Consider the following 130,598-nt stretch of genomic DNA (forward strand, 5'->3'; position numbering starts at 1 on the left):
TTTCTTTCCCAGTCTCTGTTTAAGCTATATTGGAAGTCCTCCCTCAGGCGGTGGCACATTCCCCTCAGTTCAGTATTGGCTCACCAGGCCTGTTTCTTTGCTCCTTGCCTCCAGATTAGGTCTCTGTACCTTCATTCCACTGCCAGTGTCTCCTCTGGTTTGCAGGTCCTGGACCAATAGTTCCTCTCCTCTGTGATCTCGCAGGCTGCAGTTTGCCTTGTCTGTGTTGTGTTGAGGGGCTTGTGAGAAGACAATAGATAGCCCTCTGTTCAGATTTTTTGATCGGTTTCATTTGCCAATCCCCCTCAGGGGGTTTTCTACTGTCTCATGGAGGGAGCAGGAGGGAGCATAGGTCAATTGAGAACTGTGATTATGCAAAGCATAGGTGTCATGGGCCCTATCACTTCTTTGTTTGCTTTTCTGTTCCCTCCTTCTGCCCAAAGTCAGGTCCAAACAGGTTGAGCAACTCCTCACACCTCCATGCGTCAGTACCTAGGGTGTGGTAATTGCTTCATGTCTGGACAATCAGTGTGTTCTTAAATTGTTGCTAACTGTTTCCTGCCCCACTGTCTGCATAAGTACAACTTAATTAATGACAGGCTGTTTCTCCTTCAATGGGTTTCCATTCTGTGACACATGACATACACTGGTTGATTAGTTAGCATGAAATATGATTGAAAGTTTTCAGATTCTAGGCTTCTGCGTAAGCACTTTTTCTTTTCAAACATGTTTTACAAAATTAACATAAGATCACTACAGATAAGATCATAAAGGACGACTGACTAGACTAAGCTAACCATTGAAATCTCTTCATATATTATGATATTATTGATAAAAACCTTTCAATTTAAAGGAAAAAAGGCCCTTCAAAATGCTGGTGTCATCAATGCGAAAATGCTTCTTTCTTCTTTGCTTTTATTATGCTAATCCATTACTCCAGTGCTTCTGCTGGCTCATCACTGCACTCTGTCCACTTCAAAACCCTAGTCCTCATCTTAATCACTCTGCTTCTGCCTATTGTCAGTCCCTTATCTCTCCTTACACCCCCTCCTGTTTGCTCTGCTCCTCCTTTTCTGACAAAATTTCTGTTCTCTCCATTTTTCAACTTAAAGTAGCAATTTATTATTCACCCTTTCTCAGTGTTGAAATGAAAACTACCCACAGAAATCTTAAATGCTCACCACCTTCTAGTGCCATCTTATCTCAAAAAAGAAAAAACACTCATCTGTTTAGACAGTGCCTGTGCACACTCAGTGGTCAATAATATTCTTCAGTTCCTCTTGCACCATTATTGCACTAATAGAAATGAGATTTGCTTGTTCCTCTTATTTGCTGTTTTCTATTTGCAAGCTGCCTTCATAATTGCTTTGTACCCATTATTGTCGCTGTACTGTTTTCATGCTTTTTATTTTTTTTGTGTAATGCAGCACTTGTATTGCACTTCCAGCTTTGTTAGTCTAATTTAGAAATTAAATATATCTTGTTGTACTTACATGAAATACAAGCTCAAATAGAAATACATTTATTTTATGTCTCAAATCTACACTATTTTTACACGCAATTTAAAAGAAAACACTGAAATGTCTTAATTTGATAAGTAAATTGAGTCCATGTGCATCCAGTTTTCTTGTAGGATTATGCCAAAATTTTACTGAATTCCATCTGTACTCAGTTGAATTGGTAGACATGATTTCTGAAGAAATTCACTTGTCTTTATAAGGTCCCTCAGATGGCAGTGCATGTAAGAGCAGAAACTCTACGATGTAAATTAGGAGCAGTCTTTACTACTCCACATCTTAAGCGGGCACCACACTACATGACTTTTTCTAGGATTTTCAAGTGTAGCCTTCATTTACATAATTGTAAGAAAATCACAGTGAGTTGAAGAGAGTCTCAGCGCGCACCAGTTACCGTCAGTTGTCTAGTGTGACACCCCCAGCAACTCAGTCATAGCATTCAAAATAGCCCCTCGCTACATGTTTTCTCATAGCAAGTCGCAAGTCGTAGGGGTGAGCTCTTGTGTCTGCAACAGTCACAGCCAATGAGCGCTCAACCGGAAGTACAATGCCAACAAAGCGGCTGCAAGGAAATAAGGAAAGCTGGTGTTTTGGACTGTGCAAATGGAGGAGAGGCTCGTCAAACTTTGGAGCCAGCACAGATATCTGTCTGATGTTTTGTGTTTGTCGTTTTGTGTTTGTTGTTTGTTTACTTTCGTGTGGTACTCCTCTTCCTGTTCCGGTGTGCTCCACGTTGATTTGCTGCCAAAACGAGGCAACCTCGCAGTACTTTCGTGGCGCAAATCAAGATTTGGAACCGTGATGAAAAGTCGTGAGGGAATCATATTATTAGTCACTCCCTGCAATTCCTAGTCGTTTGATGTCCTCTAGGACAGAAAAGGCAGCGAGATTCAACAACTGCAGTCGTTAAATTTGACATGCTCTCTGACTAGAAGACGTGTCAAGTCCTGTAGTGTGACAAAGGCTTTAGAAGAGGCATAGATTTTGTGAGGTAAGTGGTATAAAACATACATAGGGTGTTGAAAGTTCCCAGAAACACAGTTAGATTCATCATTATAAAGTGGAAAGAATAAGGAACCACATAGAATCTTCCCAATGCAGGCCCTTACCTCAAAGGGAGGACCTTGGTGAGAGAAGTGAGCAAGGACCCAATGACCACCTCAGTTGAACAATAAAGTTCCATGGCTCAGATGGGATACAGGAGAAGCTGTCCAGACAACTAAAATCTTTGTAACACTGTACAGATTTAGTGTTGCAGAGATTGTAAGTGTGTCTAGACATAAGCCACTCCTGAGCAAAAGGAGTATGTAAAGGAAAAGCCACTCCTGAGAAAAGCCACATAGTAACTCACCTGGAGTTTACAAGAATGCACAAGGAAGACCCTGAGATCATGTGGCAAAAGTTCAACAATCCAAACATATAGCCAGTGTGACACTAGAGTGGATTCAGAACACAAAGGCGAATACCCTTGAGTTGCCCAGTCAAATCCCAGATTTTAGTTCATTGAGAATCTGTGGAAGGACTTGAAGATTGTGATTCATCAACATCCGCATCCAACTTGACAGAGCTCGAGCAAATCTGGAAGGAAAAAAATGGAGGAGATCCTCAAATCCTCAAATTCAGTGCTCTGACATTGAGCTACTCGAATAGTGCAATTCCCCGCCTGCTTCTAGAACCTATTGTTGTGAGATTCTGATTTTCCTAAACGTCGCTTTCGTTTCAGCCTTCTGATACTCATAGCTAATAGCACTGATTTTACTGGTGTTCTGCACGCCTGCTCGCACACAATACAGAGTCTTCTAGCTCATAACTAATAGCTAATGTATAGCTAATTAGCTAATAGCTAATTTAGACAAATACATGTTGGGACTACCTTAGCACTGAACTACTCCTGCTGTCGGGCCTCCACATATGCTATGTGAACACGCAACACAACAAAATAAAACAAGAACAAACATTGGAGAAATGCTCTCCCGCTTTTGTTTCTCTGTCCTGCCAGCTCTCCCTGTCTGAAAGGAGGGAGGCGGCTCTTATAAGCCATTCTGGTATAAGGCTGCTCACATTGCTTACCAAATCACATTCATGATTATCTAAATTTGCAGGCTCTTAAGAAGCTCTGCCCCTGGCTGACCTTACACATTGGACTAATATCACCAGTGCTGCTAGAATCTGTGGACTCTTTTCTCTGGATTGTAATTTTCAAACCAATGTGCTATAGGAGATGCCTTCTTTTTAACTAGACACTAAAATAAGATCCTGATTACTTGGTCAGTATAGAACCCATAACAATGTTCATGGATTGAGGGGTGTTAAACCGTCTTTGCACACTCTGCCCTCTGTAAAGTTTCCCCTTAATTCAATTTGTAAAACAATTTCTCACAATTTTTCTCTTGCTATCTCTAATGTCCAGTCTAGTGGTGAGACTGATCAGGGATTCCAGGTCTTGTCTGTAAGTCTCTGCAAGCCACTTTGTCTTATAATTCCTCCAAAAGGCTCAACAGCCAGTGTCTGAAACTGACTAGCTAACTGAGAGAGAGCCTGGTTACCTTACTTTATACAGAACAGGAGATGAGAAGATTCACCTGTGTGACCAGGGAAGTTGAAGAATGGACAAAACTTGTCTCTGATCAGATGGACATTTTTTACAAACTGGATCATTTTATTCCCACAAGGCTGTTGTCCAGGCTAAGGTTTCCAAAGTAAGAAGAGAGATTTCGTAAGCCACTTTTGCCTGGTCAGTAGAAAAATATTATGTTTTCATTGAAAAGACCATAAAACTCTGGGTGAGGAGGCCACAGCAACATAAAGATTCACCAGTAAAAAGCTGAGAAAGGTGAATATGAGGCTCTGGAACACTCCTGGTAGGAGCGCTAGGTAGAAGCGGAGCAACTGAGGAAGCTGGAACTTCAGCAGAAGCACCTGTGCTGAGTGTGGTTGATTTTAACAGCACGTTTTAACTCGTCCATACTTGTCTGTTGCAATCTACAGTAATTGCTGAGCTATGACTGCTGAGAGCCCATTGAATTTAGGTCTTTCCCGCTGGATTCATAATGGCTTATTCATACTGTAATGGAAAACAAATGTTAAAGGACACAAATGTAGACATGGTGAACAAACAAGCAGAACAGCACAATCCAGAAACATTGTTGAAAACAAACAAGCAGGTCTGTAGCCAAGAGAGTCGTGTGACAACGCATAAGGGAAATCCAAAAAGTGAGGTTAAAGGAAAGTGAGGTCAGAAATTCTAAAGTGAACCAAGAATGCCAAGGCGTAAGGGACAAAGCTCTAAGACTGAGCATCAGAGTAATGCAAATCTGATATAATACAGCCAGGTCCCAGCGAGAGAGATGTGGTCATTAACTGTGCACATGTGCAACAGATCTCCTACCAGAAACTGTCACAGAAACTGGCTGATGAACAGGTTTAGCTGAGGCTTCACCAGTTGCCATGGAGATTCTAGCAAGTTCTCCAGCTCTCCAGGGTCAATGAGTATGACTCTCAATAGAACAAAAACCACACAGTAGGTATGTGGGTCCCCATTACTAGGATGGGAATCCCTGAAATAAAGCAAAGTTAGAGCAGGTTTTGCACTCCACATCACAGTTTAAAACAGATCTGATAAATGTGACATATGTAATGTGACACAAGTCACAACCAAAGTAATATTATGACACGTACAGTTACTGACAAGAATAGTAATATTGTTGTGAATCAATGAGTGCCCTACCTGTATCATTGTACAGTATGCAACAAACTTGGAGATTAAGATGAAATAGACCAATAGACTGGCGAACACATTTAGCCATCCCCCTCGGACCACACCTACACCATCACCATCTACCTCTTTATGATTTCTTATCTATTGCACATCTCCAGTCATTGTTTACATGTCTGTATTGTTTACATTCAAACTGTCTACATGTTTACTTGCATATTGTCTATTGTTTGTTTGTACATTGTCTTGATGCACTGTTTGCACTTTGTCTTGTTTTTTACACTTGTTTTACAATCGAGAGACTTTCTGTAAGTAAGAATTCCATTGTACCAGTACCGGTTACATATGGCAATAAAGTTCAAGTTCAAAGTTCAAGTTCAAGGAACTTATACCCTCTATGCATATTGCCATATACTGTAATGAAATTCAGAAATAATATATACAGTTAGTACATCTGTGATTCAATTCCCTTGACATTGAAAAACTCATAAAAGCTGAATAGAAATAGAAATAAATCTTGTAATAAAATTAGTTTACATGGATGCTTTTGCGCCATGTGCCATAATAATAAATAACTGTGTCTTTCAAGCTAAAAACATCCATTTGCAATAAATAATATAATCACTACAGTACTTTAAAGACATCTGTCAAATGGGACATGTCTTTGGACTGTTGGGGGAAACAACGTAAACTCATCAACAGGAAGACCATGCAAACTACACACAGATGGTGACCCAGGCCAAAATCAGACCCAGGATCCAGGAGTTGCCACCATGCAGCCTTCCAAATCACAAAGGCAAGGAAATGTTCTCAATTTCCATGTTCATGTGTATGTGGAACTTTTTTTTTCTCTGACAACACACAAATGCACATATACATGTGCATTTCATTTGGTGCTATGCATTCATCAAATAAACATTTGCATGTGGAATAATAGACAGTCATGTACTGTTTTGGCTTGGCAAACAAAATTGGCAAAAATCCCTACGTAGTTTACCCATTCTGTCCTTAAGGGAAAATAAATTGTTGATCTAGAATCTAATTTCCGTGACTTTTTATTTTATATGCTAAAAATAATTAAAAAAAAACACAATTCAAGACTAAGACAGAAAGTCAGATAAAAACATGCTGCTAAAGACATTTTATAAAGAATATTATAATAACAAAATAAGATTACTAAGTTTTCATTAGGTAATGAAATGATATAATCATCTTATATTTCCTCAAAAAGGAGGTGTTATTTAGTGTATTTGTGAGGTACAAGAAAAAAATAATGGATAAAACATTCCTAAAACAATGTACACATTTCAATAACCAATGCTTTAAATTTATATGTCTTTTTCTCTACAACTTCACACAGAATCACAAAGTCAGATTTTGAAGTATTTTGAATTCAGCCTACAAAAGGTGTGGATTACCCATGGACTGGTATTCCAAATGGTGGCTAGCTTTCATGGGTGGTCTGGAAATGACTGTGGTAGATCTGTAGGCAGGTAAGATAGAGATTAATCTCATCCCACACTTGTTCAATTGGATGCAAATGCTGCAAATTAAGATGGCCACGAAAGAAGTGATGCCTGTTGCAAAAACTGACAACAAATGCAGTACTGGTGTCAGGCCTTAGCCAGCTGCAATAAAATATGTGGGTCATGAACGTAACAAAGAGAGAAGATGATTGGGTGAAAAATGTCTCCTTTGTGGCTGCCATTGATAATTCAAAGTTACACTTCGAATTAGTGAATATCTCATTTACTTTATGATTAGCATTATGTTGCCCCAAGAAGAAACTAAAAATACATTGGGCCTACAGTGTGACATGCTCCAGTGATTTTCCTTGTCACTTGTTTCCATGTGAAAAATGTGTTTAGCATATGCTGTGCGCAGTGTGTTTCTTTTCCAGGGCAGTAGATACTCAACTTAATTTTGAAAAAGATGTGACTCAGCTTTAAAGGCAGAGGCAGAAGGAACAGGAAGAAAGACCAGAATAAATGAATGGCATCTAATTAAGTTATTGTTCCTGAATAATCAGATTTGTCAAGGAATGAAAACTATATATCAATCGGCCCTGCAATGAATTGATCCAGTCTTATGCTCTGGGTCCTACCTTGTGCACTTTGCTGACTGGATGGACTCTGGTTGCCATGACCCTCACCAGGGTAAGCAAATAAACCTGCAAGGGTGGATGGATGAGATCAGTTTTTATCAGCAGGTGTTGTCTCCAAGTAACTTCGTCATTATTTTTTGCAGCTGATTTAGCACTGCAAATGTATGCGAATAGGGAGCAGCATGGTGATGATTATCATTGCTGCCTTACAGTACTGGGGCCATGGGTTCAGCTCCTCGGGTGTGCTAGACCCTTTTCTCTGTAAACCACACGAGTCTGGTAAATCAAGCTGGAGATTTCTTTATTGTAAAGAGATTTCTTTATTTTGCTTTCCTTAGAAAAACAACAGGCTTTTATGCTTGAAGATGAGCAAAATTTTCAATTGAAAACATACATTTAGGATTATTGGTCAGTAATAGTTACTTACCATATAAAATGTAAACAAGGTCAGACAGTTGGCGGTTAGGTCCCTCTTGAGCAATTAACTAAGACCCTAATCAGCTAAAGCCCTATTCCTTTCATGTTGCTAAATCACATATAGGATACATGAGTGACACCTCTACCCAAGAGACTGTGAAGAAACCTCAGCCAGCTGGAATGTACAAAACAGTGAAACAGTTCTTGAGGACTGAATTATTAACTCTTAACAGGCATGCAGTAGGTTCCTTCAGGTACTATCTGTACGGAGTTTCTATGTTCTCCCTGTGTTTGTGTGGGTTTCCTTTAGGTGTTCCGGTTTCCTCCCACAGTCCAAAAAACTTACTGGTAGGTTACCTGACTTCTGGAAAAAATCACCTGGGGTGAGTGTGTTTGTGTCTGTATTGTCAAGGGTGTACACTTTATTAAATTAAGCCATTTGAAAATGGATGGCTGGATGTAAGTGAATGTTAGGTATTTGGATAACACTATTAAATATATCATTTTACATCAATGAATTTTTTTTGGTGGTTTTCCCATTGCACAAACTTTGTTTTTAACATTTGTCAACATTTTAACATTTGTTTCAGAGATGTTAGGAAGGGAGTAGACCGGGTCTCATAGTATAAAACAAGACGTTTATTGTAATGCCACTCTTTCACCTCACTGTATAAGAGGAAACAGTCTATTTGGAAATCCAGTTTTAAGGCTTTAAGGCAATTTGGGTGTGCAGACTGGGCACTTAGGTGTGTGCCAATAATGGCGGTTCACAATCTTAGGTTGTTAAAGGTACAGTACATAGCACAAACAAGAAGTTTATTATTACAAGGTGAGTATTAGTAGCACTGCTTTTCCTGTTTTATATCAATGATCTAGACACTGGTACAGTGAAAGTCAAGATTGCTGATGATTCCAAATCTGAATTCCAGCCTTTCTGATGTTTTTATATTTCCATACATAGTTTCGTAAAAAGCTATAAATTGCAGATACTGCCGTGTTTATGTTTTCTCTGTTTTTTCACCAATATATCTTAAAAATAAAGACTAAGAACAAGTACTATACTTCTCTATGTGCTATAAATATGAGACAATAGATTGTGTTTGAAGAACTTACCTATGAAAAACATTTATTTCTGTAATGTTTACTACACATTAACCACTTCTAGAAAATTTAGAAAATCTCTGGAAGCAAAAAAGAACTGTACTGTGAAATGTCAATGTACAGTATATAAAATGTAGAATTTAAATCAAGGGAATTAAAAAATTGTACATTAAAATTGTACATCAGAACTCTTTTATAATATTGTGTGCAATTTTCTATGATGTATTATTAATGGAATCAGTAATTAAGAGCATATATACATTTTGTTGCATCTTCCAGGTGGGTGCTAAACAATTCTTCTTATTTACTTGAATAAAGACATTTGCTTTACTATTATTTACTTCAATAAAGGAAGAGTAGTACACTTGTTATTAATACTATAAAGGTAGTCTATTTTAACTAATATTCAAACATACTGTATGTGCCATATTCCCACAAAAGATGTTTGCATCTTGTACTTTGTTCTAGTTGATCATTAATGTAAAATGACTGTTTTACCATAACTATTTTACTATAAGTTTACAGCATAAGTACAAAGACAGTCTAATTTAAATGCCTTATTATAACTGAGCTTTCAATAGTGTCCATCCATTCACAAATTTATTTTAACCTTTATTTATAGAATGTAACTCACAACCTCCATGTGAAGAACAAAACAATCTTCTGATAAGCTACTTGGTGGAAACACCTTTGCTTGAACTACAGTCATAATTCTGTTTGCTTAAGTCTGTAACAATGTACAGTAGCACACCTAGATTTGTCAATGTTTGCACATTTCTTCAAATAACAATGGGTGTGTAGGCTTTCTATAGGCATTGTACTGCATTACTAAGGAAACCTGTATATTCAAAGTCATGACTGGGAGGGAGCAATGTGCTAAGCATTGAAGATCAATAGATATGTTGTAATCGGTTGTAATCCTCTGGCTGTTAGTGATCTCATCTGTTGATCCGTAAATACATGACTCAAGTGTTAGTTAACGTCTGTATTTATACTTTTAAAAGTTATTTTTACCAAGTACCGACTGCATTTTAAGTCACAATTCCCTCCATTTCTTTTTTTATTATATTTTCTACCTCAGGTACAAGACTCAGGTACAGTATTAGTTAAGGTCTACATACATACTGTATGTACTTTTTAGATTTTTTTACAAAGTGCCAATTGCATTTTAAGTCATGATTCCTTCTTTTCATTTTTATTACGTTATGTACCAACATGTCTATGCTTTTATTATGGGTGCCCTGCTGCAAAGCCAGTTCTGTGAATCAGCACTGCCATAACCGTATAACAGTAATGATTTAAACAATAGGCAAGTGGGAACTTTCTCATTATTTGATTGAACTGTTCTGAATTCTAGATTGTTTTTTATGTAAACTAGAACTGTTAAGAAAATAAAAATACTGGTTTTCCTAGTTAAATTACTGTGGTTTTATTGGATTATTGTTCCACTAGAGGGCTCTGGAGATCCCTGGAGGTGTATGCTTCTGTTCCTTTACTGAGGATCATGGATCTGGTGCCTCTTAAACTGACTTTAGACACCAATTGCTATACTTGAAACCGTGAAATAAAGTAGAACTGTGTGGTTTATACAGTGCCTGCTCTAATCCTATGAGTCTAGGCATTTTCATCTAGTATTTTCTGTACTCGCCAGCAGAGAAGTCCCTGTCTCTTATTATTAACTCAGTGTAGTCAAGTCCTTAATAGGACTCTCTACCTGTGCAGGCATCTGTTTTTAAAAAGCATGGTAAAATGTATTATTCTCACCACTACATTACCACAACAATGCTGGTGTATATAGCTTTGAATTAGGAGCAATACTACTGACAAGCAAAGCAAGACATATCTGCCATGATCAAATCCACTCAAAAATTAACATCTGCAGTAATCGCAGGTAGCCTATCTAACAAAAGATCACAGTTAAGTTACCTGTTTGCTTTTAGCATTAACTAGTACAGAGTTCTTATCTTAGATTGTCTCCAGAGTCAAAGTAAAAAAAGCAACAAAGTTGTAAACTGCTTGATTGCAAGGGATGATAAATGTTCATTACTAATTTGAATGATGTACTGTAATACTCTAGAGTATTCATTAAAATCAATAAGTGAATAACTATAAAATGCTTAAATAATACATTTTATGACAAGAAATAAATGCGGTGGGCTGTTTGTTCTCTATAAAAACTATCATGCTAGACTTGACTTACAGGATAAGTGCAGTATAGCATGAAACACCCAAGATTAACTGACGTCATAGTCCTTCCAAATTTCCCACTTAATCACAATAATGAGACTGGAACCACATATTATATACTACCATTCAAGCAAATTTGTATTGAGAGTACATTCCAATTGATTTGTAGCAACCAAATCAATTAAAAAAAAACATCAAGATAACAAATAATTTAAATCACTCTCTTAAGGTTTTGATAATATTTTTTGAGTCATTTGCTTATAGAAACACAAATAAATTTACGGAAATGGTTTGAGTTAAAAATCTCAAGACAGTCCTGTGGTATTAGGGTGGCAATAAAGCTGTCTTTTAAAAAGAACTTTGGTGGGTAAATGATGGGAGCCTCACCACAATGTGGGGGAAAGAGAGTATTGTATATATGTTATTTGAGAGCTCCACTGTGCCATTCAGGAGAGTTATCGATGACTGGTGGAGCGATGTGTCTATGACTGACACTATTTTGGGGGGATCATAGCTAAACGTTTTGGGAATCCCAGTGAAACTTATGAACAGACAGAAAATGGAATGTAGGGATCAGAATGTGCTCTAAGCCACTTAGGATGCCTTGTGAGAAGCCTTTTTCAATGCTGGTACTGGTTTCAATGCAAAGTTTTATGTTATATTCCTTCTGATTTAACAGCATAGATGATGTGTGAATTGCCAGTAGATATTTACAGATTTGCAAGCAGAAAAAATAATTTATGCTGTATTAAATACAGTATATTAAACAGAATTAAAAGGAACAATTTGGATTGATATGATCATATGGAAATGGTATGTTTACTGCACATGTTTAAGGCTCTGAACATGAACTAGTTTTGCCAATTTTCATGAAGTCTTGGTTTTTCTGTTTTCCCAATTACTGGATCTCTCAGTATTTATTTTGGAATACAGGATCATTTATAAATAATACCATTAACATGATAAAGAGCTGTGAACAATATTATTGGAAAGAAAATATTTTCTGTAGTTAAAATATAGCTTTTTATACTTATTAAATCAGGTTTAACCCTCCAACTTCATTTTAATTTAACATTTTAAAACTGTACAATTTATTATGCTCAGCCTGCAGTGTGTACCGGGGGTTAATCCTTCTGGGGGTAATAGGCCAGCCGGAGCGTGATGCTGACCACATCACCTCCACTTCCAAGTGTCGGATGGTCAAGAAAAATTGTGGCCCTTGCCCCCCCATTCCCCATGGGCCTTTATGGTCTGAAAAAGGGACCTACCTACCTACAATTTATTATGACAAAATAACAATTTTCTTTCTTCAGAATCAGAAATGCAGGACCATCATGAAATGGCACCCATGGTGAGCAGAGCAGACATAGACCTTATGTAATATTATGTATTTGTAAAAAGTAATGCAGTATTGGCACAAGTTTAAAATATTTTTAGAACTATGTGGACTCTACTTGTTAAGGTTGAAATAATCAGTATTCTGTGCTTAAACTGAATGACCATATCTGACAAAAGAAGAAAACAAATACAAGCATTACAGTTCTCTTAGTAAATTTAAAGAGTAATTGAACCAGGATCTGAACCATTCAACAAAGGTCCACTATTGGAGTGGGAAGCATCCTGTGAAGAAAATATTAGAATGTTATTAAATCTATTCAGCAAATAAGTAATGGGAAGTCTGTGAGAGATTTGTACTTTAGCCAACACAGCAAAACAAAATGTCACTGTGTTGAATTTATACCTAAAAGTGATCTAGCACGGTACATGTGATGATCCTAAACTTGATGAGTTTTATCTGATGTATTGTTACACATGAACAGGTGTGACAGTTATTGTTTTATGGTTATTTGGAGAAAGGCAATTAAACATTTTATTGCCAGGGTCAAGGTAGAATACTTTCCTACACTATAAAGACATACCGTAAAAAATAAAAGATTGTGAATGATATTTTGTGATGCTTTTAAGAGATAGACCATGAATTTCGGTGTGAATAATTCTTCTCTGAGGAACAGAGAGCCCTAGGGACATTACCAATTGGTTTATCCATTACACACTTGGAATGATGATATGGATCCAATGCCACATAGGAATGCATCTTATGTGAATGTAAGTTCTTTCTGCCAGTTATCACTAAATGTGAAGGATGGAGCAACTTTATGGGAACCCCTGATTCGAATGCTGATTTTGTTTTTCTCAACAACAGGTACTGTTCAAAGTTTCAGATATTAAACAATTGTAAAAGTTAAACATTCCCAAAAATGACCTTAGCCCCATGATATTGCAAAAATTCTAGAACTTGCTGTTACAATTCAGTTATATAACCACTTAATTGCAAATAACCTTTTTGAACCCCTCCAATCTGGCTTCCGTTGACTTCACAGCACAGAAACTGCACTGGTCAAAGTTACTAACGATCTTCTAATAGCTTCTGATTCTGGTTCTCTTTCTATCCTCATTCTTCTTAATCTCACTGCTGCTTTCAACATTGTAAACCATGATATTTTACTTTCTCATCTTGAGACTGTGTTTTGAGTTTCTGACACTACTCTCAAACCATTCAAGACTTACCCACTAATTGCTGTCACTTTGTCTCTCTTGGCAGATTTAGGTCTGAAATTGGACACATTAAGTCTGGTGCTCCTCAGGGCTTGATATTGGGCCCCTTACTTTTCAGCATTTACTGTACATGTTTCCACTTGGTCAGCTTTTATGATCACATGGCCTCAAATATCTATGCTGACGATATTCAAATCTACATCCATGCCAAACCTGACACTAATGTGGCTGTCTCTACTCTACTTAATTGCATCTCTGACATAAAAACATGGACAATCAAAATTTCCTTAATCTAAACTGTGACAAGACTGAAGTAATGCTTATTGGCACCCCCCATCAACTTTGTAAAGCACATGCTGTAACCTATCTGTGTCACGCCCTCTGCAGCCAGAAGGCGCTCCCACTCTGTCCTGTCCCTAGTTTCCTCTGCTCTGCTGTCCTTCCGGTGTCTCTCTCTCTGGGGCTAAATATTTCCGGGTCACTGTTTCCCCTGGGCTCAGCATTGACATTCAGATGTCCCGAGTCCCGCCTAGCACCAGGGGCCCCATGTCTGCTGCCTGAGGGCATTGGTTTCTATACAACTCCTGAACAGCGGAGCCCGGGCTAAACCCCGTCGTGCCACTACGCATAGGGTCCTTTTCTGCTCTCCTGCCATTCCACGGTTTGTCCCTTCTGACATCTGTGACAATCTGTGGACGGTACTGCTAAATTTAGCTTCAGTCTACATTTAAAAACTTGGGTATGACATTTGATTCAGGCTCAAGATTCGACCCACACATGCAGCATATTGTCAAAACATCTTTCTTTCACCTCAGAAATATAATTAGATTACATCCTATGTTATCACTAACTGTGGCTGAAAAGCTGATCAACAGGTTTGTCTTCTGAATCGACTACTGTAATGCTCTACTCGCTGGGCTTTCTAAATCCACATTGAACAAGCTTCAGAATGTTCAAAATTCAGCAGTCAGAATCTTGACCAGGTCTAGTGCAAGTGATCACATTACTCCTATTCTTGCACTGTCCTTGCACTGGCTTGCACTGGCTTCCTGTCAGGTTCTGCATGGCTTGGCACCTCAGTGCCTGTATGAGCTACTATCATTCTACTCCCCACCTCGCTCTTCTAGTTCTGGTCTCTTATCTGTCCCCCAAGCCCATCTACACAGGTGAAAGGGCCTTCTATTGTTATACCCCAAAGCTCTTTAACTCTCTCCCTAAAGATATCAGAGATTCAGCTTCTCTAAACACTTTCAAATCTAGACTTAAAACCTTCTTTTTCAGAAGGGCCTTTACTTAACTGGTTCTGATATATACTCCTTTACTCCTGCCATATTCACTGTACTCCTACTGTACCCCCATCTACTGTCTCCACTCATTCTGTATTCTCATCGTGCATACCTTGTGTATTTTTTATTGTTTTATTTTGCAAAAACACAGTGCCTCTTTATTTTCCATTAGGTTTCTTCAACAGGATGAATGTCTACTCAGTTTACCAGGTAGTTGCATTACTATAGGAGTAATAGGAGTGATCCCCTCCTCAAATGCACAACAGCTTGCAGTTTCTGAAGCCCCTGAAAATGTCTTTAACACTTCTCCATATTGCCTAGATGCTCCTTTTCTGTCCGCCCTGTAATGAGGAAGTTGTCTAAATATATGACCACCATATATATTGCCATATATCTGTAGGAGATTTTCCATGAATTGTTGGAAAGGTTTTCACACCAATTATTATCTTTATCAAAAGGTTATCTGAGATACTGATAGCGGCCTTAATGGTATCTCCATGAGTTAATCAATTCCTAAGCTGATAGTTCGGTATGAGTTACCTCCTTTTTAGTTTTGTAGAGAGTTTAGAAAAAAGGCTGTGGTGCCACAGGGTTTGAGGCTGCCATCTTGGGTACAAGCAGGGATGTCCAATCGCTGGACAATTCAGACACACCCCTCACAGCCTGAGCCTGACCCTGTGCTCTGACCCCAAGCTTCCCTACCTGTCTGTGTCTCATGTAGAGCAAGCTGGGATATGTGAAAAGACGAATTCCTAATACAAGAAACTGTATAGGGCTAATAAAGCAACATTGTCATTATCATTACATTATATTAAAATAATAGCTAAGCAGGATTTTTCCTTAACTGCCTCACTGAGTCTGAAGCTTCCAATGCCTTACAGATGCAAAACCAAACTTACAGGTGATTTCAAAAACATCACTTTTTCACAAGATGATTTTGACCTGGGGTTTAGAGTTGGAATTTGTTGATCAGGGTTCTCTTGTCTCCTAGTGAATAAATGACTTACAATGCCCTATTTGGCTTCCAGGTGCCTACAGGCTTATGGTGTGATACACTACTTGTTCAATCAAAACTGAATACGAATGGACCCATGGGCAGGTGGTTCTAAAAGGTTAGGCTGTTTCCCGTGTCATTGTTGTAAACAAAGATGTAGATATATACGGCAATTCCAAATTGGATAGATATTCTGTATAATTAAAACACAATTTTGGATTTAAAATTTACTTAATATTTAATTAATAAATAAAATGCTATGGACTGACATCCCATCCAGGGTGTACCCTGCCTTGCTCCCATTGCATCCTGGGATAGGCTTACTCAGTTTTTCCAGAATTGGAAAAAGTGGTTAGAAAATGGAGAGATGGATGGATTAAAAAAAGCATGTTTTTAATGTTTTATAACAAGATTCTTCCAGATGGAAAACTCAGATTAAATAAAAAAACAGAATAAAATAAAAAAAGAACAGAAGACACCTTCATAAGATTAACTGATCTTAAGAATGTAACTTTCAAGTTTGCAAAAAGATTAGATTATAGGAACCAAACATGTTTTGGTACATCCATTCATGTTCTTGAAGAGGTGAGTGAACATTTTGTCCACCCTGCAAAAGGAGAGGTTCTGCTCCTGCAAATGCAAGTGCAAATCTTCACAATTTTATTTTTAAGGCTTCATTTATTTTCCTGTCTTGCATTTTTTTCCACCAAATTCCTTAGGGCATTATGCAACATCTGGACTTGCACTTGTAAAAATGTTGATGGTATTCATTATTTGCGCCCTTCTTGCCATTAAGCTCCAGCAAACGACACCTCTGCTCTGATGAGACAAAGAATGTTTTTGTGGTCTGGAATATAATTTTGCATTATGCAAGATGTACAAAACCTTAAACACTTTTTCATAAGATCTTTCATTGTCGGGATAGATTGACCAAGCAAACTAAAAAAACTCATAGACAGAAGACTGATTAGATTAAATAGGAAAAATAGGAAAAAAATGTTTCTTGTCAAAACTGAATCTAATTTTCTTGTTCACAACACATAGCTTTAAATATAAGTCTTATGGGATGTATTGTGCATATTAACTCATGCAGACCTTGAAGTATAAAATCCAAAGTTGATTACAATTTATCTTAGTGCTTTACTGTTATCTGGTACGTTTTTTAAATACATCTTTAAATACTTTTGATATCTAGTTATACTGTACTGTACAACATCACGGAACTTCCCAGTTTAAGCTCTGCATCTGCCATTGATTTATTGCTTGTCTGAGCAAGTTACTGAACTTCCCTGTGTTCCTTGAATTAGATATGAAACCAAGGTCTTACTGTAAATTACTCTGCAACAGCAATTTTCAAAGCATGAATTTCCCTATAGTTGCAATAAACATCTTCAGATAAAACCATCTAAAAAGTTACTAATTATTATTAATAGTTCTTCTGAAAATGAGTTGTTCCATGATCTTTCCCACAGTAAGTCAGAGGTATTAGCAATGATATCAAAATTTATTTCTGTCTAGTGTAGTTAACATTTAACAACAGAGTAACCATGCTAACTCCAAATATCCTTGCCTTACTACATTTATTCCATAATTCAAATTCAAAAGGTGAGATGAGATGTGCTGGAGGTGTTCAGCACTGGGTTAAAATTCAAATTCATTTTTTTCTTTGGAACCAATGAATCTTGGTTTTCGTTTTATATAATCAGGTTGATTTGATTTGAGCAACTAATCTGTCTGAGATGGCAGAGGTGTGAAGAAAACTGGACTGCTCTAACTAAGAAAACTGAGTCTAATTCTCATGAACTGGCTGAGCTGCCTGCTCTGCTAAAGGAGTAAAGGGAAAAAAGTGCCTCATGTCAACACTGAGATAACAGAGTTCCCAGTTTGCTGCAATGATAGTGGTTCTTGAAAATAAGTGTGAAGACTTAATCTGTTATTCAGTCTCTCCACTTTCATTTAGCAGCTGCTCTGTGTTATTTATGTATTCAAGATATCCATCCCTCTTTGACACTGAATTTGGTTTCTGATATGCATTTCCATATGACTACATTTTGTCCTCGACTATATTGTGGTTAAATTCACCTAATAAATGACTAACAATAGTTTGTCAGTCCCCTTTTCTGAGCAGAGCAAAACAAAGTGGGATTTAATTGTATTGAGAAATAATTTTCAAATTTTTATATTGGGATCAATGAGTTATAAACTAGGTACATTGGTATAAGTGAAAAATAATTTACACTGCATTGGCTCATAACCCAACTAAACGTATAACAGAAAACATAACATATAAACTGATGGAAAAAAGAAACGCAACACCTCCTCCTCCACACTCTGGCCCACCTGTCTGCGTGGACCAGGCTGAAGATTTTGTTCAAATGTTGAGGGGGACTGCCATTGGAGAGTGAGAAGAGACAGCACTGCAATGGATGATAAGAAGAAGGGTGTTTATCAATGATCCAGTGGGGGTGGGAAAGGAAGAGAACTGAAAGCTTGTACAAAAATGTATCAGTGATATCTCAACTTTTCTTTATTAATGACAGAGAATTTTTGCTTCTACAGCTTTCTTTATAGAAAACAAATTGCTTTCAAGGACTAAACTCCAGGGGTGTGGGCTATTCCTTCACAGGAGGAGGATACTCCTTGTAGCTGTAAAATCTTTAATTGTCAGCATTGTGGCGGGAAATGTTATGTTTAATTTGTGTGTAAATTCTAATGCACAATGAGTGAAAATGTGTAAAACACAAGGTAAAATTGAATACAAAACTAAAACAGATTAAAGTCCCCTTGAGAATCAAAGTCGAGTGACATTTTGTCTCCCTTCTTTGGCTCACTAAGGCCATCGTGTTGGGTTAAGTTTTCCCCCCTCTTCTTCATCCCAGTTGCCCTCTTCAGGTGTTCTCTCTGCTTTGCACTACTGATTGCGGTGTTGTGTAGAATATTGAGGGGTTAACCTTTGCTGCCTTTTAAACACAAGTGCTATTATTGCTGTCATTATGTAGATGAAATTATAGTTTTAGTTTAGTTTTGCTTTTATCGTATAGCTTAAGTGTACATGAGTAATGTGAATATTAAGTAAAACTGTACTTGATGTAGTAGAGGGCCTTTCATTGTGTATTTTCCAGTAGATGCAGCTGTTTCCAAAAATGTAACTGTTGCGAACAGATCCAGATTTGCCACAACATGTATTACAATAGTTTCTGCTTAGTATCACAGACAATGTGCATATTAATGGAATATGTGTGTTTTCTATTTATACACATATGTTCATTGTCCAATGGAGGAACTAGAGGAATGTGTGTGATTTATGATTCCGCCATAGTGAGGCATCAAGCACCTAGAGTACAGCAAAATGCTGATTGTTTTATGTCACTGCTGCTAGAAAAGAACCTGACATTAGAAAATGTACAACTGAGCTTCACAATCACCAGAAAAGAATGTTATCTATTGATGCAACATTTTATGTAATTTTTTGTTTGCTCTATCAGCAAGTTAAATAGTGTGGCTATTGAGCCTATATTGGTTTGTTATTTATTGCTCATTAAGCTGGAACAGGGCGATCCTAGTAGAAAAAACCTTCTCTTCTATGTTCTCTTTTATCTCAGATTATTTTTCTCCTTGTTGAAATTACAGCTGACTCTGTCTAGACAGATCTCTTCTGTGCCATCCTGCCTTAAAAGGCTAACACGATCACATAATTTACAAATTAAGAGGAATATTCAAAATATAAACACAATATACAAAATATTTTCCCATTTATTGCATGGTCTACATTTAAATGCATATGCACATGAACATTTACATGAATTATACAGTGGTGTGAAAAAGTGTTTGCCCCCTTCCTGATTTCTTATTTTTTGCATGTTTGTCACACTGAAATGTTTCAGATCATCAAACAAATTGAAATATTAGACAAAGATAACACAAGTAAACACAAAATGCAGTTTTTAAATGAAGGTTTTTATTATTAAGGGAATCCAAACCTACATGGCCCTGTGTGAAAAAGTGATTGCCCCCTAAACCTAATATCTAGTTGGGCCACCCTTAGCAGCAACGACTGCAATCAAGCATTTGCGATAACTGGCAATGAGTCTTTTACAGCGCTGTGGAGGAATTTTAGCCCACTCATCTTTGCAGAATTGTTGTAATTCAGCCACATTGGAGGGTTTTCGAGCATTAACCGCTTTTTTAAGGTCATGCCACAACATCTCAATCGGATTCAGGTCAGGACTTTGACTAGGCCACTCCAAAGTCTTCATTTTGTTTTTCTTAAGCCATTCAGAGGTGGACTTGCTGGTGTGTTTTGGATCATTGTCCTGCTGCAGAACCCAAGTGCGCTTCAGCTTGAGGTCACGAACAGAAGGCCAGATATTCTCCTTCAGGATATTTTGGTAGACAGCAGAATTCATGGTTCCATTTGCCACAGCAAGTGTTCCAGGTCCTGAAGCAGCAAAACAGCCCCAGACCATCACACTACCACCACCATATTTTACTGTTGGTATGATGTTCCTTTTTTTGAAATGCTGTGTTACTTTTACGCCAGATGTAATGGGACACGCACTTTCCAAAAAGTTCAACTTTTGTCTCGTCAGTCCACAGAGTATTTTCCCAAAAGTTTTGGGGATCATCAAGATGTTTTCTGGCAAAACTGAGATGAGCCTTTATGTTCTTTTTGCCCAGCAGTGGTTTTCGTCTTGGAACTCTGCCATGCAGGCCATTTTTGCCCAGTCTCTTTCTTATGGTGGAGTCATGAACACTGACCTTAACTGAGGCAAGTGAAGCCTGCAGTTCTTTGGATGTTGTTGTGGGGTTTTTTGTGACCTCTTGGATGCGCTGCGCTCTTGGGGTAATTTTGGTCGGCCGGCCACTCCTGGGAAGGTTCACCACTGTTCCATGTTTTCGCCATTTGTGGATAATGGCTCTCACTGTGGTTCGTTGAAGTCCCAAAGCTTTAGAAATGGCTTTATAACCTTTTCCAGACTGATAAATCTCAATTACTCTGTTTCTCATTTGTTCCTGAATTTCTTTGGATCGCAGCATGATGTCTAGCTTTTGAGGATCTTTTGGTCTACTTCACTTTGTCAGGCAGGTCCTATTTGAGTGATTTCTTGATTGAGAACAGGTGTGGCAGTAATAAGGCCTGGGTGTGGCTAGAGAAATTGAACTCAGCTTTCCAAAGATGTGATAAACCACAGTTGATTTATGTTTTAACAGGGGGGGGGGGGGGGGGGGCAATCACTTTTTCACACCACTGTATATGAAGAACGGATGTGTATGCATTACACCCAGAGATTTCAATAAAATTACATCTTTCAGCCTTTCCACTTGTATAGTAAGTATAATGCATATTTTTCAGAAATATTGTTTAATGTTTATGCATGATAAACAGACACATGTATCTTTTAATTTTGGCTCTCATAATATTTTAAATTTTAAAGTTTATTAATATTTTGACATTTTATATCATAATCCATCTATACCATTTTCAAAATTAAAATGTATTTACTGTATAACTGTGTCCTTATATAGTTAGTAGATTTTTAAGTAGGTTGACACTGTATAATTTGAAATAAAATGAATAAATCAGCAATTTACTCAGTAAATGTTTATTCCATATATGCTGGAAAATGCAAGCCAGCAGTTTACAAAATGGATTGCAAACACCAAACGGCAGATGAAAGTAAATGACAAAAAGGAAAACTGCTTGCAGCATATTTGAATTCCTCTCGTGATCTCTTTGTATTATAAAACACCAATGGTACAGTGACTTGCAAACGTTTTCACAATGATTTACAGTTTTACATAAAAATGTTGTAAATAGCTTTAAAAATAAAAAAAATAAATAATCATAATTATCAACATTATAGGCAAATGAAGCTAAATGTATTCTCATGTGGGTAGCCCTGTCAGCATGTGTAGGCTACAAAGGAACAAGTAATAGGTTTATTCCATGCTGAAAAAAAGAAGAAAGAAAACATGTTTCAGCCGTGGGATCGTCTTTAGGTGTGTGCTCACAGCTGAAGAAGGCTCCATGGCAGAAACGTTGTGTTTTCTTTCTTCTTTTTTTCAACCCTCACACCTGAAGAAAGGCTCCACGGCCGAAACATTGTGTTTTCTTTCTTCTTTTTTTCAGCATGGAATAAACCTATTAAATGTATTCTCATTTGTCACCACAAATGGCAAAGAAAAATTAATCTAATCTAATCTAAAACTAATCTACATTATGTTGATTGCACGAGTATTCAACCCTTACTTCAAAATTAGGTGGAAGCACTTTTGGCACTACTTATTAACTTGCAAGTCTTTTTGGATAAATTTCCACCAACTCTGCACACCAGGATGGGACAATTTTCACCTATTCTTCTTTGCAAACTCTTTCAAGCTCTGGCAAAGTGTTTGGGTACTGTTGATGGACACCGATAAATAAAAGGCTGAATTCTTTGGCATGGCATTGCATGTCTTTGAGAAAATGGCAAATGTGTCCCCACATTATGTATTATTTGCACATTATTTATCTACATGCTGTTATGGGTTCGGTAATAGGGACCGAACCAGTGAGTGAACCCACTTGCAGGAGCGAACAAAACCAAGTCGTAATCCGAAAGCAAACCGTAATCGTAGGAACGAGCCGAGAGTCCAGGGGAAGCCAGTAATCCAAAACAGAGCGAAAGTAACCAATCCAAGCCGAGATCCGAAAAGCCGAAGTCCAAAGGGAAAAACCCCAAACCGAAAGCCAAGACGAACACAGAGTAGAAGTAGCGCAACCAGGAAGCTCGAAAGGGAAAACCAATACTGAGCAACGAGGTAGGGAAGGACAGGTGTTTAAGTAGGATGAGACGGGGGTGTGGTGGTGAATGGGAAAACTGATAGGTGAACTGATGGATAGGGGCTACGCCTACTTCTGCCTCCTCCGTTGCCGGGAGGCAGGGATCGTAACACATGCTTCAGAAGCTAAGCAGATACTAAGTGAACGAGTGGTTGATCCAGCAGTTGTCTGGAGGCCAAGAAAAAAACGTGTCCATATCTCGTGTCACGGTACTACCTAAAGAAAGCTATGTCTCTTGCCTCATATCACCTTCAGAGAGGGTTCCCCATTAGTGCTATTACCATGATACAAGGTGCTTGTAGGGTGCAGGTTTCCACCTTGTTGTTAAGGGACTGGCTCTTTCTCCAATAGAACATAGGTAATGAATAGGTACAGCACAAGCCTGCCAGTGCATGTTAAAGCCAACAACACATTTGTGCACAATGTATTCCTGCCAGAATTGATGGTGGATGCAAAAGGACAGGGAGCTTCCACAACCTGAGCAGTAGAATGTTCTGTCCCACGGCCATCCTACACTTAATGGGGTGCCAGTTCATTTGTCTTCTGGTTTTGAACTTTCGCTCGCCTCTTGATCCTGGCTGTGGCTTTCCCTAATTTACTGCTTAGGATTTATGTGATCTAGAAACCCGCATAGGGTCCTTTTCTTGTTTCCTGAGCTGTGGACCAGCTTAACAATAAGTGCTGTGGGATCATAGCAAGAACAGAAACGTTGCTTGTAATAAAGGCTATGATTCAAAATGACCATAAGAAGGAGTACAACCCTATATATTTGAACAAGAGCTACAATATTGTAACAGTCCCCACATTGCCCAGTGTCCACAGTCCCCTGTGTCCTCACATAGTTTCTCACCACTAGAAATGCTCGTAAACCACTAAACTACTAAAGTGTGATCTAGGAGGGCTGGCACATTCAGTTACGATGCCATTACAAATATCAATGTGGGGGTGAGAGCTAAGGTGAACCTAAGGGAGAGGAACACGAATAGAAGAACATCAAGTATATATATATATTTTTAGCTCCTAATATCTGTTAATTAAAAAAAAAATTAAATTAAACTCTGAACTCAAGTTTTGAAGTGACCAGCGGTAAATTTAGAGTGCAAAGGCTTAATTTTTATGTTTGGGGGAATGGTTGTTTCCTTCCAATAATCACAAGGCAATAGCTGTCTGTCTGGCATGTACTATAGTGTTTAAAGAAACAACTCTTCCTGGTCAGTGTTAGTTTAAGAGAACAGACGGTCCTGTGGAGAGTCTTGTTATGTAGTGTAACACCAATTGGGGTACCCATCACTCAAGGACAAAAGTTCTACATTTCAAGAGAGGCAAATGTTATGGATGTTGGAAGGGATGAACTGTGGAAAGGCAGGAGAGCAAAAAAAGCCCCTCGTAGCGGCGGGACGGGGGTTAGCCTGGGCTCAGCCGTTCAGGAAATGCTGTATAAAAACCTATGCCCTCAGGCCACGGACGTGGGGTGACCTAGGCGAGTGAAGAGGAAAGCGTGACCTGGAAACATATAGCCCCAGACAGAGAGACACCTGAAGGACAGCAAAGGACAGGAAACTAGGGACAATACAGAGTTGGAGCGCCTCTAGCTGTAGAGGGCGTGACAGCAAAGAGGTCATTGATGGCTAATTTCCTGGTAAATTAGCTCCAGCTATCAGATGTTGTCTGGTCCCTCTCTGGATACAAAAGGGCATTGCAGAAAAGTCTGATGGGTTTTTTTAGGATGGACCTGCAAGGCTGCTGGTCTTATTTTTCTATACTTTTAATGTTTGGAATAATCATAAGAAAAGTACTAAGAACATAAAATGTTTGTATGTATAGTTTGTGTTCCAAAGAGGTTTTGGTTTTGTTAGGTAAAGTTAGCCTGGGTTTTTTCTGGCCTACACTGTGAGCGCATCGGAATCTGGGCTGGTTGTGATCTGGCAACCCTAATAGGGCCACTTCCTTCCCACAGAGTGGTGTTCACTTACACTGCCTTATCAGGATAAATAGGACATGAGGTATAAATATTGTTTCTTTCACTCACTCTGGCTGAGCCAGTTTGCACACTGAACCTCTGAGCCCTTTGCCCATGGTATCCCAGGCTCAGAGTCCTGCACTCCAAACACACTGTCCTAGGTGCTATCACAACTCTTATAAAACTCTCACACCTTCCATGACCACCTCCAAGGTCAACTCAAGGTTCTATCACACATCTCAGAGGCTAAGCAAACCCAATACTTCAGGTTCTCTCAGTCATAAGTCCCTTTTGGGGAATAGCAGCGGAAGATCTTTGATATGTACATTCCCATTTGGCCAGAACAACTCTACTGCCTTCTTTACCTCACCCAACTGGGCAATGACTGAGGCTGCTACAATACTGGAGCTGCTCCTAGACATCAAACACAAAGTCCAGTTCTGATCCTCAATGTCACTCTCACTCATGGTGCCTCCTTCATTCCTCGGTGTGTCCATCTATCACTGTCTCAGTCAATGGCTACTAACTCCCTCACACTCTGCCAGTCAACATTTGGACTAAGTGTCTGCTTACAGCTGTTGAAAACACAACGTCCTGCACCACCAAGCTATCTCTCACACACAGTGCAGTCTCCGTTGCCTCAACCTCACACCCTAGACTCACAACTCAACCACTGATTTGTCAACTTCAGGCCTTAGGCTTTTCTCTTGCAGTTGCCAGTGCACCTCTTACTCTTGCCCAGTTACCATTTTGCCTTCAGTTTCAACTCTAGCTCAGTCAGTTGTCAGTTGTCTGGCACATCCCCATCATGCCAAAATCTCATTGTCTTCACATTCTCACAGTCCCATTGCCACCACATCCTTATAAAACATGACACCCAAAGGGAAGTTTTACCCTTCTCATGTCCTCCAGACTCTGCATCTTGGAGTCAACAGAGGCCAAAAAGTAAACAGATCTCCATAGCTACCTAGTACTTCAGTTGTAGGACAGGGCCTCTCTACCACATCCCTACTCTCTGGTTCTCTCACTGCCAAAGACCAGCAGCTAGTCAGACCCCATCCATCACTTTGTATTATCCGTCTAGTGTGAGGATATCCCTGGCCAAACCCTTCTCTCTGGACTTCACTTACTCACATATAAACTCTCACACAATGAATACTTCAATACAAGCAGCCATGTTCTCTCAGTCCTTCAGAAGAGACACTTATTTTCAAATACAAAATCCCCTCCAGGACTTTTGTTATTCACTCCCCTTCTGGAGTATACCTTTTACGTTCCTATAAGCAGGATCCCATGCTCTCTGGGATTATTGTTCTGAATTCTGGGGTTACTGCTACCCGCTTCACTTGCTAGTTTCCACTTTAATTCACAAACACAGCCATCATCAGCCTACTGCTAAACTGCAGCAGCTGCGCATGCTCCTGCACACCCTCACTAACGGGAGATCAGCTTGCTCACAATATACAGCCATTTGCTCTCACTCATGGTCAGCAGCATCTCAAGTTCACTGCTGACACACAAACAAAAGCCAACCTGTTTCCATTAAACCCTGTTTCTCTCTCTCTTAGCTTCAGCCCAGCCACTCTCACTGCTGGGCACCATATGTCAGGTGAACACGCACTGTACATACATACACTGGCACCTTGTAAACTCTGGCTTGGCTAGGTCTTCCGCTACACCCCATCTGTGCAAGGCCTACTATTCACTACTGTGCGTGTTAATGGGAGACATGAACTTACTACCTCTCTGTCCTGAGGCTCCTCAGAAGTGACAGCATGGCTTGGTCTCCTTGTAAAGTATCCAGCTTGCACTTATAGGACTGCCCACAGCTGTGTCTCATTGTATCACATAGCTTCTACAGCTGGGGTTGCTTACAAACACACTCTTCACAGACAGCAGTTCTGCCCCTCGGCATTCCTATGCCTTGACAGCATTACAGTAGTTGGACAATCTACAAGGGTATGAGTGAGAATTTGGCCTGTTGGAGGCCTAAATGCAGGGACTCAGCTCCTGTAAATAATTTGTAAATAAATGTTTAGCTTTTGTTTATTATACAGCCAAGACAACTGTGCCAGAAACTAGGAAATCAAGTGAACATGCTCAGACTATAGGGGGCATTGCATCAACTTCATTTTATCATTATGTTTGCTACATTTAATACTTCTATTTTTCATATGGCATGAGTCCTATATATATAACATTAAGTGTCTGTGTGTGATATATCATACAGTAGTTGACATTTACAGTACCACTGACATTACATTAAAGTTGCTTTTAAGTCAGCTGAAAAACTAGTCATGTTATTCCCTTTGATGTCACACACCTCAACAATGCTCTAGATCACAGGGTTTTCTCTAAGTCATCACAAAAACTTCATTATCTTATCTGTTTCTCAGAATGAAATACTTAGTTGTAATGGTAGAAAGGGGCATTAACCTAAGAAATTCAGCTACGTTTTTTTTACCATAGAGATAAATAAAGAAAACCAGCAAGGAGACAACATAATTATTCTGATTAAAAGGTAGTTCTTGAGGGAGATTTGGTTTAATGAAGAGAATTTTCATCCTTTGAAAAGCAATTTGATTCAAAACAAAATTTACTTAATTTCAGCAATCAAAGTTTAAAGGTGCAATTTAAATGTGTGTTGAAGAGAATAATATACATTTTATTTATTTCCCAATAAAATTATTTTTTGAATATCAGCATATTTGTCTGGAGACTGGAAAATAACAGCATTTCTTCAGCAAAGAAATAAAATGAGAAGTTGAAAGCTGTTAAAAGAATTCCATATTTAAGAATATGGAAACATTTTCTGTACTCATCTTCTCAAAAACATTAATTTTTCACTCTACATATTTTAATATTTTAATTTAGCTAATTTTAGCCTGAAAAAACATATTTGGGCTCCTTGACTGTACAAGCATTAATATTTAAAAGAAAACAGAAACACATGCAGTACATGGAGCAGAGGTTGTCAAGTATTGAAAATGATTACACATTAAACACAGATTTTCTAATGAATTCCATTCTATGGAGAATCCGCTTTACAGTTCAGTGAAGCTAAAGAAAAACACTCCCTATCACTTATTGTAATAGATGTTACGTTGTACCTCAATCCCGGTTTTGTGAGTAATGGAAAGTCTGACACTAGATTATAACTAAAAAATGATATCTCACATGAATAACACTACTGGAATGTGAGAAGCCCATTGCACCAAAAAATCTTACACTGAATACTGAGGACTATTTATATAGAATTTTCATTTTTTGACTGATGCTTTACACGTACAACACAGAGCCAAGGACAACTAAAATGAAGATGACTGATTAACCCTGCAAGGGTTTTTATGATTAAGTGACCTATTAAGTCAGTGTTGCAAGACAGGTTGAAATGATAACCATAGAGGTTTTACAGCTGTGGACAGAAAAGAAAAAATATCAATATCAAATATCAATTGTGACAACCCAACAGCATAATAAAAATAAGTGGGGAGAGGCCAACAAACACACCAAACATAACTGTAAGGAAATAAAAACACAAGTACACTTTATTTACAGTGCAGGAAATATAAAAAACACAACAAAAAAACAAACACCAAAACAAAACCCCAAGTTCCTTTTCGAAGTACTGACTGACTTCTTCTTGTAGTCCCACACTATCACAGCCGAGCTCTTAAACTGTTTACTGACCCAAAAAAAACAATTCTCCATCTCTTTTCAAAAACTGTTCAAAACTCAGATATTCATTTCACTGATCTTTCAGTCTACAGTTAGTCATTCTCTCCTTCCAGTGAATCACGCTCAGAGGGGTGTGAGAGACGCAGAGAGGTTCTGTCCTCTGCCTTGTCTTCCTGCAATTGAGCTGTTGCTAATGAGCAGCGGCTCATTCCCCCAGAGGTTTCTGGGTAATGTGTCTCCACATAGGGCTGTGAAATCACACAATACTTAAGGAAGATAGTGCCAAAATAATGCCAGTAAAGGGACAATCTGTTGTTATTTAGGTATTTTTCTAAACACTGGTATACTCATTTATTAAGAGTATTTGCAGGCCTGCTTTCATTGTCATCCATACATACTTCAATTTTACTTAAAAAAACAATTCTGCACTTAAGACTAGTACACATAGATCACACATACTGAACAAATGGTTCATTGCATTGCTCTTTTTTGGCCAATTAATGTTCCAGAGATGCTAACTACGAGTGACTTGAAAAGCATACTCACTTTGTTACCTAATGGTTAACAGTAACGCCTACAACATCATGTACAGAAGAGCAAGCAATCAACAGTCAGGGTGATGCAGGATCATAGAGGCAGACCATAAGGCCTTAAACCCCATGGAGGGCTACACTGGATCCATGACATTGGATCCTTTTTGGAACCAAGACTGATCTGCTCCAGGTGAGCATGGTCATAAAGGGATAAAAAAGTGGTTGAATTGTGTAAAACGCAAATTACCAGGGGGGCTTAGATGAGAGCTTTCATCCAACAACTGGATGCTCTCCAAAATCCAGCTGGTTGTTTAGAGGGAGATGCTGCAAGAGTCTGAAAAGTCCTGATCAATGGTCCATAGAAGACTGTTATTCCACAGACCAACGTCATGTTGTCTAATGGAACACAGCTGAAAACATTTAAGAATTTATTTCTCAAAAAGTTGAAAAACGGTTGTGACACAACTCTCGTTTAGCATAGACAGAAGAAGGTTCTGGATGAAGTAGCAAAATCCAACTTGACAATTCTAGTATGTGTATTCATTGGTGTGGGCATTTTATACAATATGCAAAAAGTGAAACATTCACCAAAGTAAAGTGGTTTTGTACTTCTTCTTTTATTCAAATTTACTTTCTATTTTCAAAAGCTGTCACTTTTGAAAATCCATACTGTACCTACAGTAACAGTGTTAGTAACTGAACCTTCACATTTTCTGCTATTTAAAGACAGCAGAATGTGCCAGAATAAATTATATATTATCTTCACTATCAAAATTAATATTCTTTACTTATGTTGAACTAGTTTTGTTATTAAAATTGTACATTCATGTATGTTATTTTTGATGTTTTTTAAAATGATAAATCAATTGATATGTTCCATTTGTTTATTTTAACATGCATATTAACAGTAAAAAACTTAGCCAGAAAATGAATATATTCTCAAATTCATACAGTATATGTTTTATTTAACTCCGTATCTCAATTTTAAAAAGGTTATACGACCCTATTGTCAGAAACTAAGTCCTTCCATATATAGTATACAGTACCTATTATTTAGCTATTAATCTACTTGAACAGCTGAAGGAGCTTCTGGTTTTTACAAATGTAATATTTTCTATATTAAAGTACAAACCTCACATGCTCTGCAAGTGTTTTTGCTCAGTGTTCCATAAAATGTCAATATTCATGCTATGTTACAACTGAAGACTTTCACAAAACGTTCAAGCATGTAAAGGGGAAGTCATGTTGTAGAAGATTCAATGGTGTTGCCAGTCACAGACTGCTAATCATAACATTTATACTGTAGTTGTCTCCAGAATAAGGAGGAAAATGATTATTTTCAGAATGCAATTAGTCTGGATGTACTGACAGCCATTAATAAGTGAAAAAGAATTTGACTGCCAAATCTTCACCCTGCCTCTACTAATAAAGGGGGAAAGTAATGAAAAGTAATGTTCCAGAAGCTGTATGACTCCCACGTGTAAAATAAGCCCTAAATGTAAAATCATCTGCTCAATAGTGTAAATTGTACTTTCCTCTAAATATAGTCTAAATATGTCCCTCCAGCTCTAATATGCTGAGTATAATACTCTGGTGAATCTCGTAAAAGCAGTCTCAAAATGCAAACATAAGCACTCATGAACTCAAAGAGGATAAGTAAATCTTATATCAAGTTCACGATAACACATTATTGAACATACAGTACCTGTTTGGAATAATTCCAATCTAAGATAATTCTGAAGTATGAATGTGCATATTGAATGTTAGGCTATTGTTTCCTACCAAGATTCGAAAGTTCCACAGAAAGGGAACAGCTGGAGTTGACTCTGTAGTTTTCTGCTGGATGCTGTGCCAAGAGGCACAAGGAAAGGGAATTGCACTGTTGTGGCTTGATTCCTTCAGAGGGTGCATGCATAAAACCTCAGATTTTGGAACCTAGCCACAAGTTGTCTCTTGGTTGTGAAGAAACTTGGAAAGTCCACTTGCAAAGACTTTGTAGCTGCTATTTTAAATGTGCCTTGATATTTAGTTAGGTTGTAAAATGTTCAACTTGCACTGTATCATTTCAGTGAACCCACAAGATCACGGTTGGGAGAAACACAAAACAGTACTTCCTTTGTTTCTGAGGAGGTTTTTAGGCATAAGTCTGTTTAACATAGGCCTCTCTTGATGAAGGGAATTTTTTTCTTCAGTTCTTTTGTCTTTGGTGCGGAGAACAGTATTCACAGACAAGAGACAATCTTTTTTTTCAAAGTTGGCAGGAGCTAGGGCAGAAGAGCAGAATGCAGTGCAACAATTTTTAAACCAGATCATCACTTATGATGATAGGTCAGAAAGTATAGCGGCAAGCCCTGTGGCACTTTCTTCATTGACTCATAATTAGTGGCTCATTCCAAGTCTGTCCATGGATTTATGTCTGGTGACATCCAAATGGAGTGTGAGTTCAGATGTGCTTTCCTTTAGGACCACTTGTTAGTATAACATTTTTTAGAACATTATATCCCTGAAGTGTGTCTGGATGGATCCGATTTTACATGGTTTGGCTTGTTAACAGAGTTTGTTAACTGGTTAACAGAGGTATATGCCAGAAACATTCCGAAAGAGATAGTTCAGAGGAGTGGGCAGGTCGACAGAGGAGTAGATCAGTTCCTGGATTTAAGAAAGAGACAGATTATTCAAATGTTTCTTGAACAATTAATTTGTCCTGGCCATGGCCTTGCAAGTACAGTGGGAAGCCATTGTTTAACATATGTGACAACATATCTTTGTACATAGGTCTAATTTTTAATTATACTTTAGGTGCAGACATTTTGTACATTGTGTCAGTTTTTTAAGTTTATTTTATGTGGTGTTGTATGCATTGCCCTCAAACAGTATTGGGACAGTAGTTATTTTGCTTTTCAGTCAGGTAATTTATATGAATGATGATAAGATTAATATGAATTCTGAATTAATTTGTGTAATTGTGTGAATACATCAAATCATATCAGAATAAAAACATTTGTTTTTTAAATGCAATGCTTCTGAGGGAATGGATTGAAACACATTAACTGACATTAAAGTCAGCATTTGGCTACATATCAAATAACCTTTTAACATCTATGACCTATTAAACTCGTCATGCGCTTTGTAAAATCCATGCTCAACTATATTTAAATTTAAAGATTAAAATGTCCAATCTAAGATTTTCCACTTTTTTTCTTGATGAACTCCTCAGTTGCATTGCCTGTATCTTTTGGATCATTGTCATGCAAAATAGTGAAATGCCTCTCAAGTATTGGAAGCATTTTGTCTACATATGTTTCTGGAAATGTCAGAATTCATTCTGCTGTGGAGTCCATTAGTTACATCATGAATAAAGATGAGTGAACCAGTTCCAGTGGTGGCCATGCATGCCCTGGTCATGGCATTGCCTCCACTGTGCTTCACAGAAAAGCTGGTGATCCGTGCAGCAATTCTTTGCAATTCCTTTCTTTCAGAATAATTTAACCTTTCCTAAAATAAGTTTTATCTGACCATAAAACTTTGTTTAACACAAAAACTCTTCTGGTTCATCTTTGTACTTCTAAACAAATTATGTTCTGGCTTTTCTGTTCTTGATATTGATGATAGGTTTATATGTTGGATTGTAGCCTTTGTAATTCTTCTGTTTGTCTTCTTTGAACTATAGATTTTCATACACTTATCCCAACATTCTGGATGTGTTTTGGAATTTTACTGACGGTTGTTTTAGGGTTTTCTGTCATCAACTACTGATGTTTTTTTCTTGGCGGGCTGTTTGCATTTATAACTGATAACTACTGATGTTTTTTTCTTGTTCTGTATCATCCAAATTGTTGATAGTTTTCCATTTTCTGTGCTCTGGTTCTGAGTGAGTTTTTCTTTCAGCATTCAAAATTGTCTGCTTTTCATTAACTTAAAATTCTTTGGTTTTCATTTTCACTTCTGACTGCACACTCCAAATACTGAAACAAAAATGAAAGCTGTTGATAGGATGTTAACAGCTAATTGCTTAGGCAGTTTACCAATAATTTTATTCATTCAAAATAAAGAAGTACAACTCAATCAGTGTTTTTAACTTAAGATAGATTGACTTTATCAAAGATAAAATACTTAAGAGTTGTACTTATCACTCTTAATTTGTTTCATGAGAAATGATTATTATTAGACTTCATAGTGATGCGAGAGTTCTCGCATTACTTTTGTAGATTACTGTAAATATGTTGTACATATACCAGTAGAACGTTTACATTCGAGATGGGGAATATTACATTTAAGTTAGGTTTACAGTGTATTTGTATTTACCTAGTTACTTATATGAATTAAACAGTTAAAATCCTAGTTAAAATAATCAATCATATTTACTTATGTTTTTTAAAAGTAATAATAATAATTCCTTACACTTATATAGCACTTTTCTGGACACTTCACTCAAAGCGCTTTACAGGTAATGGGGAGTCCCCTCCACCACCACCAATGTGCAGCATCCACCTGGCAGCCATAGTGCGCCAGAACACTCACCACACATCAGCTATCAGAGTAATGAAGCCAGTTCATAGATGGGGATTATTAGCAGGCCATGATTGGTAAGGGCCAATGGGAAAATTGGCGAAGACATCAGGGTTACACCCCTACTCTTTTTGAGAAACACCCTGGGACCACAGAGAGTCAGGACCTCACTTTAACATCTCATCTGAAGGATGGCGCCTTTTTACAGTAACTTTAATGTTTTATCAATAACAGGCATCATAAATTGATATTATATATTTATATTGTAAATAAATATATACTTATATAGTACATATAAGTATATATATTTTTATATAAATATAAAAAGTATATATAAAAGTATACAGTATATAAATATTCATGTATATTTATTCATACTTCTAAATAGATATATATATACTTTAAATAAATACTTATTAAAAACATATTTTACTTACTCTAACTTTAATATATTAATGAAAATTAAAAAATAATCAAACACAAATATTTATTTATTAGGACAAAATAGTAAACTTATTCTAAGCAGCACAGTTTATGCTATAATCAAAATGACACTGTATTTTGCAAAGAATACTAATTTGTAACAGATTTGTCTCAAAAAAGGAAAAATTAAATTTTAAAGTTAATTACAAAATAAGCAAAAGTGAATTAAAATGTGGTAGTCCTACATTTAAAATATATGAGAAAGAGTACGAAAATAAATCACATTAGTACTTCTAAAAAGCAAAATAATAAAAAATGCAACAGTTTTCCCATAGTTAAAAGAAGGCCATCAGAAACAATGGGATGAGTAATAGGCTTCTAGTTTTTCAGTTGCTCATGTGAAGTTAAGAAACTCGGTAACCCAGCTGCTGATAACCATCACACAGCTGTTGTAAATTTGTACAAATGACTATATCTGCTTTGAAAGGAAATGTCCTCCTATCCACCACACACAGCTTTTTCATGGATCTAAGGGCATTATAAGGAAAGACACCTGCTTTGCTGGCATTGTTTTTTACAGGTCCCCACATCACACAGTAACACAGTCACTAAGCACATATGATTTCTTCAGATCTGGTGGAAAAACAAAAAACAAAAGCATCTTGATCCAAAAATTGTTTTAGTCTCCATAGAAAGAACCCTAAGAAATTTCACTTGTCTTAAAAAAGTCATAAGATTATCACAGCCCTTGTCCTTTTAGGAATTTCACATTAAAAGACCTTGTATCCATTTTGCTCATATTCCTATTTGGTTTCAATCAAGGCTTATTGTGAAATGTGCGGTGAAATTTCTACTGCATAGTGTGAATATTTTGAAAGTTCAGTTTAATGAGACTGCAGGTAATGTAGACGTTTTCTTTTTTTGGTCCTTTAGAATCCATTTTGTGCAGATTGACACTACTCAATTGCTCTCAAGAAATGTCTGTTATCAAGTAGTTAAGGATATTTTAAAATAATGATATTATGTTGTTATTATTTCAACTTTTTGTCATTATAAATAAAATACTCACATTAAGAAAATGGAAAATGCATTTAGAGATGGTTATTAAAAAGTTAAATTCAAGAAATTTTGGCTGAAAATCACTTGGCTGAAGAGCAGCCATCTGGCCGTAGGACAAGGAAGTTAATATCCCCATAAAGAGGGATAAGTTAACCAAGGGATAACTACAATGGTAGAGATGTCGTGTAGAAGGAGTGCATAATAATGTAATAATAATAATAATAATAATAATAATAATAATAATAATAATAATAATAATAATAATGTGAAGGAAGTGATGTCATTGAGAGTTAGAATAGTTAAGGTGACAGAGACTTTGGATGCTGTCATCACTCCCAAAATATTACCTTGGTAACATGTTTTTTGAGGATCTTAACTTACTTTACCACTTTTCTTACTTGTATGCAGTACTGAACTGTACCATCAAAGTCAATTAAATAGTGAAATCTATATGCTAAGACCAGATTTATTTAAGTGAATGCCAAAATACAGGTATATCAAAGTTTAACAAACAGATGCAAAACACAAATTAATTCTGGAAGAAGGAAGAGAGGGAAAAAACATGTGATTAACCAGTATGTTCCTCCTAGTTATACCTGTGTTTGTTGTTTTTGTTTTCTTTTCTTTTTTCTCTTCAGATAATTAACATTTGTTTATACTTTGTTTTTCAGAAAGTCATAGTTAATAACAGTGTGATTTAAACTCGGGATGTCTTAAAGGTAGTAAAGTGCTGATGTATTTTGACAAAAACAGAAAACAATTTGTCCCTAGGAAATAGCTTGGAGGCAAAATTGATTGTTTTTGTGGTGAGTTTCAATAAACTAATTTAGTTTAACTATGTGTGTAATACATTCTTGAATATTTTTAAATAACAAACTCTTCATGACATAACTGTAATGATATTTTATATGAAAGATTGGAAGAAGGTCAATCCCTATTCTCACCCACTTCTGCCTATGTAAAAATATTGTAACGCATACGGCCAACATTACAGGTTGTGCGAGCCGGCTTGCCAGCGCGGTGATGTCACTGCCCTTCCTTGTGAATTGCAGGGACCTCAGCCGCCGGGCTGAAGGGAGATCTCCCTTTAGCTCAGCTGGCTGGTTCCCTGTTGAGTGATGCTAGAGGCCCAGGTTTGAGCCCCAGTGGTGGAGGACTGACCTGAGGTGGGAGTGGTGAGTGCACATACCCATGTGAACCTGAAAGTGCGACAATATCAAAATTTTAGCTTGTCTAGTATTTCATTTTCACAGTACCGTTCTGCAAATATTCTCATTAGAACCAGACCTGACTGTACAGCTCTTCTCTTCTTGCTTGAATGAAACCACAATCCAGCTCTCCTACCAAGGAAGAAATAGTTCACCACTCCTACCTCCATCTCTCCCTTTTTAACCTCATCAGTTTTCATACAACTGCAGTCAAATCCATTTTCTGTTTCTTCTCCAAGCATGTCTTTTTTACAGGCAAGCCTTACCATTTTGATACCTGCAAAAGGGATAGGTAAAGGTTTATTCCACGCTGAAAGGAAAAGAGACACAACGTTTCAGCTTCTGAACTTCTTCATTCCAATATCCTTTTGTCTTAGAATCAATGTAATCCGAGGAACAGACATGCTGACCTCTTTTCCTCCTTGATCCTACCAAATGATGCTGCACAAGTGCGCCCTAATGTCAGCTTCTATCCTGTCCTCTAATCCTTACTCTTCAGTTTTCTTTCTTTTTTTCTTCTCTTACAGTGTTGGGCATCCTACCCACACTCCTACAGCCACGGAACAGTCTTTCATGTTTCTACTTTCCTTCCTCTATCAACTTTGGTAGTGTTCTGCAGGAGTCCATCCATCTGCTGATGCTTGCTCAGCCCTCCATGCGAGGCTGAATTCACAGCACAGTGTACGTTTAGTCTGTGCTCCTCTTTTCACAATCCTCACTGCTTCCTTTGCCCACACTGTGGTCCTGTTATTCTGAGCACACCACCATGTCGGGACCTCGCCTCTCCTCCCTCTTCTGTCATTTCTGGCATCCAAGATGGTTCAGTGTTGGTCCTCAGCTCCCCTCCTTCCTTTCCCCCTCCAGTTTTAATATTCACCACATACTCAGTAGTTTCAAACAGACCTATATGAAAGGTGGAAGAGATGTATGACTTAAATGAATGCTACTTGTATATGCTAGTATGCTTCATTGATGTAACTAGCCTAGTTGAAAAGCACGAGAACCTGACTATGAAGATGGTATTGTCATTACCCCCAAAAGAACCAGAAGTGAGATCCTTAAACAGGATTAGAAAATGACACATATATGTAAATAAAAAAATAAATAGAAATTCCAAGATGGGTCTTGCAGACATGATGTTCTGCAGAATATTGTTTGTGTGTGTTTGATGAAATTGTTTGAAATGAATTATACCTGTAGCGGCAATGCTTATTAATAAGATAGAATTAAATGTTGCTGTGTTTTTCACAGAGAGGCCCCTCTCTCTCATCTCTGTGGCACAGTCATAGAGAAACTATTCACACTATGTGCTCACTGGCTTAGGAATGTTTGATAAGGACAGCTCCCAGGATTGGGAGTAACAAGTTATCATAATGGATTGCCTACTCCTAGAGCCTGGATGTCTGGATTGCCTACTCCTAGGGCCTGGAACCCCACCTGCCCGGCAAACTTTTGATCAATCACTGGCCGTATTGTTCTCAGGTTAAAAGGTAAAGCACAGACTTTAGCTTTGCTCCTCTGTCCTCCTCCTCTGGCTCTCTCTCCGACTTAATCACGTGACTGCCAGCACTGTTGACAGAGTGTGATTGCAACTTTGTTCCAAGCTCTGAGCCAGAGGAAGCCCGTACATAAACACAGAATTCCCGGGGTCAAGCCTGCAGCACAGACCTCGTGAACGCTAGCAAACCCCCGTGGATGCCCGCCTGATCAACAGAGCATAGGGTTAGGACTTTGTCGACAACTGGATACTTTTATCCAGAAGTAGCTGCTACGCCAGAAGCTAACCAAGTTTCTTCCCCCTAAGAAGTGACTTGCCCTGGACCACGCAGTCACCCCTTTGTGCACAGAGAGATTTCCTAGTTCAGCCCATGCACTAACTAGAGAGGTCCTTGGAGAGCAACGCTTTCTGGGGCGCCTTACCGGTAAACATCTCTCTCTCCTTCCGTCTCCCCATGCCTCCGAGCACCAGGACTGGTTGGCCCCGAGCCAGCGGAGAACCAATTGGATCGACAGAGCCAATCAGCTGTTCTTCGTTGTTCGTGCCGGAAGATATAAATTGGTACTGGATAAGTAAATCCAATGTCTTACATTGCCGATTGAGAATTCAGTTGTATATCAACACAGGTTGATATCAATTTAAGTCGTATAAGTAATGCATTTACTTATGAGTATCTAATGTAGATTTGGTGTTAACGAGACTGATTAACAAGATAGTATACTGAATGGTATACTAAATGGATATTCCTTGATTTGTATCTCTTCATGATTATATATCTCATATACAGTGACTCATCAAGAAGGCTGGCTCTGTGTTGGGGTTGAGCCTTGACCACCTGGAGGTGGTGGCTGAGAGGAGAATGCTGACCAAGCTCACAGCCATCATGAACAACGCCTCTCATCCGCTTCATGGGACTGTTTTGGGCAGCGGAGCACTTTTAGCAACAGACTTCTCCAGCTACGGTGTTCAAGGGAACGTTTTCGCAGGTCTTTCCTCCTGGCGGCTGTCAGGGTGTATAACACTGCCCCTGGCTAGGACTGTTAGCCCTTCATTTTCTCGTCTATAGACAGCATGTTGCTCGTTGTACTTTTTGGACAATCAAACTGTATAAACCTATACACATTTTGCACATATTTAATTGTTTCTTACATTGACTATGATCATCACATTTTGCACACACCTATGTATTTATGTATTTATTTTATTTATTTTGTATAATTTTTCATCTATTCTGATGTCTGGTTTTGCTTGTCTTGGGCTGGACAGCTGTAACACATCAATTTCCCTTCGGGATCAATAAAGACTTATCTGTCTATCCATATATTTTCTATCTTGGTAAGCCTCTGTAGCGGCAATGCTTCTTAATAAGACAGAATTAAGCATTGGAATGCTTTCCTAAATGAGGCCCCATCTCACCCTCCATCTCTGTGGTACAGCGGCAGAGAAAGTATTCATGCAGGCTGATTTAAGATGTTTTCTTTTGATAAGGAACAGCTCCCAGACGGGGATGCACTTAGCTAAGCCTGGCTATCGTGATCAATGGTCATCCATTGGCGCCTATCTGTCTAGGGAGTGCCGAATGGACATCTGGACTGCAGTCTTAAGTGTCAAGAGTAAGTCACTTATATCTCACCTTGACCAACCAATCAGGGACTGGCAGGGCGTGGTAATACCATGTGGGTCTCCAATGCCCGCCAAACTCTCAACCAATCAGCACACATCTGTGTCTTGGTCAAAAAGGGAGCGCAAGCTCAGATCGGGGCTCTCCTTGGCCATTTTCGCGCATCCTCAGAGACAATCACATGACAACTGCTGTTGTCTGCAAAAGGACTTGGACTTTGTTCTAAGCGCAAGGCCGAGGATCCCGTACGTACTCAGAATTCTACCAACGTGAATGCTCCGCTTGATCAACGGCAGCCTACAGTTGGACCCTCGGCGACAACCTGAATAGCTTATTCAGAAGCAGCGCTGGACCGGGAACGAACCAGCTTCTTCCCAGGCAAAAGAGTGACTTGTGAGGACTCGTGGTCACACTCTGTGCATAGAGACTTTCTACTAGCCAGCCGGACTGCTGGTAGATCCCCTCGGAGCAACGACTGCCCTGCGCGCCGCAGTCAGATTCCTCCGCCCGTCCTACTCCGAGCTGCACCTCGACTGGTTGGCCGGTAGCCAGAGGACACCGGGACAACGCCCATTGGACAACCGCTGGAACAGAGGCTGCAACAGAGCCTGTCAGCTGGTTTGGTGTTCGTGCCGGGAAATTCCAAATCCATACACAGTGGATAAGTAAACCCCATGTTCTACATTGCGTCTCGAGAATTCAATTGTACCTCAACACAAGTTGTTATCAATTTAATTAATGAGTAATGTATTTACTTCCGAGTTTAGAGTAACAGTGGGTAATAACACTGATTAGCGATTTGGTAACCGAACGATATATATTGACATATATTCTCTGTTGTGTATCTCTGTGTTTGCATCTCTTCGAGATTATATACCTTGTATATTGATAACCCTCACAGTAAGGTCTGCCGCTCGTATCCAGGCAGACTAGTATATGTTTGGTGCACAATTTATATTAATAAATGTATCTCGTGTATTGAACCCGTGTGTGTGCGTTGTTAGTTGTTCTGATGATTGATTTTCTAAAAGCTGATGATTGATTGTTTTCTAGCGTTTAGTGTAACGTGTGCTGATTGGAAATCCATCTGCTCGGGTGTCTAGATTCCATACTGTATTTTGGTAAAAGGAAAAAAAGTAATACTTTTAAAGTTTCTCTGACGTAATGACAATGGCTGCTAAAATGTCGGAAGTGGAGTCGCTTATAAGTACTATTTCTAGCGGCGACAATCCTGGTTACTGGAGCGGTATCGAAAAGTTGAACTTTGATGATATTGAGAAGCTGCAAGTAGATTTAGTAGCTAAGGTAGCGAACCAGCTTAACACAGGAGGGTCTGTGAACGCAGTTCAGGTCCTATCGAGATTCGCCTTAAATCTAGCTAAACAGCTGGAACTGTCTTTGTCCGAGCTGTCAAAGTTTCAAAAGCTTCAGGGAAAGCTAGAAAGATATAAGGCGGAGCGAGTTGAGTTGTTGGATATAATCAGAGAAAAGAGAGTGAAAAATGAGGAAAGTGAAGACAGACTCAGGGAAGTTTTAGGTAAATTAGATGACTTGTCTGCTAGAGAAACTGTGGCTGAGGTAGCGAGGAGAGACCTGGAAGCGAGCTTGAAAGAAAAAGAAAAAGAAATTGAGAGTTTAAATGAGCTCAGCCAGGAAAGGCAAAAGGAGTTAGATGCTGCCGTACTGGAAGCAAAACAGGCTAGATCCCACTTGCATGCCAGCCCACCTAGCAGCCCGGAGAGCTCACCCAGCGCGCCGGGAGGAGGTTTCTCCCGGCCAGGGTCTGTGGTCGGATCGGCATGGGGGAGTTCGCCGAGTCCTGCGTGAAACACAAGGGCGAGTCAATTCAGGCATAGACCCCCTGCTCCTGATCACGGCCGTCTCCCTGCCCGCGGAGAAACCGTAAAAATTAACCTCCACTCCCTGAGGCAGTTAGCCAAAGATGTAGAAAGGTTTGACCCGTCAGTGTCAGGGAATAATGTGGAGACCTACATCGATGAGCTGAGATATACTTTGCAGTTTATGCCCGAAGCGTCCGAACAGGAAAAGGCTATGTTAGTAAGGAAAACTACCAGCTGAGTGGTCCACGAGTGGATGTCTAGACAAGGACCGAAGGTCTGTAATAGCTTTGAGGAGCTGTGTCAGGCAATGATCGGAGAATTTTCGGCTTTTATCGATCCCATAGCTGCCGTGGCCGCTGCGCACCATATTAAGCACGAAAAAGCTGAAGCCCCTCGCGACTATTATGAGAGGCTTAGGCGCAGTTATTTTGCAGGGCGGAATGAAGAGGGTTGCGAAGAGAACGTGAATTTCAAAGGTTTATTCATTGCTAATCTGCATCCCTCAGTCAGGAAAATGATTGTGACGCACACTGATGCAAAAGCGATGAAAATGGCTGACATTAGAAGGTTGGCTCAAAAAGCCTGGGGAGCTGAAGTCTCTGCTTCCTCAGAGCGAAAACCTGCTAAAACGGCCGAGTTCGCCACTAAAGCCAGCAGGGTTGACGACTCGCCTCAGCTCGAGGGAGCTGAGGTTCCTGAGCCCGCTAAGCCCCGGCGCAAAATAGGCAGGCAGGACCGCACTAAGCGTCAGAGCCGCCGTGAGCGCTACGGGGAAGGCAAGGGCTCAGGCAGAGCCTATCATAAGGCTAGACGAAAGGAGTCGACTGCAGTCCGCCTGGCCAGGCTTGAACAAGCCCTGCTTGAGAGATCAGGACAGGGTAAACCTTCCGCACCGAATGGCGGAAGTGTGAATGAGCTTAGGGGGACCACGCCCCTTCTCACTGGAGGAGGCGGGGATCCGTCCCAAGCCCCTCCCTCAGTCTATCTGATTGGGTGGGAGGGTTCCTGCCTGGAAGAAGGCTGTGACTCTGAGTTGGGCGCTGACCCCGCCCCTGAAGTCAAAGAAAAGGCAGGCTTCCAACAATTCTTAGGGAATCTCAGCCAGAAAGGCAAAGCAAGGTGTATTTATATCAAGGTTTCTCTTGAAAACGTCTTAGATAGAGAAGCACTGATTGACACTGGGGCTGAAATTAGTTTGATGTCAGCCGATCTACTCAGCGAGCTCAAACGAGTAGCGAACGGAAAAGGCATCAGACTTCAGGTAGAACCGTGTAACATAGATATTTCCAGCTATACCCAGGATCATGCCAGGATCACACACCGAGTGTGGGTAGCACTTAGGTTCGGGCCAATGAACGTGGTGCATCCTGTTTACATCTCTAGGTTTAAAACAGAGCCACTACTCATTGGCCAAGACCTGCTTGACAGGCTGGAGCCTCTGGTGGACTGCCAGCGTGGAAAAGTGTGGGCTCAGGTCAAAAACCCTAAGCCTGTCCTACAGCAAAAAGGGGGGCTCAGTGGTTATGCTGTGATCACACAGTGCCCACTGAACACTATAGCTGAGTTGGAGGATCCTACTGGTTCCTCTGGACGAGAAATAAATGTCTCTACTTGCTTTCCAAAACTACAGGGAAGTCCTGCCCAGGCCAGCACTCCCACGTTCTCCCAACTACAGGAGCAGTGCTCCGAGCAGCTTGCCAGGTTAAGCACACCCCTTTTCCATCCCTGAAGAAGAGTGGATCTCCCTGTCCGGTAATGAATGGGAGTCCTTTCTGTGCACCCTGGTACCTCAGGGGGTTGGTTCGACTGGGCGCCCAGCTGGACACAGTAAACAGTGTGCTGTGGACACGGGTGAACCCAGATGCCCACTCTCTAAGCGGCGACCCCGAGAACATTCGGTCAGGTCAGACGATTCCTCAGGCCTGCCAGGTAGTAAATGAATCGGACCTGATCGTTCTTGCGTCAACAGCAGGGTTCCTGGTACGCCTTGTCCTAAAGAAGGGACAGAGAATGGACGCTGAGATGGTTTTCTTCCAACCATCATCTCAGTTTATCAGACTGAACCTAGCAGTCTGTGGTACCCCCAGACTGGAACGGAATGGCCTAGCCACCTGCCTGTTGGTGCAGAACATAGCAAAACAAGATGTCAAAATCCCTGCTCGCACTGACATGGGACTGGTAATTGACAATGGTTTCTATGATTTCGAACTGGCCATCCCAGAACTGGGGCAGCTCCCTGGTCCCTTGGCCAGGGAGGGGGGAACCGAGCAGGTGTACTACACCTACCCCCGGCGGATGATTGCAATTATGCCAATAGAGGGATTCTGCAACCAGGAGGTGTGCAGCGTGGACCTTAGCGATAAGGATGAGATGGTTGTGTACACAGTACACGCAGGTGTTCCAACGGACCACTCAGCCGAGAGTGCGACCCGGGATACCGCCATGCCGTCAAAAGCGGGGTTCCTAGAGCAGGTACAGGAACAGGTTGGTAAGGCAGATGCCCTGGAAATGGAAAGCCAGCATCAGCAGCTGCGTCAGATCTTCCAGGATTTCCAGGAAGTGTTTGCACGGGACGCCTATGACTGCGGGGTGACGGATTTGCACACAGTGCGCATTCCTACGGCCCCTGGCGCCCACCCAACCTATGTCAGGCAGTATCGCATTCCCCTCACGGCATACGAGTTCATAAAGCAGACGTTGGATGCTCTACTAGAGCGTCAGATCATAAGGGAGTATAACTCCACTTATAACTCCCCACTGTGGCCGGTGCTGAAACCCAATGGTAAGTGGCGTCTGACAATTGACTACCGGCAGCTGAATAAACAGGTTCCTTTGTCACGATGGCCAATGATCTACCTAGATCAGGAGTTAGCCAAGGTGACAACAGCGAAATATTTCACCACAGTGGATGTGGCCAATGGGTTCTGGACCCTTAAGGTAGAACCGACAGACCAGTACAAACTGGCCTTTTCCTTTGGAAACAGGCAGTTCACCTGGAATCGATGCCCCTTTGGGTATTCCAACTCCCCAGCGGAGTTCAACATATTTCTGCACAAAGCCATGAGTGATGCAGCCGCCAGGGTCAACCTGGTCTATGTGGACGATATTCTGATGCGGAGTCAGACCTGGGAAGAACACATGGCCGAGATCAGGCATGTGTTGACCCAGCTCTCCCGTGCAGGGGCCAAACTGTCCCTGGCTAAGGAACAGTGGTGTAGGACCCAAGTGGAGTACGTGGGACTATTGGTTGGAGCCCAAGGCATACAGCCACAGTCCAGCAGAGTCCAAGCTATCCAGAATATGAAGTCGCTCACTAACCTGTCTGAACTGCGCAGCTTTCTGGGAGTATGTAATTGTTCCCGGCAGTTCATTGAGGATTACGCTGAAATAGCAAGGCCCCTCCACAAGCTGTTGCAGAAAGACGTGCCCTTTGAGTGGGGGCCTTCCCCAGAACAGGCTGTGATGGAGCTGAAGCGCAGACTCGGTAGTGCGCCGTGCTTGGCCTACCCTGACAAAAATAAGGTCTTCTACCTTGAAGCAGGGTTGTCAGAGCACTGCCTTGGGGCTGCTCTGAGTCAGGAATATGACCAAGAGCGAAGGGTGGTGGTGTATGCCAGTCGAGCCCTGAGCCCAGTGGAGCAAAAGTTCTTGGACTGCGAGAAGGCCCTGTTGTCTATGGTTGGGTCGGTAGAACACTTCCGTAGTTATGTTGGGGGACAAAAGATCATCATCGAAACCTGCCACCAACCTGTGACATTCCTGCATAGCCAGAGACTGAAAGCGGGCAGGGTGTCAAATAGCAGGATTGTGGCATGGATGGTGGCCATACAAGGCTATAAGATAGAGGTATGTTATGCACAGAGCAAGAAAATGTACCTGGGACAGGGCCTGGCTTTGGGCCAAGTGTGTCATGGCTGTGACACTGACATGGAAGCTCCAGAAACTATTCCCGCTGCTGAGCTACCGAACAATCATCGGTACTATGATGAGAACGTGGGCCAGGGCTTACCCATGGCCTATGTTGACGGTTGCTCTTTTCGCCATGAACAGCAGGCGCTAGCAGGGGTAGGAGTAGTCTGGCAAGACAATACTCCCTAATACTCCTAATACACGAGGATACATTTATTAATACATAGAATATGCATGTAAAACTAACAGATCTTATCGAGAGGGTTATCAGAATACAAAAGATATATATTCAGTCAGTTACAAAGAGTTACATATATCAAGAGGACATACGTTCAGTATATCATTCATTAAGACCGTTTCATAAATGAACTTGATTATAACTTCTACATTAGATACTCAAAACAAGTACATAACTCTTAGGAATTAAATTGATATCAACTGGTTGGGATAACAATTGAATTCTCGAGCTGTAATGCATTGAAGTTGAATACTCATCCAATCTCTGGGGATTCAGATCTCCTGCGGGCACAAAGAAACAGTTGCAGGCTTGTTGCTGTCCAATCCGCGCTCTCTGGCTAGGTGCCAGGCTGTGCTGTGCGGCTTGCGACAGTGCGCTGCAGATGCTAGTTAGTGTTGGCTTTAACTAGCAAAGTTTGCGCACAGGAGAAAAGATGACTGTGGGTCCCAGCAAGTCAGGAAGAGGACCGGTTCGTTCCTGATGAAGAGCTAGTTCTGAATAGTGATTCAGCTGTCCACAGTTCTGACCTGTTCACGAGGCCTGCTGCTGGTGCTAACCTCGGGTGGATCCTCTGGTTACTCTCTGGCAACCTCCGCTCTAGACTCTTAGAACAAAGGAAAGTTCTGGCACTCGGACACACTGGCCGTTCCGTGGTTGTCCGGGCTGAGTCTCAGGATGGTCAGGAGGCGCGCTGCGAGAATGTCCTGCCCTTGGGAGCCTTCTGCTCCTGAGCTGTCCTGCCCTGGAATTCTCCTTTGAATTCCCTTTAGAGAAGTCCACAGAATCCTCTGAATCTCCACTGAATCTTACTGAATCTTACAGGCTCTCTGTGTTGCCTGTTTTTACCTGGAGGAACTTCAGCTCGTTGATTGGCTGAAAGTTCCATGGGCATCAGAGTCCCACGTGGGTTGCTCGGCCCTACCAGTCCCTGATTGGTTGATCAAGGTGAGATATGAGTCGCTTACTCCTGACACTTAGGAATGCAGTCCAGATGTCCATCTGGCACTCCCTAGACAGATAGGCGCCAATGGATGACCATTGATCATGATAGCCAGGCTTAGCTAAGTGCATCCCCATCTGGGAGCTGTTCCTTATCAAAAGAAAACATCTTAAATCAGCCTGCATGAATAGTTTCTCTGTAGCTGCACCACAGAGATGAACAGAGAGATGGGGCCTAATTTGGGAAAGCTCAGAAACACTTAATTCTGCCTTATTAATAAGCCTCGCCGCTACATATCCCCCCTTTTTGAAGGTCACGAGGTCCTGAGGCGTTGTTGCCTTCAAAACAAAACAGAGTTAAGTGATGTCCCTTGCCATTAGAACATTAATCTTAAATGTCCACATTACTCCTCGAGAATTCATACCGGAACCAGCATTGGGAACAAACAGGATGAATAACATCTGGAGTATGTATAAACACGGTAGGAGACATTATCTAAGTCTAGGAATTACACATCAGGAAGTTCACTGTCAATATCTAATACCTCTGTAGTAGATATTTGGGGAGAAGTCACTTCCTTTCTTTTGACATGCTACCTTTGACTCATTCATGCTACCCAGAGTACATCTTGATGTGAGAGTACAGCATTCAGAGTACACTGTCAGTCATGATCCAGCTTCCCAGCAGCAGTGTTACAATAACAACAGTTCCTGTTCCCAGCCCCCCGATAAACCACAACACCTGTGTTGGGTATCTGCTAGGGTGGTTTGGAGGTTTGTTCCATTAAAGCAAACTAACTACCTGTACCTCTTCAGGGCTTACTGTTTCTTGGATTTCTATCCAATTCAATAGTGGGGCACCTGAAGGCATCCATGACCTCAAGTTTGGTCTTATGTTGTCTGGTTCTAGACAGTACAGTGTTAAGTCACCAAGCTGTACTATGGCCTCCTCGGGAACTTGCAGGAAAACTGTTTGATTAGGTATCTGCATTGCGGTAGCTGTATCATGCCTGTCACAAGTCATGGTGACAGTTAAATGTGGTGTGCTGACCAGCCATTTACTTCCCACCTGCTCTTCATGGGGCTCATTAACCTCCCTCTGCCCATTAGTAGCTTTACACCCTTCATTGGTGAATCATTTAGACACAGCCAATGGATAGCTTTGGTAGCCATACCCATCTCAAGATTTGGAACCGAATTCAATCTTGGATTGCCTTCTGGGTGAGCTATGAGCGATGGGGTTAATGTCACATACTCCTCTACTGAGAAGAGTGGAATCAAGTGGGTTGGGAATTGTGCCGTGGTTAGACTGGCTACAGTGGCACTAAACTCCCTTAACAGGTCTTGTGTCAACATTCTGGCCTGTTGCACACAAGCATAAACCCACTGTATAACACCAACAATCATGTCCACTGGTTGGGGAATAAGGTTTAACCCTGTTGCATAGGAAGTTGCCTGTAGGATTTTCCCTAAGCTTTCCAACTTTTGCTGCTGTTGATACAGTCTGTCACTACCCTCTGGCATTTCTGACACCTGCCTTCTTGGGGCAGTCAGGGTGAGAGTGCCAGTAGCACACAAACCTACCAGAAAAAGCAAACGTGCAAAAGTGGCGGCAGCAATCAGTCCTCCCAAAAGTCTTTTTGGGTGGCTGATCCCAGTCATCACCTTCTGAGTGACTGTTGCCTTTCTAAGCTGGCACAGCGTACATGGTGTCTTTCTCAGTATGCCCTGTGGCATCTTGGGCACCAACATCCTGGAAATCTGGGGAGATCTGACGCAGCTGCTGATGCTGCTCCTCCTTTTCCAGGGCATCTGCTTTTTCAATTTGTTCATGCCTGTGCTCTAGGAACCCTGCAGGGGGCGGTGCAGCGGTGGAGCATGCCTGACCCTCGGCTGAGTGGTCATCTGGAGCACCTGAGTGATCTGGGATTGTTATCCCATTCTCACTGTTCAGGTCCACCCTGCACACCTCCTGATTGAGGAATCCCTCTATCGGCATGTTTACAATCGTTCACTGGGCGTGGGTGTAGGACACCTGCTCGCTCCCCCCTTCCCTCGCTAGGGGTTCAGGGAGCTGCCCCAGCACTGGGATAACTAGTTCACAGTCTTTGAACTTACTATCACCCACCAGGCCCATATCAGTGCGGGCGGGGATTCTGACATCCCTCTTTGCGATGTCCTGCACTGGCAGGCGGGTGACTTGACCATCCAGCTCCAGTCTGGCTGAACCACTGTTGGTCAGACTCAGACTGACAGACTGAGCTGGTAGCTGTAAGAAAACCGGCTCGGCTTTCATTCCCTGTCCCTTCTGGGGGACTGGGTGTGTTGGCAACCCTGCCGTTGAGGCAGGAACAATCAGGTCAGTCTCACTCACTACCTGGTAGTTGTGAGAAATAATGTTACCTGACTGCAGGTTCCCTGGGTCACAGCAGAGGGAATCGGCATCTGGGATCAGGTGTGTCCACAGCGCAGTAGTCTCAGCGTCCAGCTGGACCTCCTGTCTAACCTGTGAATGTTGCACCAGAGGCACCTGGCGGTGGCCCTGTGACAGCTGCTCAAGCAGATCCTCACTAATAGAGGACCTCTCAGGGCTAAGGAAGAGGGCTACATCACCAACCTGCTCTCCTACCATCTGGATCCCTTCCACCACTGCAGGGTGGTGTTCCTGACCCCTCTTGGGTGCCAGGGTACACAGGGAAAGCTCCTTTTCATCGCCAGGTGGGGAGATCTGCTCCTCTTTAGGGATGTAAAAGGGGTGTGCTTTACCTGGTGGATCAGGCGGTTGCTTGGAGCACCACTCCTGTGGCAGGGAGGCTGTTGGGACCTCGGCCGGGACACGACTTCCCTGTATATCCGGGGAACAAGGAAATATTTTTATTTCTTGTCCAGAGGGAACAGAAGGAATCTCCACATAGGCTTCTGTGTTCGGTGGGCACTCTGTGAGCACAGTCTGCCTCTTGGCCCCCCTTTCCTTCTGTACAGAAGGCTTAGGAGCCTTGACCTGTTTCCACACTTTGCCTTTCTGGTGATCCACCAAAGGTTCCTCTCTGAGTCGCATGCCCTTTTCTTTTTCTACCCGTTTGAGCTTGCCGTGTGACATCAAACACCTCTCAACCTCAGTGTCAATCAGTGTCTCACTGGATAAGACATCTCCCATGGCAGCCTCGAGGTAAAAGCTTCCTGCTTTTCCTCTCTGTTTTATTGCCTGCTCTGTGACTTCAGGGGTGGAGTCAGCACTCACTTGGGAGTGGCTGAATTCATCCAGGCAGGAACCCTTCCGCTCAATCAGATAGACTGAGGGAGGGAGAGGGGGCGGGTCTCCCTCTCCTCCAGTGGAGAGTATCAGCTCATTCACGCTTCCGGCAGCCTTGGGGAGCGGTTGTCCCTGTCCTAATAAAGCTTGTTCAAGCCTAGCCAGGCGGGCGGCTACTGAATCCTTTTGTTCAGCTTTATCTAGCCCTTTCCCTCCCCCGGTGTTCTCACGGCACTTAGGACGCTGGGTGCGGTCCTGTGTGCCTGCTTTGGAACGGGGCTTAGCCAGCTCAGGAGCCTGTGCTCCTTTGAGCAGGGGGGAATTAACCCTGCTGGCTCTGACGGCGAACACAGTCGCTTTAGCAGCTTTTTGCTCAGAGCAACTTTGGACATCATACTCCCAGGCTTTCTGCACGAATCTCTTAATATCAGTCATTTTCATGGTCTGTGCATCTGTATGCATTAAGATCATATTTCTGACTGATGGGTGGAGATTCGCAATGAATAAACCCTTGAAATGTATGTTCTCTTCGCAACCCTCATCATTTCGCCCTGCAAAATAAGTTCGTCTAAGTCTCTCGTAATATTCGCGAGGGGACTCTGCTCTCTCGTGCTTAATGTTAAGGGCGGCGGCTTTCGCGGCAGACGGGTCAATAAAATCATTGTATTCTTCGATAAGTGTTTGACACAGCTGCTCAAAATCATTATAGACTTCTTTCATCTGCCTAGCCATCCACTCATGTACAGCTCTGCTGGTAGTTTTCCTGACCAGAAACACTTTCTCCTGTTCTGTGGCGTTTGGCAGGTACTGCAGGGTATACCTGAGGTCCTGAATATAACTCTCAATATTATTCTCTGACACTGTGGGGTCAAATCTCTCTATGTCCTTCGCTAGCTCTCTCAGAGAATGGAGATTTATTCTCCTAGCTTCTCCGCTGACGGAGATATGGAAGAGATCGTGGTCAGACCTGTCGCTGCTAGAGAGAGTGCTTAATAGCGACTCGAATTCAGACCTTTTAGCAACCATTGTTAAACTTAAAGAGTATTACTTTTAAGTACGAAATCACAGTTTTACCACAGAAAACCACAAGATCAAGTATGCAATCAACCCGGTAGATCGCAAAAGATAACAAAACAATCAAGCACTGCTTAAAGAGCAAGGGGAACTTTTTTCCTTTCGGCTTTCAGCACACTGTATTGTCGTGTATGAAACCTGTGGCGTTTTACATTTAATTATTCCGCTTGGTTGACTCATTTCAGTCTTGCCACGCCCACCCAGGGACGCCAAATATGTAATGTAGTGTGGCTCTTTGAAGGCACCAGTTCTGTAGGGTTTGGGCATTTACTGGAACAATTATTAATTGTAGCAGTAAATCACAAAATTAATTCTTTTGATGGCTTTAGAATCCAACCATGCGACATAACTCAAACAACGCACACACACAGGTACTAATACACAAGGATACATTTATTAATACATAGAATATGCATGTAAAACTAACAGATCTTATCGAGAGGGTTATCAGAATACAAAAGATATATATTCAGTCAGTTACAAAGAGTTACATATATCAAGAGGACATACCTTCAGTATATCTTTCATTAAGACCGTTTCATAAATGAACTTGGTTATAACTTCTACATTAGATACTCAAAACAAGTACATAACTCTTAGGAATTAAATTGATATCAACTGGTTGGGATAACAATTGAATTCTCGAGCTGTAATGCATTGAAGTTGAATACTCATCCAATCTCTGGGGATTCAGATCTCCTGCGGGCACAAAGAAACAGTTGCAGGCTTGTTGCTGTCCAATCTGCGCTCTCTGGCTAGGTGCCAGGCTGTGCTGTGCGGCTTGCGACAGTGCGCTGCAGATGCTCATTGACCGGCTAGTTAGTGTTGGCTTTAACTAGCAAAGTTTGCGCACAGGAGAAAAGATGACTGTGGGTCCCAGCAAGTCAGGACCGGTTCGTTCCTGATGAAGAGCTAGTTCTGAATAGTGATTCAGCTGTCCACAGTTCTGACCTGTTCACGAGGCCTGCTGCTGGTGCTAACCTCGGGTGGATCCTCTGGTTACTCTCTGGCAACCTCCACTCTAGTCCCACGTGGGTTACTCGGCCCTACCAGTCCCTGATTGGTTGATCAAGGTGAGATATGAGTCACTTACTCCTGACACTTAGGAATGCAGTCCAGATGTCCATCTGGCACTCCCTAGACAGATAGGCGCCAATGGATGACCATTGATCATGATAGCCAGGCTTAGCTAAGTGCATCCCCCTTTGGGAGCTGTCCTAGGAAACCTTATCAAAGGAACCTTAAATCGGCCTGCATGAATAGTTTCTCTGTAGCTGCACCACAGAGATGAACAGAGAGATGGGGCCTAATTTGGGAAAGCTCAGAAACACTTAATTCTGCCTTATTAATAAGCCTCGCCGCTACACTGCAAAGGGACTTGGACTTTGTTCTAAGCGCGAGGCCGAGGATCCTGTACGTACTCAGAATTCTACCAACGTGAATGCTCCGCTTGATCAATGGCAGCCTACAGTTGGACCCTCGTCGACAACCTGAATAGCTTATTCAGAAGCAGTGCTGGACCGGGAACGAACCAGCTTCTTCCCAGGCAAAAGAGTGACTTGTGAGGACTCGCGGTCACACTCTGTGCATAGAGACTTTCTACTAGCCAGCCGGACTGCTGGTAGATCCCCTTGGAATAACGACTGCCCTGCGCGCCGCAGTCAGATTCCTCCGCCTGTCCTACGCCGAGCTGCACCTCGACTGGTTGGCTGGTAGCCAGAGGACGCCGGGACAATGCCCATTGGACAACCGCTGGAACAGAGGCTGCAACAGAGCCTGTCAGCTGGTTTAGTGTTCGTGCCGGAAAATTCCAAATCCATACACAGTGGATGAGTAAACCCCATGTTCTACATTGCCTCTCGAGAATTGAATTGTACCTCAACACAAGTTGTTATCAATTTAATTTATGAGTAATGTATTTACTTCTGAGTTTAGAGTAACAGTGGGTAATAACACTGATTAGCGATTTGGTAACCGAACGATATATATTGACATATATTCTCTGTTGTGAATCTCTTTGTGTTTGCATCTCTTTGAGATTATATACCTTGTATATTGATAACCCTCACAGTAAGGTCTGCGGCTCGTATCCAGGCAGACTAGTATATGTTTGATGCACAATTTATATTAATAAATGTATCTCGTGTATTGAACCCGTGTGTGTGCGTTGTTAGTTGTTCTGACGATTGATTTTCTAAAAGCCCCAACGAACAACCTCGTGATTACTGCTACAATTAATAATTGTCTCAGTAAACCCATCAAACCACTACACCTCACAATAAGATCTACCATCTGTTTCCAGGCAGACTGATATATGTTTTTATATATAAGTTTATGTATTAATAAATGCATTTAATGTATTTGAACCCACATGTGTGTATTGCTGATCTGATGATTGATTCCCTAATAGCCATAAAGAACCACCTTGTAATTTACTGTTAAAGTTAATAAACTGTCCCAGTAAATTCACTAAACTCCTACATGCCCAGTAACATGAGGATAGAATATCCTTCAAAAACTGCAAAACAAATCACAAAATGCAAATGAGGAATCCATAAATGAAAACTGGAGTCATTTTGCAGAGCAAAGGGGGTTCAAATAATCTCTTTCATAAGCAGATGTCTGGGACAGTGAGTAGGGGGATCCAGGGCCTTATCATAAAATGAAAGTATTCAATAAGGGGTAAGGATAAAGGATAAAGGTCACATTAATTAATTGATCTGATTTTCACAAATGAGTAAAATACTGAAATACTAAAATATGTAACCCTCTTTGATGTCTACCAAGTTACAAAAATATTGCTGGAATCAGTCCAGATCCAACCAATTATATTCTGGGTTTAAAGTAATGTCCTACACTGACCGCTAAAAGAAATGACCTTTTTCTTAGTCATGATGACAAGAGGACCTGATCTAAATGAAATGATCAAAGTAAACCCAGGAACTACCACAGTATCTGCAGTGAACCACAAACAAGAGGTTACAAGTGCAAACACCATGTGGAAGTGCATTAAAGTGAAATGGTTGTGAAAGTAAGGAACAAGTTTAGGCCCTCCATAATGTTGAAGCTGAAACTCTGGAAATGTTATCTCCCTACAATATATCTCCCACTTTCATTTGTGAGACCTGCCTGTAGCAAGTGTCAGCTGCTGTTGTCTGTTTCAGTGGAGCTGCTTTTGTCAAAGAGCAAGTAATTTGTTCTATTTCAAGATACTGGTTTTGTGTTTCTCATTGTTTTGCGTCTGATGAGAAGACTTCAGTACCACCAAAAGGCAGAGGGTAGAGAAACTGGAGCGAACCTAGAAAGCAGGAGTGGGATCTAACAGACAAGCAATAGGTTCTGTTTTAAGTCCCAGATTTATTAGGCTTAACTGGAATATCTGTGATATGTATATGTCCGTATATGTCTGTATGTCTGTATATGACAGTAAAACCTTATTCATGTGAATTAGAACATACCTCTAAAGTGATTAAGTTGTATTCGGGAGAGAGAAACAAGCTGGAAGCCGAGAGGACATGGGCAGTGACTGGCCATCACTGCTGACACGCAGGAGGAAGTTATGGATAAGGGTTGAAAGGCCTGAAGAAAGCTGGGTTCCATCTGACAATATCAATTCCTGGCCAACAGCAATAATCAATGTACTGTAACCAGTGACTAAGGTGAGCATCCATAGATGCATACAAGTATCTCCACAGACCTTTAGTGCACTAGCAGGCTATAGGCACTTAGGCCAGCCATCTGGGTGCTAACCTGTAATAACAATAGTGTATAAGGTACAGTAAATAAAACTGTCTTGTGGAACAGGAACATTGAGCAGACCCAACAAAAAAAATCATAGGCACCACAATCCTGAACTGATTAATTGATCCAGACGAGCCTGCTCCAGTGGAAACAATTGTAGGCATTTCTATGTTTTCCAGCCCCAAAGTCCCAATCAGCTTTTGGGCACCCTTTTCTAACAATCCCACAATACACTGAGAAATTGCATATGTGAAATTTGGAATATTCCTGTATTTAAATTTCCTAAATGTGCTTCTCCAGCTGCAACACTCATGTGATCAGTGGTGCTACACACAGTGAAATGGCCGACTGTTAGGATCAATATTACCACAATATTTATTTTAGTAGCTACTATGACTGCAGTCACATAAAGTCAGTTATGAAGGGTAAAGATAACATAAGAGACTGCAGCCTTGTTTTAGTAAAAAAACCTGAGCAGATGGGCCTGCTGTGGATCTTTGTACAATTGCCCCCTTATCATCTGAGGGAATATCCCAAGAACAAACAGGAGGATTGGAAGCCTATTTGACAAACATTCATTTAACAGGTCCTGACTCAGTGACCAGAAAATCTCAGAGGATTCACTATTGGATAATCAGCATTGTTATTTAATGCACTCAAGGGCTATTCTGATGTCATTTCTGCTAGCTATGCTGTGATTCATGTAATAGGTCAAATGTTGTATCGGTAATAGTGTTTTGTACAAAAGTACCCAAAACGTTTAACAGAACTATTGAGCAATCTCTTGAGGTTATCTGTGGAATTAATTTATTGAACTTGGTGAACAGGTCAGTGATTACTAACTGTATTATACCAATTCACCCATTATTCTGGCTTAGAGAAAACATATGAAGAGAGTGAAATTACTAAGGCTTAAGAAACCAAACCACTGAATAGAGAGAATGTTGTTTACTCTTGAATCAGATCAGAATTGATTATGTCTGTCCATAGCTGAAACATTACATATTACTTACTTAGATCAACTATACTCAATACCATATATTCACGTTGTCTATTGTTTTGGCTTGTTTTCATTTTGTTGTCATTTAAATGTACAGTAAATAGCATATCTAAACTTGTGTCTGTGCCTGTATCGTTCCAATACACAGTCTCAACCTCTACTCAAAGAATTCACTTACTAGTCACTGAATATTAGTGATAATTAATCACCAAACCACTATATTTGATGTGTGACCTTATTGATCCTGGTTGAAGAGAATGTCTTTATATTTGTTTTCTATGTGGGTACTATTGATAAGCATTTCTTGTGTCATTGATATTTTATGTGAACTTAATTACAAGCTATTGTTTTGATGTCAAAGTGAAACTTTACTACCGGACACATGTTGAGTTTTACTGAAGATGTGAAAAACTGAGCACAGTGGGAAGATTGTCTCATGTGCACCACTTTCATGACATCAGACATTGACTTATTGTGGGTGAACGCCCTAAGGAACATGGCATGTGGCAGAAGCAGTGACAGGCAAAGATAGATTAAAGATCAAAAGTCATCCTGTTTTCAGATATTAATTTGCCATCACAGTTCTCCATAAAAGTGGTTGCATAATAGCTTGCTATTGGATTAGAACATTACATAAACGATCCAAAGACAGTCCTTTGTGCCTTAAATTGCAGGTACAGTACTTTCTGCTTTTCACACACTTTATATCTCTCTCTTTCAAATTGTCTTATGCAGATGGGATTAAAGGTGATTTATTGATAAATCTATAAGGAATGTACCAAAATCTCAGTGACCTGGTTCAAATGATGGTCATGCCTGTATTATCACTGGAGAAGAAATTATGGGTCTGAATCAAGAAAAATCCTGGAACAAAAAGAACAGCAAGAGAGGTTTGATTCATTAGTCCAGATAAAATGTTAAAATACATATTTTTTCTTGAAATATGTCTCATTGTTTTCTGTCCTACATTGATCATTAATCATCTGTCTACATATAATTTTTTAAATGTCACAGACTAAAGTCTTCAATTAACTATAAAATACACTGCTGGTTTTAATAGTTACTACTACTTCAGAACGTTTCTCTGTTAACAATATGTAGTTCACCAAAGTTAACCAAGTTTGGTAGAAAAAATAAATGGTGTTATTTAACAGATGTTCAGGGGGAGATAAAATTTTAGTCTCACACTTCTGCTTTCCTACTGTACATATTAATACTCACTGTCTGCCCACAGTTCTGTGCACAATTTTTCTGGCACCACTCTCTCTACCTCAGCTTCAGCATTTTAGCTGCCTCCCTGGTTCATTGCTTCACCAACTCAATTTAAGGGAAACTGTAATAAGACTTTATTTTATGTGTAAGCCCAGAGTGGAATTTAGCCTAAACAGCATCAGGACCCCATCTCTTATGAACAGTGCCACACTATATATATATTAGCTAAGTAATTAGGACCTTAGTTTAATGTTTATTATGAAGTACAGCACCCCGTCCAGCACAGTGTTCCTAGTCACCATATTGGGGCATTGGGTTGCCAATTCTGGTCAAGAAGAAAGAGGGTCACCTATTGATCTATCAATATCACCGAAAGCAACAATTCAGTTCTCCTTTTTTTGTCTCCCATCCTACTACTGACCAGTACCAACTTTCGTCAGCTTCTGAAGTCTGACCAGATCAGGCTAAAAAGTGGTAACGATGCTGTCTACAGAGTCAAAAGGGGTTAATATAGCCCATAGGTTATATATAACACCCCTCCCCCAGTGTCAAATGGAATATTTGACAGTGTGTGTGAATGTTATCCATTTATATTGTTAGCATACTGATAATGGCAGAATGAGCCTACCTTTGTCACTTTTTTACAAACCACAGAGATATAAGGTTGTAAAGTATTCAAGGTCATTAAGTTATTTGATTTTACCTCCCCACTAAATCAGCCTTCTTAGAAAGGAAACAAAAAAGACAGCTGAAGAAAAGCATCATAGAATATTAAAAGAACATTTTTACTCTACATTTACAATTTTGTTAGGACTTTTTTATGAACACATACCCTACTCTTTGTGTGTTGCCGTATCTTTTGTTCCATTTGGTCCTAGGAATGTTACATTTTAAGTCAGTATAACAAGTTCCTTTTCAATGACAGATCCAAGTTCTTACAATAAGAAAAAGGACCTTGCTTATACTATACTGAGACCTATATAATAAATCGGTCCATCTTGAAGAATCCTGCCTTCTGTCCTGAGACCTCAGCCTCAAGAATCCTGATCTGGGCTATAACTGGCCCAGCCCTGGGCCCAGCCCTGGCATTGAGCCACTTTTGTATTAAATTTGAAACGAATAATCGAGGAGATTCTTTCCAGACTTAGAATTTATCCTCGATCAGTCCTCTACCTGGGATCCCCAGATTTCTTCCATGAACTTCTATTTTTAGGTGCCACTGTGCATTTTTCTCCTGCGAACTTATTGTTTCCATTTACAGTAACTTTTCCATGCACAGTTTCTTGATTTTGGCATCTATATGTCAATTATTTGTAGAGATCTGCATGCCGGTCATTGCCATTTTAGCTTCTCCACTCTTAATATTAAAAAAAGTGACACTTGACACTTTTAGAAAAAAATGATTTTTAGCCTACATCATACCATGCCTCATTTCCATAAAGCTTCCTATGTCATTACAGATAACAAACACAGAAATACCTTCTTCTCTCTTGGAATGAAATGTATTTTTGTAAAGATTGACTGCCCATTTTTGCATACTTGTATTTTCAAAACCTGTTTTGTGAACTGCTGATATTTGATAACCCAAACATTTCAGTTTATCATCATTTGCTTCAATTTGCTAAGGAGGAATGTCTGTTAAAAGTATCTTCAGGCTTTTTGAAGTTAGATTATAGGCCTTTTAGACAGAATTGAACCCAAAATTGAATTGTCTGGGTCAGGAAAGGTTTGGTCTGAGATAATAGTGTAAATATTTGGTTTATTAGCTGTATAAATAAAAATATTTAATTTTTATGCAGTTATTATAGGAAGATGAGTAAATCAACAAATTACTGCAACTAATTGCTAATAACATTTACATCCTTTAGTATATTATTAAATTACACAGAATTTGTTCTAGTTAAGTTACATTTTTATTTTTGGATACAAAAACACTTTGGTACTTATGACATCTGCATTGTTCGGCTGGGACAGTACATGTGTTTATAACAGCATGATTGTTGAGAATACCTATTTTATTGAATAACGTGCTATTACATTTGAAATAATGTATATTATATAATTTACGGAGAAATGTAATTGCGTTAGACAAGGTATTCAGGTAACTCAGGTAAATGTTTTGAACGTGCATGTGTGTTTTTCAGGGCACTTGTGAAACATTTCAGGTTTTTAACTACAATATGAAAGTGTTTTCTGTGTAAATATAGGTTCTCTATTGTATGTGTTATGAAGTTAAATATTGGAACTCACTGCATGAACTTAATCAATTTATTTTAAGATTATTTAACAAACTGTTGAAAATAATTGTTTACATGAATGATGCCAAAACACTCTTTTCTGTGACTTTTACACACATATATGAAAATAATGTGTAACTGCAGTTATATACAGTATTTGATAAAAGATGTTTGCTTTATTCACTAAGCTTAGCAATTTTTTTGTTCATTTTTACGCCTCAAGCTGAAAATTTTAGTATAAACTGCACTGACCTATGAAATTCAGTTTTCTCAGAAAAGCAAGTTAGAAGAAATCTGGAAATACTTTGAGGTAACAACACAAAGTCAGTAAGCTACTCAGCTATGATGGTTAAAACACATCATCTGTGGCTTTAAGTGCCCACAATCATAAAAAACAGTGGATGTAAATGAACAGCAAAAGTTTAGTTTATTTTGATTGGTTACCTTTCCCTTATTTTTCTGAAACAGTATCATTTCACAGAATGTAAGCATTATATTTAAAATGCAGACTGTAGAATGTGTCATATTTCAGAGGTAAACATATTAAGCAAACATTTAAAACTCTAAAGTGTATTGTCTAGCCACAGCCTTTAAGGGTTTAAGTCAGCAGCATATGAATATATAATAACAGTGATTTTAGTCTTTGGACAGCAGGGTGATTAACTTTTAGAAAAAAAAACTACACAGACTGGTATGTAAGATTTATTTTTTTTAAGTTTTTGTGTAGTTCTCAATAACACAAGCAGTGCATCCAAATCAAGTGAAATAAAGTCATGTTCTTTACAATCCATAGATATCCTTGAACCAAGTCCATTGAAAAGAGTGTATTTTCAACGCTTGTAGCAGATCTGTCCATATCTTATGCAACTGTGGGCAAAGGTATAATTGGGCTATGTTGCTTTTAAATACAAACCTTTACCACGTAATCAGCACTTACTCTAAGGTTTTCTTAAATGAGGCATACTCTTCACTCCCACTGCAGGGCACACTATGGTATTTTATCCTTTTTCTAAACTGCTGACAGTTACTTGGCATGTGATAGCTTACAATTGCTGATTAACATACCAGTGTTTTATATTTAACCCAAGGAGAGCATGAGTAGAGAAACAGCACTGTTTCTGCCTCCTGTCAGAAGCTAGACTTTAGCCAGTGTGTTCCCTTTTCCTCTCTGCCTGCAACCCCCTCCCCTCCTTCTCATACCCTTAGGAGAAGAAAACCAGAGAAAGGTTTTATTGTTTGTTTTTGGTAGTTATCATTTTAAGGAAACGTTTCATAAACTTGCCACGGACCAGATTTTGTTGGAGAACAGAGACCTTTTCATGGACGGGTTTGAGGTATTCTGTTCTGGGCAGATTTTGTTTGAAATCAAAGCGCTTTCAGAGCAGTGAACAACTTCTCAAGCGAGAAAGCAGTCATGCAGAACCTGGAGTGTGATTGTGAGCGTAAGAAGAGATACTGCATGAGGGGTAAGCATGTGGCCATCATATGTGGAGTTGTAGCGGCAGCAGCCCTTGCACTAGGTCTTGGTCTAGGACTCTCCAGACCTGAAACCTGCAAAGCTCCAGAGGAAATTCCAAGCACGCCAAAACCAACAACAAGTCCTCCTGAACCTCCACCAGTGGAGCTAGGACCTTGCCAGCCCTCCAACAATAGCAACGGAGAATGGAAAAATTTCAGACTGCCTGACTATATTACTCCAAGCCATTATGACCTGCACCTGGAACCAAACCTGGACACCGACATTTACACAGGAAGAGTCATCATCTCTCTTCAACTTAAAAAAGATACTAAATATCTATGGCTTCACATACGTGAGACATTTGTGAGTGCTCCTCCCAAGCTTCAGAAGAAATCAGGAGACAGTGTGCACGATGTTGCATTGGTCCAGTGTTTTGAATATAAACCCCAGGAATATGTGGTGATTGAAGCAAAGGAGATGCTCTCCCTCACTGCTGAAAATGAGGAATACCTGCTGACACTGGATTTCCAAGGATGGCTAAATGGGTCGCTGGTTGGATTTTATAAGACCACTTACATGGAGAAAGGAAATTTAAAGTAAATATTGACTTATTTTTCTTTGAGTGCATGTGTATGTGTGTATGTATGCCTGCTTAATGTTTAAATGTCTCTGTTTATATACAGTAAAATGGTACAAAAATTAAGCATTACACCCCTAAATTTATATTTTTTACTTTTGAGTGTACAATCAATAACTGCAACTGAGCAGTCTTACTGAACAGCCTAACTGTTCTGATGGAAAGGCCATTGCAAATTGGGATGATTTTTTTAATCTTTAGTTGACTATAAATTAAAAACAAATCTTCACCTATAATGATGACCTGAAGGGTACCACTTTATACAGCAGGACATTTTACTGAAGAAATCTGAGTAAAGAACCTTTCTGAATGGTACTACAGCAGCAACCCTCTCAAGATTCAAAACCATGACTCTCCACACTGGAATCTGAATTTTGCTTCCTTGATGTAGAGTTTTAAGAAAGTAATGCTAATTATCAGAATGCAAATAAAAATGGTCAAATATAAGTGCATGTATATAACTAAAAATAAAATGAATAAAATAGTTTTCTTTATTTCTAATTTCTAAAAATGATAGTCATGCTCTGCATGGTAATTGAACAATGACCTCTATATAAACTTTATCCAGGTTATAAAGTGAGTTCCCATGTCAATAACACTAAGTTTAAGAGAATATTTAAAATTATTTCACCTTTCCAGCTATCCCATTGAGTACAGGGTCACTTTATGTATAAAGATTAATGTTTTTCCTTATATGTGCATAACTAGGTGAATAACCATATAATGTGCTAAAAATAAATTCATTATCTGATTTTTCAAAAAATATGAGGCAATTAAACAGGTTAATATTTAGGAAACTGCAGTGAACAGAAAATTGGACATGCCACCATAAAAAGACCCAGCATATGATTAAAAGAACAAAAACAAACATTTTAATCAATACTGCTCAAATTCTGCATGGGATAAGCAATTTTTAAACCAAGATGCATTTCATAGTGTACTATTTAAACTGAATCACTGATAGTGTTAATGTTGCTTGTTTTAGTACAAATTATACAAAAAACACATTCAGAGCTATGAAGTCTTTGCTTAGATATAATAACAATTTGTTAATAATATTTTTACAAATTCACTTATCTCTTAGTCTGTATGAACAAATGACCAGTACCAATCAATTTGTCAGGAAAAATAATTAAATTTCAACATATTTGCATTAGCCAGACACACCACATCTACTGTGTGTTAATACTGTATGTTACATTTGTTTTTCCTAGCATGTCCAAAAAATATTTAGGTGGAGTCTAATACAGAACATATTGCTTGATAGAACAGTTACATCAACTCCTTATGTGTCCCGTTTCCCTTATTGTCCTACATTTTGTCAACAAATTTTTATTATTTTAGACAAACACCCCTCATTATGTAATCACCATGTATTTTCTGTAGGTAAGAGTATTTTTAACCTATAATTGTACAAACTATAATTTTGTTGGCACACCAGTCTGCTTCCAAATTATTTAATGTATACTTGGGATATAAGTACCTTGACCTTGTGTACTAAGTTTGAAAAAATATTGACAAGAGAATGATTGAATAAAGCAATTCTACTGCTAACCACAAAAGTGAATTGCTTTTGTGTAGGTATGTAATTGACATAAAAGATTGATGTCAAGTGCTGACAAAAAATGTCAAGTGCTGGAAAAATCAGTTACCTGTTTTTCAAAGGTCTGACCAATTCAAAAGGTTGTTTCATTTTATGTTAAACTCAATCACATTCACAGTTTCAAATTACAGGGAAAAAGACCATTAATAATTTTAGTGTTCAATCTCATCTGATTCAATTATGCTATGTTTTAAAAATTCTTATTTTAAAAAATGTGTAATTTTGGATTTCACAGCTGAGTATATTGAAACACAACTATAGTATGTAATACCCTTCAGTACAGTTCTTGTCTTTCTGTAATTTGTTTTCTGTCTTCGGTTTCAGGTCTTCACATGTTTAAGTTTATTTTTCCTGTATCAGATCTTCCTGTAGTTTAGTTTCTTTTCCCAGTTTCAAGTCAGCTGTAATTAGTTTCCTTCCTCCATTCTCAGGTTGGTATAAATGCTATAATAGTGCACAGCCTCTTTGATGAGGCAGTCACCTCTCCACCTCCACTTTTTCCACATTATCGGATGGTTTTACTACTGGATCTAGTCACTTTTTATAGATTGGAATCTATCGAGTGCAGGCATCTTAGCACTAGCAAAAGTGTCAATAAACTAGATGAATCTTCAGGGGAATTACTGTCCTTCATGGACAACGCCTCTCATGGCATCACATTCCCCTCCCTCAGGTGGAACTTATTTCCTGAAGCTGTATTAGTGTGCACTGAAAATGTGTGACAGATCATCAGCATTGTCTTGGTGTTTACCTGGGTGGTGGGCCACCAACAATTTGTACGACTGCAGGCTCAGAGTCCCCAGACTTATGACTGTCGCTTTTGTCATTCTTCATAATCAATCAATCAATCAATCAATCAATCAATCAATCAATCAATCAATCAATCAATCAAGGTTTATTTATCAAAGCACAAACAGTACAGAATACAGCGGTGTTCAATGCTTTGTACGCAAGCTCATTAAGAGGGATAGAAAAGTAGAAGGATAGGAATTTATATGGATTAGATCAACTCTAATACTTCGGTATTGTTTTCCGGCTGGTAGTAGAGAGAACAAGTTGTGTTTAGGGTGACTGGGGTCCCTGAGGATTGACCTGGCCTTCTTGAGGCATCCAACAGAGTACTTATCCTCGATGTTTGGTAGCGCGCAGCTGGTAGTGTTTTGTGCCGGTTTCACCACCCTCTGGAGTAACTTGTGGTCTCAGCAGTTACCATACGAGGCAGTGATGCAGCTTAGGATGCTTTCAGTGGTGCACCTGTAAAAAATTGTTAGGATGTGTGATGGCATGCCGAACGTTTTTAATCGGCGGAGAAAGAATAGGCGCTGCCGTGCTGTCTTGGCTACGAGGTTGGTGTGGTGAGTCCAGGTTAGATTGTCTGTGATGTTGACACCTAGGAATTTGAAACTGTTGACTCTCTCTACTCTCTACTACTAGAGATCCCAGTTTTTCCATCTCTTTCTGTATCTTTTTGCAATGGATCGGCGGTCATGCCGCTCCCTCCCCCCCATCATTTGGATCATTAGGAAAGCTAATGATCCAACTAGCAGACTAGATTCTGAGAGAAGCTTCTGGAAAGGAGCCTCAAAGAATCCCAGACCATGTCCCAAAGCCAAGAAGATAAAGGTAAAGAACATCTCTGCCAGACCAGCTCTCCAAATACATAGAATAGGGCCTGTAAACAGCCAATGCAACCTCATCAAAGCCCTTCCTGCCCAACACACCACTGATATTATTTTCCTGCAGGAAACCTACATTGTAACAGATGATGCAGGCCAATACTATATCAAAGGTTTTGACTTCTATGGTAATTCTGTTCCTCGGGCAACAATATGTAACCCAGAGACAACACATCATCAGTTTAGGAGAATGCATTTTGGTAGTCTGGCACTGTTATTGCCTTGCGGAATCTCTCCAGGCTCCTGTGATGCATCAGTGGTCTCCTTGCAGAAAAGTCTGCACAGTTGCAAGGCAAGTTCATTCCTCAGAGGTTCCATTTACACAGTCACTTCAGTTCCTCTTCATCGCCTATAGTCCCAGTCATCAATCTGAGGAAAAATGCCAGGAGGGATGGAATGGGAGTATTCCCCATTAAGGCTCCAAAGACTCTCCATTACAAAAAGAAACATTTCAATATCCTGCCCTGGAACATCCTGACATGCATAACCTGTCGTTGCCCTTTACAATCAGGCTTACTTTCTCTGAAATATTCATGTTCCGGGTCTCCTCTGAATGCTATCACCCACATGCAAAACATGGCTGTGCCACTTATGTCCGAACCAACATTGTCCAAGCAAACTATCTAGCAACAATCACATATTCTGAAATTATAGTGGTCGGTATAAACATAGCTAATGTTTATAAACCTCCCAGTACCTACTGGGGACAGAAAGTGCTGCCTTTTCTCCCCCACCCACCATCTGTGTGGCAGACTTTAACAATCATTTTCAAGATTGGGGATACACACCATCAGGCAGTGATATGAGGTACTTGAAGGCCTCAAGAAATGACCTGGCACTTACTGCAGACCCTAAAGAAGGAGGGACATTCCATTCTGCCAGATGGAACAGGAACTACTCTCCTGACCTGTGTTGAGTGAGCTCTTTCAATAAAATGCTCTTGCCCACACAGGGTCTTGTCCTAGACCGCCCACACTCCCAACACTCCCCTCTACTTATCCATGCAGGACTACACATCCTAATAGTCAACAGCTCAAAAAAGATTAGGTGGGACCTAAGAAGAGCAGACTTGAGCAAGTACACCTAAACCTTCTAGTGCAGCATTCCAACATTTCTGCAACAAAATATCACTGTGGATATAATATACAGCAAGATCTATATGCTATCTACAACGCTGGCTGCTCTGCAATCCCATGTGACTACCAACCCATCTACAACACATGCCTAGATGAAGAGAGTACTGCTCTTCTAAAGGCATATAAAGCAACAGAAGACCCAGATATAGTCAACCTTATTAAATCCCTAAATGTGGGGCGTCGGTCTTAGTGCTGGTTCATGCTCATCTTGACCTAAATATGTTATGATATTTGTCTTAGATTTCTCAATGTAACCCCATTAGGCTTGGAAATGTGGGCAATCTCACCCCAACAAGACAGAATAAGGCAAATAAGGTATGACACCTACCACTATTCATAATTTCCTGTGGGGTCCTAAAATAAAGACTGTTGGATATGATTTTGTGCCACCATGTGCACAGGTAACAATAGTGGCTCCCTTTTGGAACTTAATTTGGCTTAGAATTTTCCCAAGCGGTCTCTAAAGTCTCCTTATTTCTAGAATCCAATAATGCTTTGACAGTACAATCCTCCAATTTGATAGTGATAGTTCTATATATATCATAGCATCTTGGAGCTTTTGAATCTTCAAAAAGTTTGTTTCTTGAGCCAGTTATATGTCCACATAGTTTAGAATGTCCTTCAGCATTTCACACCCTCTAGGTGGTTTCTTTAACAGTAGTTTTGGTTTTATGTCACTACTCCTGAGATCCATTTAGCTTCTTGAATGGTACTTTACCACTGTCCTCTTGGAGTAGCAGGGCATTTGTTCTGTGACATTTCACCAGACCAACAATCTGGTTAATGTTTTGTGGATTTTCTTGACACACAAACCACCGTATATCCACAGGAAGGCTTTGAAGGAAACACCACCCACTGAATGATTATATTAGAGGGTAGTTCTTCTGGTTGTAGGAGCCATAGTAGCTCAGACGGCAATGGCATCTAGCTTCTGACTGGAACGTCCCAGGTTCAATCCCAGGTAGGGGCAAGCGATGTAGCTTGCTCTAATTCCTTCCAGATGGCTGCCAGGTCCACTCAGCCTGCTTTCCAAATAAGTACCAGGGGTTAATCCTTCTGGGTGTAATAGGCTGGCCAGAGCACGATGCTGACCACCTCCAGTGTTGGATGGTCAAAGAAAAATGTTGGCCCTTGCCTCCCATTCTACATGGGCCTTTATGACCTGAAAAGGGACCTACAGTACCTACCTTCTGGTTGTAACCACTTCCAGGCCTAGTTACACCCAGGTTTTCTTTAGGACATCCTAATTGTCATTGTAACATGTGTTCTAGGTCATAGCAAGCTTCCTGTGCTCCTCTCACCAATAAAGATGAAATTGGGCAGCAAAATATCTTGAGTGGTAGCAGTTGCTGCAGACTATTGGAAGGTTGTTAGGTCTGTCATTCATTTTTTATTTTGATTTGAACCTTGATGGACGCTTGACTTAATGAAAGTCTGAGCTCATCTAATGAAAGGCTTATGTATTGCTAAGCATTATGCCAGTTGTGTCTGGAAGATCTTGACAAACACCAATTCTTTAATTTTTTATGCTTAGAAACTGATTAATTATATTTCATTGGGGATAGGGTACTATTAGTAAAGGGTATAAATGATCAAGATGCATTTAAAAAAAGAACGGCTAGAATTACATTATTATTTTTAGGTGTGTTCCACATGATACTAAATTTGAACTTTACAAGTTACAAAAAAGTAATACAATTATATTTTTGATTAAGTATTCTGAACAGGCAGAATTAAAAATATATTAAAATATGTTGGAAAGTAATGTTATTATATTTAATATGTTAAAAATAGCATAATATACATCCTAGCCCAACCATACATACAAATTATGATCCATGTTCTGGTAATTTCTGAATAGATTTATTTTATCAGCCGAGAATACAGTACATATTCTTGTGTTGTTTCTGTTTCTGAACATATAAAAGTATGTTCTTTTTTTCTTTTGTGTAACCAAAAATAAAAACAGGATTAAAAGGATAATAATGAATGACTCTCACATCTGTATTCGTATCAAACTAGAATAGATTCATCTCAGTTACAAGTAAAAAGATTGCATTCCTAAAGAATATAAACATGGTTAACAACTTTGCAAAGGCTGAAAATACTGAGAAAGAAAACTCTTGAAAAAGTCAGCTGTTGTGTCTGTTTTGGCCAGTGAATCAGGGCAGATGGAAATGATAATGTCAGAAATAAAAAAGATTGACAGTGGGACAGAGTGAATGTAGAGGGAGAAGTACAAAATGTAAAGTGAATCTGCCTTCTAGTTCCAGGTTAAAATTGTTTGATTATACCACCACATTTGTTTACCAAACAGTCCAAAATGTTTAAATTAAATGTCATAAAATGTAATGACACTATATAACAAAAAATGGAAAGAAGCATGGCAAACTGCATGATAGCATAGACAAATAGAAGTAAACACATTTAAGAACAAGGAAATGTTTGTGACATCATTGCAAAATGCAAATCAATGAAAGACTAAATGACTGGAATATAACCCCAGAAAAAATTGAGAAAGTTAGAACAAGACCAGATAAAAGATGTCAGATGGGATCAGAAGCTCCACAGCATTATCCTGAAAAAGAGAAGTACCAGACCAAGACAATTGGAGGAGGTTTGGGGACACAAAAACTCCAGTAGACTGAATGTGGCTAATGTTGACATGCAGACACATGCTTTAGATTACAAAAATAAGAAGGGAAGCCTGTGAAATCAACTGAAGAATCCATGATTTTATAATTAAGCATTTTAACTGTTTGGTGTGATGGAAATATTGAGTGCTGATTATCAGACAGAGTATAGAATTACAAAGCTGCTTAGTCTTTGTAAAAGTCACAGCAGCTCAGAGCTTATTCTTGGATGTATAGAGCACAAGGAGGAACTAAATCCTGGACATACCCATAATACCCAGACAGTCTATTGCTAGGGATGGACACACACATGATGCCAATCATCATAACCAGCATGTCTTTTGAATGTTGGAAGAAACCAGAACAGCAGGAGAAAACGCACTTGGAAATGTGGAGAACAAACTACATTGGAAAGTGCTTTCCAATCCAAAATCAAATGCAGGAGTCAAGAGCTGTGAGGTGTAAGCACTAAAACTACATTATGTGCAGTTTAGTTATTATTTTGTCAACAAGAATGTGAAATTCCTATTTTTGATTTTACCAAAACAGTCCAAAGTAGTTATGCTCAATATCAGTGCTTCAGATTCAAGGTCTTCACATTTGTTAGTAATCAATTATTTCTTTTTGTCAGTCGACTCCCGTTTTAAAATATGGAAAAAAATATGTGGTAATTCATTAAATTAAAAAAAAAAACATATTGGAGCCTTTTCAATTCCCAATGATGTAAGTTTCCACAGTGAATAATGTTCATCTGAGTTAATGCCTTCTCACAGTCTGGTGTTGAGTCCTCAAGAGAGGTTTAAGTTCAAAAGTTTAAGTTCTATGACTCCATAGAATTATTGGTCTATGGTTCTCTGTTTTTTAATTGTATTTTACTACAAATATTGTAATTTTCTTCTAAAATGCATGCATTTCATTTTAATTTCATAAGATAAAGATAATAATTTTATTAAAATTGTATTTAAGTCAGTGAACTGGAAAAACCAAAGAACGAATAAAAAATATGTTTAAAATACTATTTATTATATACACAGTATTATAAATTGAAAATATATTTAAAATATTCAATTAATTTATTTTGAAATTTCAAAACATTTTATCACAAGAGTAAAGAAACAGTATTTGCAGTGAACAATAAATAACCAGTAAATGGTTAACTGCAAATAGGCAATCTAGTTCATATAATATCCATTTTCTTGGAACCCAAAAGGGCATATTGAAGAGAATAAGTTATGACATACAAGTGATGATGCATCTAGAATTGTAGACACACATGAACCTCTCATAAAAGAAGAAAATACACTTGCAGAGTCAATACTAAACTTTGAAAGTGGTTACAGTTAAATGATTATCATTACTAAATGTAATATGATACAATCAGAAATATTCATTTGTGGTGCTGGAAAATTTACCAATTTTGCTTTTTGCGTTAGAAAACTTTGTTGGGCGATGAAGGGAAAAAGTCCCTCAATGTTTTCATATCATAAGATGATTGTCAAAATGTAATTCTACACTTACAGAAGTAAGTGGCATAATTTGAAGCAACAAGACTGCTGAGCACAGGAAATTTGTTATGGTATTTCTAATTGAAAATAATAATTTTCCAAGTTTGACAGACAGAATAATTACACAGACACAAAACATTGTTGCTACCTAACAATCAAATTACTACACAGCTGTCAAAGAAGACTTTAGGACAATTGTCTTGTTTTATTTAGACAATTCAAGTCTTGGTAGCAAATCTAGTGCCACAGACAAAATCTATTTGGCTAGTTAATGTTAAAAACTAACAAAAAACAGAAATACTGAAATAATCCACCATCACTTGATGTTTACTGCAGAATAAATATATGCAAAATAATTAAGGGTAACAGAATGAATTTATAGTTAAAATATATCAAAATGAAAAGCATGGGCACAATTTCAAACTGGCTGTGATACAACATTAAAGATGGAAAAATTACCATAAAAGTACAGAATAACTTATTTTACCAAAAAGCACTGTGTGGACTGTCAGTGTCAAGCACAAAAGAACAATAACTACTGCATCTAGCTCTAGATATGGAAAGCCAAGTATGATTTCTGCTACAAATGAAAGATGAAGACTGTTTGAGCAGTCCAGCAACAGCCATTGATTACTGAAATATTTAAATTTAATTTTATTCTTATATAATGCCGCTCAGCTCTTCAATTTCAACACCTATTCTTATAATATGCGTTTCAATTCTGAAAATCACTACATACATTATACATCAACAAAATGTAGCTTAAGCAAAAAAGAGAGCAATAAAATATTAAAAAGATACATAAATATGACATTGAAAGAATGTCATATTTGAAGAAGGAATATTTGAAGGCCATCGAAAACAAGTTTTAATGCAAGGTTTAAAGGCAGAAGCTACCTTTTTAATGTGGTCAGGAAGAGTATTGCAAAGATGAGGGGTTACCACTGTAAAGTATCAGTCCCCTTATGTGTGATGTGATGTCCTTAGAATGATTTGATAGAATGACAGCAAATTCACAAGCAAAATATTCTATGACACCTTGAGAAATTGAATGTTCAAACCTTTATTAAATAAAATATGTAAATTTGATCTGTTCCAAAGCTTAATGAATTTAACCAAACAATATGACTTCAGCATATTTTTGACATGAAGCAACAGTATATTTTGGAGAGAGAAAACTAAATGAAAGAATCAAACATGACTATTACAAGGAGGATACAAAATTGATGTAATACAGTAATTGAAGGCAATATGTATTGAAAAGGGGCCAAAAAGTCTCCAGAATCATTCCAGGAGCTGTTTTCAAAATAAAACAAAGCTATAAGATTTTAAACAAACAAGTAGTAGGCACACAAAACAGTAGTGTAAAGATACCAGAATATGTTTGTCAAAGAATGAACGTGGTTTTCAGTGTTTTTTTTCATAGGTTTAAATATTTTGTTGGATTTTTGTTTTAAAGCTGAATCCATTCTATTTTAAATGTACCAAGATTTATTGTTTTTTGTTATTTTTAAATATTCAAATAACATTCTGTGTAAAATTATTTTCTCAGTTTTTTTTTACACAAATAAAATCATTGGAATGTGAATGACTATTGGAAGGAATGACGTTAGGTGGTGATACATTACCTTAATTGTTCATTATTCCATCCTGAGGAGGAGCTGAATAAAACTACATGATACAACACTAAAAACAGCTGACATAAGCATGTACTTGGTAATGACAATTGTGACATGTAAAATTACATGCTTGAATATGGGCAGAGTCATTTTGTGGGAAGTGGCTGATGATGCTTTCAAGGAAAAGTCTTCACAGGAGAACCTGTGTGAAGTGTGAAAATTGTTGTTGCAAATGAGAATGCAATTATCTTTCAGAAGCAAACAACTCACAGTAGTTCACCATTAAAATAGAATGTCTGCAAAGCATATAGATCAGGTTTTTCAAGGGATATGGTGTCATCAGGAATGATGCAATTAACCCACACTATACAGTCACGTTAGGAGATTGCAATAGTACAGTCTGAGTAGCATTTGCACCTGAACATTCTTTTGCATAACTTAAAAAATATGCTTTGTTAGCTCACAGTACATTAAGTGAGAAAAAAAGCTTGGAGTTGCCAAAAACAGGAAGGTGCAATGCAAAACAAAGAAACAATGCCTGCCACTTAGTGCCTACCCTGTGCACATCTTGTATTCACTGGAAGTATTCCAAACCTTTTGCTACTGATTTTGTAGGAAGCACACAACAATGAATACAAAATGACCTAGTGGTGATGTTTTTCACTTCCATTTACATACCCACAATTCTTTTTATGTGTTGCGGCATGCCCAGGCTGAGGTACTGTAACGGATATTTAAATAGGTGGGTTTCAGGATAACAGTCACATAAATTCAGTAAGGTACAAAACAGTGCTCTTTATTTAAATTAAGTAGGTTACTGCCCATAGCCTTCTTGGGAAAGTGGTTTCAAATACTCTTCATCTTGTTTCAACTACTGTTCCATTACATACTAACTCCCTCAGCAGGAAGGCCTTTAGCTGACTGAAAATCTTCCACTTCATGGCCACCTTTCCAACCGAGTCATAGAAGATACAGGGAAGGGTAGATGTGACAAAAGGACACGTTCCACCTGGTATGTCCCATCTAGGAACCCTGACAACAGTAAAATGTATTTTCTCGTTTACTGCCTATACTCATAGCATTAGCCATCTTTCTTTCTTTGGCTAAAGTGGCACTCCTTCTCTTCCTTCAATGCTGCATAGGCCTATGGCAACTCTGTCTCTTCCTCTTTTCCAGAATTTGGAATATCTGGCAGATTCACCTATTCTTTCTTCATTGTCAGCCTGACTACTGGTTCTTGCCAAGTCTGCAGCAGCCGGACATCATCATATACCTCATCAGGCATCCTTGTAGTAACTCCATCAACAGGCACTCTGATGGTCCCTTCTCTGTCCTGATGTATTCTTACCCTTTGTCCAAGGTGTCAAAGGCAACTCATCACCTCCTTCCTCTTCTCAATGTTCAGGCCAAGGCATATCAACCACCTCTGGTTATAGAAGCTACTTCTCCTTCCACTGTGGGTACTTTTGTTACACAGCGCTGTTGAGAGGACTCTTTCTTTCTCAGATGCTGACTGAGCAAAGCTAGTTCCTCACTCTGTTTCTGCACATTTAGCTTGGTCATTACTAATTTACTCTGAAAATCTAAACCCCCTTTTAGCTGTGCCAGGCTCATCTATTTTGTCATTCCATATATACTTTACATTTCTCCTAAGTTCCTTAACCTGTCTTCTTTTTCTCAGACGGAAGACTTCTGTACTATTCACTCTCTGCCTTTATCTAACTATAAGACTCCCCTGTCTCTTTCACCATCAGGTTTAGTAATTTTGTAACAGTCTGGCTTAGAATCTTTGGACACTCTGTATTGGAGCTCAGTGAAGAAAATCATCTCTTGCTTGACCTTTGCCAGCTATGTCTGCAGGTACTGTAATTACTGTTGCACTGGGAGTGCCTCAGCTCTTCACACACTTTGTCCAGATGCTTCTGCAGGATGTGTTTGCTGTCCAGGCTGGCTAGGCTGCAGTTGGCTAATCTGTTTCTCAAAGTAAGAGGTACTTTGTTAGAAGTATAATAAGAACAGTCTCTTCCTTTGCTGCTCAGTAGCCTGAAAGCTCTCATTCTTCCCACCCGGCTCTGTGGCAAGTTTGATGCTTGCTTAATGAAAGCATCTCCATCTCAGCTTTTGCCTGCTTTCAACTGTGAGGTGACCAGGGCATCTGTCTCAGTTCTTGCTTAGAGCATAGCAGCTCATTTCCCTTCATTCACCTTTCCCACTCCATATGGTCTGAATATGTGCTTGTTCCACACTTTTGGAAAATGGAAGTCATTCTCTTCCTCTAAAATAGGAGACATATTCTTTCCCTCAGTAGACTCAAATATGGTATGCCTTTTCTTTCATTTTGAACTGAACTCTTAGGCATTTGGTATAGCCATTATCAGGTCTGCATTCTTTGTACTGCAATTTTCCTGCTCCAATTTCTTCTCTCTATCTTCCTTTTGAGACTTTTTGCCTTCTGAAATTATTTTAATTTCTTTACCAACAGGATATTGCTCTCTGTCATTGTTTACTGTATGTTAGATCAGAGTTGACTTGAATAATTGTTTAATCAGATCCTCCATTATGTTTTGTTTTTTCAAAATTTTCTTGCACTGTTACCGACCATCCACATGAGTGAGCTGTTCCCCAAGAAAGCAAATGCTGCATCGTTCACCATACAGTATGTAGCATATGCTGGAATGGGGTGTCATAACAGATTTTTTTTAAAAAGGAAGGTCTCAGGAAAGCAAAGACACAAATACTACCATGAAGTACAAAACAGTGTTCTTTATTTACTGTCTGAAGAAAACACAAACCCTCCAAAACAACACCCTAATCTTCTCTTTGAGCTACTATGTTTTTAATCACTTCTCTGTAAAACTGGGTAGCAGAGATTCTTTCTGGCGTCCAGACAACAGTGTGTTTTTCTGTTCCAAAACTCATGCTTCTAAATATCCGGAATCATCTGTCAGTCACTTCCTTCAGCAGCCTTTTCCTACTGTGCCGTACAAAGCAGCGCTTCTGAACTCTTCTGCCCCATGTTTATAACTGTTACCTGACCAGCTGTCTTTCATCAGTTGGTCAGGTGATTATGATTATGGTGCTCACCATTGTCTGCTTCCAGTAACTCTTGTTCTCCCTGAATGCAACCTTATCTACAAATGTAGGTGGGAGGTCTATGTGACCCCAGTGTACACTTGGGGCTATAAGGCTAAGAGCAAAAGCTGCCACTGTTGTCTGCTTCCAAGGGAAGTTTCCTTTTCTTACCATGGGCAGAGAGTTGGTCTCTCTGTTTAATGCCAAGGACTCATGCTGTCATTTACTTCTGATGAGTTTATCTTCACCCCTGACTGAACTCCTTCAGTGCCACTGAAAACCTTGACAGATACTATCCAACCCAACATCTCTGTTACAATGAATGTTAATGCTTTATTTGTCTATAGACTACATAGAAAATCACAATCCATAAAAATACCTAAATACAGCATGAAATGTGTTTTATACAGAAAAAAAAATTACTGTCTTAAAATAGTTCCTGAGAGCACAAATAATTGTAATAGATTAGTTAGGAAAGACCTTCCTTTTTTAAATCCCTAGGATCTTATAATTATACACATAATCCTCTAAGTATAGTTAATTAGAATTGCCTAACTTTACATGAAATAGACGTTAGAGTTATTTACATGACTGGGTTTGTTTAGTCTTTTTGTGGATACAAGATACATTTGCAATTTCAGGGAACTATGTATTCCCATGTGTGGCTGTTAAAAAAGGTCTATAATTAACATGTCTCGTTTACTTAAATACAATTGCCAGAATAAGTACCTGTAACACTTTATTCTCTTTTGCACCGTGATTTAATATAGCAAAGTTTTATTTCATCAACTTGAGGCTCTTCACCAGTTTCTCCTTGATAAATGTGTAAAATATTAAGTTAATAGATTAACGATTTTCCTTTCCACATCTTCTACATCATCAGAAAGTACCAAACTTGTTTTTGGGCAAACTAATATGTCTGTTCATTAACCCAAAAGTGTCTTAGTTAACCAAGTGTTGAACCATAGCAAATGGCTATAACAGCAAGTCAGCAGGTCTGTCCATTAACCAGTATGTATATTGGTACAAAGTATTTTTGTTAGATATTTAATATTCATGTCATCAGCATGCTTACAAAAACTTTTCGAGACATACTCAAGTACTCTAGCAGTCAGATCTAACTAGGTAAATTAATTATGTTGATTAAGATTTGTCATTAACAGATGCATTCTTATGGATTCTGTCCCTTATCATCATTCCTCAATCATTATACCCACGAATGAAATGTGATACAGTATAATGCCAAATCAACAGTCTGAATAGCTTGAATATTTCTTTAATTTATCAAACTATTTTAAAGTTGTAAGCATGTCAAGGAAGTATGATATTAATATTACAATAAGAGTATTTTTAAAGAAATACAATTTTGTAGCCCCACATGGTTTCAGGCAATTTACATGATTTGTTTTCCTTTAACCTGTCTGTTAGCGAATCACTATTTCCTATCTAATGTAATATTTATTAGTAAAATATGTATTTTGTTTAGTCACTTTCCCTCACGGTGAAGTCTAGTTATGCCTGACCTTTTTGTCAGCACAAATATCCAAAATGAAATTAAAGGTTAATTACTATCATCCCAGTTACAGACGTGTAAATAAAAATACAAATGTTAAATTTGTGTTACTTTCTCTGTGATACAAAATATAAATAAAAAAAACATCTATCACTTTTAAATATCTCTGAAGAGGTATGTTGGACCAAGCCTTGTGAAAAAGAATTTCAAAAGGTAATGTAATACTCACAAACGTACTATTAAGATGATTTTAGGAGATCCTTTTAGACTCATTAAATATTTTGCCTTTCTGTTTTATTTCCATGTCAAAATATAGTCATTACTGAAATAAATTACTGGAACAGGGTTTTGCCAGAATAAAATTAGGAACTCAAATTGCACTGATATTGTCCAATTTTCACATCCCAGCTGGGTCCACCACATAAATATTATGTTTGTCCGTGAATGTTAGCTTCAAACCAAATAGTACGAACAAAATCCATCCATTTTCTAACTGCTTTGTCAAACACATTCACTGCTTTATTAAACACAGTTGTGGGAGAGCCAGAGCCTAACCTAGAAAGCAATGGATGCAAGGCAAGTTAACTCTATGGACTGATCTATAGACTGTGGGAGGAAACTAGAGCTCCTAGACAAAACCCACACAAACACAGGGAAAATATTCAAATTCCACACAGATTCCAGGTCTGGAATTGAACCCAGGGCCTAAGTGCAAGGCTGTAATGCTAACCACTGCACCACTGTTCTGCCCATAAGCATAGTCAGGCTCCTATATTCTATTTTGTTTATGTCTGCTTTCTGTTGCATGATAGATAGATAGATACTTTATTGATCCTGTGAGGGAAATTGCAGTGCAACAGCAGCTTAACACACACAACACAGCCACAGTGTAACGAATTATATAATAATAGTACAATACATACAATACAATACAAGAGTTACTCACAGTCCGGACACACAAGAGGAAACTAGAACAGAACAGTACACAGAAAATCGTATCACACGTATGAATATAAATATAGATGTAACCATAGATATAAATATAAATATAAATGTATTGCACAGGTCCCTGGCATATATTGCACAAAAGTGGTTGTAAACGGGAAAAAGAAAAAGAAAAAGAAAGAGAACAGATGTAGCAGTAGATGTGTATATGCGTTTAGTCCAGAAACAGGTCACTGTCGCTGTTGCCTCTGCCAAGACGCAAGGTGGATGCGTTGTACAGTCTTATGGCAGACGGCAAGAATGACCTCCTGTAGCGCTCCCTGTCGCACCGTGGATGAATCAGTCTATTGCTGAACGTGCTCTTCATTCCTGCAAGCCTGTCATAGAGGGGATGGGAGAAGTTGTCCATGATGGCCTCTAGTTTGGACATCATTCTCCTCTCAGCCACTACCTCCAAGGGGTCCAGGTCAGACCCAATGACAGAGCTTGCTCTCCTGATGAGCTTGTTCAGCCTTTTGGAATCTACTGCTCTAATCCCAGAGCCCCAGCACACCACTGCATAGAAAATGGCACTCGCTACCACCGACTGATAAAACATGTGTAGCATCTTACTACACACATTGAAGGACCTGAGCCTCCTCAAGAAGTAAAGTCGGCTCTGTCCGTTCTTATAGATGGCCTCGATGTTCTTAGACCATTCCAGTCTATCGTCGATGTGCACTCCCAGGTACTTGTACGAGTCCACCATCTCCACGCCACTCCCATGGATGTAGACAGGAGTAGGTTTGACCTTTTTCCTCCTGAAATCTACCACCAGTTCCTTTGTCTTTGTAACATTCAGTTCCAAGTGGTTCACCCCACACCACTCCACAAAGCTGCTGACCAGTCCTCTGTACTCCTCCTCCTGCTCACCCTTGATACATCCCACAATTGCAGAGTCATCTGAGAACTTTTGCAGGTGGCATGACTTTGAGTTGTACTTAAAGTCCGAAGTATAGAGGGTGAAGAGGAATGGAGAAAGAACTGTCCCTTGAGGTGCCCCTGTGTTACTCACTACCAGTTCAGACACACAGTTCTGAAGTCTCACAGACTGTGGTCTGCCCGTCAGGTAGTCAGTGATCCACGAGGTCATGGAGGCATCGACTTGCATCTCCTCCAGCTTCCTCCTTAGCAGTAAGGGCTGGATGGTATTGAAGGCACTGGAGAAGTCGAAAAACATGATCCTTACAGTGTTGCCAGCCCTGTCCAGGTGTGAGTAGGCCCTTTGCAGCATGTAGATGATCGCATCCTCCACACCAACACTGGGCTGGTAGGCAAACTGTAGGGTGTCCTACAGGGTGTTAGGACATGGTGTTATGTTATGCAATATATATTGCATAACATAAAAAAACTACATCAAATGTGCTTAGTTTTGTGTGGGAATTCTCTTTATTTATACATAATTTTGTTTTCCTTTTTTCATTTGATTTTTATTTTCATTTTTAGGAAGATAGCTGCAACGGACCATGAACCCACAGATGCTCGGAAATCATTTCCTTGTTTTGATGAGCCCAACAAAAAAGCAACGTATAACATTTCCATAACACATGATAGCTCCTACAAAGCTCTGTCCAATATGCCAGAAGAGGTAATACCTGTAATATGTGAGAGAATCAACATGTGATGAGAATCAGCAGGTTCTTAAAATTAATATTCCTTCAGTTGAAATATAACATTATAAAGAGAAGGACAAACTATATATATTACAATGGCTATTTATTTCATTAAGGTTTTGCACATCTTTACTAATGAATAATTTTAAAAAACTCCAGTCATAAATTTCAGAAGAGAAGAAAAATATAATTCATCAACATATTATAGGCAGATTATATATATATATTATAGGCATATTATGTGCCAGAATTGGAAAATTTAATAGTACCCTGTCCACGGAGTTATATATGAAGATACCACAAAGGAGTGAGTCTTATAAAGAAGTAAACGTTATCTAATTAAAGAAACAAAGTTTTGATTTTAAGGCCTAATGACATTACTTTTTCCCCTAGCCTTGAAACACAATGTATCTTGCCCTGTTGTTATTTAACTTAAATCCTAAAATAAGAAAATGAGGTCCTCAATAACGTGGAATGTTATTTTAATTTTCAGAGTACCACACCCCTTCAGAATGGCTTGACAAAAACAACTTTTCAGAAGTCTGTTCCAATGAGTACCTACTTGGTATGTTTTGCTGTCCATCAGTTTGCTTATGTGGAAAAGATATCCGCACAAGGAGTTCCTGTGAGTATTCTTTTTACTGTTTTCAAAATAAGGTTTTCTCAGTGTATAAATGAAAAAAGAAAGTTATTTGTATTGTTGGTTATCATTATTCAACAGCAAACCTATGTCCTTATATCCATCCATTTTCTATGCGAGTCACATACAGGTTCAGGGGAGAGACAGAGCCTATCCTGGCAAGCAACATTTGCAAGACAGGATACACCCTGCATGGGATGCTAGTCCATCACAGGGCACACAAAGACTAAAACACAAACAAACACACTCAGGCAATTTTGTCAGAAGCCAACTGATCTACAAGTATGGCTTTGGACTGTGCGAGAGAACCTACATGAACACAGGGAAAACATACAAACTCCACACAGATAGCACACCAGGAATCGAACCACGCAAAGCAGCCATGCTAATCACTGTGCCACCCCCAGGCCTTATATACTGTACAAAAATAAATAAATTAGTGAATGGTTAATGAAGAAAATTCTCCAATTATATCTAGTGTCTAACAGATTATATTCAGTGCCTTGTAAAATAATCATGATAATAATAAGTCTTTGCCAGCTTTGCACACTGACTTGACACATTTTTGTGTATTCTTCTTGGCATGTTTGCTCAAGCACTCCCAAGTTGCTTGGGTAACACTTCTAGACAGAAAAGTCAAATTCTCAATGGTATTCACATTTGGAAATTGACCACCCAAGGAAATATACTTTCATAAAAGACACTCCAGAGTATCTTTAAACCTGCACTTTGTGTCACTATCTTGCTGAAATGTGGTTCAAATACAGTGTAAATAATTAATTTACTGAAAAAATAGTTACTGGTAGTACTTATCCCCCTATTTTTTTTCTGCTAATTTTTCATGGTTGTTGAAATATCAAATATTGTGAGCAGCACAGAACAGAAAAGAGCAATCACTATTTATAGGCAGTAAGAGCACTACTTCCATCTCACAAACAAGCACCATCTAACTTGATCTTCTCAGTTCAGTTCAAGCTGTACATTGTTGGTCTGACACAAGTTTTAGTAATCACCAGGTAGAGCTCTCAGGGAGTAAACTCAACACCGAGCAGCGGGAAGCAGGTTAGGACTGTTTAAATAGTGCTGCTCGCCGTGTGCTGATGGATTAACATGTGCGGCGGCGCTTGTTATTATTAACGCCCTGCTGGTACTGGTTAGTTCTTTTGCGAGATGATCTCCGCTGGCTGGTGGTCGTAACAATTTCCCAGTATATTATTTACAATATATGGGCCTCTAGTTTAGTTTCATTTTAATCGTTTCCATTAACTTATATGAAAACCTTAAACCTTATCTGACTTGTGATGCTGCACAGGGCAGGTACCAACAGGGCTTTCAAAATAGGCAGGTACAAACCGACAGATACACCCAGAATGCAGACCATCAGGCTCCAAATAGTGCTCTTTTGTTTACAAAGTGAAAAAATACACCAATCATAATAAGGCAAAAGAACAAACTAAACAAACACCTGGCTTTTTTGCTGCCTAAACTGATGTACACTCCCTATCTATTACCTGCACAGCTAAGCTGCTTACCAGTATAAATGAAAACAGACCATTGTGCATCCCACACAGGCTCTGTTATCTTTAACACTATCCAGGTCATAATCACACAGAATCTTCCCCTACAAGTCACAGTTTCACACAGAGTATCATGTCCTCATATTTGCCTGACTGACTGCCTCTCCTTTGCCTGTTCGGCAGTCTGCTTGCAGTCTCCATTTTGTGATTAACAACTCCGGTTGGCCATCTTGGTAATGGCCAAAATGTCTAAAATGTTCACTGCTTTTTGGTGAAAGTACCACCCTTTGAGGAGCCAGTGTTATATCACTACTTGTTTCGGTTTTCTCACTAATTAAAGGGTGGATAATACTTTAGCCATTCACCAGTCCCTCGGTACTACCCCTGACTAAAAGAGAGGAAAGAGTTGTATCAGCGGCTTCTGAATATGATCTCTCATCTTCCTGATCAGTTTTTCATTGTGGGAGTGTAGAGCAAGTTACCCAGGCATGTTGTTGAAGCTTGGAAACACAAGAAATGAATGGATGAGATTCTTGGATGAGTTAAACTACTTACCACCAAACAGGCTGAGTAAACTCTTCTTGTTTGTAACTGATCATATGTTTTTTATAAGATACTTTGCTGTAGGACGAGAACATAACAGATGACATGTTAAATGGAAGTTCTGACAATTGGTTAATAAAGAGCATGTGGAACTATCTGTAAGAACATGGGGTGTAACCTTGATGACCTGGCGAAATTCATCTTTGGGTATGGCAATCTAACTAATCAACTCTAGTGGTTTTATAGGCAATGTAAACAAAGGAGAGAAAAAAACAGCTGATCAAAGAAATGAAATAGGTAATGGAAATGATGGATCAGATTCATAGCCAACCTCATGACCTCTACGTCCAGAAATATCTCCAATTTTCAACGAAAATGGCTGAAGTACAAAGGTAGAAAGAAGCAGGTTAAAAGTAAAGGGCAGTTTTTTTAATCAAAAACAAAAAAGAAGGTAAAGAACATTGGTAACCATATGTTAGCTCCTGTGCTCAAGAGACATACAATTAACCTTTTATTTAGCTTACAGATCTCACTCACAAACACATTGATCATTTTATGCACTGTGTCTACAATGCCATACCCATCCTATATATTCAGAACATTAACTACAAAGGGATGTGTTTCTTATCAGAAGCCAGCACACAAATAAAAAAAATAAAAAGAGTGTAGAGTCCATTTCCACTTGAGCAAAATTAGTTTTGCATCTCAGACATTAGCCAGAGAGGGAGAGACATGGTGGCGATTCTTTAGTAAGCCCAAGGTGAGTTACACCTCACATACTGTAGGTGTAAGTGCTAGAGTATAAAATGATACTACTGTGAGATCTTTGAAAAATAAAGGGAGCAAAAGAGAGATTCTTCATTGTGCTTCATAGATTTGAGCTTACTTTTTTATTAGAATGGAGACTGTACTATTCTAACTGATGACATCCATGCAACTGAGAGATCTAGGATCAGAAATTACAACTCATGCATTTGAGTTACCAAACATTAGGATTAAGTCTTAAGCTAGTCCAACATTGATAAGGCTCGTGTGCTCATGGTATTTGTTGTGGACATCCAAAAATGCACTTCCTTTCATTGACTGAGAGGCTTATTTCATATTATAGCTCTCACTCTTTTGACTTGTGTTTTCTATATAACAGCTAATTTGCAATATAGAAATCTGTTCCATCTTTGGGCTTGTAGGTTGTAATTACTACTGAAAGCTAAAACATTATTAGGAATGTATGTTCTTTTTAAATTTGAATGTCACTTGTGTAAACACTACTACTTAAAGTCTGTGGCCCTTATATTTTTGTATAGTCTTGCTCTGCAACCTAGCAACCAGGCTTTTACAATTAATATTGTCCAGCTCCAATCTACAATAAAACCCTCCAGAGCTTCATCTCCCAAGAGCTTCCTGCAGCTGTTCACAGCTGCTCTATCAGAGTGCTCTGGCACTTGCTATCGAAAGGGATATGGCAGATGGAAAACAACAAGTAAGTGTGCAATAAGGCTTATAGAAAAAATAACATTTTAGCATGTTTAATATGTTTTATGTTTATGGAGAAGATATTCTTATTTTTAACCATAGCATATGCAATACAGATATATCTTACTGAAAATAAAACTTAAGTCCTGTGTTCTCCACTCTTTCCCACATACAGTATAACATAATTTGTTGCTAGATTTACATCCATAGGACATTACAGTTATTTTTAGAAAACTGGGAGCAGATCTCACCTGGAAGCAAAAAGCTCTAAATATGCAAGATAATGGATTGTTAAATACTGATAATACTGATAGGTACACATTTTTACCATAATATTTCTCTCTTTAATATTTCTCAATCCATCTGTCTAATTTCATTTTACTTTTCCATCCTAGTCCACTGTAACTCATATTAATATAAATATAATGTTAGTATTTTCAATATACCACCTGTCTAATATTGCTTTGGGTCTGATCGTTCTTTGATAGTTATAATAAAAAAACACTTTGAAAAATTTGAAATGAAAGTAGAAATTGTTTTTCAAATACATCTACAATCTAAGACACTGAATAACAAAAGCAGAACAAGTTCTGTAAGGCACATGTATAACTACTAAACTTAAAATTAAAATTGCATGGATAACATATACAGTATGTATATGAAGGATAGTTGAAGATATATGAAGTTCATTTCTAGTGAAAAGCACTGTACACAAGTCTACTGTTTTTCTTTAAGTCAATTGTGAATAAATTGGATTCTAGAATACTGAAATAACTTTAGTGAAAGCCAAAGAATTATTCACCCAAATCCCCATACAGCCATGCTGAATTAAACTTGCTGATCTTCATTTCCACCTTGGCTCTAAATTAGAATTCAACATAAATGGATTGGAAATAAGGAACCCTCTTTCACTGAGGGTATATTCAACAAATAGTACTGTATTTCTGACAACCCCCCCCCCCCGAAAATGTGTATTTGTTGGCACAAGATTTTCATAACTCATATAAATTCAGATTTTTTCTTGCATTTTAGCCCTTTATTTAATAATTTTTACAGTACTTGCTGTCCAAATCGATTCAACAGAAGAGTAACACGTCTGTTGATGATGTGTGTGTTAAGCTGAGATAATGTAACACCACAGCTGGTTTGGATACACAGGCCACAGGCACTCCAAGGAAGCAAGGTTATCCCTATTTTCAATAGTAAAGTTCATAATTATTAATGTTTTTCAAAAAATTTAATTAATGAACAAAATTGAAAAACATAAAATTTTATAAAGCTTGACCTTGCTAAACTTAAACTAAAAGATGTAACAAAGAAAAATGTACATCAAGAATGTTCAATATTCATGAATTAAACTGGGAAACGTTATCTGAATGAGTGCTGAACGTCAATAGTTTTGCTAAATCAATAGCATTACATCCTGTATTGATAAATAAACTAAAATTTAACTAATTTCCTGTATAACGGTTATGCCACACCAGGCAGTAATTTGGCTAAAGCAGTAGCATTCTCTTGTCATGCTGCGTGACCTTGGCAGTCTATATCATCACTTTGTAGGCCTGCAAGAATTCACGCTGCAGTTTAGGAAAGGTTAGAAATAAGTTTTAATTTGTTAAGAAAAACGCCATTTCAAGAGAATAAGCAGAAATATGCAAAAATGCCTAATTTTCTTGTAATGCTCTGCGCACTTTATTTACAAGCAGTTTTATACTTTAGAACATTTCTCTCAGTTACCATACATATTGTGTTTAGGAGTGAGTTTTGCATATGCATTAGAACTTACAAAAGATTTCCATACATAGTACAATGATTGTTTTTGACAATGGTTTTCCCCTCCATCCCCTGCCTCTCCACTGAGTAGGTATAACAAAATTATCCAGTCAAACCAAGCCATGTCTCCCAAAGTCTTTTTCCTGGATTGTTAGATTCCTTCCGTTTATTTACTTCACTGTTCTTCTATAAGTCTTGGTAATACCAATACTGCAATAAATGTTCCATATCAGATTTTTTCCTCTTTTTGATTGGCAGCCATCTGAGTGCAGCCCAACAGGAATTGAGTTTAAATATTTCCTTATTTTTTTCTTTCAAAGCAAGACTACATGACGTTGGTCTCAGTGTGCAAGAGGCATAGTAAAAAGTAGGTCAAATGTACACTGAAAAAGTTTGGAGCCTCCTTTATTTGGGCTTTAGAGATGAAAGATCTAAAACTGATATGGCCTTTTTGCTGAATGTGCTTCAGAAGAAATATTTTGAGCAGATGTAACCACTTTATAGTGCATTAATTTACCTTGTCAAGGCCTTCGATCTTGTGTTCGATCTTTTGTTAAATTCCTGCTGTTAATTTGATACCTCCAAAGACTATTGAACATGATATTCTCATTAATTGAGAATATGAGCAACAGTACCCCCTACAATAGGACAATATTTGAGGCCTTTCATACCTGCAATGTAGTGAAAAAGGCATCTGTCCAAACACCAGCTCTCTTTGATAAATTCTTACAGTTGTATGTTGAACATACACCAGCTACTCCAGTCAAAATTGCAAAAATTAGTCCAAAGTAAGAACTAATTTACACTCATAGACTTTAACACTATCATAGAGAATTACACACATTATTTGCTGTGTCTCTTGGCCCATTAGGTGAAGAGTGCCCTCTTGCTCTCTCAATGCATGGTGTTCCTAGACATTTGCCTTTACTCTTTGGTCATGCTCCCCACCCAGCAGATGATTGTCATGCGTGATTGCCTGTGCTTGATTGCTTCAAGCTCACACTTTAGAACGATGCTTGGCTTCATGATGGCCACTTTACAGATCTTTCTTTACAATCTTACACTTGTTTGAACCTGGTTGTGTCAGGCTCTGTACCCCAGAAGAGACAAGACAAGCACGGTTCTAATCTTTTCATCTTGCTGCTAGCCCAGGTCAATCTGGGAAACAATTCTGACAGTACGTGGTGTTAGGTGGTTTTAAAGGATTTTAGTCATTTATTACTGTACATCCTTCACAACATAGGTGTATGTCAAAATTTACTGGTAACATAAGGAAAAAGAAGTGCATCATTCTGGACCACTTCAACCTCCTGGATCATCAAAATATATTGTTTCTTAACTTCTATGGAATTATATTCACTCCACCATGCATATACAATATTCATTCTGAAGTATAGTTTAATTTATTCATCTAGGCAGTCCATCTGAACTGAGAAAAAATCCTTACAGGGAGGTGGAGCCTATCTCAACAAGCAATGGGTGTAAGGCAAGGTACACCCTGGATGGAATGCCAGTCCATCCCTGGGCACACACAAACACACACACTCACACCAGGGCCTGTCTTACCAGAAGCTAATTAAGCTACCAGTATGCTGTTTGACTGTGGGAGGAAACTGGAGCACCCAGAGGAAATTCATGCAAACTTAGGGAGAACATACAAACTCTTCACAGTTAGCACCCTAGGTCCCATCCACCAATATAACAACTATTAGTATCTACATCAATTGAAAAATTGCTTTATTTATTGAAGCCATTTTAGATTTCTGTAAGGAGTACCTGGTTTGGTACATGGTACATGGTATAATGTAACATGATGTTTTATTTCCATGTATCATGTTAATTCGTGAGGTTTTAGAACCTTTACCACGGATATTTTGATCTGTTGTTTCTACAACACATGAACTTTAAAGGTCTAGTTTCTTAAGTGAAGCTTTTATTCGGTGTTATACAATGTATTAATGACCTAATATGATACAGTTTTCTTGCATCTGGGCTAGCAATTGTCTTTTTATGAGCTGTACAAAACAATTACCTCAGTAAATAATTAATGAACGTTTATGTTATGAAACAGACAGATTTGTCAATGTATATGTTCCTTGTTGGAATGAATTACAGTACACAAAGTGTTTCTTGTTGCTTTAATGTTGGCAGTTACAATCTGTGCATTTCATTTCAGACACTGAAACTTTCTGCTTTTCTTTCAGCTGCGAATTTATGTCCAGCCAGAGCAGATACACACAGCAGAATATGCTGCCAATGTAACCAAGGAAATCTTCGACTATTTTGAAAATTATTTCAACATGAACTACTCCCTTCCTAAACTAGGTAATTTTTTGTAGTTCTAATTTGTCATTTCTCCATCTTTTTTCCCATTTAAAATATTATATGCTGATGATGATGTAAGTTAATATCCCATACCAAAAATCCTTCCCGGGAGATTTCATTTTTGTTTTTCATCACTTCAAAATAAAGACAGAAAACGGCTTTCACCTCACCACTAAGCATCTCTTAAGCAAATGACTACTCTCAGTGTTTATTACTGGAATCACAAGTGGTTTGTGCTATTGATTCTACCAGCAATCAATCATTAATTTTAAGTATAGACTGCTTAATTAATATTGAATATAGGAATGTTGTGTTTCCTAAGGTGACTTAATATTAGCGGTCAGAAATATTTCCGGTACATCCTTTACCAGTACAATCCAGTACATTGTTTATCCAAATGTTGAGTTTATACTTCTGGGTAACAGCAGGAATTGTTCTTCCAAAGAGCAGAGGCCAAACACAAGTCACATGCTGGTGTTGTGGTGGATGATGATGTGATGGAACACACATATTGAGCATTATCCTAAAGCTGAATAACAATAGAAACATAAAAGATATAAGATTAAGGCCACGCAACTTATTTTTATTATACAACTTAAACTTGTATATTTGGATGTCAAAACACATTTTTGGGACGGCAGGAATGTGATGACCTTCAATAGCTCCATGGTGATGATTTTGTTGGTTAGTGTGCACAGCCCAGTGGGAGTTTTGCCCAGCCATTTTGGAATATGTCCATAGTGCATTTCAAACAAACCAGAATGTATCTTGTCCATTCATTTTCAAATATTTGTGATATGGTCAAACAAAGTTCTAAACATTAGCATCAATGTATTTTAGTGTTTTCAAAGTGTTGAAAAATTGTGTAAATGGGTTTGTTTCAAACAAAAGGGTAGATCGCAGACTACAAAATATCCTTGAACCTGGTATACTGGCCTGTAAGATGGATGCAGCCCACTTCTGGCCAACAGTACATTAAATCCTGGGAATTTAAATTCCTACAGCACTGTGCAATGTTTTTAATAATCTGGTCTGGTCTATGTATTTTTCTATTTAAACAATACAATGTATGCTATTTATCCATCAAAACTATAGTCAATCAATACAAATCACTTTTATAATTGTGCCATATTTAATCTATGAGTTGCACAATTTTAGAAAATAATGTTGGAATATTATGTTTCTTTGGTTCTTGCCAATGAACTAAACACTTTAATTAAACTGATTATTTCTTACCAGTTTTATAAAACATACCTGATTGATGATCTTGTGTTATCCAGTACAACCAAACCAGTGTTAATTTCAAAATGTAGGGGATATTTTAATGGTCAAATAGTTTCTGGGGAAGTTTTAAATTCTAATTCATACATTTCATTGTTATTGTATATCATGATAAGTTTGCAAAATTCTATTTTCTAAGTCATAACTGTAAAAGGTTAATAAGTTATTTAAAAATGTTTTATTTCTCATAAATGCCACTAGAACACATTGTGTTGACTGCATTGTGAAAAGCTTATGATTATTTTAAAAACAAATCAACTGTTGAAACTCCTATGATTACCCCTCTATGAACTTGCCTCATATTATTTTTGTAGACTTGCCACGATCTGATCTCTGCACATCCTCATATACCCAGGACACTGAAAAATTTGAATTTAGAAGTTCATTGAAATGTCTTTGTAATAATGGGTTCTACCAAAAATCAGATTAATTGTCAAGTTCAATATTTGATTAGCTTTACCTTAGAGCTCTGCTTATTGCTAGAGATATGGAGCTATTTTGCTTATTAAATAAGAATAGCTGAAGCTTTAAGGGTAAGAGAACTAATTTGGAGCTCACTGTAGTGAAGAAAACTACTGTTTTTCTATTTTATTTGACATGTTATGGCTATTGTCTTTCAGACAAGATTGCGATCCCTGATTTTGGCACAGGAGCCATGGAAAATTGGGGACTGATCACCTACAGGGAAACCAATTTGTTGTATGACCAAAATGAGTCATCATCATACAACAAGCAAAGAGTAGCCAGTGTTATTTCCCACGAGCTTGTTCATCAGGTAAAACAAATACATTTAAAGCTGTACCAAATTACATTCCATTTCCATAAATAGGTAACATTTTGTAAAAGACTCTCATTGAAAGTGTTACTCAAATTTTTGTTATAGAAAAAAGCAGTTTCACACAAATTCATAGACCATAGAGTAGAGCTGGACCAAATTTCTGCCAACCCAAGAAATGCATAAACAACAAACCTGCCTACTTACAGACACACTAGTAATTCAACATCAACAGCATAACTGATGATTTACCCCAAACCGATAACCCTGAACATGATGGGACTTAAAACTATAACACACCCTAGTTACAGTACCTCTGTATTTCATTTCTTTTAATCTGAACGTTTTGGGCAAGTGTTGTTAGTAGCTGCAGTTGATGAGACCTAATGGCAGTTGGAGTACAAAGGCCGATTGTTTGCCAATTTGTTGGAACTGTGGTGAGCCTCCAGTTCTTCATTTGTTTGGAACCTGAAGGACAGAAGAGAGCATGTACCCAGCAAATGGCATGAATTCATAGGAGCACGTGTGAATATTTAGACTTTCCAGATAGCAGTTCTGTCAATGGGTTATGTGACATGTTGTATATGCGGGGTATTCACCTGTGGGCTATTTTCAGCTTGCTGTAGTTAGCAAACAATGATGAGTATTAGAATTAAAATCATTCTTAGTGTTTTACAAAAATATTTTTGAAAAATCAAAAAATATGTTTTTTGCCCATTCTTTCTTTAAAAGCTTTGCAGACCTCTTATGATACAGAGCAGTGGTTCTCTGTCTTGGTCCTTTAGTACCCTATGTGTCTCCTGATTTATATTTCAACTGGGTGCTTAAGTACCCGTGCTATTTGCCTCTACTAACTGATCTGTTAGCTTGTTTAGGCTTTTTTCTGCACACAGGCCATGTTTTCAAAAATACCCCAGAACTTCAGTTGTCAGTCCTGGTACTTGGTAACCCCAGTGAGGTTGTAGTTCTGCTCTACCTCTGTTATTACTCACATAGTGATTTCTTTCAGTTTTCTATTGGGGGTCTTATTTTTAAATTAGATTTTTAAATGGTATGAATCCTTTACCAATTAGTGAGTTTTAGAACTGCCCTGGTGCTAGCAAAAAATATAAGCAATTAGAATTCAGCAGAAAGAAAAACTCTGCGTCATTGTGAGAGCAGTCTGTTAGTGTCATTCCCATCAGTATTTGTTCATCATCAATTGATTGATCGATTATCAAGAGTCGTTTAGTCTGACATAAGGGAACATATTCTTAATTAGCATGCTCAGGAGAGACTGCATACAATTCTCTGTGCTGAAATTATTAGGAATAACACACTTTAACGTGGGTGTTTTTTAAACCAAGAGCTGAGAGCAGAAAGAAAAAGCATGAACTAGCAAGTAGATCAGTCACAGGTAATAATTAGCAGTGGTGATGAAGGGCCCAAATGGAACAAAATCCAACAGGATTTGGATATGGGTACTGCAGGATCAAGACTGACACCCACTGATCTATAGAAGACTTATCCTCATTACTAGAACAGTAACAGGACATTGAGTACTTGTTTGACCTCCAAATCTGACATTTATTGTACATACTATATCTTTGCAGTGCTACCCACAGCCTCGTGAAATAAATATTTTGCCTCCATTTTCTTGATTTCATATTGTTGCATTAGCCCTTTATACAAACATCAATAAACCAATCAGTCCTTAGTTCCCAATAATTGTGATCTACCGGTGTCATGAGTAGTTGTCATGTACTCATAAAACCACAGTGCTATTCTGAATTGATCACTAATGCATTTCTCCTAATTTAGTATTGTTCCTAAGTAGATAAGAATGCAATTGAATAGTAAAATGTTACATTTATATTTAAGTCTAATCATTTTAGTGTCTATACAATGAATTTCAATGTGTCTTGAATACAAATTATATTTTGATTTTGTTTTAAAAAACAATGGGCATTAAAAAGAAGATAAAATAAATTACTTTATATGGTACAGTAATTTTTTCATAACTGTTTTACTGCAGTGGTTCGGGAACATAGTGACAATGAATTGGTGGGATGATCTGTGGCTTAATGAAGGATTTGCCAGTTTTTTTGAATACATTGGTGTCAACAAAGCTGAACCTGATTGGCAAATGGTAAGTTTTTAAGTGAGTTTTATTTGAAGCCTAAATTAAAAATATTCTGTATTTGTTTTGTGTAATACACTGTATGATTCATCCAGTATCAGTATAAATAATCAATTTAATGTTCTTTTGAACAGGCTAGCAGTTTTTATTATCCCAATTATCAGATATGTATATAGTAAATAATTAGTTTGGTTGTTATGCTAACAACTTATTATTTGTTAATTATTTGCATTCCTGATTTAGAGTAAACATCCTCTGAATGCCTCATTTCTCCAAAAGAGAAGTTGACATAGCTTTATTGGAACATTGACTAGAAGAGTAGTGTACTATATATTTACTGTATTTGGGAAAAGGTACAGAGATTTTCACCATGGGACGAAGCCATGGATATGAAGATACATGTACATCACCCTTTGAAATAACAGATTAGTTATCCTTGCCACTTGTTATAGTATAATATTACATTATTTCAGGTGGGTAGCTGCATCAATATGCGTAGGCTGCAAAGGAACAAGTAATAGGTTTATTTCATGCTGGAAAGAGAAGAAAGAAAACACAACGTTTTGGCTGTGGAGCCTTCTTCGGGCATAATATTATAACATAATATTACATTATACAATTTAAGTAAATGATACAATCAATGTCCACAGAAACTAAAGGGAAAAACTGAAATATGCAGATTGCATTATTATTCAGATTTGTACACCCACAGAGTTTTCTGAGTAGAGTTTTCTCTACCCAGCTTTACACACTGGCTTGGTGCTGTTTTTGCCCATTCTTCTTGGCAGATTTGCTCAAGCTCTCTCAGGTTGCTTGGGGTTTGTTTATGAACAGCAATTTTCAAGGCTTTCCCTGATTCTTAGCAAGATTCAAAACAGGACTTTTTCTGGAGAAAGTGAATTTTTTAATGCCAGTTTTAAGTCTTCAGCAGATTAAGCAGGTTTTTCTCTATGATTTTCCTTTACTTTGCTCCATTCATTTTCCCCTCAGTCTTGACAAGCTTCCCAGTCACTACTGAAGAGAAGCAGTCCCATAACATTTATTTGCCACCTCCATATTTGACAGTAGAGATGGTGTAGACAAAGGGATCCAGTGTTTTGTACTAAATATAACGTTTTCAAGTTATTCACATTTTGCCACATTTGCTGTATCACTTCTTTTTTCATTTGAGATGTTTTCTTGTTTAGTAAAGGCTTCCTTCTTGTCACTCTGCCATATGCCAGCTTTGACTCATAGACTCATAGACATATTCTCCCATCTCAGCCATTGAAATCTGCAGCTTTTTCAAAGCCTTAGTAGGCTGCTCAGTTTGGAAAGACAGTTTGCTCTAGGTTTTGTCTGTTAAGTACTACAGTATATACCTTCCACTTCTTTATCATCGACTTCACTGAGCTCAAAGTTTATTCAGTGTCTGAATTTGTTTTTATCATTATCTTGGTCTGTGCAGTTCTACAACTTTATCCGTGAGTTGTTCTGAAAGCCCCTTAGACTTCATAGTTAAGTCTTTGCTTGACATTCAGTACCTTACTGAAAAGATTTACAGAGACAGATGTATTTATTCTGAAGTAATGTAAACCACTAATATTGCAAATACATTCTGTAAACAGGTCACTAAAGTATGGAACTTTCTAAATGCTTTTTGCACATCTAAATTATGATAGACTTGTCATAGTAAAGGGGTTTCAATACATGCAATAATGACTTTTCCATTTCTCTTTCCAGTTAATTATCTATTTACTTATTTTTTTGTTGTTTTTGCTTTGAATGTGTAGAGTAGGTTGTGTACATAATCAAATATTAATTGCTACCTCAAAATGTAATGATGGCAAGTTTTAAAGCAACAATATGTAAGAATATGTCTATCATAAGAACTGTGCCAGGGTCTGAAAACAATTGCAAGGTCCTGTTTTGATGCAATGGAGGTTAATCAAAGAATCCTTACGAAGCAAGGTTCAATGCCTGTGATTTTTATTTGTAATGTGTTGTACTTGTAATAAGAACTATACAATGTACATGAAGTGCTGTAGTACATCTCCTGTCTTTATTTTCCAGCGTGATATAATGCTCATTGACGATGTTTTACCAGTCATGGTGGATGATGCCCTGCTTTCCTCTCACCCAATTATTGTGGATGTGTCAAGTCCAGCTGAAATTACATCTGTGTTTGATGGAATATCTTACAGCAAGGTGCTTTGTCTACTGTTTCAACCACTAACTACAGTATATTAGCATTCTTGCTGTCAATAATAGTATTAAATATGTGAATGTGAACTGAAAAAACCTTTGACAATCTTATTTATTCCTGTAAACTGACAATTACAGTTCTTACAGACTTTCCCTCAGAACATTTTCTAGATTTTCTAGAGGCATATTTTGTTCATTGAAAAACCTTGAGATTATTGTTACTTTTAAAAACCAATACATGCTTTATATTTGTTACTAGTGTCCTTCACTAGTAATTGTTTGTAGAATGAGTTGTCTTATAAGTGTTACTTAACCAAAGCAATGCCACAGGACACAGGACCTCTGTCAAAGACGGATCATCTCAAAATTTGGTCTGTTTTGCTAAAATGGTGCCCTCTGTTGGATTAAGAGTATCAGTACACAATTATATATTTGAATGTTGTGCTGGCTACCAAGGTCAATACCACTAATACAAGTGCTACTTCTAATAACATTATTACTTCTACTATTAAAATGAAAACACATGAAGAACCATTAAGCATATATTTTATCTGGACAATAAGGTTAATTTACATTTTAGACAATGACAAATTTCAATGAATAAATCTTTTAAATCCTAACATTTATTCTTACATGTGTTTTTTATGTTGTTTTTTTGGATTTTATGTGTCTCTTTATGTAAACATACATTGACATATTAAATACGGGTGTATACATGGTGAGTGAAAGATGGCTTTTCAGGTTTTTAATTTAAAAAGGAACATTTACGTTTTTGAGGATTATTAATACAATAGTCAATCGTGTCATCCACAGGGAGCATCAATCCTGAGAATGTTGGAGGACTGGATGGGTCCAGATAAGTTTCAGGAGGGATGCCAGGTGGGTGCAGCATTATGGGTTTGGGGTTCAGAAATGCTCAGAAATGAAGCAGGTTCAAGAGAAGTATTACTCCAACACCTATATCACTAAACTTTCAACTTGTCTTCAGCTTATACAACTTGATGCTTGATAGTGTGCTGTTTAATAATGCGCAGTTATAATCAGCAATACAGTATCTATGGATAGAGGGAAATTCTGGGAGCCATTATTACTGCATATTTTGCTGGAGTTTTTTGTATCCATGCTCACAGGTGCTGTAATATGTGATCATCACCATAATCATGCACACATTTCCTAATCTAGAGAAGAACATTACACTATACTGCATATGATGTGTAACACAGGCCAAAGAGACCAAGATTAAATTTACCCTTTTATATAATGATTCTTTGGAAATTAAATGAATGATTTTTTTAATGAATATATACCTTTCCAGAAATATTGAAACCATAATAATGTGTTCTGTTTTAAATGCCTCTCAGTTTAGAAGACATATTACAAAAATCAGAGTCATACAGTACTTGAATACAACTGGTTAAAGGTTATTAATGTTTGATATTCCCTTTATTTTCAGAAATACTTGCAGACGTACCATTTTCAGAATGCAAAAACAACAGACTTCTGGAGATCCCTAGCTGAGGTGTGTCTATGTATATATTTCTCTAAAAAGCATTTTTTTTTCATAATTCCTGCTCCCTATACCATGCATTTTATCCTTCCTGTCTGACAAAACTTCAGGTGTATAGTGCACAATACTACATATTGTTCTTCATTTGTGTCTATGTGCACTGTATTTTCCTTGCAACTTCCTTATAACCTATATCAACATGTATTCTGCTTCGTATAACGCCAAAACTAAACAAAGAAAGCAAAATAAAATCCGACACAAGACTTTCATTCTGTGTATGAAAATATTTTTTTCTCTAGATCCTTAGATACAAGTCCTGAGAAACAAACATAATGTCCTTTGAACAATGCTGAAATGGTTAATGATAGAATTCTTATAAATTGATTGAAGGAATTAGGATTTTGCAAAAGAGAATACCTGTCACATTTCATATATTCTTTATACTTGTAAACATTTAGCTCTTATATTAATTTTTAAAAAGGGAATTTGTTTTGGGGCAAAAAGAATACACTTGCACAGGTAGAATAACAATATTCAAGTATTTCTTTTTTTTTACCTGGACCCTTTTACCTCTTAGTCATAACAGCAGACTAAGAGGTTCTCAGAGAGACTCAGAGAAACAAACATAACAGTTAACCATTTACATTTTTCCCCTTACTGTATGTAAAACATTACTGCTTTATGGTAAATATGGTAAGTCTGCTTCCTAAAGAAACATATTCCTCTTTTGGAATATCATGAAGTAATCAGTTGTATATTACCAGTATAAAACAGCAATTCTGTCTATTTAGGTACAGTAAAAGCCAGATAAAATTAAATCTAGAGGTTTCCGCAGCTATTCAGAAACCAGTATATAATCAGTATCGCTTTTGGCAAGAAGCTAAAGTTTCAAGAGATAAGTTAGAACTACGTTCCCAAAGGCTAACTTGTCAATAATGTTATTATTTAGGTGAGTGGGAAACCAATAGAAGAAGTAATGGACACCTGGACTAAGCAAATGGGATATCCTGTATTACATGTGGCACAGAGTTCACGTCTGAGTCAAAAACGTTTTCTGTTGGATCCTCAAGCAGACCCCACCAAACCACCTTCAGCCCTAAAGTGAGCAAGCTTCACTTTTTTCTAACTTCAGCTTTATCTTCACAGAAAGCTTCGTTCATATTTGTAAAACCACCACTGATGAAAGTGTGTCTGGTCATGTCTTGTGAGATTCTGTTAGAGTGAGGCACAATTTTTTCACTTTTAAGCTTCAAAGAGTGGTGTGCTTGTTTTATGTTTTATGATGACTTACCTTGTTCACTTTCTAGTTTCCCTCCCTAGAATTCTTAGGTTTAACAATATTATTGTACTAACACTGGTACCAACGTATTACATCACAAGCAGTGGTTAAAAGGAAGTCCTGACAGCTACTATATTGTCTTTGGCACATTTTATTACAGTTATCAAGAATGGAATAAGAATGGTGGTGTTATAATAAAACAAGCATGCTATGTAATAAGGAATTGAAACATATCAGTATAGATTACATAAAACTTAATTTTTCAGAAAGACAAAAAATGCAACATACTTCCAAGAAAAGCTGGATTTCTTCAACTTTGAAATATTCTCATTTTATATAATTAAGTAAAGATATAATCATTTACAAATTTGATTTTTTTTTGTGTATCAAGTTCAAATAATGGCAAATATTAAGTATTTATAACACTAAAAATAGTAAATGACAAACATTTTCTAAGACATTTGTGTGCTTGTGCATGTGAAATCTAAATCTTATTAAATATTAAATCCATACAATCTGTTTAATTGTAGCTACACATGGACAATTCCTATTCAGTGGTATGCTTTGGGTGGTCAAAAGAATGGAAGTGGACTGTACAATAGGACTGTGACAACTGGTAGGATGAAATTTCTTGATCACCGCTAAGAGAATAATTTCAACATCGGATATAATATTTAAGACTCTTGTCTCTACTTCTATATTACAATATTTTCCTGTTTTATGAAAAAGAAAAAATGTGTTTTTTAAATTATGTTAAAAAAGATCCAATTCAGATTAATATAGTATTTTAAGTTTTTTATTCATAACATCGTATTAATTCCTTGAAAACTAAAAAGTCCCACTTTCAACCAAAAAATAATATTAACATACTGTATAATTTACTATATTATTTAATAAGCATTTCCTCTGGAAATGTGGCTTAATGTGTCAAATTGTGCCTGGAATGAAATGTATGACAATGTCCACATATTTCATATGCCTTCCTTTTGTGATAAAAGGTTTATAAAAGAAAGACACAGAAAAAGATCTATTTGGTATTGTTAATGCTAGGAGTGAGCCAGAGCAAACTGCTGCAGTTCAGTAAAGTAGTAAATAACAGAATAAATGTAGTAAATGTAGTACATACATCTATGTATTATGACTGCAGAAGCAGGGAACAAGACTGAAGACAGAAGACATGGCACCTTGTTAAAAATGTGATGAAATAAAAGTTCTGATTAAGAGACAACACAGGTTTATTTTTTATTATATAATGAACAATTTAAAAATATATACTAGTTTAAAGTATTGCATGCTGTTCATCAGAACGCATACTAAGTTAATATAAATTCTGTAACATCAATATAAGAACAGATAAAAATTCACATTTGATTTTGTGCTGTATAGCCAAAGCTCGTCTGTATTTGTCAAAATCCAGCTCAGACATATTCCATATACTTCTCATACTGCCCTTGGTCATTCTTTTTCTCTCAATGGACCATATTTTATTGGTGAAGATGCACATATGGAGAGAAAGGATCCATTGATCCATTGATCCATTGGATCAATTGATCCAAGGATCCATTGATGTGTTTTGAAATGTCCATTACAGCATGTTAAAGTTTTATGTAAGACTGATCCTGGAATAAAGCTTAAAGTTTAACAAAAAAAGAATTGGAAACTGCCAAATGCAATTTCTTCTGCTGTTGATGCTTTCCATTTATGTCATTTCTTTTGTCATGTTTGTTCATTTTGTTCTCTTTCTTTTTGAAGAATTTGTATTGGAAGACTATGACCATGCTGTGGACGGACGTCTGAAAATAAACAGAGATCACTTGGGATTTTATAGAGTGAACTATGAAATTCAGCAGTGGACCGATATAGCTCAACAGCTTCAAACTAATCATTTGGTATTTTATCAGTATTTTTTTAGTTCGGGAAGATGAACAATAATAAGACCATCCCACACAGCTGCACCTAATCACCATTATCACGAAACTAGCAACATTTGTCTCAAGCATCCCTCCTCCACCCCATCTCCAGCTTGCAGCCACCCCTTGGTTCACTCAGTCTGAGTGGGGTTCGAGCCTCCTCATCCAAAGGCCAGGAGGATAATTATTTAAAGCAAACGTTTTCTCACCAAGTATTGCAAACATTCACAAAGCATTGAATTATTGGATATTGCAGTCCCTATTAAATTATATTTATATAAATAAATGTATGGGAGGCACAGTGGCGTAGAGGTTAGCATTGCTGCCTCCTTAGAAAATTGTCCAAATTGTGCGTGTCTGTGGTTGTGTCTGCCATACAATGGACTGGCATTCCATCCAGGGTCTATCCTGACTTATGCCTGTTGATTGCCAGGATAGGTTCAAGCTCCTTCCACGAACCTGAATAGGATGAAGTATTTAGAGAATGGATGGGTGGAATATTATTGTTATTGTTTTTGTTCAAAGCTGCTAAGGTGGAGATGGTGTGGAGGGACTGCAAAAGACAGTTGGGAAGGATAGAAGTTGCTTATGTATGATATTTATAGTTTTTTTAACTTGAGGAAATGACATCAGGAAGGATCATGATTTAGGACAGCTGGGGAGAACTAAACTTAGCTGCTGTCAACCCTCCAAAACGCAATACTTTTGGATGATTTTGTTATGATTGCTTCTATCTATCATAAATCTATCATTTTAATTTTTTTTGTCTCTTACGACAGGTTTCTTCCGCAGCTGACCGAGTAGGATACATTGATGATGTGTTTTCTCTTGGACGGTAGGTGCAACATACATATATGTTTGCAATGATTATGGTGTCATTAAAAAGACATATTGATGTTCTGTTTTCCATATTTTATTTTAAAATATGTTAAGAAACAAAGGCATGTGGACACAAGATATTCCAGGTTTGGAACTACTCGGTGGAAAAACTAAGTTCTGGTTTCTGAGCTTTTATGATTTTGTCCCGTGAAGCTAGCAGGTGCTTACTCAGTAAGTTACTGGTAAAAGACATCATGTTGTTTTATGTTGCCTTACATATGCACAGTGGCACAGGTCAAAACAGACATCACTTCTGAAATGCAGATATGCAAATTATTTACACCTCAAAACATTTCTATTTAATACTGAATAAATAACACAGATATTGTAAAAGAACAAAAATAGTTAAAGCTGACATGTTCAGCTGTATTTCCTCTTTAAATTTGGCATTTTATAGATTGTATACATACCAGACATAATTTAAATTTTTGTTAATGTGTTATAAACTATGTAAAGTCAATTATAGCATGATATGTCTGGCGATTTAGACTATTTTGCATGTAGATGTCTATAAATCTCGCTTTTCCTGAATTGCTAGTCAGGTGATCAGAACTTTTTCTATGCTCTGTTTACTTTAAAGTTACTTTAAAGACTCCCTGTGATAACTTTTATGTCTTTAATATTCTCAATGTTTTCTGGTTTGAATCAAGATTAAACCATTACATTTTGTATATGTCTTACTTAGGACACATGCTAGAATTAAAAAATCCAAAACAAAAACAGAAAAAATAAACATATAAAAATAAAATTATTTTAACAAGATGTTTTGCAGGGCTTGTCTAAAATGTCTGCTATTTTGGGTAAAAATGTGAGACTGATAGAACAAAGGCCAAAATTCTGCATGAGTTTTATAAAGCGACGTTGTTTTCTTAGCCTTCCAAAATAAAACACAAAATTAGGAAACAAATGTTAGAAGAGACCATGATAAAGAGACTGTTTATACTGTGTAAATAACCTTTCCAGTTTATAAGAGTAAATTAAAAAAGGATTTGTTTGATCTTTACTTGATTGACATGCAGACACACAAAGGGAAACAGATAAAAACACCTGTAAACCTCTCCTAAATCTGTAAATGGTCAGATTTCACAGAATGACTGCTGTTTTCACCAGTCAGAGCAACTAAGGAAAGAGGTGTACCTTTAAAGTCTATTTTAAGGACAAATGCAGTTATTTTTTTCTGTGGTTATTACATGAGATACTGGTAAGAAAAGCGACAAGAGCTTTGCTATTAGACAGTAAGGAGATTGGGTTATTGAGGTTTTGCTAATTAGCATGGTTTTCCTTTTGCAATATATTTTTTTATAAAAATGGCAAATAAGCAGTTTGTGGTCTTTGAAAAGGGCACATCTTTTTATCTGCATCAAAAGGAAAACAGTTTTATAAAAATTGGGATTCTGGATTTGTGTTTGAAATACATCATTTTGAAGGAAAGGTTGTCTTGTTTCTTATGATATATACAGTAGCTTATACAATCTATTTATTATTTTATTTATTTAATTAGTGTATTCAACAGTGCGTTATAGATTTGTTCTTTTGGAAATAGTTTCACTAATGGTTGGATTTAGAGGATATTGGGGATCACTTGCGTGTGCAATACTTTGTGACATGTTTTAAAAAAATGTTATTTATGACAATGTAAAGTGTATTTTATCATTGTTACTCCCACATCCAACATGTCTGGAAAAGGTACTTACATCATCAAAGTGAAGTAAGTGCAAGAAGAATCCATCTGATAATCACGCCTCGCGTTTTCACATGCCTGACAATTACCTCCACAGCTATGAACTTTGGTGGATCTACCTATTCATTCCTTGCTCAATGAGGTGCTTAGTCCTGTCATGACAAACATGTTTACAGGAAAGAAAACGTGACCCGTGTGCAAGTCAAAACAAAATAGCAAAACAACTCACTAAAATGTCCTGAAAAAAAGCATAATTGTTGTAAAATGGTGCAATTTAGTTATGTGGTGAAAACCACAAACAAGAAAATGATAATTAATCTTATTCACATACTGTAAGTCTGTTAAGAAAGAGTCACAAAAGGAAGGGCAGCAGTGCCGTTGCATCACAACTCCAAAGTCCACATTTTGAATGTGACTCTCCGTCTGTGTTTCAGTGGAGTTTGGATGCACTCTCTGTACCCATGTTTTTTTTTTAGTTCCCTTCCACAGTCCACAGACATGATGTCTCTTATATGCGTCCTGTACACCTACCTGTGTGTAAATGTGCATGTGCCCTACAATGGACTGATGTCTCGTTATGAAATTAGTCAGTCCCATCCAATGCTCCATGCTTCTTGGATAAAGTGGTTGATAAAAGTGTGTAAGCCTGTTAACACATTTTACAACTCAACACTGTTGGCTGCCAAGTTTTAGCTCATCAGAGGTCTAGTCATCCAACACTGTATTTACACAATTTGCCTGCAAGAGAGTCACTCTGAAACTAAATAAGTAGGTCGCTATGACATCAAAGTACCTATTCTGCTTCACTCCCTATAACAGTCACGGCCATGCCACCTATGCCTAGTCCAAAATCACTGATACAGGTCCTGTATCATCAGCCATGTTCTGTGACATTATATGGGCTGGCTTTTTTACTATAGAAAATGTTTACATGTTTTCAAGTCAATTCTATTAGCAGCAATTCGTTCCAGTTCTGCCATATCCAGCCATTTAAATGGAAGTATTCAAAATCCACTGCACTGACCACCAATAAACAGGCCAGATAATGATGAGCTACTTTTAGACTACACCCCCAGAAATGATGTCTCCCTGAAACATGTCCCCAGACAACAAGGAACATTTACACTCAGCCAGATGGGGCCAGAGTTACTTTCCTCTTTTTTGACCTATTTTCTGGGTCAGTTCCCACAACGTTAAGCCTTTTCTTAGTCCTAGACAATTTCATAGGTCATCATAAATTTTAAATATAAGGTATCACCCATTCATATTGGCCTCAGCATTACAGTAATCAAATGCAATGACATTTGTAGACTAAAGGGCTGTGAGAGCCTGGAATACATAATTGTAATAATGCCCATTGAAAATATATCTATGAGAAATACATACAACCCTTTTTGTGCTATTATTAATAGTATCACTTGCAAAGCAATTCCTCCTAACTATCGGCCCACCTACATTCTATGTCTTAATGCAGAGAGTGAAGTTCTCTAACAAGAGTATGTTTCATCTGTTGACTGTATAGTACTCCTTTTTATTCAGGCTCTCTATTCTTAATCATGTCAGATGTAAGGAAACAAAAGTAGAGCTCAATTTCATTTTTTATGAAATTGCTAGAAGTGTCAGAGTCTTATTTGCCTTGGAGCTGCCCAAAACCAGCCTGTGCCCCAAATCACCCTGTACCTTCACCCTAAATCAAGTTCCCATTCATTCTGCTTTGTGTAGCTAAGGCACCACTGGAAAAGATCTTAAAAAGTAGCACCCATCATGAAATAAGACAACATTGACACAGTCCAATTTTAGCAGTGGAAAAGAACATAAGAACCCTGTTCAAGTTGTAGACAAAAGTACCAAACAACAACCATTTTTCTACTCTAGACCATGGGTACTCTAGACCAGACCCTGAATAAGGACTACTTTAGCACATGTTGAATCACACATTTTGCCAAAACTCTAACTAATGTTTTCTAAGGGTCAAATCCACAAATATCCTGTAAAGATCATCATGGTGAGTTGTGGCCACAACATTCGAGACACCAGTTCTTGTCATGCCATACTCTGTACCAGAGGACTGAGTTCATCACAAAAGCATCATTCATATTCTGGACACTCAGCTGCATTGTATCTGGAACAGTACATTAAACACCTCTCCGCAGGCTTCCTGTCCCTGCAAACATCACTTATTCATATATCAGCTGAATGATGATGAACCATAAGCTGACAGACTTATTCATATTGCACAAATGCCACTGCACAATGACTTGAATTTACCAACTTCCTGATCACAATTTGTTTAATAGATACCATCATAATCAAGGAGTGGGAATTATGGGAAGTTATAGACCAATTCCCTGTAGCAAATGCCACATATATACCAAACAGGTTAGATGGGTCAAATGGTCTCCTCTGGTTTGTAACCATTCTTAGGCTGTCAGGTACTATTCTGCTAATGTTCCCTGCTTAACAGGTTCAGGTCTGCCCAAGGCCCTTGTGCAGCTAGATTCTATTCAGAGGGTCTCAGCGCAATTCTGTTATGCAAAATGTGTAGACACATGAAAAATACTGCACATAAAGGAGGAATGTCCCTCAACACACTTAAAATTGGACTAATAATTTTGAACACAAAAAACAAGGAGGTTGTTGTTTGACTTTGCTAAATAACTGTGCATGTGTATAATACAAAGAGAGCCTTGTGTAAGAGAAACAAATTCTTGTTATTTGGGAAAATAAGCAGATACATAACATATTTTCATCAAAGCCTCACGTGAAGTGCTCTTCAGAATTACAATAGTTATTGTTTTTGTCAGGCAGTGGTATTTAACTATTGCATTTTATAAATCCAACATTTATTGGATTAAATTGCTACAGTGAATGGTGTTTACTATGCAGTAAGACAACTGCGTTCAAAACATGTGTTCCCAGATGGGAAAAGGTTTGAGAGCAAACAAGCAGTGACTTTTCCATGTAAACTGCACTGAAAAAGACACATAGTACTTTGATTCTTCCTCTTTGGTCATGTCTTAAATCTTTTGAGCAGAAATTGACTGAGAAAAGTTACCAACCATATTCATGCAAATTAAACTCAGATGTTTACTTGAGATTTTGTTGGTGGAGGTATTTCGATATAGTTATAGTTAATCTCACATATATAATGAGATTTAATTATAGGGATATAAAATGATTAGATATAAATATTGCATGGATGCAACATTAAAATAAACTCAAATGCACCTTAGTAAATCTTTAAAATGCTAAGAACATCCCCAGAGTCAAGATCAACTGGGGAAGGTTCAAATATTGTTATTATTGATTGTATTAAAGTGCAGCATTTCTGTCTGTTACATCCCAGAAAATATACCCAGAATTGTTGGTATTATTACATCTCCTAGAAAACAAACTTTCTGTTCGAGCTGCTTGATAAGAACACATCAGATAACAGTCCTGTATTTACGTGTTATATTAGCATTTACATTTTGAAAGAATTAACATTACATTTTGAATTCATTATGTGTATTTTTATAAGTACCTTGTATTAGAATACAAATTAATATTATCTTAAACTGAGTATTTATTTAAAATGTACTACTGTTTTCCTTGCAATTACCTTGCTAATCAATTACATGCTAGCAACCAAATAGCTGAATGCCCCCTCTTAATTATAATCTTTTTGTTTCATGCTTTTCACGTGCTCATATTTCACTGTGAATGATTACTAATGTTTCTGAGTACATCTCTTTAAATGTGTTAAAATGATTTATTCCATAATCTTTATCTCAAGGAACACATAATATAATGCTCATGAGAAATTTTTATATAAAGTACTGCTTAAGGCAACCCACAAACTTTATCTCAGACACACTCTTAACAGTACTGATAATAACAATAATGCTGAACTACACTGCGAGTACTTGACCAAATGCTGTATTATTTCTTACATCTCAAACAGGGCAAATCTTCTTGACTATGGGATTGCATTTAATTTGACTAAATACCTCACAGCTGAAATGGATTACCTAGTATGGGATAGAGTGGCTACTTCTATATCATATGTGCGGGACATGCTGAAGGATAACACCACCATTTATGATAAATTCCAGGTAACACTTCAACTAATGATTTAATTAAGGCATGCTTAGGACCTCTTTCAAACTACAGTACAAAATTTTCTTTTAAAAATATTTCTTTAAGTATATATATATATTTTTTAAAATCCTCTAACCATGTTTAAGTTAAAAACATTAATTGTGTTAGTTTTGCAGACCATATTTGTTTCCATGCAGATTGACTTGTTGTTGCTTTTTCAAAACCTTCTAGCAAATTAAAAACAAATTCTGCTCTGGTGCAAAAGAATCCTTATAGTATTGTAATTACTGTACAGCTGGACAGGACATTTGATGAAATTGTTTTTACTCAGTTTTATTGTTTATTTAATTATTTTAATGTCAAAATGACAAGAAGAAAAAGGACTGCTGTATAAGATTTTCTGGGATAATGTATGGAATGTAGTTATTTTTTTCCTGATAACAGAGCTAGTATCAGAGAACCTCCATTCCAGACCTTCTCTATGATAGTATCAGAAAGAAGAGTAACACAAGCATAACTGTGGCATTAAATTATCAGAGAAAGTATCAGAATGTGTGATTTTTTGGGTTTTATGCAAATAATGTTTCTTGTCTGGAAAATAATAATCCACTTTTTCTTTAGATATGGAGATACTTATTCAATTTAATTGTTTTCCGATGCAAAAAAACTGAATTTTGCTAAAACAGCCAGATTTCAGTAGCATACACAGAAAGGAGTGGTGATTCAAATCAATAGGATTATCACTATTTGCATGTGCAAATCACACAATTTTTAAGTGTCTACAAACATGCCCAATTCCTTGAGAGAAGAAATGCTAATTAAGACATATGTCATGACATGTTTTGCTGGCTTTAGATGTTTAATCCATAAATTCCTGTCTAACATAGGTACAATCCTTTCTTAATCCTAAATTAATTGGTCCACAAGTGTGAAACCTGTTCAGTTGGATGTATACCGAAAAATAAATATTAAGTAAATTTCAGATCTCTAACCCACCTTATTACAGTATATTCATTCTGGGAAGGAGCTTTTCATCCATTTCTCGCTGTACTTCACAAGTCTTGGATTTCAATGCGAATTATCCCTCCAATTATTTGTTGTGCATAACAACTAAGAAAAAGGCTAATTTGTTTGAAGATTTTTATTTTTTAACAGCCAGGTTAGAACAAAAGAATGGCACATTTGCCCTTACTGTATATCAGCCACCAAATGCTTCAAGACTTCTTGGTGGCACGGTCTGGGATGGATTGGTTGCTGTTTCCATTTATTAACTGACTACATATCATCAGTTATCTTTATTGTATTTATAAGGTTTGGAACAATCTTGTTGGCTCTTTGTTATGAACTTCATGAATGCACCTAGGGGAGTATGAAGAAGTGTAAGAAGACTCCCACCTTTATTCACTCATTGTTTAACACACCATAGGCACCATAGACACACACAAGAGATTAAGAGCTGACTGGAGAGTTGGCATGTCCCACGTCAACATCATAGCATGCCTGAAAGCACCCAAAAGGCCACATGGGTCACTGTGCTGCTGGAGACAAAATAATTCTGGCCTAGCGACCTTGGTGACACAAGTGACCTACTGTAACTAGTGACATGACAGAGGCTCAAACCAACAATCAAAGAACTCAATTTATATTTAATTGAGCACGTTTATTGGTTGAGTCACTTGTAAGGGCCTTTTTTAGAATTTTTGCACATTTTTGTGAACAATGTGTGGCAATTGGAATGTATATGACCTTAGTGACACACTATATGTTATCCTTACAACATACAGTACAGTTTGACAGTTTCCTACAAGTTTTGCATAAGGAGCAGACTTTGACAGGTTAGACCTATCCAATGATACATTTTACAAGGCATGTGACAAACTGGAAGTATCTCTAGGAAGACCAAAAATTATAGACAGGTATTGGATGTTGTAACCACAGAGAAGAAATTTTAAATGATCACACCTTCATTTTGTGTTTGTAAGTAAATGGGGCTCAAAGTACAAGTGCATAATTCAGCCAGCAAAAGAAACCTGTGATAAGTACAAAAGACTGGAAGCATTTCTTCTGACATTCAGAGTTTGACCAACAGTAATGTCAGGGTTGCATACATAATTATTATTTGACCAGTTAAGAAAACAATTACAATACCTCTATTTCCCTTTTATTGATATGTTTTTTTATTTTTTATTACCAGGCTTATTTCCGTCAACAAGTTAGGAACATTTCCTCTCAGGAAGGATGGGAAGACACAGGAACCCAAATGGAAAGGTTAGTGTTATGGCTGCAAAATACATAGGGGAAAAGTATAATGTTTTTGACTAAAGTTATTTAAGTACATTTTTCTTTATTTTGCTTTCCATTAAAGGTTACGACGTGAAACTGTTTTGGGAATCGCTTGTCAGATGGGAGACCAAGGTGCTTTGGATCAGGCCACTGTGTTATTTAATAAGTGGCTAGAAGGTCAAAGGTAATTACTGATATTATGTGTTATAAATGTGTTTGAAGGCAAGAGGACCTTGGGAATTACATGTGTAGTGTGGTCTCTTAGCTATCACTGGACTCTGTTTCAATCAGTTTGGCTCAAAAAGCAGTGGGCATCTTGTCACTTTGAAATCAGTGGTTAACAGGTGCTGAAAGTTCATTATTGTTTAAGGTAATCACATTTTATATAGTATTATAATAATAATTATAATTGCTTACACTTATATAGCGCTTTTCTGGACACTCCACTCAAAGCGCTTTACAGGTAATGGGGACTCCCCTCCACCACCACCAAAGTATTCTTTCTAAAAAGGTGGATTTCTTGTGCTGTTATGTTTGCTGAAAGAACAGAGAAGAGATCACAATTTTGTACAACAATAGACTAAATGTTGTTGGTTTTGAAGGAGTATTTTTTAAAGCACCAGAAGAAAATGATCAATTTCCTAGTCACGGAAATGGTTCATAATTGTCAGGAGGCATAAGTATTTGTTTTATTATCTGTACATCATTTACATTAACAGTATGTTGCATTCAAAAAAAGCACAGTGACATCAGTTCTTAACATTATAAAACACAAAACCTTGATTATTATCAAAACTACTTTGCTACTAAAGTTGTTCAGGTGGTTAGCTGCTTCAGCATGCGTAGGCCTTAAAGGAGTGTGTCTCACACCTGAAGAAGGGTCCACGGCCGAACGTTGTATTTTCTTTTTGCTTTTTTTCAGTATGGAATAAAACTATTACTTGTTCCTTTGTTACTAAATACACATACTTATTTTATATCCATTTATTTTCAAAACCACTTAGCCTAATAGAGCCTCAGAATGAATTACATATATATAATATATATGTTTATATTTAATGAAACCTAAATTTGGATGTGTTTTCACTTCAAAGAGAGTTATTAATCAAAAGTTTTGACTAAAATATACAAAGCAACAACTCAAACTAGCCTGAACAAAATATTTGGCACAAGGCTCAACTTTCAAATCCCCAGTGTTTAATCAGCATACAAAGAGTCCACGTTGGTTGACTGTTCTTAGCCAATTTTCCTTTATATAAGTGTAAGATTTTACTATCACATTCTTGTATTTTTGTTTGCTAATACATAGATTAAATAGTGACACTCTTCTCATTTCAGTATTCCAGTTAACCTGCGACTTTTGGTGTACCGATATGGAATGAAAAATTCTGGGAATGAGATCTCCTGGAATTATATGTTTCAAAAATACATAGAAACACCACTTGCTCAGGAGAAGGACAAGCTGCTATATGGACTAGCATCAGTGGAGAACATCAGTCTGCTGGAAAAGTAATTATATATTTTTTGTTACAATCTATTACACAGTATTTCTTTCAAAGAGGTATAACACTTTTTGAAGGCACTACAAACTAAAGCAGATTGTCCCTTTACTTCTGCTGTGTTTTCTAGATTCTTGAAAGCCATCAGAAATGAAAGTGTCGTCAGGAGCCAAGATGTGTTTACCATCATTAGATACATCTCGTATAACAAATATGGAAAAACAATGGCCTGGGACTGGACAACACTGAACTGGGAATATCTGGTAAACAGGTATGTCCACAAAAGATTTGATTATGTTGACACATGGATGCAAACATGAAATGTTCTTTTTTTTGGTTTCCTAAAATGTCTGAGTTTCACATTATGCATTCTTGGGTTTCTAAATGTCTTTAAATTTGGTGTAATTTCTGAAAAAAAATCTCAAGCTAAACAAAGAACATTACAATCACCTTTTATAACCATGTATAAGGCTTTTCTAAAGTTTTTTGAAAATACTAAAATACTATAAAAATTCAAAATGAAGTAGAGTTGCACAAATAATTGGTCACACACAATGTCTTACATTACTTAATTTGCACAAAGTTTTTATTATATGTTGCTAGAATGAATGAGAATGACATAATGTGAAACAAGTATATTTTAAGAAATAAAGTTTTTTAGGGATGGCACTGTGGGTGAAGCTGTTAGTATTTCTGAATATAATTTCCTCTAGTTTTAACAGCATTGTAGTTATCCATATATGTGACACTAGATTTACAATGTTTTGAATTTTCTGGTGAGACATTCTTCATTTAATGTTCCTAATAGGAACTGCATTTACACCAAATTGTTCAATTTCAACAGGACAATCAAAGAGATCTGTATTTAACCGACAGAGAAAATGTTATCACCCATCACTTTTGTTTTGGAGCTTGACCAAATCTGGGAATATTATTTTTCTGGAAGCCACATGTATTGTCCTTTCACAAATGAGACAGTGTTGGAACAATATTCAGCCCAGTCTTCATTTTCTTTTGTTCACCCACACACACTTGCTTACTGTAGACCTAACGCATGCATAAAAACCCAGAGTACAAATGAAGCAAATACAAATACTGACCCTTATTTGTTAATTTGGTTGTACACATCAGGCAGGACTTGATATAGATGAAAATTTCAACTGGAAATTATTTAGCTTATTTTACTATGGCAGAGCTGCACCTGCATTGTACATCTCATCAAGGAAGGTCTGTGCTTCTCTTCATATACTTAGCCAGGACTTAGCTGTCCTTCAGAAAAAAAAACCCCACAAAAATTCTCCATTGGGTGAACTTATCTTTCCATATCATCTATCAGTTCCCTCATCAGATTTCACTATCATTGATCCATGAATTGCATGAATTGCATTAACGGAATCTATTTTAAGGAACTAAATCATTGCAATGTTTTGCAGTTCACATTATACTCACTTGTACTGCATGGGGAAATTGAGAAAGGGCAGGTGTACCTCCCACCCTATAGGTTATTTGCCCTTTTGGAAAGCTGCATGTTCTGCAGTGAAGCAGTACAATCCTCACAGGCATCACTGAAAAGCCTGAGGGTGCTCAGGAACCAACTGTTTCACTGGTAGCCAAGACAGACTTAGTTAACTAATCCTAGCCCTGCCATAGTCCTGCTCTGACAACTGTATTTCACTATATAGGGAAATCTCACTCACAGGTAGCTAGTGATGTGGCACAGGTCCATGTCTCTTACCTGAGTGAAGGACAACAAGAGAATTTCTTCAAGGCCTCATTAGCTTTGGCTTAAGAAAGCAACTTGATACTTGTGGATTGTAAATACGTTGCATAGGCCTGTTTAGAGCATTACCTGTTTCAGGATATGATAAAGATGATACATTTGACCAGTGAACTGAAAACTGGAAAACTACCCTGAGTCACCTTGGTGGAGATAATCCACAAGATGATACAAAACACTGATGATGTGAGCTAATCAATTCTTTCTGTATGTGTCTATTATGACAACACATAGGACCAATATTGTTACCCCAAAAAATAGAATTTAAATCTATTTACTGTTTCTGAGAGAGCACAATTTTTTACAATATCCAGTAAAGCCTCCAGGTTGTGGTTATTTTGGTTCTTTTCCACCCTCACTATGTGACTTCTCTCAATGTTGCAGATTTACCATTAATGACAGGAATTTGGGACGCTTAATAACCAGAATTTCAAATACCTTTAACACTGAGCTTCAGCTGTGGCAGGTAATGTACTGAAAACATTAAGTATCAAGCCTGTTTATTCCATTATTGTTTATTTACTTAATTAAGAACATGTTATACGTGCCAGTCACATTTTCATGTACAAATTTAAAAAATATGATAGACAGCAACAGATAATGGAAACTGATGACATATGTTTGCTTATCTTGGATAAAAGTACAACGTGCTATCATACCAACACATTTCATGGGATGTTTCCTTATGTGGTTTCCCATGAAAACTAGGCGTTAAATAAATGTGATAGACAGATTACAGCATAATCACAATGGACAAAAGCACAGTTGTGCTTAAACTGATAACACAAAATTCAAATAATGGGAAAGTAAAGATTTTCACTTTAATGTTATCAATATCTTTAGTCATTCATAAAGAGTAAAGTGATATAGGAAGAGGAAGTGATGTAGGGTACAGTTGTTACCTAATACTTGAATGTTTCCCCCAGTTGTCCCAAAACAACCCGGCAGGTTAATTAGCTTTAGGTGTGAGTGTGAGCGTGTGTGTTTGTGTCTATATGTCTGCCCTGTGATGGACTGCCATCCTGTCCCGGGTGTACCCTGCCTTGTGCCCATTGCTTGCCAGGATGAACTTCAGCTCATGACACTGAATGGTTAGAAAATGGATGGATGGATAAAATAACTTTATTGCAGCAACATTTGTGATTTGTTATTAGATAAAAAAAAGTTTCCTTGTTGAACCAAGAACAACTCTTTATTTTCCTACTGATTGATAACAATACTTGCATTTGTCCCTTTATTGTCTCTTTAATTTAAATTCAGATGCAGCACTTCTTTGAAAAGTATCCCGATGCTGGTGCAGGAGCAACACCGAGAAAACAGGCTCTTGAAACTGTAAGGAACAACATTGAATGGATTAAAGAGAACAGAGATGAAATATACACCTGGCTGAACAACAATGTTTTATAGAATTTGCTGAGGCAGTACATTAATGGGATCCTTTAAAAACTTCCCTGTGAGAATGACATTTCAAGATTTTATTATTGATTGTAGTGCACATGCAGAACTAGAATAGGACAATATGGTATAAGATGTAAAATTCCTTTTGCAAGAGCTCTGCTTTTTGGTAATGACGCATGTGCAGTTTTACATTTAATTCTACTTCATTTTTGCTAGTGATCAAAGTTAAATAGGGATTTATTTATTAAGATTTCTCAATTGTTCTGAATATTATCAAGAAAAATGCAAATCAAACGATTTTACAACAATGGTTCTCCATCTTTGTCCTGACGGATCTCATGTGTTTGTTCCAGTTAAGTTCCCAATCCATCAGTTTCAATTTTGTCTTATAGAATTGTAAAATTAATTTTAGCCCCTTAAAATATTAAATGGTAATTATACTTGGGAGTTGTTCACAAGCAGTTCAAAGCTCCCATTACTCTGGCTTATTACCTGAAATACAGGTAATTGACCCTCGACAGAATCAACAAAGGACTCCCCGTCACAATCTTTGGTTCATTTTCTCTATATGATTCTTTAAATCATTTTTTCACAATCTTGAAAATAAATGAGAAATAAAGTCTTGAGAGAATCATTACACTTGTCTAAAAAAATTGTTTGACTCTTACAAAAAACATACAAGTATATTGTACTAGAGACCTAAATATATCATACAAATTAAAACTTACATTTTCAAAAAGCTGCTTATCCAGGTGAGAGTCTAAGTTAATTGAACTCTCCCTCTGGTTGGAATACAAATTAATCTCAGTGTCATGTAGAAAGTGACAATGTAAATAGCTAATTAAACCTAACCTGCATGTCCTAACCTGGGACGAGACATAAGAAAGCCCATAACAATGTGGAAAAAACCCGTAGACTCCACACTCACAAAAGCCTGAGAATGGATACTAACACAGCATCCAAGAGCTGCGAGGAAGCAGCTCTTGGATTCTGTGTTAGTATAGTTAGAATAGTTCCTTACACTTATATACTGTGGCACTTTTCTGGAGACTCCACTCAAAGCACTTTACAGGTAATGGGGACTCCACCTGGATGATGTGATGACAGCCATAGTGCACCAGTATGCTCACCACACATCAGCTAAGAATGGGGAGGAGAACAAAGTGATGAAACCAATTTATTAAAAATGGGGAGTTACTAGGAGGCCATGATTGGTAAAGGCCAATGGGAAATTTGGCCAGAGTAATGCCCCTACTCTTTTCAAGAAACACCCATTTTTTTTAATGACCACAGAGAGTCAGGGCTTCAGTTTTACATCTCATCTAAAGGTTCCTGTCACTATACGGGTGCATTAGGACTCATACAGAAACACAGGGTGAGTGCCCCCTACTGGCCCCACTAACACCACTTCCAGCAGAACCTTCTCAGAAAGCTCTTCCATCCAGATACTGGATAGGCTCACACATGCTCAGCTTCAGTGCGTTGCCAGTTGAGAGTTGCAGTGTGATATAGATGCTGGCATGAATCACCAAGGCCATCCAAAAATATGTTCTCTTAGAAAAAAATAATATATTGGCCCTGCAATGGACTGGTGTCCCGAATAGGCTCTGGCTCCCCTGCAACCCTGAATTGGAAGAACCAGTTAGAAAATTGATGAATTGATACAAAAAATAATATCAATGTTTCAGACACAACTATTTCTTAACTTTTTTTAAAAATATTTTTCTTGGAAAAAGTATATCTATTCAAGCATTTATTACATTTATAGACAGTTTGATAAGATAGCAAAGATAGTTAGGCTTTGTGAGTATTTCAAAGGGGGTTCAGAGCCTTAAATATTAAGTTGATCTCACAGACTTTCAGTGAAATAAGTAGCAGAACACACTCCAGTGTTACAGGGGTAGAAACAAATGCTTTTCATACCGGTAGATGTTAACTAAATAAAAACTAAAGGAAGTAACACTTATTTTCTTGAAAAAAAATTACTTTCAACTTTATTATTTTAGCTTTAACTTTATATTATAAAATATATAATATATTATATTAATTTATTATTCTTGATTAAAGCAAAGGTCATAATTTCTATGTATCTACAGATATAAAAATAAATCCCTCAGAAAGCTTTGCATTACCTAGTTAAAACTCAGCTGAGTAAGCAAGCTGTTTAAGTGAAGTCTTTTAATTATTTTAAGTAGTGAAGAATGTAGATTGTACTATGAACAATTAAATATTTTTATTCTGTAAAATAAAAAGCAAGAAGGAAAACAATACATTTTAGCTGTAAAATTATTCAGATGTATATTTTGTTGGAAACCCATTAAATGTGATGAAAACCAACATATTGCCTCATTAAGTAACATGAATTTGTTCTTTCCTGATACTCTTATGGGGTGACATGGAGGCCCTGGGCTCAATTCCAGTCCTGAGGTCCTATCTGTGTGAAGTTTGTTCTTCCCTTGTTAATGTGGGTTTCCTCTATCTGTGCTGGTTTCCTCCTGCGGTCAAGGTTCACTGGTTTCTGGAGAAATCGGTCTTGGTGTGTGTGTGTGTGTGTGTGTGTGTGTGTGTGTGTGTGTGTGTGTGTGTGTGTGTGTGCTTATTTATCTGTGTGTGTCCTGCGACGGACTGCTGTCCCTTTGCAGGGTTCATCCCAGCCTTGCGCCTTGTTTGCCAGGATAGGATTCAGCTCCCCCATGACCCTGTATTGTATAAAGAGGTTTCAAGATGGATCGATACTCTTATGGCTAATACAGTACTTGCTCCTTTTGTTTCCAAAAATCCCCAAATGATTTAAAACAGCTGTGTTCCAAAGCTGTTGCCTGTGTGGTGCTCCAGTCTTCTTGTGCAATTTAAATGGTCTGTTCCCTTCAATTTCTACTCCCTGTATTACTTATTTGGCATATGCACTGTAGTTTTTATAATGCTCTCTGCTTGCAAGGATAAACTGATGAGGGCCCCACTCAGAGTCACTGTAGAACTGTATGTGGTCATGGTGAATGAGAGTAATTGTACATTAATAAACAGCATCTATGTATTTTGTTATTTAGAGAGCTTTTAACAAAAAAGCAGACCCTTCCAAAGTACAGTATCTGTAACTTTTAACTAAGAAAACCTTTTTTTTATTTTGGAAAATGAAAAATAGAAAAAAAAGACTACAATACTCACAGTCTTCTTGCAGGCATCGGGTTTGTAGACTACACTAAGTAGTGTGTGTGTGTGTGACATCAAGAAGCAACATCTATGAAAAGGTTCAAGGTGTGTGTTTTAGTTTGTTCTTCCTCTAGATAAAGTTGGACAGGAAGAAAAATATTGGAAATAATATTAGAATTAAACAATGTGCAAGGAAGACCTCATTGTTGTGTACAGTTTTGGTAACTGCATTTGAAAAAAAGAGGTTGAAGTGGAGAGATAGAATAATTTCTAAAATCAAAGGCATGTCACAGACAGGAAAATGGAACGTAACCATTTTAGACTTATAACCATAGATTATGAGAAAAAAGTTAAAACAATGGTATTGTGGTATTTACAAACTCAAGCCATTGGAGTACTTATGGCTCAACCATATAGCAATTATTTCAGGAAACAAGTAAAATTAGGATACATTCACTAAAGAGTAAAGGTAAGAAGCTTTTTTCCACAGTGTCATAGGCACCAGCAACAAATCAACAAACTATAGTACTCAAATATGCTATTTCTATCATCCTTCCAAGAAATGTTCAGATGGGATTTCCAGATCAGTAAGGAACTAGCAACAAATGGGCTAGGTCCTTACCTATTTGCATTTTGTAAACTTTTCTAATATTTATTTTTGTTTTATTTTAAAATTCCAAACCAAAACTCATGTATCAAAAGCGATGGGCTGTGGATAAGACATTAGTCTTATCATAATATTCACAATAGGTAGGGTACCTAACCTCAATGCATCCTAAATTGTTTTTTAATTTGCCCTTTGAAGATTTCCCAACTGCATTGGTTAACTGAGGGGCTGGTTAACATTTCCATCTTATTCATCTGTGGTGTGAGCTGCTAGCAAGAAAGGTGGCTGTGCTCAACCACAGAGTGGCTCATGGTTGTGATGCCTGAAATTAGTCTTTTCCATCATATGATTAATTATTAGAATTAATAATTCCTTACACTTATATCGTGCTTTTCTGGACACTCCACTCAAAGTGCTTTACAGGTAATGGGGAGTCTCCTCCACCACCACCAATGTGTAACCCCACCTGTATGATGCGACGGCAGCCATAATGTGCCAGAACGCTCACCACACATCAGCTATTAGTGGGAAGAAGAATATAGTAATGAAGCCAATTTAGAGATGGGGATTATTAGGAGGCCATGACTGGTAAAGGCCAATTGGAAATTTGGCCAAGATGCCGGAGTTTCACCCCTACTCTTTTCAAGAAACACTGGACGTTCTAATGACCACAGAGAGTCAGAACCTTGGTTTTACATCTCAACCAAAGCAGGGCACCTTTTTTTATAGTGTAGTGTCCCCATCACTATACTGTGACATTAGGACCCACATAGTCCACAGGGTGAGTGCTCCCTGCTGGCTCTACTAACATATTTTCCAGCAGCAACCAGTTTTTTTCCCCAGGAGGTCTCCCATCCAGGTTCACACCTGCTTAGTTTCGGTGGGTTGCCAGTTGTGAGTTGCAGGGTGATATGGCTGCTTGCTGATGTGACTCTATGACTTGAAGACTCATTTGTGATTGTGATGGGCAAGCAACGGGCATAAGGTGGGGTACACACTGGATGTGTCGCAGTGTACTCACACAAACATTCGCATACTCACAACAGGGCCGCTTGTCCCAGAACCCAGTTAAACTAAGCTTAAGTGTAAGCTGCCCTGAAGTATACATGAGAGGTATTATTACTGAAAAATGTGCCAATTCAAAATAAAAATTGCAAGTAAAAACCCAATTGGAAATAAAAAAGAAACATTCTACACATTTCTGAAAGAACAGGCCAAATAAAGATGACACTTTTTCACTTATTGGTTAGAACACAAATCAGTAGCCTTATCCTGGGATAAAATCTCATCATATTATTCTCGCACAGTAACAGATTACTCTATTATAGATAGATAGATAGATAGATAGATAGATAGATAGATAGATAGATAGATAGATAGATAGATAGATAGATAGATAGATAGATACTTTATTGATCCCGTGAGGGAAATTGCAGTGCAACAGCAGCTTAACACACACAACACAGCCACAGTGTAATGAATTATATACTAATAGTACAATACATACAATACAAGACAAGAGTTACTCACAGTCCGGACACACAAGAGGAAACTAGAACAGAACAGTACACAGAAAATCGTATCACACGTATGAATATAAATATAGATGTAACCATAGATATAAATATAAATATAAATGTATTGCACAGGTCCCTGGCATATATTGCACAAAAGTGGTTGTAAACGGGAAAAAGAAAAAGAAAAAGAAAGAGAACAGATGTAGCAGTATATGTGTATATGCGTTTAGTCCAGAAACAGGTCACTGTCGCTGTTGCCTCTGCCAAGACGCAAGGTGGATGCGTTGTACAGTCTTATGGCAGACGGCAAGAATGACCTCCTGTAGCGCTCCCTGTCGCACCGTGGATGAATCAGTCTATTGCTGAACGTGCTCTTCATTCCTGCAAGCCTGTCATAGAGGGGATGGGAGAAGTTGTCCATGATGGCCTCCAGTTTGGACATCATTCTCCTCTCAGCCACTACCTCCAAGGGGTCCAGGTCAGACCCAATGACAGAGCTCGCTCTCCTGATGAGCTTGTTCAGCCTTTTGGAATCTACTGCTCTAATCCCAGAGCCCCAGCACACCACTGCGTAGAAAATGGCACTCGCTACCACCGACTGATAAAACATGTGTAGCATCTTACTACACACATTGAAGGACCTGAGCCTCCTCAAGAAGTAAAGTCGGCTCTGTCCGTTCTTATAGATGGCCTCGATGCCATCATGGCATATTTATCAGTGCTGCCTTTCTGAAGTGCTGCTTGATAATTTAACATTCCAGAGTTTTTAAATCTTTTTTTTCTAAAAAATATCCTGTTTAAAAAAATATACTCCCCATAGCCTTCTATCATTTTTGTCTAGAAACAAGGTGCACTGTTAAAGTGTACCACAAAGAATGTTAAAGTGTACCACAAAGTGAAGTAACTGTTTAAACTGTAATCATGAAACTACTTTTCATCACAAGTAAATGTTATCATACAGAGGTCTACAAGCAATTTTCATATAACCAGCTTAACATGGGTGTACCTGCTGAAATGTTTAATTCTGAGTAGATAAAAAAGTTGACCTCACTTTATCATTTGTAGAGTTTCTTACAGTATGTTCATTTCTTTCTGGGGAAAAAAAAATCTGACTGCCATACAAACATTTTCCTGCGCTAACCTTACATTGCACTGTACACTCCAGTGGGTGGCTGTAAGGAACAATATTGACTCTGTTAGGTGTTTCTTTTAACCAGTTCTTATGGAGATGTGCACCATCTGCTGGTTAGTTTTAGCATCACAATACTAACTGATAACCATTTTCACATTAGCTTTTTGAGCTTTTTGACTCAACAGTATAGCTATTTGGGTCAGTTTAATTTAACATGTTGCTAATGATGTTATAAACAATTAGAAAAATATATTACATATTCGTCACCTTAAGGATAAGGTTAGAGGTATGGATCAGGCTACAGTTGTATTTAGGGTTTTATTACTCGCATACAATTAATCTACAGTAGAAGTTTTTTATGTTTATGTCCTACTGTTAACACTTTATTAAAACTGTACACATTATTGATAGCATGTCTATAAATGGCATAATCAACCACCATAATGAGATTTCTTTAATAACTTTAATATATTTTGTTTTTATATGTATTAGTCATTTCATATTTTCTTGAATATTGACACTTTATATCTTAAAAATACTTAAATTCTCCTATATTTAAACATTCTACTTTTTTTCTAAAACATTTGCACTAAGAACAGCAGAAAAAATATTGAGCTTTAATGAAATCATGATGTAATGATTTCTTTCTTTTTGTCGAGAAACAAATACTTTCATGTTTTAACATCAAACTGAAAAATTTAAACAAATAACAGCTTTTGCTGTTATTTAATTTCTTTCAATCCTAAACGTGTTGAGCATCAAGACTTTACGTAAAGCCTATCCTAGACTTCAGTTCTGTTATTATTTTAGTTTGGGTATAAAGAAACCAATGTTCTCTCTTGGTTATACTGAATTCAAATTGATTGCAGTCTTTGTGATCAAGTGCTCACAAATCAAGGTAAAAGATATAAGATCATAAGATGAGAAGTGTTGGAATTGTAGACTGATTCATTGTTGGGTTCATAAAGCTAAAAGCTTTACGTACTATATATATTGTACTACAAATAAGGATCTATCATCATTAAGGGTAACTTTAAAAATAAATGGTTATAGTGTCAGTAGAAGATCACTGTAGAACAAAAGAATGTCAGAAATGTTACTTTTTAAATGGCTGCAAGGCGATGAAGACAATCAGCTCATTTGGGCCATTTAGTAGCTGGTTGCTTACTGACTCAACTTTGCCGATGCCTTAAAAGATACTCCTATCAGGTTCTTTGTTCTTTTTTCTATTGGAAATTGTTTTTCTGCTTAAAGAAGTAAAGTTCCTAATAAAAAATAGAACATGCAAACAAAGTGTGCAAAGCATTTTGTATATATAAAATATATAACAAAATAATAAGCATAAATAATAAACGTGCTATTAAGAGTGTTAAAGGGGCTTTAGCCATTACTGTCCTGGCATGATTCACATTGGAAGCAACATGACCATTTTCTATCCTGATTTTCTCACATCTCCAACCTAAATAAGACTGGAGTTTGATTAGGATGGTAAACTCCATGAAAACCCAATTGTAAGTTGTGTTGATGGACCAGTGAGTGTCACTCTTCCCTCTGAATGATGATTGTCAATCCAATGCCTCTGTAAGACATTAAACTGAGGTCCTGATTACTGGTCCATGAAAGATCCCATGTCTCTGTTCATAAGAGCCAGGACTGGCTAAATTCCTCTCAGGGTTTCCACAATCAAGCATCATTAGATTGAAGTCCCCCTTCTCTATATGATCTGCTATGAGGAGAGGCTGCACTTCACTGGTAGATGAAGCAGGTCCCTTCCTATACAGAAAGAGCTTTGAAAACATTTGGGATGAAAAGTGATACATAAATGCAATTCATGATTACACACAGATGTAGACAAAAATAAAGCGATAATGTACACAATTGATAAAATAAAATTAGTTAACAATTATCAAATTGAATATTAAAACATGTATCATAAAAATGTGGAAATAAACAATTTTAGGCATTCATATTTTGTCCTATATTTCCATAGATTGTCATATATTTCCATAGATGTGCATTACATGTAATGTAAAAATACAACAGAAATACATAAAACAAGTTTTAATCTCCTTAATATAACCCACAACCTTGCACATATATATATATATTTGAAACTCTTAGGATAATGCTTTAAACTGAATATGTCAAAAGGGTTGGAAGGGAAAGAGTCTGATAACGTTTTAGCGCCAGCTGGTGGCTGAGAACAGAAATTTAACCCCTCCCCTTGGAATTCTTTAACAGATAAATCACTCTTGAGCTCATGTGGATGTACTGAATGGAATCTGTCAGGATCTCATCATTTACGAGAGGCTCTGTCTGTCAATATGTTTATGTAGAGCCAGCAGAGATTAAATTTCCTCACGCTTTTTCTGCAGACGTAAGGTATGTCTTCTCACAAGTTTCTCAGTCCCTTCTATTTTCCTCTTCTGTAATTTCTCCCTTATTGCAAGTTCTGTTTTCTTTGTGCTTCCTTTCTTTTTTTGCTCTTTGGCTGTTTCGGCTGATGTTATTTACCATGCAAGATAACAGTTCCAACATAGTTTCCAGGAGAAGATTTTGCAAAGGGATTAGGTGAGGAAGAAAGGCAGGGATGCAATGAATCAGTCTCTGAAGGTCAATGGTGAAGTACTGCATGCTGAGGCCTGCTTTACTTCCTTAACATAGTGAAATTTATTTTTCTGAACTCATTTTTTTAAAACGTATAATTTGTGTTTATGGCAGACAGCAGAAAATTGATAGACTACACACAAAGGATTGCAAAATGGATATGATTTGAATGTTATTTTAAGTAAAAAATATGTGAAAAGCAATGATAAGCTAAAGTTATTCTGTTATGTGCAGTCAAAGATTTAAAGGGTTAGCTTTAAATTGCTTGTCACAGGAAATTGAGCCCCGGTAGCCTCAAACCAGCTTAATGCATCTGAGTGGTGCTCTCTAGTCCTATCCTCCTGCTGAACTTCAATTAGTTCTTCAATTCCGTGCACAAAAATGTGGGCAAGAAAGGTGATCTTGACCATTATGCAGCATCTGTATGTTTTAAATTAAATTCATGTTTCAACTGGCTTCACAAATAAGATTAAAGTGGAGTAACTGTACACTTAAAATATTTCCATTAACCTTTGCAAGAGATAAACCAGGGTAAAATCTGGTTTCCTTTTCAGTCTTTAGTTTTAGGGCCAAACACTTCATAAAATGTGATCATGTGCCTGCTGAAGAAATTATGATGTAACAAACATTAAAGGAGTTTTTAAAAGGAAGTGGGAAGTTCTGGAAGAGTGATGATAAAAAAAGAATATGACTGCTAGCTGGTAACTATTTGGAACAACAAAAATGTTTTTTTGTTATTTTGTTTTGTTATTAAGAGTAATATGGCTTGAAATACCTGCATGTTGTCCCTGCATGTGTCCATGTTTTTCTTTTCCAATGCATGCATGAATGCAGCTGGACACATTAATAAATGATTGTTGTAACATTCAAGAACATTTTTAACTGAATTTACTTACTGTAACAACAGCTACTTTGGGTAATCCTGCATTACTCTTCAGTTAGGTAATTAAAATGTTTCCATTTACAGTATGACAATATGTTTTATCTGTTTTTATTTTTGGTGAATACAACATATAATCTATATGCTATATTGTCAAACTAATGTTTACATGAAGTAACTACTGGTTGACTAAATGTTTTGAAATTTGTTGCTGAAAAAATAACATACATGAGAGGTTTTGCTTCTCCAGTAAAACACATTGTTTTCTACATCATTTGGAACCTGTAATTTACATTTTATTTTACAGAGAACTCTGCTACATTGTGGTTTAAATAGTTATTATTTCCAATTCTGTGTCTGCTGTGTGTTAAATGGGTAGTTATGCTGGGGATATGCTGGGGATAAGGAGAACTATTAATCCAATGGTGTGTGGCAATTTCCTCACAAAGGTGATGTTTACTCAAACAATTCACAATTCTGAGGGGAACAGATTTTATATCAAGACATTACATCAGGTCAAAGACTAACTAAAACAGAAAATCTTGCAATGGTTTTGCCACTGCTCAAGGTGTGTGAATGAACACACAGTAATTTAGAACATATAGAGACATATGAAAGGGCTAAAGGCAATTGAAGACGCATTAACCAATTCTAGGAGAAAATATAAGCACTATACTTTTCTGATAGTGACACAATGCAATTTGTTTTCCTTCCAATTTAGACTTAGTGGTTTTATATTTTTTCAGGACTCAAATTTTGGAACTGCTGAATAATAATAATCAATTCATCTTCACCATTACAACCCTCAAGCCAGCAGAGAAGTGGAAAAAGACAATTGAGAAGTGTTGAATGGAGGATTGATGGTGCTTTCACTGATAACACTGGTAGTTTAAAAGTTCCCTGGCAGGCCAAAAGACAAACATGTTGTTGTAAGACAAACATTCAGATTATTTCATATGATTCAAATAAGTATTGAAAAGTAGACTTGACAAAAGCAGTACAACTGTTTTAAGGATAGCTGTTTACCTTAGATACTGGGTGCACTAGATGCTTAAACATTTATGTGTTTTTCCTTTCCATAAACTCCTAACATTAGATTCCATTCAGTGATTTTCTGTTGTCATGCTAGGAGGCGCTATAGGTTATTTTTCTCTTACCATAGCCTTTTGCTAATACACAAGCAAACACAGAGAAGTTCACAGAAGTCTGTGTCCATGTATTGGATTTTTAAAAGAAAGAAACAGTATAACATAGGATTTCATGGTTCAACCTTGCAGTAGGTAAAAAGTGCTTCTTTAATTGTGTTGTATGTACTGCTTGAAGTTATTATTGCTTTATTACATGTCTTTTATTTGCTATTTCTAATTATAACTTCTGATAAACATTTTAAATAAGAACTATAGAAAAATCTCAAAGTTGTTTGTTCAATGTAGAACTAAATTATCTAATCATGTACTTAATTTGATACTGTAATTAATCAAAATAAATAATTTATTTCATTCAAGGTTGCATATGAAGATGGCATTTCAAAATACATTTTAAACAACTGATCAATTTGCAAAACCTGGTGTTCATTCCAAAATACAGAATAACAAACCCTTTTTAGATATTTATTCCATCACACAAACATTTTTTTTTCTGTTCAATACTAATAATGGTGTTTCAGACTAAGTTATTGTTGTAAATAAAAAGAAATGAAGTCACCCTTAAATGATTAAATAATCATCTCATTCCCTGTTTTATGATGAGAAATAAATAATTGTGCAGTTGTCAAAACCTAGAAGCTTAACAGCAAACATGAAGAGCTAGATGGAAGTAATCCCACACAAGATCTCACACACAAGATTTTTATGGTCTAGTTGCAAGAGAACACCATTTACTTCTCTTAAAAAAATAACTGGTTTGTTTGTCACATAGTATGACAATGAATTAGTAAACCCCTTATACAGTGCTAAGAAGTTCAACAGGAGTAATTTCTTTCATCCACTTCAAGTACTTGCAGATGCTGGTACACGTTAGGGTGATCAATTTTGGTTGGCAAGCAAAGATTATGCATGCTTATACTCTGACACTATTCCCTTGCATGAGCTAGTATGTTGTACCAGTCTGCAAATTTAAATTGAACACTGTACCTCAGTCAAGACATAACAAACTTAAAGTGTTAACAAAAGAGCTTTATTATTAATTTATTACTATTAGTAGGGCAAAAGTATTTTTGTTAAATACATTGCTTGTACATATTGGACCTTTTAGATGATATTAAGCTGAAATATAATTTTTGTGTTGGGACAAAACATTTTGCGTTGGGAAGTTGTTCACTTTATTTAAAAGCTATTAAAAAGACATAGAGAATTCACATTCACACAACTTACTCACATCTATAACAAAATTTACTTTTTCAGGTCATGAGTGTAAGTACAGGCAACAAACAATTACATCATCACATTAAGAAGATACGTTTGCATAGGAGCAAACATTAAACTTGTTATTATTATGAAGGAGACAATATATTCTGGCAGTTATAAAAAGAGGTGTGTTAATGAGATGTTCTTGATATGCAGTAAACCCTAATCCAGCCTGAAGAAACCACGCAGCATTTGTTTGCTGTATCTGTCAAATGAGATGTAAATTAATGATCCTGTTGGACAACCTTACTTCACAGCTCTATTGTTAATACATTGTTCATTTCTTTTTTCACTTTATACATTATACAAAGAATTATTACTATTATTATTTTTATTATTATTATAGCTTATAAAACTATATAAGACCATGTATTATTATAAAACATTTGCGGGTACATGTAGGCCATCTGCTGTGGATAGTTTCAGCAAAAGAAAGACTTTAACAATTAAGAAAAACATGGTATTGATATTGACATACCAACCAAAACAAACTGCCACCATAAACACAAAAAAGTGCATGGGCTGAACACTGAGAATACACAGACAAGAGGTAAATGATCACATCAATGAAAAACAAAAACAAAAAACAAGACAGCCCCCACTCTTTAAGAGAAGAGTACCCTAAATGATGGGGAAAATTATAAAGTCTGCAGAATTTCGGTAGACGGTTTTATATATGTTCTGATAATGTAGTGATGTGCTCTATATAGAAGTGTTACCCTTTAGCTTGAAGTAAAAAACAAAATGGAAAATGTCATTAGAAAATGCAGTTGAGTGGTATTGCTACCACAGGACGCAAGAAGGAATATAAACAAGTTATTTTAATGATTTTTTGGTATTATCCTTCATTAATAATTGTGTAACACACAACTGGCACATTTTCCACAAAATGCACTAGTCATCTAGTTATCCATTGCAATTAAGACCATAGCTTCCATGTTGACTTATTATGCAGCTGGCTGAAGATCTCATCATTTATTGTCTACACAGTCTGTAATATTGCAGTCCATGACTCTGTGTACCTGTGCATACCATTCGTAATATAAATATTTACACAGACAGTTTCCCTGTCTAGAATCCAAAGGCTTTTAAAAGCACGGCTTTCCTACTGATAGAAAGAGCACAACTGTCCAACAGGTTAGCAGTCAAATTAATTTTTGCACCTGAAGTTGTGGGTAAAATAATAGACATTAATAAGTAGTCTAAATATTATTTTTACTTAGAACAGTGGATTGGTGGAATACCATCATGTGCAAAGTTACCTGCAAGCATGTCTGTAGTAACATGGAGTCATTGTTGTGACGAAACACTCAGGAAACTGAAAGGAGTCACAGACCTCTTGAACGTGGAATCCTGTCTGTGTGTACTTTCGGAGATCCCCAGACGTGTCTGAGAGAAAGAGAACTGGATCCTGGCTAGGGACTAACAGCAAATGCTTTTTATGTGAAATCTGAAGTTCAAAGAAATTTGGAAATTTGAGTTGTGTTCATCATCTTGACCCATTTCTTTAAGTCTTGTGGCAACATGAAATACCAGGCACAGATATCATACACATTCCACCAAAACATGCAATAACTGACTAGACCATTTTTCTAATATACTGCCTTAGCATAACCAACGGAGTTGATAATGGATTTAAGAATAACACAGCAAGCCCTGATAATGAGGGTAGGCTTGCAGATGCTGAAGTAGACACTAGGAGTCCCTGTTGTTCTCGATGATACCCTGGCTTGCTTCAAACCCTTCCAACTAGTGTCCAGTGTCCCTAAACATAGCTGGTTAATGATATGGCTCCAGTTTTACCCAGACTATACTATATAACCCTTACACTATACTACAAATTGAGGCTGATGTAGGTAACAATAAGAATTTATTTTCAGAATACTGTTACAATCTGGTAACAATCTGGGAAAGTGTTGTGCTAAACTGATACATTTATGTCTTCATTTCCAGCAAAGGTATAGTAAGCGACCAACTACACATGGAAGAAAGTAACTATTTTGTCATTTGCAGCTTTTCTTTCTTTAATGGGATATAATGTGGACTTTCACTAAACAAGACTGATCAAAGTCTTCCTCAATCACAAGAAACAATTGCCAGAAGGGACTTACTTGTGAGGTTATCTGATCTCAATCAAATGGAACATGTGGAAGGCACCTTGAAGAAGAGTTGCAAACCTACAATACCCTCATGGGACTATTCTGCAGCTGGTCACTTCCCTAAGAGAAGAAACAGAAAGTAAAAACTTGCCAACAGATGGAGAGCATGCCTCATAGCAGAGTTTGTGCTATAGCTTACGGTGAACAGATACTGTATTAAGTTGTCTTCCAATACTTCTTGTGGGTCAGAAAGCAGCAATGGTCTATCGGCTGTATTAGTCTCTTTTGCTGTTTATTTAACTGGTAAATGAAATTGATCAAATAAAACAATATTAAACAATAAAAATGATTATAATAACAGAACACAAGTACTCTGCGTTCAATTGACAACAGCACAAGTATTCAAATATATTGAATAATTTAAGATCAGGTTAAATACAATCGTTTGTCATATGTAACAGTCATATGAAACATTAACTGTAATTTACTTTAGTTAATAAAAAGACAAAAAAGTAGCCTTCACCTTGTTTTTAATGTTCATCTTATTTTTATTTCACTTTTTATTTATACAGATATGTGATTAAGGTAAATAATCATTCAGTGAGATGTAAATAAACCATTCCAGTTACATGATAACCTGACAGCCAGTTACAAGAAAAACCAAAGTTAGAAGGAACTGCCAGTCAATCACATTCATGGACATCTTAATGAATTAAATCTAAAAGTGACACTTTGGGTTGTAAAGAAAAGTGTAAAGAGAAAATGAACCTGGCCATAAGTTAAACTGTTCTAGGGTTCACAGGTCTCCTCAATACCAATTTCCTGTGAGGTACTACAGAAGGGCACTGAAATATTTTCTGTTCCTCAGCCCATTGATTGTCTACTGGGGAATGCAAAGGGTGACAAAACTCCCACCAAAAGCTTTGCAAAGTTTAACCAATGAACCAGTTTGTTTCACTACTGTTTATCATGATATGTAATGTGTTTTGGGCCAACCGAGGTCTCTTGTAGCTTTTGCAAGAATATAAATATTCAGCCTATAAATATTTAGAATGTAAGTGGTCAATGGCCAATGTGGTTCTAATGGAAGATGGTGCTGACTACCATTACACAAAAGATGGAGAGTCAGAACATCACAATATATTTATGATGAGCATTTGTGGACTATTCTAGACTTTTTATTCTTTGTGGGCATTACATTAAATTCACTTATTAAGATATGAGAGTATAGAACCTGCACCAGGATATGGGCTTGCTGCCTTTAGTAAGGCAAACAGACACACCTCAAATGTGCTAGCACTACTAATATTTTGACATTGCTGTGTAAGCTGCTAAAATAAATGGGTGTTTTTTTTCAAGCCATAGTGTCTATTTATTGGTTTCAAATTTCTGTGTAGCGACAGATGTATGGAAATATTGTATTTCTTTTTAGACAACTGTAGCCATTGTTTGTGTGTATCTGATTCAGGAGTGAGTCATTCTCTCAAACTGCTTGAGATACTTTTTTTGTGAAACTACATTATGTCCCAATAGTAGTTTTTTTTTTTTTCATTTTCAAATTTAAATGTCATCGAAGATACATTTCTTTTCCATTGCTTTGAGAAAAAAATTCACCCCTTAAACAAAGGACATTAGGTTTGGGTAGAATAAGATAGGCCTGTGGTCATATATTTTTTAAGGGATGCATTTGTTGCTATTTTCTTAAACAATACTTCTACAAATCCATATCTAGAATAATGTCCAGATTGAATCAAGTCTCCAACAACCAAGCAAACACAAACGTTGAATATGTTACTTAATTGTGGCTTTCTTTTAGCCAGAGAATGCTTTCATCTACCCAACAGAAAGCAGCCACCAAGTACTAGGTTTGGATTCTGACCGATGGATGGGTTGAAGATTTCAATTCAATCTTGGCCAAAGTAGCCTACAATTGCAGCAGTCATTTTACTATGGAGTGGGCGGGCTGCCATTAAAGGACCAAAGTCTCTGAAGTGTGCATACACATGAAAAGGCTTGGCAAACTGGGAAATTCCATGAGGTAACAGAGATACACTGTATTAATTTCAGTTTTATTAGAAATTACACTCTTATTGGCTTGTAGCCTTCAATGTATAACCTTATAGTTCTTAAGAAAAATATACTTCATTTAAGATTTCCTTGAGGAAATTAAAGGGATTGAATCACATAACACTATTTTATAAATTAAGGCTAAATATTAAATTAATAAACAATCAAAAAACAATTGGAACTTTTGTATTTAAAAAGGATGAACTACATGCACAATGTTATTATCTAGGGTCATAACGTCTTAGACATTTGTTACCATTAAAACAAATCATTGCATTGCACATGTGAAGTTTTTCCTGGAAAGTTACAAACAGATGGCAGATCACAAGCTATTGGTGTCAACTGGCTTAAAGTTTGGCAGCAATTTGATACAAATAAATTACGAATTGTGCTCAGTCTAGTATACCATGATACGTGCTGATTTATGTTGAGTTTCGATGCTCGTTTGAATGGAAGCAGTGATATACGTTATGTGTACATTTACAGTAGTGTACATTTATGAGAGCACTTCATTTTTTTTATTTATTGAATTTTAATTCATGCCTGAAATTAGTTACGTATATAGTAGATCAGTCTTACCTGGCAATAATTCAAAACTACAGGAAATACAGTAAGCCATGCCTTGGAAACGTTTTGGGGGGTCATTGTTTAAAAAAAATCCTACAGTGACACGCAGGTCGATCTCAATAAATTGCTTATAATAAATTGCTTTTGAAAGAAGGATAAGATTTCTCATTTTATCTTAAATGAACTGCATCTGTATTCAATTACAGCCGTCAATAAAATAATTTAGTAATTTAGTAAAGTCATTTAGTAAAGTCAAATTTCCTTATTTTGTAATTTATCAATTGTTATCCTTTACAGCATTGAAGTTAAAGTAATTAAAGTCATGTTACATAAAGTGTGCGCAGGTGACTGAAATACGTATTCCAAATAGATGCACACTGCTTTCACAAAGGCGAAAGGCTGCTGACCTGTTTCAAGTCTTCTAAAGACCACCTACGTAATTATGTTTTTCCCCGTTTAAGACATAATGAAAGTTGTATTCTTTTTCATTATAAACACCCCAGGTGATGAAATAATACATAACGTTTTTTTTTATTTGCAGAAAAAAAACGCGCTTAAACTAAAAAAACTAACTCAAACCCAATTAATTAACCTTACTATATGGTATAGAAACAATAAAGGTGCAAAACAAACCGTAAACTTAAATTGGTATTGCACAGCATCATAAAGAGTTTAGACTACACTTTTTCAAAAAAAGCAAAAGGTAAAAACGGCGAAAACAGATAGTATAACTGTAGAGCTCTTTTCTATTCATTTTTACATATAATCTTTCTGTAGGCAACATAGCTTGTTAACAAAGTTTTGATTTTCTTTAGTACTGTATTAACCGTTGCTTTATAGTGCATCGTTCATTGTCAAGCCTACATGGTAACTAACTGATCATACAGTTCTATTACTATTAACATCGATATTTCTGCAAAAAAATGTAAATTGCCTTAATGTCAATTAAGGCAAGAAAAGGGCAGCTTTGAGACATACAGTACAGTCAAACAATTTTCGACGGGTTATTATTTAGGTTATTATTTTTGGGCAGTTTCTATACATACGTACCGGTATAATCACTTAATGGTGTTTTAATGTCCAATAAGCTATTTTACTTATCTTATTGGCCTCTGGAATTTCAATCTTTTGGAGGATTGGAAACTGAAAACATGATAAATTAATGCTTTCGTAAAATCAGTTCTGGCTATGAAAGAGTTCCAGTATATCCGATATGTGAAATTATATTTACGAAACATTTTCACCCACACATTTGTTATTTCCGGATCACGGATACTTCAAGACTCAAAATCGACATAGTACTGCAATGTTAAACGGAGGCCTCTTGGCTTCTTTCGCCATAAACTGTTTTATCTTAAATATAACGGTAACACTGGGAAAATGTAATGTACTAATTCGTGTTCTTGTTCGTGTTTTCATGCAAATGTTGAAACAAATGATGATGACCATGCTAAATCAGAGAGCCCCTCGGATTTCAACTGTGATTCGATATTACAAATCCTTAAATCGTAGTCCATTAATTTAATGTATTTAATGCTGAAAGGTGATAAGGTTCACCTCCAGTAAAGCAGGTACTGGGTTATATGTAATTGTATTACCCCTATTTTAAAACTAATCTCGCCAGTGGTACAATTATTCCCTTCTTCATATTCCCACTGACACCGTCTTTTAAACTACAAATAACGCAAAATGAATTAACAAACACAACGGAATCTACACAAAAATGTAGACTAATCAGAAATGTTCTTTTTCATTAAACTGTATCATTATACCTCTGGAGTGCCGGGGCCTGTCTCAGTAAGGACTACATAAATACAGAGGAACACGGAATGCAAATAAGTAATCATCTGAAAACATATTGCAATAGTTCCAAATGTTTAATAAATTCTAAATTGAGAATGGATACTGGACAAACATTTATGGCAGTTATGGAATATGCACAGTATTTATGATAAACGTTCTGTATGACTCCTCATATCACAGAACAGCAACCCCCCAGAAACAAATCGGGGATTTGTTTAACCCCCCTAGGAAAACTACAAAAATACACCTCAACTCTTGTTTCCGTCTGATATCGTCACACATGAGATGCCGTGTAGCAGCAGGAGGAATGGCGATTTAATCTGTCATAGATAAATAATAAAATAGGCTTTCACAAAAATATCGACAACAGAAGTGTCGTCTGGCCTCGTGCAAGTTTATTAGACGTTCCTCTGGAGCTTAGGAAGAAACCTAACCGTTTTCAATTTATGAACCCTAGACGTAAATTTCAGGGCCACAGATATTGCGCAAATACCAAATTCAGAAATGCTATCTCGACGCATACCTTTAACTAGTATACAAATAAAAAAATCTTCATCCGATATTAGTCCCACTGTTGGCAAATATGGAAATATTGTTATTTATTTTGCTTAATCGCGAGAAGGCAAAATGCATTGCTGATCCTAAATGCTCCAAATTAACTACTATATATAATTCATGTTGCATCTCAAACGTCATGCATTTTGAAATTGATGTAAGAACATATATAGGCCTTAAAATAATGCTTTGTGAATTCCGTA

The 130,598-nt window shown here is 37.6% G+C and overlaps 1 protein-coding gene across 1 annotated transcript; it reads left to right on the forward strand.

Annotated features, from left to right (window-relative positions):
- The first annotated feature begins 59,570 nt into the window (after positions 1-59,570).
- enpep (glutamyl aminopeptidase) lies at positions 59,571-111,643 on the forward strand. Its single transcript, XM_088627238.1, has 20 exons — positions 59,571-60,688; positions 77,917-78,058; positions 78,577-78,708; positions 86,234-86,354; positions 88,256-88,410; positions 90,425-90,538; positions 92,582-92,716; positions 93,527-93,592; positions 94,167-94,232; positions 95,170-95,321; positions 96,030-96,115; positions 97,252-97,388; positions 98,189-98,244; positions 103,913-104,063; positions 106,244-106,317; positions 106,415-106,516; positions 107,671-107,841; positions 107,962-108,102; positions 109,993-110,074; positions 110,869-111,643. Exons 1-20 carry the CDS (start codon positions 60,048-60,050, stop codon positions 111,013-111,015), a joined length of 2,871 nt encoding a protein of 956 aa, XP_088483364.1. The 5' UTR covers positions 59,571-60,047; the 3' UTR covers positions 111,016-111,643.
- The last annotated feature ends 18,955 nt before the right edge of the window (positions 111,644-130,598 follow it).

Source organism: Lepisosteus platostomus, chromosome 1, assembly GCF_059453375.1.
Source record: "Lepisosteus platostomus isolate fLepPlt1 chromosome 1, fLepPlt1.hap1, whole genome shotgun sequence".
NCBI lineage: Eukaryota > Metazoa > Chordata > Actinopteri > Semionotiformes > Lepisosteidae > Lepisosteus > Lepisosteus platostomus.

Excerpts from the sequence above, each read along its gene's own strand:
- enpep (XM_088627238.1), top strand. The coding sequence starts at position 60,048 with ATGCAGAACCTGGAGTGTGATTGTGAGCGTAAGAAGAGATACTGCATG. Across the intron at positions 60,689-77,916 it reads ATGGAGAAAGGAAATTTAAA|GAAGATAGCTGCAACGGACC; the intron begins GTAAATATTGAC and ends TTTCATTTTTAG. Across the intron at positions 110,075-110,868 it reads CTGAGCTTCAGCTGTGGCAG|ATGCAGCACTTCTTTGAAAA; the intron begins GTAATGTACTGA and ends ATTTAAATTCAG.